At 53.7% G+C, this 113,632-nt stretch overlaps 8 protein-coding genes, 2 long non-coding RNA genes and 1 other non-coding gene across 23 annotated transcripts; 5 read left to right on the top strand and 6 right to left on the bottom strand.

Annotated features, from left to right (window-relative positions):
* Nucleotides 1–1,087: 1,087 nt before the first annotated feature.
* Nucleotides 1,088–2,516, bottom strand: TSSK6 (testis specific serine kinase 6). Its single transcript, XM_006199020.4, has one exon. It carries the CDS (start codon nucleotides 2,361–2,363, stop codon nucleotides 1,542–1,544), a length of 822 nt encoding a protein of 273 aa, XP_006199082.1. The 5' UTR covers nucleotides 2,364–2,516; the 3' UTR covers nucleotides 1,088–1,541.
* On the top strand, nucleotides 2,468–10,752 carry NDUFA13 (NADH:ubiquinone oxidoreductase subunit A13). The gene is made up of 5 exons (XM_006199018.4): nucleotides 2,468–3,278; nucleotides 8,506–8,584; nucleotides 9,803–9,874; nucleotides 10,272–10,341; nucleotides 10,561–10,752. Exons 1-5 carry the CDS (start codon nucleotides 3,056–3,058, stop codon nucleotides 10,678–10,680), a joined length of 564 nt encoding a protein of 187 aa, XP_006199080.2. The 5' UTR covers nucleotides 2,468–3,055; the 3' UTR covers nucleotides 10,681–10,752.
* Nucleotides 10,753–11,271: 519 nt separating this feature from the next.
* YJEFN3 (YjeF N-terminal domain containing 3) lies at nucleotides 11,272–19,110 on the top strand. The gene is made up of 6 exons (XM_006199019.4): nucleotides 11,272–11,341; nucleotides 14,789–14,897; nucleotides 16,757–16,867; nucleotides 17,250–17,363; nucleotides 17,441–17,591; nucleotides 18,846–19,110. The coding sequence occupies exons 1-6, from the start codon at nucleotides 11,283–11,285 to the stop codon at nucleotides 19,049–19,051; spliced, it is 750 nt and encodes a 249-aa protein (XP_006199081.1). The 5' UTR covers nucleotides 11,272–11,282; the 3' UTR covers nucleotides 19,052–19,110.
* Nucleotides 19,111–19,123: 13 nt separating this feature from the next.
* CILP2 (cartilage intermediate layer protein 2) lies at nucleotides 19,124–28,051 on the top strand. Of its 2 annotated transcripts, none has more exons than XM_072947299.1 (8): nucleotides 19,124–19,802; nucleotides 20,836–20,931; nucleotides 21,765–22,037; nucleotides 22,598–22,753; nucleotides 24,025–24,090; nucleotides 24,457–24,565; nucleotides 24,729–24,886; nucleotides 25,134–28,051. In XM_072947299.1, the coding sequence occupies exons 1-8, from the start codon at nucleotides 19,739–19,741 to the stop codon at nucleotides 27,467–27,469; spliced, it is 3,258 nt and encodes a 1,085-aa protein (XP_072803400.1). In that variant the 5' UTR covers nucleotides 19,124–19,738; the 3' UTR covers nucleotides 27,470–28,051. The 2 variants fall into 2 exon arrangements, with proteins under 2 accessions (XP_072803400.1, XP_072803401.1); XM_072947300.1 differs by having other exon boundaries at nucleotides 23,812–24,090.
* Nucleotides 28,052–38,916: 10,865 nt separating this feature from the next.
* On the bottom strand, nucleotides 38,917–76,263 carry PBX4 (PBX homeobox 4). 5 transcript variants are annotated; one of them, XM_072947293.1, is made up of 10 exons: nucleotides 76,035–76,090; nucleotides 60,654–60,727; nucleotides 54,510–55,154; nucleotides 46,998–47,296; nucleotides 45,352–45,599; nucleotides 44,885–45,075; nucleotides 44,499–44,634; nucleotides 41,178–41,334; nucleotides 40,686–40,792; nucleotides 38,917–39,614 (listed from the first exon to the last, which is right to left on the bottom strand). In XM_072947293.1, the coding sequence occupies exons 4-10, from the start codon at nucleotides 47,056–47,058 to the stop codon at nucleotides 39,528–39,530; spliced, it is 987 nt and encodes a 328-aa protein (XP_072803394.1). In that variant the 5' UTR covers nucleotides 47,059–47,296; nucleotides 54,510–55,154; nucleotides 60,654–60,727; nucleotides 76,035–76,090; the 3' UTR covers nucleotides 38,917–39,527. The 5 variants fall into 5 exon arrangements, with proteins under 5 accessions (XP_072803394.1, XP_072803399.1, XP_072803395.1 ...); XM_072947298.1 differs by lacking the exon at nucleotides 46,998–47,296; XM_072947294.1 differs by lacking the exon at nucleotides 54,510–55,154 and having other exon boundaries at nucleotides 76,035–76,047.
* A 59-nt stretch (nucleotides 76,264–76,322) lies between these two features.
* On the top strand, nucleotides 76,323–81,734 carry LOC140688439 (uncharacterized). 5 transcript variants are annotated; one of them, XR_012063140.1, is made up of 3 exons: nucleotides 76,323–76,995; nucleotides 77,673–78,721; nucleotides 79,704–81,734. It is a non-coding gene; the product is annotated as an uncharacterized lncRNA (long non-coding RNA). The 5 variants fall into 5 exon arrangements; XR_012063142.1 differs by lacking the exon at nucleotides 77,673–78,721 and adding an exon at nucleotides 77,139–77,350; XR_012063139.1 differs by lacking the exon at nucleotides 77,673–78,721.
* Nucleotides 79,114–82,907, bottom strand: LPAR2 (lysophosphatidic acid receptor 2). Of its 2 annotated transcripts, none has more exons than XM_015234987.3 (3): nucleotides 82,579–82,907; nucleotides 80,747–81,488; nucleotides 79,114–80,022 (listed from the first exon to the last, which is right to left on the bottom strand). In XM_015234987.3, the coding sequence occupies exons 2-3, from the start codon at nucleotides 81,486–81,488 to the stop codon at nucleotides 79,709–79,711; spliced, it is 1,056 nt and encodes a 351-aa protein (XP_015090473.1). In that variant the 5' UTR covers nucleotides 82,579–82,907; the 3' UTR covers nucleotides 79,114–79,708. The 2 variants fall into 2 exon arrangements, with proteins under 2 accessions (XP_015090473.1, XP_072803392.1); XM_072947291.1 differs by lacking the exon at nucleotides 82,579–82,907 and adding an exon at nucleotides 82,259–82,392.
* On the top strand, nucleotides 82,276–84,481 carry LOC140688440 (uncharacterized). The gene is made up of 3 exons (XR_012063143.1): nucleotides 82,276–82,412; nucleotides 83,027–83,107; nucleotides 83,911–84,481. It is a non-coding gene; the product is annotated as an uncharacterized lncRNA (long non-coding RNA).
* Nucleotides 83,245–92,858, bottom strand: GMIP (GEM interacting protein). Of its 3 annotated transcripts, XM_006199153.4 has the most exons (21): nucleotides 92,722–92,858; nucleotides 91,680–91,764; nucleotides 91,160–91,235; nucleotides 90,989–91,046; nucleotides 90,560–90,685; nucleotides 90,413–90,477; nucleotides 90,196–90,303; nucleotides 89,676–89,756; nucleotides 89,429–89,599; nucleotides 89,197–89,334; nucleotides 88,666–88,853; nucleotides 88,239–88,345; nucleotides 88,087–88,164; nucleotides 87,480–87,557; nucleotides 87,253–87,407; nucleotides 86,845–87,033; nucleotides 86,597–86,734; nucleotides 86,298–86,494; nucleotides 85,584–85,971; nucleotides 84,148–84,214; nucleotides 83,245–84,035 (listed from the first exon to the last, which is right to left on the bottom strand). In XM_006199153.4, exons 1-21 carry the CDS (start codon nucleotides 92,738–92,740, stop codon nucleotides 83,665–83,667), a joined length of 2,883 nt encoding a protein of 960 aa, XP_006199215.1. In that variant the 5' UTR covers nucleotides 92,741–92,858; the 3' UTR covers nucleotides 83,245–83,664. The 3 variants fall into 3 exon arrangements, 2 of the variants coding, with proteins under 2 accessions (XP_006199215.1, XP_072803391.1); XM_072947290.1 differs by lacking the exon at nucleotides 86,298–86,494 and having other exon boundaries at nucleotides 86,885–87,033; XR_012063137.1 differs by lacking the exon at nucleotides 83,245–84,035 and having other exon boundaries at nucleotides 84,102–84,214; nucleotides 84,348–85,971.
* A 1,582-nt stretch (nucleotides 92,859–94,440) lies between these two features.
* On the bottom strand, nucleotides 94,441–109,772 carry ATP13A1 (ATPase 13A1). The gene is made up of 26 exons (XM_006199016.4): nucleotides 109,335–109,772; nucleotides 107,066–107,155; nucleotides 106,757–106,947; nucleotides 105,307–105,379; nucleotides 104,950–105,105; nucleotides 104,777–104,846; nucleotides 104,591–104,697; nucleotides 103,879–104,008; nucleotides 103,699–103,754; nucleotides 103,052–103,178; nucleotides 102,834–102,971; nucleotides 102,634–102,754; nucleotides 102,129–102,286; nucleotides 101,674–101,849; nucleotides 101,490–101,600; nucleotides 100,315–100,440; nucleotides 99,402–99,510; nucleotides 97,678–97,877; nucleotides 97,499–97,595; nucleotides 96,863–97,023; nucleotides 96,678–96,792; nucleotides 96,396–96,592; nucleotides 95,384–95,526; nucleotides 95,094–95,205; nucleotides 94,865–95,008; nucleotides 94,441–94,779 (listed from the first exon to the last, which is right to left on the bottom strand). Exons 1-26 carry the CDS (start codon nucleotides 109,737–109,739, stop codon nucleotides 94,669–94,671), a joined length of 3,624 nt encoding a protein of 1,207 aa, XP_006199078.2. The 5' UTR covers nucleotides 109,740–109,772; the 3' UTR covers nucleotides 94,441–94,668.
* Nucleotides 109,773–113,070: 3,298 nt separating this feature from the next.
* On the bottom strand, nucleotides 113,071–113,143 carry TRNAA-UGC (transfer RNA alanine (anticodon UGC)). The gene has a single exon. It is a non-coding gene; the product is annotated as a tRNA-Ala (tRNA).
* Nucleotides 113,144–113,632: the final 489 nt, after the last annotated feature.

Below are 113,632 nucleotides of genomic sequence, written 5' to 3'. Positions count from 1 at the left end.
CATGGAGGGTGAGTGAGCAGAGGTGGGGCATGGTCAGACCCATAAGCTGCCCACCACCCTCTTCAGGGACTGTGGGGCTCAAGTGGAGGCAGGTAGGATAAGCGCTTATGGTGGCATTTCCCATACACCCCAAATGACAACCATTGTCACCAAACCCAGTAACCTTATCACAGGCAATAACCCCCCAATCTCCCCCAGACCCTGTGGGGTCCCTTTCCAGGCACCAGACACACACCTTTCCCTTTGCACCTCCTTTCCCTCTCCATTCCAGCCATCAGAGCTTCCTGGCGTTCCTCAAACACACCAGCTCCATTCTGCCTTGGGAACACTTGGAACACTTGTTTTCTGCAGTTTGCAAGTGTTTGATTCCTTCTGGGCTCAGCTCAAATGTTGCTTCAGTCCACCCCTTGGTCACCCCCACCTGGCATTTAGCACAACTTACAATTATTTTATTTCTACACTATTCTTTACTTTTGACTTGCTTCCTCACTGAAAGCAGGGATGGATTCAAGCCATTCTGCTGAGTCCCAGAGCCTGGCACACAGAAGGCACTCAAAAAATGCATTAATAAACAGAGTACACAATGAACCCGGCATATTCATGCCCCACCCTCGATTCTCCCCACCAGATACTTACCCTCACCAAAGAAGGGACCCTCACTAAGGAGAGCTTCCACCACCTCCCCAACTCACTTCAGACATCTCTGGGTGCAAATCCCAGCTGTTCTTGAGCAAGTGATACCTATGAGGGCCTCAATTTCCTCTCTTGCAAAAGCTCAGTTTCTGTCGAGGCAGACGGTCTCCGCCCCTCATCGGTCCACCCTTAAACACTAGAAGGGTGCTGGGGTCTTCTCTCCCTTAGTCCAGCACCCACATTCCCAGGACCATCACAAGGCCCAGGGACGACTCCAAAGCCCGCCAGGGTGGGGAGCCTGCAAGGTTCGGGTTCGAAACCTCCCAACTCCCTTTTCACAGCTGGAACAAGAACCTCCACAAGCCTTTCTCTAAAATGGGGCTCCTGCCCCTACCCCGGAAGCGATGTCCCCCGCCCCCGCACTTCGTTAAAGGGGGCCATCGCTAGAACCAGGTGCGAGAAAGAGCGCGTTTATTGCAGGTTCCAAGGGGAGCAGCGTCCCGAGCACACCTTCCCTCACCGGCATGCGCAGCTGGCCGGGGAAAGACGCCCCTTGCCCGCGTCCGCTCGCTAGCAGCTTCTCAGTGGAGCCACTGCCCGCCGCGTAGCCGCCGCTCATTCCGCGCAGGCGCAATACTTCCATCTTCTCTCGTCCCGCCCCCTCCCGGGGTCTTCTCGCGGGGGAATCGAGGAAGCGCATGCGCCCTCCTGCTCTCGGGATCTTGGAGGAGGAGCTAGATTCCAAAGCCACGCGACTGCTGCGCCTGGCGTCTTGGGAGTGGGGAAGGGGGAAGGGCGCGTGAGCAGCGGTGCGCGGCGGCTTCGCGGCACTCCAGAAACGCGCTGCTCGCGCGTGCGCTGCGCTTGCGCAGTGCTCGTGGCGGCGGGAATAGTGGGAACCCCGGCTTTTAGCCGGAGTCCCCCGCACGTAGCCAGCCGTTGCGCGCTACTTGGCCCGCGGAGGGCCTGGCCGACGGACTGAACTGCAGCAACTCGGCGATCAGGGCCTTGCAGCGCTCGGACAGCTCGAGGCCGTCGGGGTAGAGAACGCCGCGCTTCTGGCGCCGGGGCAGGCCTGCGATGTCTGAGTCGTCGAAGGGCATACACCCGGTGACCATGACGTAGAGCACGACGCCAAGGCTCCACACGTCGTACTTCTTGGGGTCGTAGGGAATGCCCAGGAGTACCTCGGGCGACGCATAGGCGGCCGAGCCACAATAGGTGGTGCTCAGATCCGGGTAGCCATGCGCCTGACGGCCAAAGCCAAAGTCAGTGAGCTTGACGCGACGCTCATCAGGGCTCAGCAGCACGTTTTCGCACTTGAGGTCGCGGTGCACTAGGTGATGGTCGTGCAGGTAGCGCACAGCGCCAGCGATCTGCGCGAAGAGGTCGCGCGCTTGCCCCCCTGGGATACGCCCGTTTCGCTGCACGGCCTGTAGTAGGTCGGTGGCGGCAGCCTCCATCACGATGTACAGCTTCCCATTGCACACCTCAATGAACTCGAAGACGTGCACGATGTGCGGGTGTCGCACGCCTCGAAGAATGGACAGCTCCCGTGGCAGGAACTTGTTGACGAAGTCGGGCGGCGCGCGCCGCCGGTCCACCACTTTGATGGCCACCGTGCCCTTGTACTTTTTGGACGTGGCCACCTTCACCTTGGAGTAACTGCCCTCGCCTATTGTGCGGCCCAGCTTATAGCCGAGTTCGCTCAGAAGTTTGTCGCCCGACATTGTGGCGCCTGGGGCGCGTGGGGAGCAGGAGGCGGCTGCTGTCGGGGGGCGGCCGGACTCCGATCTCGGGCCTAACCCATGGTGCTTGGCACCTGCACACCCGCACCCCCATGTGCCCACTCCCGGGCCCCCGCCGCCGCGGTGTCTTTTATTGCCCAGGTAACAATTTCTGCCTTGTGAAGTGGCCGCGGGCGTCACCCCCGCCTCGGGGTGGGGTCCCCCAAATCCCTAAGGCTTTTGACTCATAATCGCTCTGGATGGTCTAGTTCCCGATGAGAGGAGACTAGCAAGGGGTCCCGACAACCACCGGGAGTGGAATCCGTGCCTGGGATTTGGGCGGTTCCTCATGAGTCCGAACCTGAGCAGCAGCCGCCTTCCAACTTCGTGTACCTAGCCATGACCCTGTAGAGCCCTGGACTGCCCGCAGAGCCTCCTTAGAGAGTAGAAAATGGTAGAGACCTGGCTCCCACCAGAGCTTGGGGTTTCCGACTGTCCCGCACATCGCTCCAGAGGGAAAGTGAATAGTAAGTCTTCTGGTGCAAGGACCTAGGCGACCAGACGGACTGCTGGCGTTGACACCGACTGAGCCAGCCCCATCTGGGAGAAGAGGAAATAAGAACTCTGCCGCCGCAGATGGGCCGCGCAGTCGACCCCAGGTCCCACTACCAGAACCCTCCCACGCACTATAATGGATGCACCAGCGCCCTAGGTTTCCCAGCCGGGTCCGAGATCTGCGCGGCAGCTTCCGCCACACTCATCATGGCGGCGACAGTCGGTGCGCAACTTCCTTCCGCGACCGGAAGTGGAAAGGTACTGCAAGCATGGCGACGTCGAAGGTGAAGCAGGACATGCCCCCCCTGGGGGGCTACAGCCCTATCGACTACAAGCGGAACCTTCCGCGTCGGGGACTGTCGGGTCAGTGTCGCCCTGCGCCGGGGTGTCAGGGTCTGGGTCTTCTGGGCGCCGCAGCGGGCGGGGCGGAGCGCCGGGGAGTCTAGTGTACCTCAGTTTCCCCTGAGATATGACGGAAGGCGGAGCCCCGGGGACTCGGAGAGCTTCAGTAGTTATGACAACTGCTGCAGTTTGTCAAGCGTTTAGTAAGCCTTTTGCTTACTAGTTGTTACAGCCCAGGAGGTCGGTCCCGTTAATTCTCATTTTACAATTAACTTATATGGAGATTGATTTAGCCCGCACCCCAAGTCTTCCGCCACGCTGCCATTTCACAAGTCGGTAAACTAAGGCTGAAGAGAGGATGCGACTTTCTCCCAGGGCCACCGAGAGCAAAGCTGGGGCCGAAACCCGGAACACTGAGGGAATTTAAAAGATGTTCTGTACAGTGGTTCCTTGCTGGTGGCCCCCACCTACAGGATGTCCAAGGAATATATATTCTTCAAAATTTCGAATGTTCTAAGTAACGTTTTAAGCAATTTTAACACAAAAAAATGTACGAGAGAAAGTAAAAGGCGCCCATACTCTACACCCAGGGTTAACAGGGAAATACAAAAAATAATGTGAAACAACTTATGAATACTTTGCTCTAACTCATCGAATTTTTCATTCAAAATGTGTACATGTTATGCAAATTATGCCTCAATTAAAAAGCAAAAAAAAAAAAATCGTGGGCATGGTTTAAAAAAAGTTGTAATTCAGACAGTAGAAAAGTTAACGTGAGGTGAAAACTCAAAATCCTCTCCTGCCCCTGCTTGGCTTTCTTGTAAAGCAGAACAAAGGTTGGCAAACTTTTTCTGTAAAGAGCCAGATAAATATTTTATGCTTTGCTTGCCAGGTGGTTTTTATCCACTGATGCTGCTTTTTTAAGACTTTAGAAACCTAAAAGTGTTCTTAGCTGGAGGACCATACAAAAACAGGTTACAGACTAGATTTGGCACCACATGGGCACTTGACTCATCCTAGAGCGGAGTCGACGAATATAATGTGATCTGAGTCTCCATTTCTTTTCTCGAAATGTAGCTACACCCAGGCCAGGGCACTCCTCTTGTACACTTGTGTGTGGCATGAGGTCTGTTTATGAATGTATACTTATGTGACGTGTATCCAGAACAGGCTGCAGAAGGATTCCAGCCCCTGGGCCTCCCTGGCTCCCCACAGTTAGCATCTCTTTTAAGTCACAAATGTGGCCTTTATCCTGCTCCTCCTCCAGTTCATGACACAGCAGTGCCTCCAGTGTGCCCTAAATGCCACTGCCTGGGGTTGGGTCTCCTAATCACAGCCCTTTTCACTAACTGTCATTATAGCACATACAGACTCACCCCAGTCTTTCCTGGCCTCAGAAGAGTGAGGAAGATAACCTCTTCTGATGTGTAGTCTTTGTTTATGTACCTGCATTTAGTAATTATTGTTGACTTGGTGCTGGGCTCTGTCCTGGGGGGCTTATGGTCCAGCTGAGGAGATAGACATGTCACTCCATAATTTCCTGTTGTGGCTAGTGGTGAGGCCTGGGGTAACCAGGGCCTGCCTTAGCCTGAGTGGGCAGAAGGACCTCTCTGAGAAGGACTTCCCCAGGCAGGAGGAGCAGCACATGCAAAGGCCCTGTGTTCTCTCCTACACCCCACCCTCATCCTCTGTCCTGCAGGCCCTCTAGCCTTGCCTCTTTAGAGATACAGCCACAAAAGCTTTGTCCACGGCTGCCCCCTCTCAATCAGTCTTGCTCTTGTTAGGCTTGCCCCAGGCCTGACACCCACTCCCCTATTCTGCCTGGACCACTCACCGCCAGCATCCCAGAACATGCCAGGCTGACTCAGGCCACCTTTTATCCGTGCTGCCCCCGAAGTATCTGCTACCCCTACCTTTCCCTTCATCTCTCACACCCAGCTCTATTCACTCCTACACCCAGAGAGTGGCCCTTTCTTTTCTTCTTGTATTTTTAACATTTTTATTGAGATTCACCTACCATACCATGTAATTCACCCATTTCATGTGTACAGATCACTGATGGGTAGTATGTTCACAGTTGTGCCATCACCATGATCCAAATTTACATTTTCATCACCCCAAAAAGAAATCCAGGCCCCATTAGGAGCCCCTCCACATTCTTTTCCCCCACCCCTGACAGCCACTCATCTGCTTTCTGTCTCTATGGATTGGCGTCTTCTGGACATTTCGTATAAATGGGATCATTCACTGTGTCCTCTGTGGGTCTGGCTTTTCTCGCTTAGCATGATGTTTTTATTTTTAATGTTTATGTTGTGGTATGTTTCAGTGCTTCATTCTTTTTTATGGCTGAATCATATTGTATGGATGGACCACATTTTGTGTATCCATTTACCACTTGATGGGCATTTGAATTGTGTCCACCTTTTGGCTGTTAGGACCAGTGCTGCTGTGAATATGCCTGTATTCAGGTTTCTTTGTGAACGTGTTTCATTTCTCTTAGGTGGAGTGGAATTGCTGGGTCATATGGTAACAACACATTTAACATTTTGAGGAACTGCCAAACTGTTTTCCAAATTAGCTGTACCATTTTACATTCCCACCTGCAATGTATAGGAGTTCCAACATTTCTGCATGTGGACAACACTAATTATTTTATTTTTAAAAATTATTTTCTGTTTTTGAAAATTTTAGCCATCCTAGTAGGTGTGAGGTGGTGTCTATTCTGGTTTTGATTTGCATTTCCCTGGTGACTAATGATGTGGAGCATCTTTTCATGTGCTTATTGGCCATTTCTATAGCTTCCTGGGAAAAATATCTATTCAGACCCTTTACATGTTTTTGTAATTCAGTTGCTCATCTTTTTATTATTGAGTTTTAAGAGTTCTTTATATATTTTGGATGCTGTTCCCTTATCAGATCTGTGATTTGCAAATACTTTCTCCCATCCTGTGGATTGTCTTTTCAGCTTGATGGTATCATTTGCAGCACAAAAGTTTTAAATTTCACTGAAGTCCAGTTCATCTGTTTTTTTCTTTTGTCACTTGTGTTTCTGGTGTCAAATCTAAGAAACCTTTGTCTTATCCAAGGTCATAGAGACTCACTTCTCTGTTTTCTAAGAGTTTTATAGTTTTTGCTCTTACATTGAGGTCTTTGAACCATTATGAGTTAATTTTGAGGGGGAGGAAGAAGGAGCACACTTTGTTCTTTTGCATGTGGCTATTCCAGTTGTCTAATTTGCTGAAAAGACTATTCTTTCCCCATTGAATTGTCTTGGCACCCTTGTCCAGAATCAATTGACCATAAATTTGAGGGTTTATTTCTGGACTCTCAGCTCTGTTGCATCGCTGTACATGTCTATCCTTACGCCAATGCCACAGTGTCTTGTACACACAGCTGCGTGATAAGTTTTGAAATTGTAAAGTCCAAGTCCTCCAACTTTGTTCTTCTTTTTCAGAATGATTTTGGCTAATCTGGTCCCTTGCATTTCCATATAAATTTGACCACCTGCCAGTCAGTTTCTGCAGGACTTGGGAGGGGAGGTTGGGATTCTAATGGGGACTGTCTTGAGCCTATACCTCAGTTTGGAGAGTGCTGCTGTCTGAACCATGTTAAGTCCCAGTCCATGAACACAAAATGAGTTTCTGCTTATTTAGGTCTTCTTCACGCATGGCCCACGCCCCCTTCTGGGCATGCCCCTCGTTGGCCTCTCTCTGCAGACTGGCAGCTCTGGAAGCACAGACACCCTCTGAGAGCCTTGGGCCTCAGCCTCACCGCCATTAGCGAGGAAGAGACGAGTTGGAGCTGCATCATCATAAAGGCTGCCTTACCTCAGCCTTGGAATGTCTCTTAGAGATGAGCCCACATGTGGGTGCCAGATGTTGAGGGCAGAGGCCTTCGCAAGGACAGTCCAGGTCTATTCCCTGGGGCTGGATCAGAAGAGGAAGCCCCTGGGCCTCTGTGCAGCTGTTGAAAAGAGTGAGGCAGCTCTGATGAAGCTCTCCCACCCAAGGAAGAGAACATTGGGTGCCCAGCACAGGTGGTCAGCCATCATCTTAGAGCCCTGGGTACACTGGGAGCGGGTCCTGGGCACGTAGGCCTCTCAGGAGGTCCTGCCTCTGAGCACAGGAACCAGGGTGTGCTCGCTGCCATAGCCCCCATCATGTGGAAGTATCTTACCCGGAGCTCATGCTTTTAACAGATTGAACTAAAAGGGTTAAAAAAAAAAAATTGAACCAGTTTCTCAGTTATCTCCGGGTCCAGCAGAGGTGCCAGATGAGACTCCTGCCGGAGCCAAGCTGAAGAAGAAAGAGCCCCCACTTTGTACCCCCATGAGGCCCAGGGAGTGGCTTTATCCACCGCTTGCTGGTCCTTTACTGGGTGTTACTGGAGCTCGGCCTGGCTGAACTTGTCAGTTCATCCCAGCAACCAGGAGGTCTGTGCAGAGAAGAGACTGAGGCTGGAGAGATGAGGGGGTGTGGGACAAGCCAGTCCCAGCCAGGCCCTGGCATCCAGACCTCCTTGAAGACCCCAGCAGGCCTACAGCCTGTCAGTCAGAATTACAGCACAGGTTCCCCTCGGGTGCTCAGTAAATATTCATTTTAGTCTCTGTCTCCTGGAGCCCTGGGAAGGAGGTTCAACCTGCTGGGCCGGGAAGCAGCAGCACCCTGGGAGCCCAGGGGGTGGCTGGGCGGCTCCTGCAGGGCACTTCCTGCCTCCAGCAGCCCCATCCAGCCCCCTGTGGACAGCACACACAGGTGGCCCAGGCAGCCGGGACCACCATGGAGCTGGGACCAAGTGTGGACACCATCCTTCCCCTTGAACCGGCAGGCTGACTGGGAACCAAACAGCCTTCTAGTAGATGCTGGGGCCTGGGCCACCCAACCATAAACATTAGACCATCAGGCCCCCCTGCAGTCCCTGCCTGGCCCATACCTTGCATGAACCTGGTGTCAGGGCAGAGGTGTTGCAGAGCCGGAGAATGGGATGAAGAGTGGTCTCAAGCTGTGGAGGAAGGGGGTGTCCGGGAGAGGGGCCGGGGTCCACAGAGACAGAAAAAGTAGTCTGAAGAAACACGCACTAGAGACGGCACGGGCCATCTCTGGGAGGGGGTCGTGGGGGCTTCCACCTTCTCCCTCATTTGTGTCTCTGGAGCGTTTGCACTGTGACTGGATTATGCCTCACAAGAGGAAATAGCAAAGTGGCATATCCCACGTGCAGGGGCTGAGCCGGCGTCCCCCTTTCCCCACAGGCTACAGCATGTTCGCCGTGGGCGTTGGGGCCTTGCTCTTCGGGTACTGGAACATGACGAGGTGGAACCGCGAACGCAGGTAAGCTCTGCCCTGCTGAGGAGCGTGGGGACATGTGCCCATGGACTTAGTGTATCTCGGGGTGCACTCCTCAGGGAGTACAGGCCATGACCCAGCAAGTCCGTTTCCGGGCTGTATCCCCAGGGAATGACTGGCCACCAGATGTTCACTAGGTGCCCCTTGACCTCCACTGCTGGGGGCCCAAGGGTCTCGGTTAGGGCAGTCCCTCGGGCAGAAGTAGAGGCCCAGGATTCACTCTCCTAGCGAGTTCTTGTCAGTGGTGACCAGTGACGATACAAGGGCTTAAAAATCAGTTCACGCAAGCCATTGGCCGTGCCAGCCCAACAGGGCCTGAGGGACCCAGGCCTATAGTGGCCTTGGCTCAGACTCTGGCCGCCTCCAAGCTTGCCCAGTGCCCTGCTAGGTGGCTCCTTCTCCTTGGCTCCTGACTGCCTGCCCCCTTCCACCCTGTCCCACTCTGTGTTGTGTGTCCTTAGCACCCACTGTGGGCTTGCTTCCCCTCAGGAGGGCAATGCTGGGGGAGGCCCAGCACATGGAGGGCATTCAGCATTGCTGAGTGAACTCAGGAGCACCTGTTAGGTGCTGGACACTAGGGCTGTGGTGGGGGCAGCGGCCTGGAGGGAGCTGCTACCCTGGGGGATGGGGAGGGGGTAGGGGGCACTGAAGTTTACCTAGTCCCTTCCTTGGGCTGCCATGAGATTCCTGGTGATGAGGGGACAGGGCCAGAGGCCACTCCCTGGGCCATATCAGTGAGCACTGTTCTCCCCACTCCCCCTGGCTCAGACAGGGCTGGTGACTTGGAAGATGCCAAAAAGCAGGGAGAGAAAGGAGCTGCCTGTGTTACTCACACCCCATGGTTATTTTGAGATGAAAGGGATGTGGTTTTGTAAGGCCCAGAGCCCCATGATGAACGTCCCCTCCTGGTTCACTGCAATCATCAAGCCTGGGCTATTTTTAGAATTAAAAAAAGAGTTTTTAACTGAAAAGAAAATGTGAAGCCAGCAGTCTTGTGGACTGACAACGTCTGTGCCAGCTGCGTGTTACCCTCCCCCCAATCTTGGGCTCCTGGTGGGCAGAGCCCACCACCTAAGCCCTTCCCACTTGCTTGCCTCTTTCCCAAACCCCTTCCCAGAGTGACATGTGTCCAACGACCACATCATCTCCATCCACCACATCCCACCTTGGTCTGATCAGAGTGTTGGTTTTGGGGTTTCACAGGCGCCTGCAGATCGAGGACTTGGAGGCCCGCATCGCGCTGATGCCTCTGTTGCAGGCAGAGAAGGACCGGAGGTGGGCCACTGGGACCAGGTTCAGGAGGTCACAGGCTTGAGTGCTTCAGCCTGCAGCGTGAGACAAGGCCAGAATGCACATGGGGACTGGCAGCTGTGTCCTTGCACACGGCTTCAAGGGCCGTTGTCATCCTGGGAGACGACCCTAAACTTGACTTGCAGCAGAGACCCGAAAGGGAGAATGGAAAGGCTTCTAGGGGAGGGGCATTGGGGCTGGGGCAGGACGGCAATAAGTTTGCCGGGAGGAAGATAGGAAAGGAGAAGAGAGGTCAGCGTGTGCAGGGTTGAAAGCTGGGGGAGGTGATGGGGAGGTGGAGCAGGGACGGGTCTGTCAGTTTCCAGACAAGGGACCCTTGAGGTGGTCAGGCCTGTCCCCCAGCTTCCACTCTTCGCTGCAGGGTTCTCCAGATGCTTCGGGAGAACTTGGAGGAGGAGGCCATCATCATGAAGGATGTGCCGGACTGGAAGGTGGGTCCTTGGCAGGGAGGGCAGGGATCTAGGCCACTGCAGAAACGCAGCCTCCCCCAGAAAACCTTGGGCTGAGGGCTAGTGGGTGCCAGATGTGAGAAGGGAAGGCAACAGTTTTGGGTGTGGGCACTGTGGCCATCAGGCCTGGTGGGGTTCCAGCAGGCTGCATGGGCCTAAGGGGTTAGCTGCACCCCTACCCGTTCCCTACTCTCTCCACAGGTGGGCGAGTCCGTGTTCCATACAACGCGCTGGGTGACCCCCATAATGGGCGAGCTCTACGGGTTACGCCCAAGGGAGGAGATACTCAACGCCACCTATGGCTTCATATGGTACACATAGGGGCCTGCTCCCGTCAGACCACTGGACCTCCACCTCCCCACTGGGAGAGAATAAATGCTCTGGAGACTGCTCTGCCTGTGTCCCAGGGACTGAGTGATTTGGGAGGGGCAGCCAGGGGGTGTCACTGGAGGTGTGGGGACAAGGCAGAAGCTGCCAGTGGGATGGTCCCTGGATCACCCTCCAGCTTCATCTACCAAATATGCTTGTACTTTTACCTCCACCCCTTTGGCAGAGGGTGGGGGGCTTCTCCACTAGGGTACCCTGTGGGTAGGGGGCCAAGGGGAGCAGAAGAGGCAGGTCCCCTTGCTCCCAGGCCAGGATCCCATAGCAAGGGTAACCAGCCCATCGCTGCCCCTCTGGACTTTGTTTCCCTTCCAGTATCCGCAACTCTGGGATTCCCGCTGTCCCAGAGGGTAATTACATTCCTGGCACAAAAGGGTTAAGTCCTCTTGCACTTTACAACCAATGGCTGCGCGCAGCGCCTTCGCGGCGTCTCCTGATTGGTGGGCACGCAGGGTGGGCGGGAGGAGAGGGTAGGCGCCCTCTGCCCAGGGGTGCACTTAAAAGACTGTGGCCCCACTGCGCATCAGATCACCTCCGCCATGAGCAGCGCAGCTGGTCCAGACCTAGCGGAGGCCTCAGAGGAGCGGCGTTTCCTCAGGTCAGCCGGGGAGGGGGACGGGAGGCAGGAACATGACTGGAAGAGGGCCTTGGAGGGCCTGGGGGGCCAGAGGTAGTAGATCAGAGGCAGAGGCATGGCTAGGATGGGGGGTCGGGGAGAATCCCAGGCCCATCCTGCCTTTTGCTGGAGAGACTAATCCTGCTCCTGCCAGCACCTCTGAAGCAGCGTTTCCAGGGAGACGGCATCTGCAGCAGGCCCGCCCCTCATGAATAAATCATCAGCAACACTGGCCGCTCCCCCATTGCAACACTGGCCGCTCCCCCATCACCCCACCGCCCAACCAGGGCCCACATCCCCTTTCCATCTCTTCCAGGGACCCTGGAGCCTGTGCCCCTGGTCCTCCATCTGGAAAGAGCTCAGCTCTTTTAGCTCTTCAAATTCTCACGCCCTCCTTGGTAGTCCACTGCTACTAATCTCTTGTCCAGAGAAGAGAACAGGCCTGGGGAGTGAAGCCACTGGCTGAGCTAGGGTGATATTTAAATACGTGGAGCACATGCGAGCAGGTGGATGAATTTGGGACCCGGAACTAGTGGCTGTGGTTGTGTCTTCCACCTTGTCCTGAGTCCTCCTGTGTCCTCTAAACCCATGTGACATGGGACCCAAAGCAGGGCTGTAGACCTCACAGTAAATTAGATACATCCAACAGCCCCTGCTGTGGCCACCTGCCCACTGTCCACTCAGCCCCTCTTCTCAAGGCAGATACTGTGCAGTGACTGGCTAATGTCCAGACTCGGCCTTGAGACCCAGCACATCCTAGGCAGGGGGAAGAAAATATTCTAGAAGCTGGAGCTGTGACTCTTCACCTAGGGTTGGGGGGGCAGGGGAGGCTCAAACGCCAACTAAGGAGCGATGAGGTGCTGTGTCGTGGGTAGGAGAGGAACACGGGGAGAGGAGGCTGAGGTTGGAGACATAATGGGGAGCAGGCAGGTACAGTGAGGAATATTCTCTGAATGCTGAGGATCTATGAGAAGGTTTGGGCTGGGGGTGGTGACATCTGGTGTTCAAGTTTTCAAAGCCCTCACAACTCATGTTGAGTTTCGGGGGTGTGAGACTGCAGTAGGCAGCCGGGTGAGCAATGATGGAGGGCTGGTGGGCAGAGGCATGAGGGTGGAGAGAAGCAGGTGGAACTGAGAAAGCAGCAAGTGTCACACACAGGCAGCCAGGCCTCAATCAGAGCTTCACCTCCAAAAGAGCCCCCTCCTGGAACATTTTGCCAGCATTAGGCCCAGTTGTGTTTGAAACCCAGTCACCTCAGCCCTCAGGGCTGGTGGGCAGATCATGGGGCCTCACAGCTCCTCTCCTCCAGGGACTGAGGATGGGAGAAACAAGAGGCACCCTCACAAACTGAGCACTGCTCCCCAGTCCTGCAACAGCGCTGCCTGTCCTGCTCCCCGCCCCGAGCAGCTGCTGCCCCCACACCCTAGGCTCCTAAGCCTGGCCCTTCCGCTGCCTGTGGAGTTACAGTTTTCACTCCAGTGACCGGTAAGGCAGGAAGATAATGTTCCAAGTGGAGGCCAGAGGCCAACAAAGCTTTGGAACAGTGGAAGAGCAGGAGGAAGGGACGATCCTCTCCCAGCCCTCCTGTGGGGGCAGCAGCTAGAGCTATCACAAGATGAAGATGGAGGAATGAGCCACATTCCCAAAGCACCTTCGATGTCATTCCCAGAGCTGGGCTGGCCTGCCCTGGAAGCGCTCTTCGTCTAGCCCCACCATGAGCTCCTTTTCCCCACCTGGTCCTTCAACCTCCTGCAACATCAGCTGCAGACAAGCAGGGGGTTGAATCTGGCTCTGCTCGCTGGGGTGACAAGGTATGTCACCTTGGCCTAAGCCTCCATCTCCCACATTGATGTGGGACCCAGAAGTGTCTTTCTGACCAAATTTCTCAGCCTTGCTCACTCTGCTCTAGCAACACCAGCCTCTCTTTTGTCCCTTGAACCTGCTGAGTCCATTTGTACCATAGGGCCTTGACTTTCACTGTTCTTGCCACCTGGATTACCTCCCACAGTGCTCTAGGACAGCTCCTCCAGGAAGCCCTCCCTGACTCCCCATCCTACAGCAGCCCTCGCTTCCCACCTCCACCCCGCCTCTGCCCGGCCTGGTCACACCACAAAATTGGCCAAGGTTGTGGTCTCCTGCTCACAGAATTGAAAAAAGGAACCTCAAGTTTCATCCCAACAAACCTCTGCCACCTGTAGGACTGCCTCTGCTTTGCTCACACCCCATCCATGGCTCTGGAGACCAACACCAGGGGTGGAAGTCTCAATTTGCCAACTTGCTGCGTGACTCTGGGCAAGCCATTTTGTTTCTCTGAGTTGCATGTTTTTCCAGCAGTTCTGGGCCTGGTCTTTTTTTTTTTTTTTTATCATCATCATCATCATTATTACACTCTAGTATGTGCTGAGCTGGGGGCAGGTGGCTGTTCCCCAACTGGAAGGGGTCTTGCCTAGGTGAAGCTGGCATCAGGCCACAGGCCCTGCCCAGCTACTCCAACCCCTGATTCTGGAGTGAGGAACGTCTTCTGATCCTCAGTGCCAGCTCTTCCTTTCTTAAGCCCCCAAGCCCATGCCCCTTGGAAGGCTCCTAAGCCAGGGCCAGCTTGGGCCCTGCCCTTAGAAGGGGCCAATATTTGGTTTAATGCTCTCCCATCACCATCTTAAAATTCTTAATAACTTTTGATCAAGGGGCCTCACATTTGCATTTTGCAGTGGGCCTCAAAAATTATCTAGCCTGTTCTGCCTTCACTTTTGCAAAAGAGGAAGCAAGACTCAGAGAGATGAGGCGGACCTCAGTCACTCAACCACTTGGCTCCATCTCTCTGGCCACAATTATTTAAATTTTATCATTGCCCCTGAAAAGGGGTCCCCAAATGGGTCCCCTAGCGGCAGGTCCCTCATCCACCTCCCTCAGTGAGCCATCAAACTCCTCTGCAGCCTTTAAAACCCACCTCCCCTGGGTTCCTCTAGTCCAGTATGCCCCCTCCAGTGTCCTGGAGCTTGCTCAGTGGTTTCCACTGCCTGAAATCCACGCATCGCCCCCATCAATTAAGTCCTTCATGCTCCATTTCCCTTTCTGGGTTCCTCCCGCCTTGCGGGCTGGGGGCCTCTGGATCAGGCTTGATTTCCCAATGCTTCAGGGCAGCAGGACCAACCTGCGCCGTCTTGCGCTTCCTCTACCACCAGGGGGCTCCCGCGCCTCAGGCTCGTGCTCAAAAACTTCCGAGGTCTGCGCGGGTTTCCATTCAACGGAGCTCAAGCTGGACGAGGAAACTGACAGCGGGTCTTCGGCTCGGGGCTCGGGGGTGAGGGGCTTCAGGGCCTGGATTGGAACGTTGGTGGCACATTTCTGGCTCCATCTGAGTCTTTGTCTCTACGTCCTTCTCTCGATCTCTCTGTGTTACTGAGCATCTCTCACCACTCTGACCCTCAGCACGGCGGAGGCAGCCGCCCTGGAGCGGGAGCTGCTGGAGGATTATCGCTTTGGGCGGCAGCAGTTGGTGGAGTGGTGCGGCCATGCTAGTGCGGTGGCTGTGACCAAGGTACCTGACCCCTGACCCTCAACCTTGACCCCGACCAGATGGTTAGCCCACCAGAGCAGAGGTCTAGCTGCATGACCCCCATGGCTAGGATGGTCATTTTTACCCTCAAGAAGCCCCTCTTTGGGGCCACCCCAACTCATCACTCAGATGGGGAAACTGAGGTCCAGAGAGGATCACCACTGGGCCAGGCCAGTGAGGGTCAGTGACGTCAGTGAGGGTCAGGACAGAGTTGGGGTCTCTGGAGATGTGGAGGCCACCACAGAGATCAGTCTGGTACCCTTGAGACATGACTGCCCGCCCCTGCCGCCTCCTGGGTCTTGGGCACAGGGGACGTTAGCCCCCGAAGTCTGAGCACCCCCAAACAACTCCCTGCCACAGGTAGGGGAACTGAGACCCAGAGGTGAGGAGGGGTCTGCACACTGACCCAGAGTGTAGGAAGCAGAGCTATGTCCAGCTCTGGAGCAAACCTCCAGGCCTGGAGGTGCCTGCAAGAGACGGGAGAGTAATAGCATTGAAGATACTAGTATCCAGTGTTGCCAAACCACACAGGGCCTCAGTTTCCTCTTCTGAAGAAAGGATAAGCTGACACCAATTAGTAAACACAAATGCCTTAGAAAAGTGCCTGATCAAGTCAGGGCTCCAGCGTGTAATCCCTTTCCTCCTCTCCTTCCTTTTCTGATCCACAGTCAGATGCACTGTCCATTGTGCCACTGGTCCCCCTCCTTCCTTTTCTTACTACCACTGTGTGCTTGAAAAAAAAACCCTCAATATCTTTCTTTATGTGGATTCAGTTTTTTTTAACTTAAATGTTCCTATTTCCAAGTGAAACATATCCTGAGCGCGATGCTCAAAGGAGAGGAAAATGATGAAAATCCAAGCCACAAAAGCAAACTCAGTGTAGTAAACGCTTGCCTGGCTGCTGGTGACCAGCTGTCTGGTTTTTGCACTGAAAGCTTTGTCTGTCCAGAGGCTCTTCAGTCCTAGCCAGCCGGACAGTGTCACTCTCCCTGACTTGGTCTCGGGTCTGGGGCTCTGAGCATGGTGTGGTGGGGTCATAGGTACGATCAGGGTGGGTCAGCACCTTGCCGAAACCTTGGGGTGGAGACTCAAAAAGGAAATAACTTTCCCTCTGTGTGGTTAAAGGTTAGAGTGTAGTTGGATCCCCTGGAGCCACCCTGGGCCTGGGAGAGGCCCCATGAGCCTGTTGGAGCCATTTTTCCTCCCATCTGATAGAAATGAACTGAGGCTGGGGGAAGGGGACCACGCAGAGAGTCAGGGTAGGGCTGAGACCCTTAGCTTCTGCGTTAAAGAGACAGACAGAGACACAGAATCTGAGAGATACAGAGACCGAGAGAGAGACACAGAAGTGAAGACAGAGACACAGAGAAAGGCAGGGAGGTGAAGACAGAGGCCAATGGAGAGGGACAGACGGAGACAGGGCACGGCGGGTTGGAAAAACACCCCCCTCCCCTGTCCCCCCAACTCTGGGGCCTCCAGGAGGGACCGAGGCCTGGAAGCATGGGCGGGGGAGGGGCAGCCACTGCAGTGGAAAAAGGTGGAGGAATGTCTGTAACTCGGGCCGAGAATAAACAAACCACACTCCAGGGGCAAGCAGCGGCAGGAGGCACGTTTTTCTGCTCCTGCTTGGCAGAGCCTGAGGCAAGGACTCTGTGTCTCCAGCAAGGAAACTGAGGCCCCTCTCGGCCCTGCTCCTTACCCATAGTGCCTCTCCTCCTGTCCTGCCCCCTCGCCTCCAGGCCCAAGCCCTATTCCTCTCTCTACTCCTGGCCTCATTTTCACCACTGGAGTGAGGAGAGGTTCCGAGCGCCATGCTTTTGCCTTTGCTGTGCCCCTGCCAGGTGTTCCCTTTGCCTGCTGTCTCCCGGAAGCAGAGGACAGTGCTGGTGGTGTGCGGCCCAGAGCAGAATGGGGCAGTGGGGCTGGTTTGTGCCCGGCACCTGCGGGTGTTTGTGAGTAGCAAGGGTTCTCTTGGCCTCCCAGGGTCACATCCCTACCCTGTCCCTGCATCCTTGTTGTTGTTGTTTGTTTGTTTGTTTTATGAGGGGAAGTAATTAGGTTTGTTTGTTTGTTTATATTTGGAGGAGAAGCTGAAGATTGATCCCAGGACTTCGTGCATGCTAAGCATGTGCTCTACCACTTGAGCTATATCCTCCCCTCTCATCTTAATGTCTTGATAGTGTCCCAGGGGGAGGTTGAGGCTGGACAGGTTACAGAATATGCCCAGTGCTTTCCCTAGCCAGGGTCTGCTGCCTGGTACCCAGATCTGGGGTCAGAGGCTCAGTGGGGACCCTGGGAGGGCCCCCAGTGCTGACCCCTTCCCGCTTCCGCCAGGAGTACGAACCAACAATCTTCTACCCTACACGCTCCCTGGACCCACTGCACCGGGACCTGACTACTCAGTGTGAGAAGATGGACATCCCCTTCCTGTCCTATCTGCCCATGGAGGTCAGCTCGGGTGGCAACTAGGGGGGAGGTAGGGGATAGCACCCCAGGCTGCCTCCTGACCCTGCCTCCCATCCCAGGTCCAGCTCATCAACAACGCCTACAGGCTGGTGGTGGATGCCGTGCTGGGCCCCGGTGTGGAGCCAGGCGAGGTCGGGGGCCCCTGCACACGTGCCCTGGCCACACTCAAGCTACTGTCCATCCCCCTTGTGAGCCTGGACATTCCCTCAGGCATGCCAGGTGGAGGGGGGTGTTTCAGGGCCCTGGGGGGCTTGGGTGGAGGCCCCCTCTACCCTGCTTCTGGTGGTCCCAGCCTGTCTGCCCACTCTGAGCCTTAGTTTTCCCAGTGTGAATGGATCCTGCGCTCTGGGTGAGGCTGAGGGTCACATCTATCCTTTGGATGGGGAATATCCAGGCTGGCGCCCAGGTAACCCTCGTTCCCCTCCCCTCAACACCCAGCGCCGTGTGCCTGCTGCCCATCCTGGCCCGGTTGCCTGGGCAGACGTGAGCTCACTCGGCAAAGGCCTCACCCATCCTGGCCGCCGCCCCATGCCTGTTGGAGCCATTAGGCAACAGGCAGATGGAACAAACAGCTGCTGGCCAGTCAGACCCTCTATGGGGGTGACCAGACTCGGGGAGATCCTCTGGCTTACAAGACCCCAGGGTCATACCAGCAGGATGGCACAGAGCTGGGGGTGGTACCTAAGGGAGGAGTGGGCTCCTTGGTCTGAGGAGGGGAAGCTGCAGGCTCATGTCTGAACAGGTAGCCTAGGACAGAGAAGGTTGCCCTGTTAGGTCAGAAGGGGTTATTAGGGGCCCCTAGTCTGAGGGTGGAGGCTAGTATCAGAGAAGGAAGGATTAAAGTCAGAGCGAGGTAGCTTTTAGTTAGTGGCCCAAGACAGGTCAGAGGCAGGAGAGAAGGCAAGGCCCCTAGTCTAAAGGAGGAGGTTCATTTGAGAAATAGCAGAGGCTGTGGCCCAATGATGGGAAGGCTTGCCTGAGAATGGAGACAAGTCTATCCTCTGAGTGGAGAGTAGGATCTGGTCAGAAGGAGGAGGCTGGCTGGGAAGTCTGGGTGGAAAAAGGCTAGTTTAAGTGGAAGAGCTCAGGATTGATAGGGAGGGATATATGAGGACAGACATCAGTCAGAAGGCAGAGGCACGGGTCTGGCTGGAAAAGGGTAGCAGGTGGAAATGGTGTAGTCTGAAGGCAGAGGCTGAGTCAGATGGAGGAGGAAGATTGGGTAGCAGCGATGGGAGCAGAGGCAGAAAAGTATGAGGGCAGAGCCTCTGGTCAGAGGACCGGAGAAACAAGGAGGAGAAACTGGTCTGAGGGCAGAGGCTCCGTTTTATGGGAGGCAGATCTGACCAAGACGCACGTGTCAGAGCAGAGTCTGTGTCTGACGGGGAAGGGCTTCAGAACTCTTGTCTGAGGGCGAGCACCCCTCCTAGCTCCTGATCCCCCTTCCCATCCTTCCTCCTTCAGGCTGGGACCCAGAGACCGGCGGCGACGCCGAGGACGGGCTCCGGCCCGACGTGCTCGTGTCGCTCGCGGCTCCCAAGCGCTGCGCCGGCCGCTTCTCCGGGCGCCACCACTTCGTGGCCGGCAGGTTCGTGCCCGATGACGTGCGCCGAAAGTTCGCTCTGCGCCTGCCGGGCTACACGGGCACCGACTGCGTCGCTGCGCTTTGACTCTCCCCGCCCCGCGCCCACGCGGCTTGGACACGCGCCAATAAACAGACGTACCACCAACAACTTGTCTGAGCCTCCTCTGTGAGCAGGGTCTGCCGCGGGGGTGGGCAAACTCGAGGAGGAACCCACCAGCTAGCTCCCTGGTGGCCGAAGGCGGGAGGGATGGAGGGTAGACGTAAAATGGGACTTCCCGCTGGCCTACGAGAAAACTCGAGCCAGAAGGATGGAAGGCAGAATCAGGGTGGGATTTCCAGCTTGCTCGGGGATGTAAAGCCAATAGAATAAAAGTTAGACTCGATGGAGGATTTCTAGCTGCCTTAAAGGGCGGCCTAAACCGTGAAGGTTTGGATAGCTTTAGGCTTCATTCCAAGAGGCACTTCTCGTAGGCTGCTTGGGACCCCACGTGGAGAATGGTAGGTGGGCTAAGGAAGGGACTTCCAGCCGGCGACGAGGGGACGCAGGCCAGCCTGAGGGCGGAGGTACAGCCGGACGCACCGAGGGGGGCGACTCAGAGAGGTGTCACCTCGGGCCAGGGAGCCTTGCTCGGACGGGGCGTGGCCTGGACGGGGCGTGGCCTGTGGTTGCGTCCCTCCCCCATCCTCAGCCCCAGCAGCCGCCAGACCCGCGGGAGTCCGACCCGAGTGCGCAGCGGAGCCGGGACCCTCCCTCTGACTTTTGGACCCGGTCATGGCGTCACTGCCGACACTGCTCTGCCTCTGTGTTGCCGCCGCGCACCTGGCGGGGGCCCGAGGTGAGGCTCCCCCAGACCCCAGACCAGCCCCCTAGGCGCCCGATCGTCTTGCAGAAGGCCTGGCAGGCAGCCGCGTCTGGAGACAGAATCAAGGAACCCACTCGCTTCCCCAGGCCTGCATCCCCTTTGCCAGCCCCGGGGGTGGATTGAGGGGGCAACGGAGAGAAGGAGCCCTGGGACCACCTGGGGCAGGAGCGGACCTCATCTGCTCTCTTTCCACGTCCAAGGGATGATAGGGGCATCCGGAGTGTGAATATGAACTTGGGGCTCCTCTGGGTTCTCGGGACTTCGAGGTGTCCATCTCAGTCACAGATTTGATCCTGAATCACCTGGTCCTGGTCCTGGTCCTGGTCCTAGGATCAAGGGATCATAGCTGTCCCCTCTCACCTAACTCCTCCCTTTCTTATACACACACATACACCCCACTCAGAAGAGAAATTCCCATCTCTGAATCACTCAGTGGAGTGGGAACTGGGCCCATTTCTCAGATGAGGAGACTGAGACTCCAAGAGGAAAGGGACTTGTCTGAGGTCATTGCCCAGCCCAGCTATCTCAGGTAACTCAAGGCCAAAGAAGCTAGGCTAGATTCCAAGGACTTCCCACTGGCAGCTTGGGCCTCAAGTGCTGGGATACAAGGTAGACAGAGGGAGAGACTTCCAGCCAGCAAACAGATGAAGAGAAATTCTGATCAACATGAGGAATTCAGATTACAGCCAGCTGAACTCAGCGATTGAACACACTCGGAGGAAACTGGGTCTATGGGAGCAGAATGGACACAGACTTCCCCAACCCATGGAGTCGGGACTGTGTCAGAGGGAGGGCTGGGGATCTGGAAGACTGGGGGTGGGAGGATGGGGGTCATAGGGAGGCTTCCTGGAGGAGAGGGGGTTGTAGTTCTTTGGGGCAACCAGAGCTGGATTCTGGCCTCCCTCCTGTGAAATGGGGATGATCATGGAAGCACCTTGTATAACAGGAGCTCACAGAATTTCCCATCAGGGCTCTTTCTTCCCCCAACTCCTCACCCCTTCCCCAGGCACCACCACAGAGGAGCCCACAGTGACTGCGTGGGGCCTTGAAGGTTCATCATTGCGCCCTGGCCAGCCCTCACCAGCCCTGGAGGACTGGGAAGGTGAGTCAACTAGGATCTGAGTCCTGGTTCTGCTGTGGACTCTGGGTGAGCTCTGGCTGGTGGGGACACAAGCTAGGTTGAAGAGCCCAGGATGGCCACAGTCCCTGGGCATGCCAGCCCCTGGAAGTGGTGCCCCAAGAGGTCTAAGTTTTAGGAGCGAGAGGTGAGAATCAGATTGTTTGTCCAGGAGGAAACCAGGGTAGGATGGGGTGGGGTGGGAGGTGGGACAACCCGCCTAGTTCAGGCAAGGAAGCAGGAGTTCTGGAACCTGAGTCTCTAGCTTCCCAGCTAGGAAGGTTCTATTTGACTTGCTCTTGAATTAGAAGAGGAGTGAGCACCCCCTGGGGGGTTGATGGAAGCAGAAGCTAATCTTCCTACCCTATGGCTTCTATGAAACAGAGGTAGCCTGATGTGTTCAGTGGGCAGCGAGCAAGATCCCATCTGGCCCTGAAGAGAGGGCTGCCAGGCAGCGGAAGGGCTGGTCTCGGGCCCAGCTTCTCCTGCTGCCTTTATATCCCCCCTCACCTCAGGAGTTCTGAACTCTGAGAGTAGGGGTTGGTAAGACAGTGGCAAGACCTCAGTGTGTACTCATGGGCCAGTTCAGGAGTCCAATCTCCCTTGATCCCTTTACATCTCCTTCTGCTCTCGAGGGCCCTGGATCTGGGCGGGCTGGGCAAGCCCCTGCAGTTTTGTGGGGAGGGAGGCCCGGCTTAAACAGCAGGTTAGGCCCTTACCATATAGATGCATGTGGGCAGGCCGCAGCCAGGGCTCCTGCATGCATTGATGGGGCCCGACCGACTGCGGCCCGGGTCCCAGCCATGCGGTGCCCGCAGAGGCCAGCGAGTGGACATCCTGGTTCAACGTTGACCACCCGGGGGGCGACGGAGACTTCGAGAGCCTGGCTGCGATCCGCTTCTATTACGGGCCGGCGCGCGTGTGCCCGCGGCCGCTGGCGCTGGAGGCGCGCACCACGGACTGGGCCCTGCCATCAGCCGTCGGCGAGCGCGTGCACTTGAACCCCACGCGCGGTTTCTGGTGCCTCAACCGCGAGCAGCCTCGGGGCCGCAGCTGCTCCAACTACCACGTGCGCTTCCGCTGCCCGCTCGGTGAGGGCGGGGCTCAGGGAGCGACGGGGAAGGGCCATAGGTGGATAAGGCCTGACTGGGTGGTGCTGGGGAGGGGGCAGGGACGTGCGGATGTGGGCGTGGCTAGGATAAGGTGGCGTCCTTTAGGAGCAAGGCCCCAGGAGAGGGCGGGACCCGACAGGGGAGGAGCTGTGGAAGGAGGGGCTGGGAATGGCCGGAGGCCCAGGTCCGGGTCAGGAAGGGGCCCCCAGGAACATATCTCCCTCTCGCTGCCCTCATTTGCACATCTATGACAGATCCGTTTGTGGGGGCGTGTTTTCATCCCCAGAAGTGTGTGAGCCGCAGGGAGAACAGCAGGGCTTATCTTGGCGGGGGCGGGGCGGTACCTCAACTGCACATTCGACTGGTGCGCCTAGGGGACCACTGATGTAGGAAGTGGGCAGGACTTCTGTCTGGAGTACCGGCCCTCGGATGCTCGCGACAGAAGCGTCCTCCAGTCCCACGTTGTCACCAGATTTCCAGGAGGTGCAGTTCCTGGGGTGGGCGGCCAGCTGACCCCTCCATCCCTGCCCTCTCCGCAGAGGCCACGTGGGGCGCGTGGGGTCCGTGGGGTCCCTGTTCAGGAAGCTGCGGGCCTGGCCGTCGCTTACGCCGCCGCCGCTGCTCAAGCCCCGCTGGGGATGCGTGTCCTGGGCGTCCCTTGGAGGCGCAGAAATGTGTGAGGCCTCAGTGTCCAGGTAAGAGGGGCGGGCCCTGGAGGAGAGGATTGGGTTATAGGCGGGGCCTAGGTGTAGGGGCGGGGCTGGTTGAGAGGAATACTTAGAGGAGCTAGTTGGGGTGGAGCCTGATGGGGAGGTGCCTGGAAGGAGGAGGCTGAGCCAGGGTGGAGGGGCAGCGCCTGGTGGGCGGGAACTTGCACCTCATGGAGACTGGCTTTTGCTTCCCTCCTGGGCCCTGAAGGACCATTGGTAAATGTGTGTATCTGGACGGGTGGACCCCATGGGGGTCGTGTCCAGGCATGGGCAGATCTGAGAGGTCGCTTCCTCTGTGTGCATGGCGGAGTGTATAGATGTCTCGGTGGACGTGGACAAACACAGAAGCTGGCTCACACACTCGGGGTGCACACACGCGTGGCATTCGCAGGCCCCGCCCGTTCCCCACGCCCACGCGGACACGCGCTCACACCCTGGCAGACACGATGCCCAGGCCCTCCCAGGGCCAGACACCAGGCCAGCCAGGAGGCGACTGGAAATTCCAATCAGGCCTGGGCTCCACAAACACGGTCTGGACACTGCCCCAGCAGAGCCCGCGGCAGGGTGGGGGAGCACGGTGGCCAATGGGGTGGTGGGGTCCCCACCCTACCCTGCTTGGCTCTGCCTTCTCTGTGCCTCTGCTCTGAAGTTTCCAGTGGAATTTTCCATTTTATGGAAAAACCGCAGGATTGGGACAGGAGGGAGATGTTCTGGGCCCGAGACCCAGCCCCCTGCTGGGCCCCCAGCCCCTGCCTGAACATTTTCTCTCTGACGGAAGGAGACTCTCTGCCCTGTGAGACGCCTCTCTTCCAGGGCATCTTCTTCACACTGGGACCCTAGTTCTCTCCCCTTGGCCCAGCACTGACCACTGAGTCCCATGACCCCCTCACAATAAGGGCTGCTACAAGCAGGTCCATGTTGAAGACTCTGAGGGGCACAAAGTGGGGAGGATATCTGGGTTTCTTTGAGGAGTGACTGATCGAGAGGAAAGCCCTCCCTAGGAGGGGGTCAAGAGTCTCCTCTGCCTCCCTGTGTCCCCCCAGGGTGTGGTCCCAACACCTGTGGGTGCCCCGACCACATCCTTCTGGGGTCGGTGGTCACCCCATCTGGGCGTCCGCTGCCAGGAGCCAGGGTCTCCCTGAGAGACTGGCCTGGCGTCGTGGCCACTAGCGATGCTCAGGGAACCTTCCAGATGCCTGGAGTCTGTGCCAGCAGCCGAGCCAACGTCAGTGCCCAAATGGATGGTTTCTCTGCAGGCGTGGCCCAGGCGCAGGCTAACAGCTCCCTATCTGCTGTGGTCACTGTTGTCCTTGATAAGCTGGGTAAGTGCCTCAAGCCAGAGGGATGGGGGTGCTGAGGAACTGGGGAGGACATTCTGGGTGACACCAAGCACTTGGGATGATGTGATGCAGAGTGAGGTCAGTGGGGTGAGAAATAAGATGTAATGGTCTTTGGAGAAGACTCGAGGTGAGACGTAGAGTTGCAGAGGGAAGCATTAAGACTAAGCATTAGGAGCACAGCCTCCAGCAGATGTGGGGTGAACTTGAGTTGGGGGAGACTCATCAGAAAAGGCCCAAGTGAAATAGGACATTACTGTAAGGGAAAGGATGGAGCCCTGCTCTTGGGGAGGGTTGTTGGGAGAAGCTGGGATGGGGCAGGGCTGTGACCTTTGTTGCCTCTGCTCCCAGAGAAACCCTATCTGGTGAAGCACCCCGAGTCCCGAGTGCGAGAGGTTGGCCAGAATGTGACCTTCTGCTGCAAAGCTTCAGGCACCCCCATGCCCAAGAAATACTCCTGGTGAGTGACCTGCCCCATGCTCAGGAGAGTTGTGCCTAGCTTTTGGGTTGGACTGGACTTCCCAGAGCTGCTCTGCAACCTCCTGTGTTGTATATGGGGTGGGACAGAGACAGCCCCTCCCTTGTGCCAAGGGCACCCATTGTATTGTTCATTCACCATCCAGGTTCCACAATGGGACCCTGCTGGACAGGCGAACGCACAGGTATGGGGCCCACCTGGAGCTGCATGGGCTTCACCCAGACCAGGCAGGCACCTACCACTGCAAAGCGTGGAATGACGCGGGGGCCGTGCGCTCGGGTACCGCCCGGCTCACTGTGCTTGGTGAGCATCTTCAGCACACCCTTCCCCCAACCCTGAGCAAGCCCTGACACCAGACTGAGCCCTATGTCCAGCTAAAACTCAACCTCAAATGGAGCCCCAACTTCAGACTGATCTCTGACCTGCTCAGACTGATTCCAGACCCCCACTGAGCCCTCAGTTTGAGCCTTTGACCCCAAACCAGGCCCCAACCTTGGCCTTGATGGAGCTCTCCCCTTTACCCTGATCTGGCTGATTTCTTGCTCCACAGCCCCAGGCCAGCCAGCCTGCAACCCCCAGCCCCGAGAACACTTCATCAAGCTTCCAGATGAGTGCACTCAGCCAGGCGGCAGCCCTGCCTACCTGGATGTAGGCCTCTGCCCTGACACCCTCTGCCCCAGCCCTGCAGGCTCGGGCCCCCGCTGTGGGGATACAGGCTCCCGCTGCTGCTCCGTGCGCCGCCTGGAGAGCAGGAAGATCCACTGCTCTGGCTCTCTCCTCCCAGTCAAGATAGTGGCTGAGTGTGGCTGCCAGAAATGTCTGCCCCCTCGGGGGCTGATCCGGGGACGTGTGGTGGCGGCTGACTCCAGGGAGCCCTTGCGCTTTGCCCAGATCCTCCTGGGCCGGGAGCCCATTGGCTTCACATCCTACCAGGGCGACTTCACCATCGAGGTGCCACCTTCCACCCAGAGGCTGGTGATTACTTTTGTGGACCCCAGGGGCCAGTTCGTGGACACTGTCAGGGTCCTGCCTTTTGACCCTCGAGGTGCTGGCGTGTACCACGAGGTCAAGGCCATGCGCAAGAAAGCCCCTGTCATCTTAGATGCCAGCCAGAGCAATACAATATCCCTTGGGGAGCTGGAAGACGAGGACCCCTTAGGTGAGCTGGTCATCCCGCCGGGAGCCTTCCGCAGAGCCGACGGTGAACCCTACTCTGGGCCTGTGGAGGCCCGGGTGACGTTCGTGGACCCTCGAGATCTTACCTCAGCGGCCGCGGCCCCCAGTGACCTACGCTTCGTGGACAGTGACGGGGAGCTGGCCCCACTGCGCACCTACGGCATGTTCTCCGTTGACCTCCGTGCCGCTGGCTCCGGGGAGCAGCTGCAGACTGGGCCGGTGGCCGTGCGCGTGGCCGCCAGCCAGATCCGAATGGCCGGTCACGTGGAGGCCCTGAAGCTGTGGTCACTGAACCCCGACACGGGCTTGTGGGAAGAGGAGAGCGGATTCCAGCGTGAAAGGTCGGCCGCCCCGCGGGTCCGCCGGGAGGAGCGGGTCTTCCTGGTGGGCAACGTGGAGATACGGGAGCGGCGTCTGTTCAACCTGGACGTGCCCGAGCGCCGCCGCTGCTTCGTCAAGGTGCGCGCCTACGCCAACGACAAGTTCACCCCCAATGAGCAGGTGGAGGGTGTGGTAGTCACTCTGGTCAACCTGGAGCCTGCCCCCGGCTACTCGGCCAATCCCCGCTCCTGGGGCCGCTTCGACAGCGCCGTCACCGGCCCTAACGGCGCCTGCCTCCCCGCCTTCTGCGATGCCGACCGGCCGGATGCCTACACCGCCCTGGTCACCGCCACCCTGGGCGGGGAGGAGCTGGAGCCCGCCCCGTCCCGGCCCCGCCCCCTCGCGGCCACCGTGGGCGTGACCCAGCCCTACCTGGACAGGCTGGGTTACCGCCGTACCGACCACGATGACCCCTCCTTCAAACGCAATGGCTTCCGCATCAACCTGGCCAAACCCAGATCGGGCGACGCCGCCGAGGCCAACGGCCCCGTGTACCCGTGGCGCAGCCTGCGGGAGTGCCAGGAGGCCCCGGTGACCGCCAGCCACTTCCGCTTCTCTCGCGTGGAGGCTGACAAATATGAGTACAACGTGGTCCCCTTCCGCGAGGGCGCGCCGGCCTCCTGGACTGGAGATCTCCTGTCTTGGTGGCCCAACCCGCAGGAATTCCGGGCCTGCTTCCTTAAGGTGAAGATCCAGGGCCCCCAGGAGTACATGGTCCGCTCCCACAACGCAGGGGGCAGCCACCCGCGAACCCAGGGCCAGCTCTATGGGCTTCGGGATGCGCGCAGTGTCCGAGACCCTGAGCGCCCTAGCACATCTGCCGCCTGTGTGGAATTCAAGTGCAGCGGGATGCTGTTCGACCAGCGTCAGGTGGACAGGACGCTGGTGACCATCATGCCCCAGGGCAGCTGCCGGCGTGTGGCCGTCAACGGACTTCTGCAGGATTACTTGACCAGGCACCCCCCATCCCCACCAGCCGATGACCTGTCTGCCTTCTCCATGTTGGCCCCGCTGGACCCTCTGGGTCACAATTATGGTGTCTATACAGTCACTGACCAGAGCCCACGGCTGGCCAAGGAGATCGCCATTGGCCGCTGCTTTGATGGCTCTTCTGATGGCTTCTCCAGGGAGATGAAGGCCGATGCTGGCACAGCTGTTACCTTTCAGTGCCGGGAGCCACCAGCGGGCCGGCCCAGCCTCTTCCAGAGACTGCTGGAGTCCCCATCGACAGCGCTTGGTGACATCCGCAGGGAGATGGGCGAGGTGGCCCGGGCACAGGCCCGAGCCTCGGGTCCCCTCCGCACCCGCCGAGGCAGGGCCCAGCAGTGACCTGGGCCCCAGCCTTGCTCCTCTGCCCTGCTCCAGACTCCTCTGTCCCTGGGAAGTCTCACCCCTTGCTTCTCCAGATGCTTGTTCTCTCTTCAGGTTTCTGGGTACCCCCTTCCCCTGCCCAGATTCAGAGTAGGGCCTAATGGTGGAAATGCCAGGCAGGTGATTGTTGCTGTGTGATGTGAAATGGAGTTCATCCCATGTGGGAGCCAACATCCTGGGAGACCGTCAGGACAGGCGTCTGAGGCCCCAAGAGAATCTTTCCCAGCTCACATTCTGGCTCTGATTTCATGTGTATTTTGACCCTGATTTCAGAGAGTCTGCCCCTTTAGATTTCTGCACTGAGCTAAGTGCTTTATTGGGTCCTCTGCCCTGAGCTCTGTTCTTGGGGTTATTTATTGAAACAAAGCCTGAAGGGCTGGTCACAGGTGTGAGTGGGGAGTCTGGGTGTGGCCCATTGAAGGTCTAGGGAAGGGGCTTCTTGGCTCTGGGGCTGGGAGGCATAATTCTCACATGTTTGGTGCTTGGAGATTCCCCAGGGGGTTTGGCGCAAGGAATCAATTAAAGATGCTTCATTTCCAACTCATGGTGTCAGTTCTAGGGAGAGAAGGACAGAGGCTGGGGCTGCCAGATCCAGAGGCACCTTAGGCACCTTGGCAGGCAGGATCAGGCCTGAAACACACACGGACATGAGTATGTAAATGGCACGGAGGCCCCCATGAGGCCATGGACACGCCTCAGGCAGGCATGTGGGTCCCAACCGCTGCCCAAAGTGTGTCTGCGACACGTGTGCACAGAGCCGAGTCATGAGCGGCCCGAGCCTGTGCAGCCCTGACCGCTGAACATAGCAGCAGCTGCTTCCCTGGCCTTCTCCTCCTCGCCTGGCTGTGATCAGTGGCTCCCACCTGGCCACAGGCCCATGGGCTACAGTGGTCAGGGAGAGGCCCTGGCAGGAGCGCTTGCCCCAGGAGGCAGGAATTGAGGCCGCCCTGGACTTCCTCAGCTGGGGTCACAGCGGCCCTGCCCGGGGTCCCCCGCCCAACTGAGGCCGGGCCACGCCTTGACCACACAGTGACTGGGCTGCCCAAGGCCATGGTCCTGAACCCTCTGACCTCACTAGGCTCCTCAGTCTGGAGGTGCAGAACCATCGCATGCTTGCAGTCTGTGCACGGCCAGGCGAGTTCTTCTGGCACCTCATGAGGCAGGTGCTATTCTGACCACACCCCCACTTTCCAGACTGAGAAATCGAGGTCCTAAAAGGAGAGGCGAAGAGCTGCCTGGGCCCTGGAGTGAATCCCGGCAGGAGCAGGGGCTCCCTGGATGGCCCGGCAGCCTCCTCAAGAACATGCCCGAGACTCCATTGGCCTGGAGATGTCAGCCCCTTGAAGCCATTGGTGTGGCGCTTCTGGGGGCCTGAGGTGGGGAGCATGGTGCTTGGCTGATTGCCCCGGGGAGAGGGTGATGACAGTGATTTGAAGTGCGGGGTGTTCCCTTATCCCAGCGCATGCTCAGGCCTCCCGCACACCTACCCGCCCGCCTACATCCCCTGCTATCAGCTACCCGCCCTGCCCGCTCGCCTGCCCACCCCTAGCCCTCCCGTCCACCTTACCATGTGCCTGCTCAGCGTTTAGAGGACAGCATTAAATTTCAGCTCTGTGCCAACAATGGTGGCCCAGAGAAGGCCTTGGTGGGGAGAGTGGCTCACAGACAGACCCCGACATGCCTATGGGGTTCATGCTCTGCCCATCGGAAGAACTCTCCAGTGGACAACCTCCAACCTCTCCAGCCCTCACGCCTTTACTCAGGCCATTCCATTCATGGGAACACCTTCCCCTGCCTAGGGGGCAGCATTAAGGGTCTGGAGGGTCTGGGAGAATCTGGCAAACCCGAGGGTACCAACCCATCTATGAGGGTGGCCCCCAGGGCTCTGCTTGGAGTCAAGGTTTGGAAGCCCCGGGTGCCGGCACCCCAGTCTCTCCTTGGATAGGCCGTGTTGGACAAGAGAGGGAAGAAAGCTTTGAGGCCCCTGGGAGCCATGGACATGAGTATTTATCCAGACTTACTGTGTCTACCCCAAGCTGACAGGGAGGCTCAGAGAGGTAGGCCCCCACCAAGGCAGTGCAGACCCTGGGCCTGCCTACTGGGGTCCTGAGGAGCCACAGGAGTTGGAGGGGGTGTGTGTGTGGGGGCTTCCCCCTGCAGCCAGTAGGAGAAGCTGGCTTCTAGGCTGAGTGTGATGAGGTGTCAAGCCCTGCTGCCAAATACCTTTCATTGAGTGTTGGGGCCGTGGCCATTGCCAGGTCTAGGGCAGCTGAATTTGGGGCAGGCTGCTGGCACCCTGGTTCCCTAGGGCAGAACAGGGGTGATGGGTGTTATCTGCAAGCCCCCTCCTCAACTGCTGTGGTTTGACTAGGCGTGAGAAGGGACTTCTAGAGGGAAGTGGGCCAGGGAGACTGTTCCAAGCAGAGGGCACAGCCCAAGAAAATGTTTGGCACAGGGCAGGGGCTGTTGCCCCAGTGACTCCCCATCCCTGCTGATGACTCTTCAAGAGGGCAGCACTTGGCCCCAATATTCAGATGAAGAAACTGAGTCTCCAAGAGAAGGAAGCCACGACTCTGAGCTGACAGCCTGGTGCTTCTGGATGCTGCCTTGTGACCCCGTTCTAGCCTCTGAGCCAGGAGTCCCGCCCCCTCCCTCCTGGGGCATTGGCCTCCTGGTAAATCCATTGCTCTCCCCCCAAAATTGTGGCTGCCAGACCATACCCCATCAGCCTTGGGCATGGGGGGCATGTGGTCCCCCCGGAGACCCCAGCTCCAGCCACCCTAGGGTCAGCTCAGGGCATAAGGAGGCCCTTGGTCTCGCCCACGGCATTTTAGACTTATAATTTTAGAACCAGGGGTTCTTAAAATTCCTAGTACTGTGAGTGGGAGAAAAATCTTGGAACAGTGCTAAAATCAAGAGCATCTTCAACCCACAGAATCCAAGAGGAGGAAGATAAAAATGAACACGCATTGAGCACTGACTGGATACAAAGACTTCTCTGTCTCCCACCAAAACCTAACTCAGTTTGAGGGCATTTAATGTATATTTATTGTCTTGGGGCCCAAATATGCTTTTAGGCAGGATGATTTTTCACACATACACACATCTGTTTCATAGCTGAAGGGACTTGCCCAGGGTCACACAGCAAATGGGGACACCATGGACTGAAGGGAAGGACAGTGTTTCCCAGAGAAGGGGATATAGGCATGGGGTCTTGAAGGATGTGTAGGAGTTTGCCAGGTTGGCAAAGTAGGAAGGGTATACCAGGCAGCTGGAAATGTATAGGTGAAGGCTGAGGAGGGAAACTTCAAGCAGGCACAAAGAGCAGCAGCAGAAGGGAAACATATAGGGGAGATGAACAGGGCCTTGAATGCCAGCGAGGAGCTGAAGAGTCTCCAGTGGGTGATTGGGAGCCACAGAAGGTGCTGGAGCAGGGATAAGTCACACAATTTCTCATAACAAAGACTCCTCTGCGGGATTCAGCTTGTTGGAAACTATTTCCTTTATGGAACTAGGGTCTGCTCCCTCCCACATGGCAGCCCTTGCAGGGTCCAAACCGGCAGCCCAGCGGCCCCTCTCCTCCAGCTGCCTCCTGTCCTGGCTGAACATTGCTGGCTCCTCCATCGGGGCCTCGTGGCCCTGGCGCGGCCACCCACCACTTCCCCGGCCCCGTCTGTCTCCCTCATCAGCCCTCAGAGTTGGGTATGACCCAGGCGCAGACCCCAAAGACTGGAGCCAGCCTGGCGGAGAGACCTGGCTTCAGTAGGGTGGGGGGAATGCTTGCATTTTAATAGTGGAAACAGAGGCAGGGTGCCAGCGGAGAAAGAGCTGGCCAGCTGAACACTGATGTCCTGCTGCCTGACCCCTCCCACGGCAGGAGCTGAGGCCAGACCCCAAGGCCTAGGGTGGTGGGTCTGGGCAGGCAGGAGGGAGGAGACCCTAGGGATAGGGGAGCAACAGACACCGATATTTTGGGATGGATGCAGGGAAACATCCACTGCCCTCCCCAGGGTCACAGCCACGGTGCAGCCAAGCGGATGTGACACACGGAGTCCAGTGTCTTCACCATGGGTCCCGCAGTCACACTGCCCTGGTGACGCCCTGTCCCTGTCCTCCCTGGTCAACACTCCCTCCCACACCACAGGCCACCTTCTTGTCACTTATTTGGCTGCACTGCCTCTTAATTGCAGCCCCCAACAAGTCATCCCTTTAAAGTGCATGCAGCTGGATTTGCTGGTCACCCTGGATGGGACAGTCTGTCCAGATGCTGTCCCACCCCTCACAGCTGCCTGGGCAGACACTGTCACATTGACACACAGGCCTACGGCAGGGTCCTGAGGGGGCGTGGGCAGCCGAGAGCACCTGTGCACAGCAGGGCATCAACACCCATAGTCACTGGTTGTCACCCCCTACTTGGGGTCACTCTGGCCTGCAAACGCCCTGACCACCCAAGTCAGGGCTGATTCTAACCTGCCTCAAACCCCTACAATTCAGTCCCTCAAAGGAGACCGGGTGCAGCCAGGTGCATGTGGCACCTCCCACCCTCCGGCAGCCCTGGGGAGGGCGTGGGCCGGGGGTTGGGGGCCCCTCGAGGTCCCAGCTGCTTTTCCTGGGAAGTCCTGAATCCCTTCCTGCTGACTCAGCCCTGGGGGCTGGCTGGCTGGGTGCTGCCAAACCTCAGGTATGTCTTCGAAGGCTGCCTGGCGGGGTTTCCATAAGGGCAGTGGGGGGAGGCCCTCCCCTGGGCCCCAGCCCCTCCTTCATCCCAGATGGAGCTGAGCCATAATGGTGGGTCACAAAACATAGTGCCAGCGTGGTGGAGGCAGAGGCGGAGGCCAGCTGCTCACATCCCCAGTTCTTCCAGGTGGAGGGTCTGTGGACAAATGAGCTTCCAGCCAAGCCAGGCTTCCTCACAGGGGGCACTGCTCAGCCCACGCTCCTTGTCTCGAAAAGATGCCGCTGTCTCGGGTGGTGTAGGGGGAGTTGGCCTGACTGCCCCTCCCGGGGGCCCTGCACAGGGACAGGGACATAAAACACACAGATGGCCACACATGGGCTCTCATGTGATGTCTCCATGTAGATCTGTGGGTTCAGATACCCTCCATCCTGCCCAGACTCAGCCTGGAGCCCCCTTCTGAAGAGAGAGGCAGAGCCAGGCCCAGATACCTCAGCCTGTGAGATCAGGCTTGGACCAGCAGGAGGGCCAGTGGCTGAAAAAATCCAGAGGAAGTTCCACAAAGGCCTTCTGGCAGAGAGGACATTTGATACAGGCTTTGAAGAGTGAATAGGAGTTTGCCGATCCAAAATTAGATGTCCAAAGGTCTTGAATGCTGGTTTTAGGATTTACCTTCTGTCTGTGAGAATTTTGAGCAGGGGAGAGACACTGTCAGATTAACTCCCATTCACTATCTCCTCTGGAGAGCCCAGACTCTCCCCTCAAGGAGCTTTTGGTCCAATGCAGGAGGCAGACCCAGACCCAGCCTGGAGGCATAGAAGAGGCCTCAGGTTTGTGAAGCACCTGCCAAGCATTGGGTTGGATCCTGTCAACAACCTTTTAGGTAGGTTCTATTATTATCTCTAGCTTACAGCTGGGGAAAGCGAGGCTGAGAGAGAGAAATAGTTGCCCAGGGTTCCGCATGGAAGCAAGGCTGTTCACACACACCCATGGCTTCTGATGTGCAATTGTGGCTGCTGACCTGGTCCCAAGTTGACCCTAAAATTTGAAGGTCAGCATTTATTGGGGCTCCAAGAAGTCAGCTTTGCCAAGGGTCGTGTCTTTATATCTGGGGTCCCGGCCCAGGAGGAAGGTCTCTGCTTATGGGACACACAAGCTCTCCCGGGCCTCCTCAGCAAGATCGTGTCTCTCCCTTATTCTTTGTCATTGGCTGCTGAGAAGTTTTAATGAGCGGCTTCTAAGCAGAGGGATATCTGAGCAGGAGGCTGGGGGTGCTTCTCCAGACCTTCTGGGAGGCCAAGGCCAAAGGCCCGCCGTCTGGCCCAGCTGAACACAAACACTTGGAAATGGCCGACCCGACGGAATCTAGGTTGTGGTCGGGCTGTGGCTGAAGAAGCCACTGGAAAAACACGCAGTCCACGGGGCCAGGCCCAACTTACGTTTTACCAGGCAGGAGTGGCCTGCCCGTCGCCTGGAGTGGAGGAATGTTCGTTCTCTAGCTGCTTGGAACCTGCTGTCTCTGACCAGGAGATCCAGCTGCTGAGTGATGCCACCCTTGGTCTCCTGTAGTCAGGCTGTGACCTGCCTCCTAATAAGTCCTTGGAGAATTAGGCCTCTTGGCTTGGGCCCTGGCCCAGATACTGTTGGAGACCTCTTGTCTTCTTGCATGCCCATAACCACGGGGAGCTCACCACTTCACAGCTGTCATACCTGGAAGCTAGGAGCCTATAATTGGACCCATTTCCCACAGAAAGCTTTGGCTTCCTTAAGAACATGGAGGGGAGGTCACTAAAGCCTAGGCTCTCCTCACCCAACACCCCCCTGTGGGTCCAGCCCTCTCCTGGGTCTTTAGACCTTTTCCATGAACTTTGGATTCAGGGTGTTCTGAGTGGACCCAAGTGTCTCTTCCCAGAATGTTCTCCTTGCCCCATGGCCACATTTCAGCACTGATCTGTCTGTGTACCTGCCTGAGCCACAGGCTGGGCAGGTGGCTTACACATCCATTGAGCACATACTGGATGCTGGAGCATTTTACAGGCATCTCTTCACTGCCCCTCCCAGTGAGGCTGTTCCTATCATTGCTCTCTTTACAGATGGGGGAACTGAGGCATTCTGGGGTAGCAGGGGCAGCTTCTGGAAGTAGGATCCATCTCCGCTAGCACCAGGAGAGGAGCCTGGTGACCTTGTCTTTGAGGCTGGGGCGGCCCCTGGAGGCCAAAGCAGGGGGTGCAGCCTGAGCCACAGGGGCCGGCCTGAGAGTCCCGGGCATCCCACAGGCTCTGGTCACGCCCCTGCTCACACACCCTCCACAGCTCTCATGATCCCTGTCATTTGGGGCAGGGGTTTGAAGTGAACTCTTGCTGGGTCACCACAGAGACCTCTGAGCACAAAATTCAGCCTCTTGTGTCAAACCCAGGCCCTGCCCCCAGTAGCCCCATGGCCTCAGTTTCCCTAGCGTGGGATGGAACTGACAACAGCCTCTGCGTCTTCTGGTCTTGGTGCAGTAGATGCTCAGTAACTGCAATCATGACCCTCAGTAACATGCGAGAGAGGGGCAGGGGTTGCAGCTGGGCTGTCCCAGGCAGCTCCAGTTCCCCTCCCTCAGCAACTGCCACCCCTCAGGGCTTTGCAGTGGTACTGGATGGGGGAGATTAAAACCCCCCAAAGCACCTAAATCAGGGGCTCAATTTCTCCACTTGGGTCTGAGGGCCTCCAGACTTCCCCTAGGGCTCTGGGGTGGCTGGTTCTGAAATGCCTCCTGGAGCCTCGGGAAACAAACATCTTTCCTAGGGTTTACTAGGGTTTGGGGCCTCACTGGAACTGGCAGGTGCAAGTGCAGGAGATTCAGGGGAGGGGGCGGGACCAGAATCGGGGGCGTGACAGAAGTCCCTAAGGGGTGGAGCCAGGGCTGGGGAGGGGCCAGATGAGGAGAAGGGCCATAGAAAGGGTCAAGAATCTGAGTGTCGCTCGGAGGTTCCAGGAAGTGGATGGGTCAGGTGAGAGGTAGGGTCCAGAAGGACCGAGAATACGTGGCTGCCTGGTCTCCTGATTCTGCCCCGTCCCAGGAGAGATGGCGAAATTAAACCAGAAGCTTTTGGGGACTTTGATGAACAGCCAACGTGGGGTGAATGAGGCCGCAGACCTCCCTTCCGCAGGACCACAGCTCTCCTCACCTCTCAACCCTCCCCAGGACTCACTTTGGTCCCGAAAATCCCCTTCGGCCAGGCAGGAGTAAGACTGAGGACCAGAGAGGGGCAGATCCTGGGTGGGGCTTGGTGATGCACCAAAGCAAGATTAACCGGAGCTATGCCCACAGCTGCCCCATCTCTATTCCAGAAGAGAACAAGGTGCCAGGCAGGAGAAACCAAAACGCCCTTGGGACCTCATGTGCTCCTATCCCTTGAACACTGGCTGGCCAGTGAGGAGGGAGCGACTAGAGGGAGAAGAAAGCTGGGGAGGGGAAAGTAGGGAACGCTGAGGGTCAGTGCGTGGGGAGAGCGGTTGTGGGGGAGCTGGATGGGAGCAGAGGTGAAGGAAGGGATAGAATAGTTAGCCTGGCAAAGAAGGGAAGAGGGTGCTCAGGCAGAAGGAACAGTCAATGCAAAGGCCCTGGGGTGGGGATGTGTTTATGGGAGGGGTAGTGAGGGGGCCAGTGAAGAGGGAACTGACGTCAAAGACAGACTTCCTATGGGAGGAAAAGGTAATTGGATTTTGAGGGGGAGGTGAAACCATGGCCTGGTAAGTAAACAGCCCTGGATTGCATTCAAGTTGTCAGATTGCCCCCTGGCAGCCCAGTGGAGAACAGGCAGGGAGATGGGACAGTCCACCCTCAAGTCTACCCTCTGGCCCTTACAGAGGCTCATAGAAATTGTGGCAGCCTGAGCCAGGCTGTCCTTGGTCAGACCACTGCCCTCCTGTCTTCCTGTCTCAGTGTCCCTCTTGGCAGAATGGGGGCAAGATAAACCTAGACTCGCTGGGAACATGTACACCATCCTCAGTAATTTGGGTCCTCTGTACTCACGTGATTCCCACCAAGTCTTAGGAGGCAGGAGCTACGTATATTTCCACTTCACAGGGGGAAAAACTGAGGCTCAGGGAGGACAGCTCATGGGAGGCAGAGGCAGGATTTGAACTTGGGCTCAGGCAGGGGTCCAGCCTCTCCTGACAGGTCTCCCTGGTGTGCAGAGGCCCTGGTAGGGCAGCTGGACCAGTGTTGGGAGAAGAGGCTTTCAGGGCCTGTGAGGGCTCCACGTGGATGTGCAGTGTAGGAGGCTGAGGAGTCCTGAATGTGGGGGAGATGGCCTGCACACACGTCCCCAGGGCTAGCTCCCGTGCCTCAGTTTCCCCAGTGCTCTGGTTGAGGGAGTCTAGCAAGGATAGCACTAACTCCCTCAAACTTCCCCTTGCTGATTTTGGTGTCCAATGGCGATTCTCGTGGAAATCAGTGCGATCTTGGGCCAGGATGAGGCCTGTCAGAACTGCTCCTGTGTGATTTACTTTAAAATTCAGGTCCTCAGGCTCCTCCAAGTTTGGATGTGCATTTTGAGACAGAAAGTGCCATCCAGGGGGAGGATATAACTCAGGTAGTAGAGGGCATGCTTAGCATGCGCAAGGTCCTGGGTTCAATCCCCAGTACCTCCTCTAAAAATAAATAAATGAATAAACCGAATTAACCCCCTCAAAAAAACAAAGATGTGTGGATCAGGGAGAATATTAGCAGCTCTCCCAACAAGACACCTGGCCAGAACTAGCAGTAGCCTCATCTGGGAGCTGGTAAAAATGCAGATTCTCAGGCCTGACCCAGCCCCGATGAACCGGAACTTGCCTTTAAGCCTCCCTCAGGGCAGCCCCCTTCACTTGAAAGGGATTGTCCTGTATCTGTTTGCTTAGAACCCTGCCCAAGTTATGGTGACTTTTGCATCAGTGAATCTGTGGACCCTAAGCAGACAGAGTGTGCCTTCCAGGGGCTCCTGACCATCTGAGTGGAGATGCCATTTCATGGAACCTGGGGGAGGGGGAGCTTAACCTCTCAGAGGTGGCCCAGGACCTGGATCCCCAGTCTGTCTCCCATCAAACAGGCTTACAAAAGCAGGACAAGTCTACGAATAGCAACATTAATGGCATGCAAAGGACATGCAAATCCCACACATATTTCATTCATATAAAGTAAGTCGTGCATAGTATATGCAAACGACAAACACATATGCAAATATGGGGGAGGGTGCCTGGGTCCAGGGTTGGGGGATGTCTGACATGTTGAGTATAATAGTAAACTTGGAGGTCTTACTTCCTGCCCAGAGCCCGGCCCTTTATATGGATCAGCCCTTGGACCCCACAGCTATAAGTTCATATCCTTGGGTCCCCAGCCCAGGAGAGGCAGGTCTCCAGGCTTCCAGCTCTGTACTCTCTGCAGAGCCACGGCGACCCCTGGTGGAAAGTGGTGGGGAAACAACGGCTGGACCTCTTGTTCCACTCTCACCCTCATCTTCTCCCTGTGCCCTGGTCTTCAGAGTTCTCTTTTGTGGGCCTCTTCTCTGATAAAAGCCCCGATCATGCACTTCCTCTGTGCTCCTGTAATCCTTAATAGCTCGATTACTTCAGTGTGGACACATTTTAGGCATTTTTTGAATAGTGCAATATGAAGTGTTAGTAGAGTGTGACTTTATGGGCAGCATTTGACCTAGGGAGTTTCCTAAAATGAAAACCCTCTTGGGGGGAGGGTATAGCTCAAGTGCTAGAGAGCATGCTTAGCATGCACAAGGTCCTAGGTTCAATCCCCAGTACCTCCTCTAAAAATAAATACATAAACCTAATTACCCATACCCCCAACCAAACCAAACCAAATCAAACCAAACCGAAAATCCTCCAAGAGAAACAGCTAGAAGCTGGAGGCCAAGTGGACCAGGAGCTGCATTCATGCCAAGGGCGCAAGTGAGCAGGAGGCTCTTGGGACACCTGGGACCCACGAGTTGCTGCTTTGTCTGTTTCCCTTGGGACCGCCCCAGCACCATCATCTCCAGTACACACAGTCCATCTCCCCTCCAGTGGCTCTTAAAAGCCACAGAAACGGAGGACAGTGCGGTAACAGGCCAGGTGAGAGCAGCCAGCTGCTGCCCAGAGGCAGATGGGAGCCGCAGGGGCCGGAGTCCAGGGACCCAGCAGCGGGGCCGAGCTCCTCTGATCCCAGGAGACGACCACACTCAGCCTTTCTGGGTGCAGGCCAGTCTCCTGCCATGCTGCATGGCTGTGACCTGGCAGACCCTCACTCCTGTGCCTCGTTTCCCCTCCGCAACCCTCACACTATCAGCGCCACGGTGGTGGCACGCGCAGGGGTTGGAGGCAGGATGGAGGGATCTCTCAGGCCTGGGAGGCCTTGAGGCCAAGAACTGGGAGAACGGGGATGATTCAGCTGGCCGGGATCTGGGGGTGAGCTGGTGTGGAGGCACACGGAGTCGGATTACTCTGTGTCCAGAGACCAAACACTCTGGGCAGAAGCTCTGACGCTGGTCAGGGTGGCAGCTGGCAGTGTGGGGTTAGGGCCATGGTGACGCTGACAGGCCCCGAGCCGCCCTGAGCCCAGGCTTATTCAATTCTCCCAGCAGCCCAGCTCTACCGTCTTCATTCCTCAGAAGGGGAGGTCCAACCTGAAGGCTGAAGCAGAGGAGGAACTGGGTGAGGGGACAGAGAGGGACACTGAGAGCCGAGCCTCGAGCCAGCAGGACTTCAAGAGTACAGGTGCAGGAAAGGTCTTGCGAAGTTTATTCTCTTTAATGACATTTCAGCTGAAAATGGTAGAACTTGTATTAACAGAAAAAAAGGAGGGGAGGGGTGCAAACCAATTCCCAGTAGAATTCTGAGCTTAGCACAGACTCAGGTCACAACCTTGTGAAATGACACAACAGAGGGAGTGTGGGAAGGCAGCGTCTGGGTGGGGAGGTGCAGGAAGGGACAAGTGAGCCAACAAAATCTCAACTCTTACAGTTGCGCTGCTGAGGCCCTGCGCCTGGCGGTCAGCTGTCACCAGGAACAAATCCAGGTGTGAATGACATCAAACTTAAAATCAGTCCAAAATTTAATGGCAGAATTTGTGCCAAGTCCTAGAGGAAACAACTCATAGTCTTAACCATAAAATTAGTATTAAAAAAAGCCAAATGGAGTTAGGAGAAGGAGCAGTGTCTCCGCCCATTTCAAATCCCAGCTGACAAGCAGAAGATGGCATCATTGTCGCCTGCCACTGGCCCGGGAGCACCGTCTGGAGTCAGTCCTGGGTTTTCTGAGGTAGCATGAAGGACAGAGAACCACGGCAGGTCACACCGTCCCCTTTTCTGCTTGTCCCAACATTTAATTAGATGCATCTGAGGTGACACTGCCGGCGTCTCCAACAAGTGAAGTGGTCGACCTTCGCTTCCCCTGCCAGCCGCCCCTGGCCTGAAAAGACAGAAACAGAGTCGGAGGAGGTCCAGGACAAAGACGACCCATCCCCGAGAAGGCTTAGAACATGCTGAGAGCAGCACGAGGGGCCAGGAGACGGGGGAAGGACCAAGGGGTCAGTCCTGGGTCACAGCTGGCCTTGCACATGGCCGTGCTTCCTTGGCAGGACACTGGCCTCTGCAGGCAGGGATCTGGCAAAGGACTGACGTGGCACACACAGGGCCTGGAGCTGACGATGGTCCCCAAAACATCGTGTTGAGACTTGGTGAGTGGGAAGAGGCTCAGGAACCCGGCAGGACGCGGGTCTGGCTGGGTGGTCAGGAGGGCAGGGCCAGGGCCGCCGGGCATGGGGGCTCCGCCTGCAGTTGCAGGGACGTATTTGGCACATGTGACCCTGAGATGTTTGTCCACAGGAACCCCCAACCCACTGCCCATGGAAACCACCACTGACAATAGCTCTTCTCGGGCCGACTGCTCCAAGGCGAGTCCTGTTTGCAGCCCCTGAGAGCAGGGCTGTTCCCCTTCCCAGCTCACACTCCAGGGGCAGCTCCTGAGCTGGCTGCTCACAGGCGCCTGGGCACCACACCCTCTGTGTGACCTTGAGAGCTCTGCTCTTCCTTAGGCCACAGCATGAACATGGAGTAGGGTCTGAGCCCAATGGGGCTGCACCTTCAGACAGTCAGGGCCTCGTCTGCCCACCCCTGGCCTCCCCTGAGCGGTACAGACACCCTTGGGGAGGGAGGGCTCCTTCCCAAAAGGCAAAAACCTCAGCGGCTGCCTCAAGTTATCGCGTCCTGAGGGGTGAAGGCACGGGGTCCTTGCCGAGCGGGCCCCACAGAGCAGTGCTCCCTGAGGGGACCCCGCCAGCCTGCATTCATCCCCAAGATGGACTGAGTGCCCCATGGGCTCACCTTGTTGCCAGGACCTTCAGGGGAGCCTAGGAAGACTGAGATGCAGCTCAGATGGCCAGTTTCAAGGACCGACCACCCTCCTGGGTGGGCCCCAAGTGTGCCCTGTCACTGAGGCGGGGACCCCACAGGTGTCCTTGGGATTGTGCCCGAGACTCACCTGGGACAGAAGGCCGCCTCCCCCAGGGGCGGGCCGGAGAGAGGCCAGTGTCTGCAGGGCGGTAAGTGCGCCCCTGGAGCTGGTCAGTGGAAAGGGACCAGAGGCACCTGGAAGGGATGGGAGAGATCAGGACAAATTGCCCTGGGGGCCGCAGCAACTCCTCAGGGGGTCTCTGCCAGCTCCCCAGCCAGGAAGGGGCCAGGAATGTGACGCCCATGGTCCCCCACCCCTCCTGCAGGCCTTTCCCTTCGCCTTGGTATTGAAGTTTCTGTCCCCACAGCACCCGCAGAGCCCGCAGGGACGTGATCAGGATAATCACCCGTGGGAACAGGAACCCCACAGCATAAACAGAGGAAAGAGGCGTAGGCAGTGACCTGCCTGGAAGTGGGGCCCCCTCCCTGCTTCCCCAAATGCAGCTCAGTGGGCCTGGCTGCGCGTGAGCGACTGTTGCTGGGCTGAGTGACTGTTGCTGGGCTGAGTGACCTCACTTACTGGAGCTGGGCATCGAGGGGCAGCTGGCCTGGCTCCCCGGGCCCCTGACTTCGGGGCTGTCCACTGCCGTCTTAGCTATGTAAATGGTAGCCTCTTCTTGAAACTTCCCCATGTTCTTTTTATATCGGATTCTTTTGTTGCCAAACCAGTTGGAGACCTATGGACACACAGAGACAGAAGTCACTGGACGAGCTGACCTAGTGATGAGACACGATGTGGATGCACTTGAGGCTTCCACCGCCCGGGGGAACACTGCTGAGTGAGACTGTGTGGCCCTGGGGTCGGGTGAGAGGACGGGACTGAGAAGGTGGCACGCTGATGGAATCGTGGGCTCAGAGAAATATTTGCAGTGGGTTGGGGACACCCTGGAGCTGGTGTGGCTTGTAGGAGCCGGAGGAGACACACTGCCTGAGAACCAGATGCTGCTGGAACCTGGGCCCAGGGAGGAGCTGGAGGAAATACAGGCGTGTGGGGGACACGCTCGGATAGATGAGTGTGTGCTCACTGCAGGGACAGGAACAGACTGAATTCTGGATTCCTCCTTAGGCAAAGTAAGTGCCCGAGAGACACACATTAGTAACCCCGTTTCTGGGAATTCAGCTTAAGCAAAGGATACAGTTGAATCCAAGACTTATCAAAGGACAAGGACCATCTGACAGGGCAGGGGAAGGCGCTGAGCACTGAACTGAGCGCCTGTGTTTGGTCCTCAAAGCCAGCTGGGAGGCAGCTGCAGGGACACACAGCCCCCCATCCAGTGAGCAAGGAGCTGGCCCAGAGCCAAGCGGGTCCGAGCCCTGCTCTGACTCCACACCTGCACCGAGACCTCCAGCGCAGGGCTTCTCCCTGTGGGTCACTCTCCGGGTGGGGCCGCTGGGGGGCTCCTTGCTGAGGGTGCAGAGCAGCATCCCTGGCTTCCACCCACCAGATGCCAGTCCCCCAAGAATCGTGACAAGGCAAGCGTTCCCTGGGGGCAGAATCGGTTGGGTTAGACCTTGGGTAGTGCCCTCCTGTGAGCATGCAGATGTGCAGCCTCTCAAAGTCAGGCACCTGGCCCTGCGGTGAGATGAGTGTGCATTTTAATAAACAGAAGTAAACAGCTGAGTTACAGCCACAGGACTGTCGATGACCTTTTCTCCTTTAAAAATGTGTTTCTTTAACGTCCCGCCATAATCCTCTCAGTGTCAACCACGAAAAGGAAAAGCCCCGGTGTGCGCTCCCTGCTTCACGCCTCGGCGTCCCTTCCCTCCCGCCCCGGGTGTGAGGGCCACCTTCCTTAACCAAGCCAGGTAAGCACTTGGCTCCCACTTGTCTCTGAGGAACGTGCTGACAAGTCTTCGTGGAACTAAGTTTGCAGAAGAATGGCAGCGAGCAGCGTTCCAAGTTGAATTCAACTGGGGTTTGAGAGGAACCAAGAACAAACTTCCCATGTGGGTGAGGGAGGGCGGCCACGGGGGAGGTGGTCCTGGCCAGGTCTGCCCTCTCCATGGGGCGTGTCCCAGCACCGGCACCTCATACAGGACTGGGATGGCCTCTCCGCCAGCTGTAGCTCTGAGCCACTGGCCACTCCCTCTCCGGTCCCTCTGGCCCCTTTGGCTGAGCCAGCTGAAGACATCTGAGTTTGCTCCCATCGCGGCGTGCTTGGGCTCAGCTCTCCTGCCCTTTTCCCCCTCAGGCCTCCTCAGCCTGGAGCTGCACTGATTCTGTCCTGAAAACGTCTGTGGCCCCATCTGCAGCACCCTCTGCCTTCACAGTGCTCTCCCTCCCCACTACCTTCTCAGGTGAACGTCACAACCTGCACGACATCCCACCCTGAATTCAGGGCCCTCCCTCCGCTGACTGTCAGCTATTTTGCGCTGGCAGACCCACCAAAGTGGGGAGGGGATCTGAGCACAGAATTCTGCTGCTGTGGGTTGTGGGTGGAGGTCTCTGGTGTGTGGGAGCCCCTGTAATGTGGCTGGTGCTTTCCAAACTTTTGTCTGCAATGAGCCCCCTCCTCAGATGAAGTCTAGACAAAGGACCCATCTGCTCTCGGGAGGCGGCAGGCCCTGAAGTGAATCTGGCCATTTTCAGACAACTGCTCGTGGTGGGAACAAGCTCCCTTCAGCTCTTGAAGCCCCAGAGGTGCAGCCCTCCCTGCAGCTCCGGCCAAGGTGCTGAGGTCACCACTGCAGTCCTGCGGTGAGTGAGGTCCGATGTTACTGGGACACCTGTGAGGCTTTGCTGTCTGCATGACCCTGCGGGGCTCCCGAGTGCCCTTGTCCCCAGGTCACTGCTGGACTTGGCACAGACTGGGCAGAGGGTGGTGGCTGAGGGTACAGGCTCTGGAGGCAGTCGGACAGGGCTGGAAACTCAGCCCCTCCAACTGCACGGCAGGAGGAGGTGGCTGCCTCCAGGTGGGTGGTGACACTCAGTGAGCCAGGGCATGCTCCAGCCCTGCCTGCCACCAGAGGGGGTGCTGCACACCTGGCCCCCATTCTGCCCATTCCCACTGCCCTGTGGGTGTTGCCTGGTCCTGCCTCTCACTTGCGGGCTGCCTGAGCTTACCATTCTCACTTTAAAACCTTATGAAAGGTTTCCTGGACTCTTGCCTTAGCTCTGCATCCCTCACCCCAGTTCCAGTGAGAAGGGAGACAATCCAGACGACCAAGGTTGCCTGAGGCTGTCCAAGGTTGTCCGGGTTCCTTCTCCAATCTGCACCACCATTCCCCAACTGGAGCCAGATGTCGCCTGCCCTGCATGTCCCAGCACGGGCACCTCGTAGAGGAGTGGGATGGCCTCTCCGCCAGCTGTAGCTCCGAGCCACCGGCCATTCCCTCTGGTCTCTAGGGAGACTAGCTGAGTAACAAGCAGGTGATGCACATGCCTGAACTTACCCCAGTATAACTGAATTGGTACTTGAGCGCGAAAGCTGGTCTATCACTTTAAGTCCTGATTTTGCTCCAAGTTTTTTTCCTTCTCCCAAGTTTATACCTGATCCCTCTTATGCAACACAGCACACCCTCAGATGCAAGAATGATAGGAAATCCTAACGACCACAATTCGCTGAGTACCAGATGCCACACTCGGTGGTGTCACCTCAGGGACCTCACAGTCCACGCTCATAGCTTCTGGGAGTCCCTTCACCTGGTAGGCGTGGCTTCCTGTCTGAGACCCACATTCATAGAACAGACCCAGGATCTGGGCACAGCCAGGCGACTCCAAGCCTGGACACCGGGCTCCAGCTCCACACATTTTATGAACTTTCCCTGAGTGTCCTCCTCACTGGGCTGAACCCTCCTTCCCTTCCATGTTCAGGGAGGCGGGGCAGGAAAGGACTGTCACCTGGGAGACCGTGATGCCACCCTTCCTGGCCAGCTCCTCTTTTGCTTCTTCGCTGGGGTAAGGATTGCTCAAATGGGAGTAAAAATACTCATTCAGCACTTCCGTGGCTTGCTTGCTGAAATTCTGCCGCTTACGCCTGCAAAGACAGAGCCTCAGCCGGTGTTCAGACACTGGGCTACCAGCAGCATCCCTGACCCCCAGAGGTGGTAACAGCAGCAGTCAGCGCTTCAGCCATCCCCCAAGGCTGTGTGAGGGGCTACACCTGCAGCTGCGGCCAGAGCCCCTGGACAGGCTTGGAGGCCCCCTGTCCGTAAATCCAGGTCAGCAATGACTTGGTTCCTCTTCCTAAGAGCCACCCTGCAGTCGTGGGTGGGGTGGGGCCTGACCTGGCATCCAGGAGCCTGGAGCGCAGGGTCATCACGGCCTCGCAGGTGCTCTGCTTCAGCTGCATCTGGATGCTGCTGAACTTGCCATGGATGACCCCGACCATGTGCTCGATCTCCTTGGGCAAAACGGGCCTGATCCTGCTCTGCTCCCGGAGAAGGTTGGTGACATGCGTGGTGAACTCCTGGCAGGCCTGGGGTGGGGACACACACACCAGCCAGTGACTACACAGCAGGCTGGCCCAGGGCTCTGTGTGGGACCAGCTCCCCGCCACCCGCGGCTCCCACACAGGCTGGCTACTGAGAAGTGAAGGCAAAGGGCTTCCAGTAAAATTGGCCACCTTTGCTGTGAGACCAAGTGTGTGGACTGCCCGGTCTGTGCCACAAAAGGAAGGCGGTTTAGTGCTCCACGTTTTGCTTTGACAAATGCGCATTCACATGATAGAAACTCTTCCATGCAGAAAGATCACCTGTTCATATTTCTCTAGCTCAGAGTGGTAAATCTGTCGGATCTGGGACAGCTTGGCCCTGTAGTCAGAGTGCTCAAGGCCATTGTCATTTGGACAGCCACCTGGTGTTGCTGTGCTGGCCGCCGCTGCTGCTGCTCCTCTTCCTCGCTTCCCCAGCCTGCACACGCCCTCGGCCAGCAGCATGCTATCCAGCCTCATGAGCTGATCGTCGGGGGGGCCCTCCTCCTGAATGCCACGAATGCTCAACACTGGACAAGAGAGAGGAGACCGAATCAGTGTCTGCTGTCAGAGCGGAAACAGCCACGGCAGAACATTAGCAGCCGCACCGCGTCTGAAAGAAAGTCTTTGTTTTATCTGGTAACAGACACTGTGAGGAGGTGCGTTCCAGATGCTCACACTAGCACAGGCAGGGGTACAAAGAAAGGTGCCGGCAGCCTGGTGTCAGGCAAAGCTGTGCTAATGGGCGTCTGAGACTGAGTCCCCCCGACAGAAACTGATTTCTGTCACTGAGTTTACAATCGATCCCTCTATCCAAAAGTTTATCCCCTTTCTTGTCCCCTCTGACCTCAATCCTGTGCTCACTGAACATTAACCAACCACTCAGATGAGTAGGATTGCAATTGTTGATCACGTTGTTAACGTACTAAAATTGCTATTTAGATGTTGTCATTAATGTACAAACCCAGGTTGTTTCTCCAGGGCAAGATGAGCTCACAGACCCCCCAAGCCATGGACGACCTGGCCAGAGAATCATAAACCAGAGACATCCTGACTCTCGAAACTGCTATTAAGAAATGTCACAACACGATGATTAATTCCAGCCTCTTTGCTCCTTCCCTTAAAAGAACTCCTCACTCCAAGACCAAAGTGGAGTGGATCTGAGGCTGGTCTTCTACTCCCTTGCCTGGAGCCTGCACTTTCCTTCACCACAACCTGGTGTCATTGGAGTGACTACTGCGTATCGGGCGAGTGGACCTGAGTTCGATTCAGTAACAAGTCCGTTGTGTCCGTTTGTGTCTATTGTGTGTGTGTTGCAGGGAGGGTTTGTTGCTTTAGAGTCAGAGAGGAAAAGCCTGACCCAGAGGTGCCAGAAAAGATGAACGGAGAGATTTCAAGCAGAGAAACAAAACAATTGGCTTTGCAACTTGAAAAAGCTGTCACACCGGGCTGAATGGGCCTGGGAGGCAGTCGGGGGAGCTGCCGCCATACAAGGAGATACAGGTCAGCTTTGGGGTAGTCAAAGAGAGAGGCCCCGGAATCCACGGCCCGGGGGTGTGGGCGTGCGTGAGAGAAAGGAAGAGGCTGGGTGACCCCCACATTCGCTTTGGAAGGCACCACTTTCTCCCAGGTGCAGCACACAGAGCAGCAGGCGGGCAGGTGGAAAGACGGGTCAGCCTGGCCCCTGACCCAGCTAAGCACAGACGTCTGGGTGGCTAAGAAGCAGCTGCTTCCTGGGAGCCGGGGCTGAGCTGACCAGTTGGGGTGGGAGACCAGTATACATGAGTCATCGGCATGAAATGTGTGTTGGGAAATCTGTAAGTGTCCACCTGTACATCAGCCACACCTACGAGAAGAAGCCACGCCCCCCAGGGCTGGAAAACCAACATTTAAAGGACAGGCAAGGGAGGAGACAGGAAGAGAATTACCAGGTAGGGTGAGGAGAAACCAGAAGTAGTCACAGAAGGGTGAAAGCATGGGCTTGGTCATCAGGGGAGCGCTGTTAACTTCTGCAAAAGCAGCCGCAGGGTACAGTGGGGCAGGACCTGACTGGCTAGTTCCAGGGCAGCGTGAGAAGCAGGCAGGGCGTGAAGAGGCTGCTGCAGGGGTTACAGAGTGAGGCTCAGGTCAGAGGAGGGCGGTCTCGCAGGATCTGTGCTCTGTTTGCTTCCTCGGGGATGGAAGAAATATTTACGGCTCCAGAGAAACGAAGGCTAGGGGGCAGTTCCTGAGGGGATGGAAGGCAGGGAACAGGCAAGGAGGTTATGGTATATGATATCCATTTAGTTCTGACTTTCTAGAAAAACAAGGTTTAAACTGTTTCCATGGAAACAGGCTCTCAATACTAACTACAGCTCCTAAGTGACTTAAGTGTTCAACTAAAATTTGAATTTAATCCTTTCATATCCATATTAATCACTTGTCCCTTTCTTGTTTCCTATGTAACAGACTAACCTTCTCTGTCAAAAATTCACAAGTGAAAACTGGGAGCTCGAGAGATCCTTGCAGGAATTTCCTATGAGGAGATGAGGGACCCTCACCTCACACGCAGGGATCCCCAACTCACCCAAAGGAAGCCTTGCAACCTACTCAGTCCCGCGGGGTTATATGGGGCTCTTTTTGAAATAACGGAAGGAAAAGTGCCCCTTTATTGGTTGCTAACCTTCCAGCTCACAGACCCAATTCTCTACTGACCTCACTTGGCCTCCGAGAAGCACCGGATGTAAATGCTGGGCACTCCTGGGCAGAGATAACCTGCACTGCCTGACCCTTATAAATAAGGCCCACACCCTCCTAACCATTCCTAACCAGAGTAATAGTGGACGGCCTCCTCCTTCAATCCCTCTGTTTTCTTTTTTATTTATTGAAGTATAGTTAGTTACAAGGTGTCAATCTCTGGTGTACAGCATACTGTTTCAGTCATACATGTAAATACATATATTAGTCCGTCTATTTTCAAATCCTATTGATTCTCCCTCCACGATCAACCCACCACCTGCCCCCCACCCCTCCTTAACACCATTCCTGGAAGCCCGCTGTGCTGACCCCTGTCCTGCCCTTGGTGACCTGTGAGGAAACCCTTCCCCTCTGCTCCATCGCGCACACCCAGCTACCTTCAAATGCTGTGTTGATTGAGCTGGTCTGTTGGTTAAAGACTTCAACCAGTCCCTGCATCCACAGTTAAAGCCTAGACTCTGACCCGTGGCACTCAGGGGCTTTCCTGACATCTTTCCAAGTCCCTCTTCATTAATTTTCTCTCTGCTGGGCCCTCCATGGTCCTCCACAGCACAGACACTCTGTGATTGTCTCAGGTTTACCCAGGAGCTCCTCCCTGAGGGCCCATGGTCCCGGCCAGGGCTCAGGAGTGGCCCAAGAGGGACAAAGAGGACCTCGTCCCTCCCCAGAGGCCCCTCATCACACTCTGACTCCTGGAGAGGCTGGAGAGGAACTTCCTTATTACGTTACAGCTTCCTTATTACAATGAGGGGCGGGAGTGGTTCAGGCTGGAACATGTGGCTGAATGAAGGGGTGTATGTAGGCACATGCGTGTCTGTGTGTGTGTGTGTGTGTGTGCGCGTGCGCGTGCACATGGGAGTGTGGGTTCACGCGAGGGCAAGTATGTACCTGCGTGTGCATGTGTGACCCTGGGCTGCTGAGGGGCACGTGGCAGTCTTTCTCCTGTTCTTTTATTTACCCAACAGCAAGCATCTGGGAGCCCATCACAGACCAGGTACCCAACCAGCTGCTGGAGAGTTTAAAAAACACAGTAAAAAACCCTGGAACTTACTGTTCTCCAATGAAAGCTCTTAAATTACAAAGGTAAGCCACACGGATATATTGTACAACACAGGGAATATAGCTAACATTTTATAATACCTATAAATGGAGTTTAACCTTTAAAAATTGTGAATCACTACATTAGACGCCTGTAACTTACATAATATTACACATCAACGATACTGCCATTAAAAAAATTACAACGGGAACACCCCAGCCTTTTCTCATATATCTTTATAGGGTATGCATTGGTGTGGCCTTTTTTGGAGGGAGCTTTGAAATGCTGATTAACACTGAAAAAGCACATATCCTTTGTTTTTAAAAAAATATTTTAGAAGTATTTTTATTTATTATTGTATTATTTTTTAAGTTTTAGTTTTCTGGGAGGAGGTCGTTAGGTTTATTTATTTTTAGAGGAGGTACTAGGGATCGAACCCAGGACCTCGTGCATGCTAAGCATGTGCTCTACCACTTGAGCTCTACCCTCCCCGCAGCACTTTTCCTTTGGTCTTCAGATTCCTGTTCTGAAAGCATATCCTACAGTAACACTGACAGCAGGAGATGCTGTGTTTACGGGACACACACATGACTACGTCGTAACTGTGAGAAACCAAGGCCACGCGGAAACCCGTGAATGAGGAGACAGTCTGGCTGTCACACCCCAGGCCTGTGATGCTAACAGTGCATATGTTATGACAGGCATTCACACGCTACAGCTTTACTTCTTCAAGGCTGTACATTTTTGCAAATGTATGTGTACAAAGAGAAGCAAAACCTAAAAAAGCAAGTTACCCTGTGCTTCAGTCACCAGCACCAGTCCCAGCTGTGGACACAGCCGTGCCAAGAGCTTTTCCTCTCTGTCAGAGGCCCCTCACAAGCCCTGTGTCTCCCTCAGCGCTGCGTATCTGCCTCCCAGCACACGATCCCTGGCCTGATTATGGTCACTAGACACTCATTACTGCCAAGTACAAGCTCATTTCCGGTAGACTGTTCCAGAGCGCCCCAGCCGTGCTCCCCAGCTCCCTCAGGGCCCTTGACTGGCGGGCAGGAGGCTTTGGAGACCGGGAGCTCAGCTCAGGGACACTGTCAGTCGGGGGCGCTTGGAAGAGGAGGTGGGATCAGGAACAAAGGCGCACCCTGCCAAACCACAAACGTTCCTTCTGTCTCCAATTTACAGTGGGTGTGAAAACGCCAGTAAACCAAACAATGAAGTAAAATAGAATGATAAATCTCAACACATTATGTTTTTTTGGAAGAAACAATATGGAACTGCTATGGACTGAACTGTGTCCCCCCAAATTCACACATGGAACCCCCAATGTATGTATGGAATAGAATCCATGAGGAGGTAATTAAGGTCAAGTGAGGTCATAAGGGTGGGGCCCTAATCCATAGAAGGGCTGTGGCCTTTTAAGAAGAGCAACGGGAGCCTCTTCCCCATCCTACCCACCTGTGAGAACACAGCGAGAAGGCACCAAGGCACCGGTCTGCAAGCCGGGAAGAGAGCCTTTTCCAGGAACTGAATCAGCCCTAGACAATAGCAAACCAATGAGCAGCTGTGTTCCAATAAAACTTTATTGACCAATACTGTAGTCTGCGACCCTGCTCCACAGAATGTGTCACAGAGCCTAACACGTGTCTGAGGAAGAACGTACGTGCATGCAGGCCCAGGTAGGCCAACACCACCCCACCCCTGCCTTCAGGTCCCCCCTTTCCTTGGAGACCCCTCTTGAGCCTTCCCCTTCTGACAGTTCTTCTGTGGGTGCAGCACAAACGATGAGATTTTAGCTCGTTTAGTTCAGTCCTAATCCAGGGCGCCTTGAAAGGTGGTGTCTGGTTTGCCCTCTGTCTATGGAAAGGCCAACACAGACACAGAGGCTGCATGCAGGAACCTTCCCGGCAACGTGACCGAGTAGTTTTATGTTTATTGACTCTAATGGGGCTCTGGGGCTTATTCTTCTGCATGTCAGGATTTTCAGGCCGGCCAATGCCCTAACTTCTCGAAGAGGAACTGTCCCAGGGACTGATGTTAAGCTGGCTCTAGGTGACAGCTACAAGGAGCATCTTCTGTTAAGAAAGGTTAGTCACTTTTGTTTACTGGAAGCTACTGTGTGCCACACCAGTAACAGGGCTGGGACACACCGCAGGCACGCCTGTGCTTTCGTGGGCCGGCATTCCAGGGAGGGATCAGAAAACAAACCAGAAACAAAGGCACAAGACAGTTTCAGTGGATGGTTAAGCCCTAAGAGGAAGCCCGGACAGAGGCTGCAAGAAGGTGCTGCTTCACAGGCATCTGTGTCCGAAGGCCTTAAGCTGTGGGCTCGCTCTTCATCAGAGACCGGCCCCAGCTGAAACCCTTCAGTCCCCAAGTCGTCTTCACAACAGCCTTATAGAGACAGAATTCACGTGACATACAGTTCACCCATTTACAGTGAATAATTCAGTGATTTTTAGTATATTCACCAGGTTGTGCAACCACCACCTAACCTTTTCCCCACCCCAAAAAGAGACCCCGTCCCCGTTAGCAGCCACCCCCCGCCCCGCCCCCAGCCCCTGGCAACCACTAATCTCTTTCTACCTCTTCTGCACATTTCACATAAATGGAACCACATACTATTGTGGCCTTTTGTGCCTGGTTTCTTTCACTCTGCATAAAGTTTTTAAGGCTCATCCATGTTATAACCCCTGTCAGAAAACTTCACTCCTTTTTATGGCTGGACAACATTCCACTGCAGAGAGGGACCACGTTTTCTTTCTTTAGTCGTCCTCATGGATGCTGGGTTTTTTTCATAGTCTTTGATTTGTATATTTGTCTATACTCATCCACATGTCTGTACAGCGGAAATTTCCCAGTGATGGAACATTCCAGATCTGCACTAGTATGGGAGCCACCAGCTACACATGGCTACCAAGCACTCAAAATGTGGCCAGTGTGGCTGAAGAATGCCTTATTTAGTTATGCTTGATTTTAATTAGCTCACATGTAAGTCACCCCCGAGGGATGGACCACAGCTCTGAACTCAATTCACAAGTCACCTTGCGACTGGGGGGCTGGGGAAGAATACTCCAAGCAACCTGAGAAATGACCCCCCCCCAGCTCCAGGAGGTCTGTTGCCCGCACGGCCATAACGGAATATTGCACCTGGGTCTCAGCCCCCGGTCCAGCCACTCACAGAGGGGAGGAAGCCACACACTGGCCTGAAGGGCAGGGGCTGGGACAGACCCGACCAGAAGGCTGAAGCTATCCATAACGATGTAACGACAGCAACAGGCCTGGGTGGCTGATGAGGAAGGGAAACAAACAAAGGTGAAAAACTGCTGGATTACGTATGCCTGACAGCTCCCAGCCAGGCCCAGGAACGGTGGTGAGGAAACACGAGGGTGTTCCCTCGCGTGATGAGTTATTTACATCTACTCTGACAGGCCGCTGCCTGTGCTCCCGCAGCACAGAGAGTTCCTTGGCCCGAGAGCAAGGCTGGTGGAGCCGGCACTTCTCGTTCCTCAGAGACACAGCGAACCCGGAACCAATCAAACCGAGGCACGGATGTGCAGCTGAGACCAGCACAGGGGACAGTGACAGTTCAGAGAAGACAGAGCAGGCCCGTCTGTGTGAACTGCCCCGGATGCCGGGCAGCTCTTCACGGGGCTTGAAGCCACCTGCCCATCTGCAATCCAAGATCCAAAGGTTTTTATACAAGTTGGCACTCAAGTTCATTTGGAAGCAAAGCCTGACCCCACGCCGGTGTGCGAGACCCCACGCCGGTGTGCGAGGCGCCACGCCAGTGTGCGAGACCGTTCCTGCTCACGTGCCAGAGGTCACTGTGCGAGTGCAGGCTCTGCCTCAGTCCTCATCAACATCCAGACAACTCTGAATTCTGTGGGGCACCCAGCCCTGAGGGTTTCAAGAATGGGATTGGGCTGGTTTTTGGTCCTCCCAGCTAAATTCAAAGCTCTCCAAAAACGGCTTATTTGTCCTCCTCAGGCCAGCTCCTCCAGATACCGCGGGAAGGATTTGGGAGAGGAGTGGAACCCTAGGGCTTCCTTGGCCAGCAGAGACTGCCGCAGGCAGGACCCCCTGAACGCGGCATTGAGTACACAGGTGGAGCCTGTACGCTGACCCTGGAAGATGTGCCTGCATCTATCCTACAGGTCAGGGGAGGCATCAGAAGGCAATTCTTGGAACTCATAAAGTAGCGCTTCCAGGAACATCCACTAACACTGGGTTTACACAGAGGATGGCTTTCTTTTTACCATGATATGAACTATAAGCCTTGTGTTCACAGTCGGGCCCTAGATACACAATCTTCCTGAATCCTGTAGATGTACCGAATAAAAAGGATTTCACCTTTTCACCATTAATAGGTATCAGTCATCAGAAACAGTTCTTCATTCAACAAAAATATAACAAAAATATAAAGTCCGTACACTGTGTGCCAAGTACCAGGGCACTCCCAGGACATAGCGCTACCTAGACCCTGCACTTACAACCAAGGCTGTTGCCCCAGAATCATACCCCTGCCCCTCGCCTCAAATGGAAACCAACTGCTCTTATCTAAGTTTCAGGAGAAAGCTACAAAGAGGGAAAAAAGAAAAAAGAACTGGTTAGAACCAACTAGGCCCACGACGGTGGAGGATTTGCCTTCCAGTGGACCTTGGGCCTCAGTATACGCTCCTGTAATACATTAGCTTGCTCAGTGACACCTCCAGCCCCAAGACAGCTGACAAGGGGAAAAGCCCATACAAGAACTGAAAAGGAGAGCTGCACCAGTTCCAGGTCCAAACCACACCCTTGTTCTCAGGACACTGGTGGATGTTCCTCCCATTCTTTCCAATTCTCGCCTTTTACCTTGACCCTCCTCTATATTTGGTGTCTCCGCCCAATTTGGGTTGAGAAGTCGATTTGCAAACTAAGTTCCCGCTTCTCCATTCTTTGGCCATTGAGCAAAAGCCTGTGCTGTTCCAGTCTCAGCACTGGTTTCAGTGTTGGCTGCACAAATCTGATCAGAAACAGAACCTCCCTGTCTCAGCCTGGGCTGGGAGCGTGGCAGGGGAGGTCCAGTCAATGAATGGGGTAACACACTCACTGGAGGAGACAGGTGGCAGAGGCCAGGAGCCACCGTGGATGCAGTGAGAGCAGTGGATGCACAGACAGCACCTGGACCTGTGGGTGCAGGGTTCCCTCCCTGAGCCAGGGCAGGGTGCAGAGAGGTAGCACGCAGCCTGGCTGTGGGTTACTGAGGTGCAACCCCGTCTCTCTGAAGCTTCACTCTGCTCATTTGTAAAGTAAGTGTCTGCCCTGAGGCTGTTGGAAGTTTGGGATAATGATGCAGGGAAGCTGGGAGCTGTCTGACTGTGGCCCATGCTCCACTGATGTCCACTGGGCTTTAAAAGCTCTGTGCAGATTTGGTTTTTACCCTGAAGGCCTGCCGCAGACTTTAGCCCGAGGGGAATGTGAGAAATGTAGGTTAAGTCAAGAAGCAGATGTGCCATCTCCCCACGTGGGCGCGCCGGGAGGCCCAGCCCGCAGGATCGCTCATCGGGCAGTGGCCGGGGAGAACCAGGGTCCAGGATCGGGGCCCTGAATAGTTTTCTTCAGGCCAAGACTTGGTCATCCCTGGTCCTGGGGTTGGGGGAAGCTGAGGCAGAACTGAGATCTCACTTACTTTCCTGCTACTGGTGGCCCATCCTGAGACTGGAAAAGTGTGGAAACCCAGTGCTCCCGAGACTGCACTTCCCACTGGCATGAGAAGTCCCCTGGCCACGCTGAACTTGACATTTAGGCAGCTGTCAGCAGCTGTGACGGCTTGCACTTTTCAAGGCTGAGTGGTGCTGCCCCACCTGTGCTGTGATGCCCCAAAATGTACCAGGCACCCCGGTGCTTGAGCCTCTCAGTGGAAAGGAAGCATGATTTTCTGAAGAAATGCTCAGATCTGATGTATGGCTCGTGCTCTGAGCCCACAGCTGCCTTGGGACTCAGCCTGGGTGGAGTCAGAAGCCCGGAGTGTGGCCCTCGCGGGCTGGGAAGACGGGACAGGGCGATGGCGTGGGCAGAGACGGACACCTGAGCCTGTCCTGCTGGCAGAAGGTATCAATCCTTTCTTTTTGCCTGGAACCGCTGAGTTTGAAGCTGGCTGATGGCTGCAGCCACAAATACACGTCCAGAGTCAGATGGAGCAGACAGGAGGTGCGTCCCGACAGCACACCCACAGCTCTCAGGGACCGGTTTCCTGTTCACCCTCAGCATTTCATCGATGGGAAGAAGGTCGCCGAGAACTACAGCTTCCGGAGACGACAGCCGATTACAGCACCTTTAAAAATTGCTTTTTATTACTACTAAATTCTGTATCTTGCACAGATGAGTTGTCAATAAAGATCTCAGGGGCCCACACATCCAAGGAGCTCTGATGATAGTCAACTTCTAGGGGCAGCGAGGAGGCCCCTAAAGGCTGTTTTCCCCTGGGGTGTGGGGGCTGGGAGGAGGACACCTCATAGAGAGAGGCACCACCGGATTTTTATGAGGGTGACCAACACCGCACAATTCAATGGTGCTGGGGCACCTGGCTGTAGCCAGTGTCTCCAGGGCTGGACACACAGTGGTGTGTCCCCTGTAGGCAGTTTCCTTCAGCCCGGAGGATTCTCGGGTTTTGTGGCTCCTGAAGTTGCAGGAATGCTGCTTATCTGGTTCAGACAGAGCATAAAGGGAGTGCGGTGAGGGGTTGAGGGCAAGCTTGGTTAATCCCAAAAAGCCCAGCCTTTGTTTACTGGAAGCCAGAATATGTGCTCCTTGTCATTTAAATAAGCAACAGACAACACAGGCCATTAGACTTTCAAGCAGCTGTGACAGGTGCCTGAGCAGGAGCTTAGCTTGGGACGCTCCAGCCCGACAGGGCAAGGGGCATTGTGGAGGAGGGCGATGGGGCTCTGGGTGTTGGAGCCTAAGAAAGGCGAGCAGGGCAACATGTGGGAGCTGCCCGCAGCGGCGAGCTGGCGGGGGTCCCGGGTCAGGGGCTGAGGCAGTGAAAAGGGACCCATGTGGCGGAGGAGGATCCGGCACATGACGGGGGAGGGAACGACCGGTTAAATAAGTAAAAGAACTGAAGATAATGAGGACAGGGTTCTTACTGTCAGAGGAAGGAGTTTACAGATCCAGAAAGAGAGAAAAATAGAATGAACCCTCTGGTATTGAATAAGAATTAAAGGTACAGAAATGAACTCATGGTTTTCAACATATGCAGAAAAATACAGATGAGAATGTGTGTGTGTGCAGATACATGTATCACCCACAAATACTCCTTAGCTCTGTGCCCTGAGAGTGACCAGAGCAGTAACACCTCAACAGCAGTGAGCACTCCCAGGGCCAAGGTCCACTCTAAAGGGAGCCAGGGTTCCTGGGGAAACAGCCGATTCTGGCTGGGGCAAGGAGGGAAGAAGATGAGCCTGGAACACGTTCTGGCAGCAAGGAATAGTCCTCAAAGGCTGATGGAGACATGTCAGAAGGGCACGAAGCCAGCTTGAAGGGGCTCGCACTACACGAATCTGGGATGGCCTGAGCATCAACACGAGTGAGGATAGTAACTGTGATAAGGCTCCATGAATCTACACTGATACAAGATACAAAAGTGAAAAAAATGGGAAATTTAATGAGGGATAGTCTCAGGGTACCTTCTACAGAATACTCATTACAAAGGGGAAAGGAGCAACTGTAAAAAGGAGTTGTCTGGCAGACACTCTCTCACTGGAGTGATCAAAGTCAATGTCACCAACAGGGACAGAGCAAACGTGGGCACCACCGACCAGCCGCTGCGTGACAAGAGGCGTCGCCTCATTTTGAGGATGTGCAGTGGAAATCTAATCACGAGGAGACACCAGATAAGCCCCAAAGGTGGGGCCTGCCTGTGATCTTCCTGACGGTCAAGGTCATGGAAGTCAAGGAAAGATGGGGGCTTTGTCACAAATGGAACAAGACAGAAGAGATGTGATAATTAAATGCAACTTGAGATGTTGACCTGTGTCCTTTTCAAGGATGCTATTGGGACAACTGGCAGAGCTTGAGGATTCCCGGTGGTGGGTGTCAGTGTTCCTTTCCTGACTGTGACAGTTGTCTTGTGGGGAAACAGGACAATGTCCTTGTCTGTTGGAAACACGCTCAAGTGTGCAGGGGTCATGGGGAACTGTGGCAGCAACTCACTCCCCAATAAAAAGTTCAGGGAGAAAATGTATTACCACTATTCTTGGAACATTTATGTAAATCTGTAGTTGTTTCAAAGTAAAAAGTTAAACACATTCACCTACTACTGTGGAAACAAACGAATATATGCTTCTTCTTTTAAAAGGAAACTAAGAAATATGAATCTCCCTTCAAAGAAAGGAATCGACTTTTAGTTAAAGAAAACTATGAAGCAAATCACTTGACACTTAAACTATTTTGTTTATTCAAGCAGCAAATAGACTCTACCTGTGTAATATGCAGTGGTCCTCACGTCAGGGCGTTGCTACCTTCTAATCTACATTAGGAAATTTACCTGGGGACATTTTCGGTTGTCACAGTGACTGGGGTGTGTCACTTAAATTTTGTGGGTGGGGTCCAGAAATTACAAATGTTATAATGTGCTTTATAGTTTAGACAGAAATTATAGAAACATAGTATTATTAGTATATTATACTGTATTGTGCTATATAAAATACACAAGATAAAGGAGAGTAAGTATATTGTAGTAGAGCATGAAGAAAGAATTGTTCCATCCCAACATGCCAGTAATGTCCCTTCTGGAAAATACTGAACTAAAGAATACGAAATATTTGCAACCCAGGGAGTTAATATTTGTTAATTAAATTGAGCTAAAGTTGCAAGTAAAACTAAATTTTACTCTCTTCTTAAAAAAGAAAAAATAAAGTTAAACAAACACAAATGGACCTATGAGAATGAATGTAGACCACTCAAGCTACCAAAGGCTTTTATGAAAAAGGAAAGTGGTGGTAGAGATAACAGGTAAAATGTTGGCTTCCATCTGGGTTAAGGAGGGACGCCATGAAGATCCATAATGAGATACTTCTTGAACTCATATGGCTCCCCAAATCTGCTGTCATCAAACAAAGAGTCCTTAAAATACAAACAAGTATAAGAAACATCATGTCCACCGCAATGAGAAACCATTTTGTACCCAATAGGATGGCTATTATCAAAACAAACAAACAAACAAGCAAACAAACAACCCAGAAAATAACAAGTGTTTAAGAAGATGTGGAGAAACTGGAACCTCACGCACTGCTGGTTAGAATGTGAAGTGGTGTAGCTGCTGTGGAAAACAGCCTGGCATCTCCTCAGAAAGTTAAATATACAGTTACCATGTGACCCAGCACTTCCACTCCTGTGCATACACCCCAAATAACTGAAAGCAAGGTCTCAAACAAATATTTGCACAGATATTAGCATCATTATTCACAACAGCCAAACGGTGGAAACAACCACATGTCCTACAATGAATGGATAAACAAAATGTGGTCCATTCATACAATGAAATATTATTCAGCCTTTAAAAGGAAGCAAAATCTGACACATGCTACAATGTGAGTGAACCTTGAAGACACTGTGCTAGAGAAATAAGTCAGACACAGATGGACAAACACTGCATGGTTCCACGTATACAAGGTACTTGGAGCAGTCACATTCATGCAGACAGAACAGTGGTTACCAGAGGCCAGGGGAGTGGGGAACGCGGAGGTAGTATTTAATGAGTATGGAGTTTCTGTTTAGGAAGATGAAAATGTTGAGGAGATGGACAGTAGCGAAAGCTGCAGGTGTGAATGTACTGAATGCCACTTAACTGTGCACTTAAAAATGGTTAAAGTCGAGGGGGAGGGTAGAGCGCGTGCTTAGCATGTACAAGGTCCTCGGTTCAATACTCAGTACCTCCATAAAATATAAATAAAACTTAAAATTAAAAATAGATTAAAAATGATTAAAGTGGTAAATTTTATGTTATATATATTTTAATCCAATAAAAAATATTCAAACTGGGTAGTGGGGAGGAGAATGTTACGTCCATTATAGCATCTGGGTGAAACTTAAATGTAGGTTTAAAATGGAATTTCTCTTTCAGTCATCAGATTAACTACTGCAGGCCAGCACCATACCCATAGCCTTACATGTATGAACGCACAGTCTTCAGTAACCATGATCTAGGGTTTATCCATGTCCCAATTCACAGAGGAGGACTTGGGACAGAGAAAGGTTCAGTCACTTGTCAGGGTCATGTAGCCAGGGGCAAAGCAAAATTCAGACCCTGTCACTGCTCTCAGCCATTGTCCTCGTCAAGTGCATGTCAATGTCACCCCAAAACTGTGATCAGAAAGAAACATACTTTTGTGTCACATTTTCATTTTCCACAAGCCCCAGCATCTCTGAAGTGCCATCCTCCACAGTGACACACAGCATTCAAACAGCTGATCTCAAGAGACCACTCAAAGAAATCAAGTGACAACCTTTTTCTTGACGGCTTTGTTTTTTTCAAAAGAAGTTTTAAATATTTTGGAGGGGAGAGGGATGTGTTTATTTATTTATTGGTTTGTTTATTTATTTACAGAGGTACTAGGGATTGAAGCCAGGATCTCTGGCATGCTAAGCGCTTACTCTACCACTGAGCCAAACTTCCCCTCCCTCTCTTGATGACTTTGGTTTCAGTGATGTCTTCATCTTATTTGGTGGCTTCTCTTGTAAACAATCTTCAAATTGTTATTCACCTTGACCAGGTGACCAAGGTCAGCACCACCAGCGACAGGACTTACTGGCGGTATACACCTCCGACATCATGTGCGCAGAAGGACACACCACTGCTTCTGTGGGACCGCGCAAAGATGCACAGCTCCAGTCTAGTCACGGGGGAACAATGGACAAACCATGCCGAGGGACACGCTATAAAATGACTGAGCAGTTCTTGGCCAAAGTGTGAAGGTCCTGGACGATGAGGAACAATGGAGGAAACGTCACAGGTTGGTGGAGACTAAGGACACATGATGACTAAATGCAACGTGGGATCCTGGACCAGAAAAAGGACATTTGGGACAAAAACCTTGGAGATTCAAGCAGGGCCTGTTGCTCAGTGACGGAGCATCGTACCCATGTTAATCTCCTGGTTTCAGTGATTGCACCACGGTTCCGAAGGTGCTGTCAGTAGAGAAAGCTGGGAGAAGAGTATACGAGAACGCTCTGCACTAGTGTTACAACTTTTCTGAAAGTGTAAATTCATTCAAAATAAAAATATTTTTGCGGGGTGGGAGGTAATTAGGTTTATGTATACATGTACGTATGTATGTATTTTTTTAATGGAGGTACTGGCGATTGAACCCAGGACCTCATGCATGCTCAGCATGTGCTCTACCACTGAGCTGAAGACACCCCTCTAAAAGATTTTTTTTTTAACAAAAGGCTTTGCCTTGGCAGAAGCTTCCATGGGGATTACTCTGGATGCTTAAAACACACAAAACAAAATGATTATTCTGCTTTCCTAATCCTGTCACCTCAGATCCTTTTATAACAACGGAAGGCCTGGTGCTTCAGGTCTTGGACCCAGACTGCAGTGCTTGTTACTCACTGGCAGCAGGATTTCCCCGTGACGAGCTGCAAAATAAATGAGTGTGATACACCAGAAAGCAGGGCTCTGACAAGGCAGGAGCAAACCGTCCGCCGCCAGAGAGGGGATGTGATGAGCAAGATGGCCCATGACGCATGTCAGCGCTGAGCCAGGACCAGAGGTGGGAGGTTGTTGTGATCCTCAGTCTGCACAGGAAGTGACTTCTCAATGGCCTACCTGTCTTTTCCTTGATCTCACAGAACACACTGAAGAGAGCAGGTTTCATCCGATGGCAATTCAGAGCATGTTTTCTGAAAGAGAGGCGACAGAGGAGTATGTGAGAAAGAGTTATTCTGTGCATGAGAGTAAAGGTCTTCTATACTGAGTCTGCCAGGAGGGACAGCACCATAGCATTTCAAAGGAATTCAATTTGTACTAAATTCAGTGGGGAGGGTATAGCTCGGTGGTAGAGTGCATGCCTAGCATGCACAAGGTCCTGGGTTCAACCCCCAGTACTGCCATTAAAATAAAATAATAAATAAATAAACCCGATTACTTCCCCTCAACCAAAAAAGAAAAAAATTTGTATAAAATTCTAATAGAGTAATATACAACTATTTAAAACACTTCCCTTTAGACAAAGAAAACAACGCAAATTTAAATAATGCAAATAACTCATCAAGAGCTATTGAAATCTCAAGGTCCAATAATCTGAAAGCTGGGTTCACACTGTTACCAGATAGCAGCACTCTGGTGCATGAGCAGAAGTCCCAGCCATCCTATCCCAGTGTCCTGTGACATTAACTGAGCAGGTGGTTAGTGAGCAGCTACAATGGGCCACGTACAACCCCAGTGTCATGGAGACACAGACAGATAAGGTTCCTAGTCATGTGGCAGTCAAGATGGAGGTGGTGAGAGACACCACACACACACAAACACACACAAATGGCAAGTGTTTTGTGGTGACTTAAACTAGAGTGATGGCCAGAATGTTTATGGGAGTTTGCATGTCTCTAAGGTGACACCAAAGCCAAGATCAAGGTGACAAGAAGTCAAGCAGGAAAAGGTCTGAAGATAGTAAATATTTTGGCGGAGGGAACAGCCAGTGCCAAGGCCCTGGGTGAGAACATACTTGGCTTTTTAAGAGACCAGACTGCTGTAGAGTAAGGGGTTACAGAGAGGCATCTGGGAAGTTAGAGAGGCATTGTATGAGTATATTTTGTTTATACATTCATCAGTTGACGTGACATTTGGGGCTGACTGGAAAAGCTTTGTAGGTCAGGGGAATGACTCTGGCTTTTGTTCATCTGTGATGAAAACTGTGGTTGGCAGAAGAATGGCCCCCAAAGATGTCCAGATGCTAATCCGCAGAACTACTTACAAGGGAAAAAGAACTCTGCAGGTGATTAAAGATAAGGACCTTGAGATGGGAAGATTAACCTAGATTATACAGATGGGCCCAATCTAATCCCATGCGTCCTTCCAAGTGGACAAACTCCCAACTGTGATCAGTGAAAGAGATGTGACCACATAGGGTCAGAGATACCATGTTGTGGGCTTTGAAGATGGAGGAAGGGATTATGAGCAGAGAAATGCAGGCGGCCTCAAGAAGATGGAAAAGGCAAGGAAATGGACTCTCCTCTAGAAGGAAGGCCCTGCTGACTCCTTGAGTTTTAGCCCAGTGAGAGCCATGTTGGACTTAGAACCTACAGAAATGGAAGATAATAAATTTGTGTGTGTTTTTTTTTAGTTTTTAAATTTTTTTGTGTGTTTTTTTTTGAGGGGGGAGGTGATTTGGTTTATTTATTTATTTACTTACTTTTTAATGGAGGTACTGGGGCTTGAACCCAGGACCTTGTTCACGCTAAGCATGTGCTCTACCACTGAGCCTCCCTGCCAAATTTGTGTGGTCATTTGTCACAGTGGCAACAGAAAACTTACACAGGAAGCAATGGAGGATTTTACAGAGTGGTTATCACATGACATGTATTACATTTTTATTACTGTTGGTTTTCTTAAGATGTAATTCAAACACCATAAAATTTGCCTTTAAGCGTATATACAATTTGATGGCTTTTAGTAAATTCATGATGTGCAGCTATCACCACCACCTAATTTCAGGACTCATCACCCTAAGAAGAAACTCTGTTCTCATTAACAGTCATTCCACATTGTCCCCTCCTCCCACTCAGCCACCACTAATCTGTGTCTACAGATTTCTCTTCTGCACATTTCACATAAATGGAAATCATATAGTATGTGGCCTTTTATGACTGGCTTCTTTCACATAGCGTGTTTCCATGGTTCGTCCAAGTTGTTGTGTATCAGGGCTTCATTCCCTTTATGTGGCCAACTAATATTCCATTGTATGAATGTATTTTGTTTATACATTCATTAGTTGATGGACATTTGGGTTATTTCCGCCTTTTGGCTATTATGAACAGTCATGTACACATTTTAGTGTGAGCACCTGCCTAGGGAAAATGGTTGGGTCATACGGTAACTATGTTTAACTTTTTGAGGAAATATCATACATTTGCATAGTGGCTGCACCATTTTACATTCCCATCAGCATATGAAGGGTCCAATTTCTCCAAATCCTCACCAACATTTGTTATAGCCAATCCAGTGGGTGTGAGGTGTGAGTGGGTGTGAGGTTTTGATTTGCATTTGTCTAACGGCTAGTGATGTGGTCCATCTTTTCGTGTCTTTATCAGCCATTCTTCTTTAGAAAAATGTCTATTCAAATCCTTTGGTCATTTTTAAGTTGGGCTATTTGTGTCTTTATCAAATGTTTTTATCATTGAGTTGAGTTGTAAGAGTTCCTTATATATTCTGGATACTAGACACTAATCAGATGTATGATGTGCAAATCTTTCCTCCCATTTTGTGAGTTGTCTTTTGACTTTGTTTATAGCGTCCTCTGAAGCACAAAAGTTTTTCATTTTGATGAAATCTAAATTACCTATTTTTCTTTTCTTGCTTATGCTTTAGGTGTCATATCTAAGAAATCATCGCTTAATTCAAGGTTACAAAAGTTTATGCCTGTGTTTTCATCTAATAGGTTTTTTAAAAATAGGTTTAGTTCTTACACTTAGGTATGCCACCCATTTTAGTTAATTTTTGCACATGGTGTAAGCTAAGGGTCCAACTTCATTCTTTTGCATGTGGAGATCCAGTTTTCCCAACACCATTTGTTGAAGAGACTATTCTTTACCCATTAAATGGTTTTGACATCCTTGTCAAATAGTCGGTTGACCATAGATGTGTGGGTTTATTTCTGTACTTTCAATTCTATTCCACTGATCTATCTGCCTATCCTTAAGTGAACTACATTTTAAGAAGATCACTGTGGTTGTCCTCCGGAGCCTGGACTGGAAGGCAAATGTGGAACCAGGAACACCAATTTGGAAGCTACTACAGCTGGAATAGTCCAGAAATGCTGCTGGCTTAGTTCAGAGTTATGGTAGTAGACACAAGAAGTAGATACATCTTTGGTTTGGGGAATGGAATCAACAGAACCTCCTGACTAACTGGTGGGGGGTTTTAGGGAAAGAGGAGATTCAAGGATATCTACAGTTTTAGGCCTGAGCAACTGCATCCATAGAAACACCATTAACTTCAACAGGGGAGCCTGGAGGGCAGCAGGTTTGGGGGAAGAGGGTCTAGAAAGGAGGCTTGTGCCTTGATCAGATTACACTTGAGATACCTATGGGTAGCTACCCAAGAGGAGGTATCCCACACAGGCAGCTGGCACATGGACACAGACCGAAGGCTGGAGAGAAACAATGTGAAGACAGAGTCCTGGGCAGAGAGAGGGCACTTCAAGCCACAAGCCTTGAGGGAATCACCATAGGAGAATGTAGGCAGAGAGGGGCCTGGGGCCCAGACTTAGGCACATTGCAGGGGTCAAGCAGATGAGAAAAGCCTGTAGGGGAGACTGGGCCACAAACTGCCTGTGAGGAGGAACCAGGAACAACAGTTTCAAGGAAAGAAGAGTAATTTGTGAGAAGTGCTTCTGTGAGATGAAGCAGGAAACTACCCCGGAAGAGACCTTGGATTTAGCAACATGGAGGTCACTGGTAACTCAGCAGCGGGAGGAGAAGGTTGGGAGACTGTGGGTGGAGATGGGAGAGGAAGTGGAAGTAGCGACCACAAACTCTTTCTTGACATTTGATCACAAAGGAGAGTAAAGAAATGCAGAAAGTGCTAAGAGAGGGCGTGGGTTGATCCTGTTTTAAATTTTCTGTTTCTTATGATGTCTTGACATCCAGGGAGACGGTCCTTCTCAGGGCTAGCTAAATCCAGATACAGCAAACAGCTTGTCAGAGAGTGTGCCTTTCATATGCAAACGCAAATCCAAAACCTACACTCTTCCTTTATCTTTACCTCCTTATCTACCTTTAACTACATCCTTTAACTTCAGCACCAGCCAACATCCCCCTCAGCCCTAAATCACCCCAGGGCCAGGTACAGACAAGAAGAGGTCACTCCCTAGCCCAGAGCCTGCAGAAATTATTTAAACTATCCAACCCTAAATGTGCTCAAATTGTCTACCTTGCCTCCCTGGAAATCACAGTAAGGGCTCCAGGCCAGGCTTTCCCCTCGCTCCTTCTGCCTCCTAACTTCCCCACGTGGCCCTGTCAGGGGTGGCCTGCCTCCTTCTTTCAGGAACTGTAAGTGATAAACTCTTCTTTCAAAGTTGTCTCCTCATCTGACATCCTATCATACCTGATTAAAACAAACCCCAGGTACAAATCAGGACAGGGTGAGTCAGGGGAGGTTTTTGTTTCTCTGTGTGTTTTTAAAGATAGGAGACACCAGCACATGTTTAAATGCCCAAGAGCCAGTCTAGGGAGAGAATTTGATCATGTGAGAGAGAGAGCATGAAGGTAACTGCAGTCTCGATGGTGTGTATACCTGTCAGAACTTCAGACAACAGCTCTAATGAGTACTATGCCATTATTTTTAAATTGACGATTATTATGATTTTAAATCCTGTAATGCAGTCATCCAAGCATCCATTATTAAAAGATGCTGCAAGGGCCAGGTAGTGTACCTGAAAATCAGTTAACTTCATGGAGGTTCAGGGTGATTAACGTCATGAGAAAGGTCAGACATCCACCACAGCCGTTAATCTATGGGAGGATGTCCTCATTTCCAGGTGCCTTCCGAATTCACCATGCGTCCCTGTGGGAGGCCCTCCAAAAGGCTAGAGTTGGGGTGCAGAACTTAGATACACGTCTCTGAACCCCAAATATGAAAATGTTCATGCGGGATGAGATTTGGTGTTCTGTAAATTGAAACCCAAACGCTAGTCTTTCTTACACAGTATACAGTAATTGATCACACATGGTATCATGCCAAAATGTTTTCCTTCCATAGAAGCAGTATTATCATTAATGAAAATGGACTCCAGTTAGAGTTTGTTATCTTCTGTAAATGTAATTTGAAAAATATGAGGAAAGAGAATGAAGTTGGCTGCTCTCCTTCCCAAAGGGGACTCTAGGAAGTTTATTCCCAGGTCAGTTTCCTGCTTATAAAACATCGCCTTGTAATGAACACAAGAGTAATTTCACAGAATGTTTTTGTTGTTTATTATTAAAAGTACATAACCTTTTAGCATGTTCTTAACCTTGGAGCATGTTCTTAGCCTAGAGGCGATAAAGCAGCTGACAGCAAGCCATCAGTGATTAATTATGTAATTAATCACATAAAGTAGGACAGACCAGTGAGTCCACAGCATCACCAAAGGGGATGAATACATTTCTGTGACAGACAAACCCTAAGGTGGCCCCCACTGCATACAATCCTCTCTCCTTGAGTTTGGGCAGAATCTGTGACTTGCAAAGTGGCAAAAGTGATGACATAGTCTCTCTCATAATTATGTTAACATTGTCTATGACTTCACCTTAGTGGCCTGGAGAACGTCACCTGCTGGCCTTGAAGCCAGCTGCCACTTTGTGAGAGGGCTGGGGGTGGGGAACTGCAGGCAGCTTCTTGGAGATGAGAGCAGACCCCAGCTGACAGCCAGCAAAAAAACAGGAATCTCAGTTCTAAAACTGCAAGGAACTGAGTTCTGCCAACAACCCTGTGAGACAGGAAGAGGAGCCTGAGCTTCAGACAGGAACATAGACCAGCCTTGTGAGATCCTGAGCAAAGGACCCAGCTTAGCCGAGTTCAGAAACTGAGGTCATAAACATATGTTGTTTTAAGCCACTAGGTTTGGAGTAATTTGTTACACAGCAACAGATAGCTGAGACAACTGAACAGACTGTAAGCAAGTGAATGGGGTCTGTGGGGAGAGAAACAAGGTCTGCCTGGCACCCCTAGCAAGGACATGCCATGTTCTACCCAACCAAGTATCTGCATTAAAACAAAACAAAACGTTAATGTTTATGAAGTAAAATTCCACTGAAGGAGAAATCATAAATCCTATAAGTAAATAGACATCTGAGGAAAATCGAAATTAAAAAACGGATCTGTGAATATCCTTTTAAAATCAATGCTCAACAAAACCAGTCTGTAACAGAACTATTGAGAGCCACACAGAATCATGCCAGAAAATGAAAGCATGCAGCTGTATCATCCTCCAATCCCACTTATTCAATATTTACAGGACAAACGTTTACTGAAGGCATGACTGTATCCTGGTCACTGTAGAAGGAGAAAGGAATGTGGGGATGAAGAGAACGTAAGTCACCTCCTGGCGTCTATCAACAGCAAATTATAGCTCCTACTTTTAGCTATAATTTATTTTTCCAAATTATGGAACAATCTGCTTTCCTGAAAAAAGTATCATTTAATTTAATTTAATTATTTTGGGGTATTCATTTCTTTACTTACTTTGTTATTGAAGTATAGTTGACTTACACTGTTACATTAATTTCAGGTGTACACCATAGTGATTCAATATTTTTATAGTTTATACTCTGAACAAAGTTACTATAAAATATTGACTCTGTTCCCTGTGCTGTACATTACATCCTTGTAGCTTATCTATTTCATACCTAGGGGTTTGTACCTTTTAACCCCCTTCACCTATTGAGCCTCTCCCCACCACCCCGTCTCCACTCCACAAACCATGAGTTTGTTCTTTGTATCTGCGAGTCTGTTTCTGCTTTGCTATATTTGTTTGTTTGGTTCCACATATAAGTGAAAACATACATTATTTGTCTTTTACTGTCTGACTTGTTACCAAAGAACGTGATTCAGAGATATACTCAGAGATCGTATCCCTACAGCATAGGATCCTTCTTGAAAAAGCTTCTCTGAGAGCAACAAGGATGCTAACACCCCAACCAAAGACTGAATCAAATCCCTTAATTATTCTCATTTCTACGATTGTCTTAGCTGACAAAAACTGTTAATAATATCATGTACCTCCTGGAGCCAGACTTAAGTACAGAACAAAAATTAGAAGACATGTTCCTGACCCTGAGGAAACAAAACCTTGATGGAAAACCTAGAAATTCACAGAGGATGCCAAGTTCCAGAAGGGAATGCAGCCCACGAGTCAGATGCCCCTGGCATTTTAAAAGAAGCTTCTTTGTAAAAGGGAAACTGGGAAAAATCAATCTGCAGTGAGTGTAGTGGATGTGGTGATGTTTGTAGAGTCATTCTAAAAACAAACCTCCAAACAATGAAACAAAAACAGCTAAGTAAATGGGGGTTGGCAATGTGTACCGACACCCAGGTTCAACTGTGGAAATTATTATGGTCATTTTAGCAAAATGAAGCTTTGTATCAGGGGCTGGCTTGGGCACCAGGAAACAAGGAAAATTATTTAATATGATGCAAGAAAAACTCTGCAGGACCTGAATAAAAGAGCAACCTTAAATGAAGTAAGTTTAAGTCTGTGAAAAGTTCCTAACTTGCCCATGGATTGGTCATGACCAACACTACGGCTAAATTTCTGACTCAAAACCACAACTTCTCATCTCTCGCCTCACCCAAGGTGAAATGGCTTCTCACTGCCTGTTCCAGTACACTCAGACCCCTTTGCAAGGTTTGAGGCTCTTCACCAGCGCCTCTCTGACCTCCTCCCTCCTCTGGACTTGGGGAAGTCCTCCTCTGACAAGTCCAAGGCTGATGGGTTGGCCTGTCTCAGCCTGGATTCATTACTCCCTTCTCCGTTCTGTTTAAGGCGTTTACCGTGGCTGGCCCGGGCATGACGAAGGCCTCAGCCTACTCATTTTGGAAACAGCAAGCCGGCACCATACTTGGCACACTAACTGAGCAAAAGTTTGTTGAACTGAACTGAAGGAAAGGTAGAAGCTAGAGACGTCAAACTGACAGAGTAGAAATGAAGAGTTTGAAGGCAAATGTCTCTAGACTTAAGCGGGGTAAGTGAAGAAGTTAAAAACTCGGGTGAGAGCTGATGAGTTCCAGTCAAAGGAGGGAGCAGAAGCCAAGGCACATGGAGCTCGGCTGGGAGTCCCTCTTCTTGGTGTCTGTGCTAGGGCTGAGCCCACAGCGGGCACTCATCCGCTCTAGGAATGAAGGAAAAGAGGTAAGAGGTTTAATAGTGCTGCTGGAGAAGAGAGACGATCAAAAAGGACAATGGCCAAAAGATATTACATTTGGGCAGGAGGAAGTGATGAATAAAGGAGAAAGCAACTTTAATGAGAAGAGCAGGAGCCCTTAAACCACTGAAGGGCTCAATCAGAAAGATAAATGAGTGTCTCAAGACATGTCTGAAGAATGGATGGTGAAGAATGGCTTATGACCATTCATCTTTCTTCTGATCCAGGACCAATACCTTAGAAAGGCTGGAGTAGTTTGAGAAGTACTTATACAAGGAATGGAATAAACTTCATGCTCACTCCTTGCTTAGCGAGGAGTTCAAGGCCATGCTGGATCAGACAGCAGCAGTCACCCTACAGAGTCTCCCTCCCAGTGCCGTGCCCTCTACCCACACCTGGTGGAATCACACTGCTCCATGCCTTCCCTGCACACGTGCTTGTCCCCAGCCTAGAATGTCGTGCATTCTCTGCCTAGACAAAGCCTCTCATCCACATCACAGTCATGTTCTAGGGGTGTGCTTCTGTCTCGCTGCCTGACTTCGGGTGGATTCTAGTGTCCCGTCATCCACACGCCACGAGCTCTCCTCTGGCTGACAGGTTGTCTCCCTCTCTCTGGCTTCATCACCCTTTCTCTGGTCACCCTCTCTCCTGAGTCTCCCTCTCCTGATTTGTGAGCTTTCAGGACTCCCTGCTGCATCCTCAGATCTGGCACAAAATGAAGGTTTACTGAGCAAGTGAGATTAAATTAGTGAGAATGACCTTTTAAAAAACATCTTCTGAAGCCTTAGCCCAACTGTCTACCCTCTAACTGCACTGGATCACCTCTGAGCTCCTCGGAGCTGGAAGTGATGTCCAATACCAGTGAGCCTGTGGGAGCTCTGGGAAAGCAGGGAGGGTGGCAGGTTGGCACCAGAGTTCAAGAGAACAAGGCCAAATCTCCATCCAACCGCCATGTCCTCTCCGCTAGTTGTCTGACCTCAGCGAAGTTCTTACTCACTCACGTCCAGTTCCTCATCTAGAAACTCAGTGAAACTACCCACTTCATAGGGTTACTGGGAAATTTAAATGAGAGAAATCATGGTTGCCATTGTCATCAACAACCACTGTACTCCGACAGAGGCACTCAGTAACTGTCACTTAAATGAATGAATAGTACCTTCTCATTTACGAGACTTTTCTCAAACATTCTGCATGCTGCTTTACTTCCTGATAAAACCACTTCAAAAGGGATTTTCCTGAGATCCTAGATAACTTTAGGAAACTGTTTTAAAACCAATAAAATCCAACTCTTAGGAAAAATACACCAAGGACAGCAAGACCTTCCTTTGGCTCTAGACCAAGCCAAGCTAAGCATGTTACCCTAGGAGCAAAGCTAAAACCTGCAAGCAGGCTAAGAACAAGGACTGCTGGGCACTAAGTCGGCTGGTATCTACCGAACCTCCTTAGGGGTGATGAAAAAGAAGACGTCAGCTCTGAAATCTGCTTCCGGGGTTTAGACTGATAGATCCTCTCGTGCTAATGCTATCTGGCTTTAGGAAATTCCAAACCATAAATTCCTCTTCTGACTCCTTGCATTCTTTGATGGGTGTGCTGAAAGTTGGACGCTCGCTGACGTGCATTAACGTGCATCCTTCTAAAGGTCTATGTTCTCGTATTCATTGTCCCAGAGATACCGAAGCAGGGGCACACCATTCAGTTGATAGTACACGACTTGCCATTTGGGTAAGTTTTAAGGGTAGTCAAAATTATGTCATCATCTCCTTTTAAGGTTCAGAATTTGATCCATATTATAAATAAAGTCTGCAGAAATACTGGAGGAATTAAGAAAGGCATGCAAATTTTTACTAGTAGAAAATACCTAAGAAGACATATATGTAAAAATCAAATTGAAAAAAAGTTCAGAGAAATCTTTTCTTCCTAAGGAAAGCTATGAAGGCCCTAAATGTAGTATCTGTTACGTTGTCCAGAAGCCAACTTCTACATATAATCTTTTTAGTCTCAGGTATACCACCCAAATACCATACAGCTTGCTCCTAAAACATGTATAAAAGTGACCATTCTCCATCATAATTTTATTTGTTATATGTAAAGCTTCTTGCTCTAAAAACCTTATTACCATTCCCCAGTGGTCATTTTCTATTACACTCAAACTCTTTAAACTAACACAAAGTTGAGCTATGGTTTTATAGACTATGTAAAGGAAATACAGAAACAACCCTGGAACCTCTAAAATCTGATTACCTTGGATTGAAAATGGAAACAGAGCCTGAAACAACAGGGCCCCGTGGCCCTAGATCAAATGTTTCATCTAGAAAAAAACAACTATTTTCTGAATTTTATTTGTTCATCTAATTTTCTTTCTATTTTAAGTGGGCAAAACAATGCTAATTTGTGACCCTTTTGATTAATTTAAAACCCATATTCCCACAAACACATTTTAGGCTCAAAAATAATTTCCATTTGTCAGATTAACCATCTACTAGATAAATTGATTTATGAAAATTGAAGTAAATGAGACATTCTCATCTCCACTCCTGAGAGACCAACTTCTTCAAGTGTGGTCTGGGGTCAGCAGTGGCCCCCTTGGGAGATGATTAGCAATGTGGACTCTTGGGCCCCACTGAGATCTGCTATATCAGAACCTGCAACGCAATAAGGTTCCCGCAGAGATCTGCTGGTCCAGCTGAGAAGCACTGCTCTAGAGCACCGCTGTCCAGAATTTCCTTTTATGAGGGATATGTTCATTATCTGCACTAATATGGTAGCCACTAGCCACACGTGGCTACTGAGCACCTGAAATACTGTTAGTCTAACTGAGGAGCCGAGTGTTTAATTTTATCTCATTTAAACTCATTTTAATTTAAAAAGACACATAGCAAGTGGCTACCGTATTGGACAGAATAGCTCTCCAGAGAACCCGCATGCACTTCCAAGTGAGGGGTCAGGACGTGACCACTGGAGCCAAATCTGCCAACCTTGTGACACCACCACCAGAATGACTTGAAGGGACAGCCCTCTCCAGGTGCCCCTCCCAGAACATCAGGTACGGAGCCTGGGGCTCCAGGACAACACTGCTGATCATTCTGCTTCCTTTTCCTCCCAAATTTTTTCCCCCCAAACTCACCCCTCAGCATTCCCAGCTCTAGAGTTTTCACACTGACTTCCTAGGAATTTCACTACTAGGCAGAAAGTAAGCTAGCAGCCTTCAATAAGTGGCAATTTCCAGGCCCCAGGGCACTTGAGGCCTGTGGATTCTCAGAGGTGTGTTTCACAAGCATGCTGTTGGGGGTGGTGGAAGACCCAGAGCTTGCCCCAGATTCTCCAATGGGCCTGTGATTCAAACACTGGTTAAAACCACAAGGAGGAGGGAAAATCTTTGGAGCCCAACAGACCTGACAGACTTGACAGAGGAGCCCTCAACCCCAGTCTGATAACCCTCATAGACCCCTCAAAAAGGTAGTCAAGAGAAGCCACTGAAAAATATGAAAATGAATATATGTATGTATGTATATGCCAGACTGGGACCTTGTGCTGTACACCAGAAATTGACACACTGTAATTGATTGTACTTCAATAAAAAACAATGAAAATAACTAAAAAATATAAAACTTTTTAAAGACAAAAAAAGTCAATAAAAAAACCTATGCAAACTGTAAAGTGTTATAAAAATGCATTATTATAAAAAAAATAAGGCTATGCATGATAGTGCAAAATACTCAGAAAAATCCTTGGCAAATGAGAGAAAATTTTCTGCTTTCTGGGTCCCATATAAGAAATGAACAAGATCAGGGAGGGTATAGCTCAGTGGTAGAATGTGTGCTTAGCATGCACAAGGTCCTGGGTTCAATCCCCAGTACCTCCATTAAAATAAATAAATAAACCTAATTACCCACCTAAATAAAATTTTAAAAATTAAAAGAAGAAAAGAAAAAAAAATGAATGAGAATGTGATCAGTGATAGGTCCAAATCAGAAGACACAAAATTGTCCCTTCTCCAGGAAAAGCTCAGGCTGTAGCCAAAGAAGGTCAGAAGATCGTTCAAGGAGACTGGTTACCTCTTACACAGGAAGTCTCCGGCTGACTTGGGCTGAATTTAAACCAAAATGGTTCATTCCAAAGTCCCCAGTGTCCCTTCACTATCTGGGTAGCCAGAAGGAAGAGCAACAAACAGTTCTCTACTCTGAGACTATTCAGCTATAATGACAAAATGAATTACACACAAGCGCTTAGAGTTGCTTTCTTAATAATGCAGAAAAGTGTAAGAATCCAAGTTTAAGGAGAATAGGTGGGCATTCCTTCTTTAAACACAATTACGGTGATGAAACAAGTTGAGAAGGCCTAATATCTGAGACAAAAAATTCTTTCTTGCTGGCCAGTTGAGCTAAAATTCTTTCTTGCTGGGGCTGTGAAGGGGTCGGCAGGGCAGAGGGAGGGTAGCGTCAGAAAGACTTGCAGAGGCCTCCCCCACTCGGCTGATCAGGAAAGACACAATCCGCTTCCCCACCCAAGTTGATAATCTACCAGGCTGCAGACTTTATTATTGAGGAAAAGATCTACCCAAGCTGTGTTTTCTCCAGAGCGGAGTAAGTGGCCCACCTGAGGACTGAAGACTGGTGTCTGGGCTTGGGTGACATTTAGGACCTTGAATTTATCTAAAGGCTATGCTGGGGGGAAGGGTATAGCTCAGTGGTAGAGTTTATGCTTAGCATGTGCAAGGTCCTGGGTTCAATCTCCAGTACCTCCATTAAAAAATAATAATAAAAAATAAATAAATGAACCTAATTACCTCTCTCTACCTAAAAAAAATAGGCCTTCCTGGCTCTGGAGACAGCCATCTGCAGGTGGGGAGAGGAAAGCAAAGCTGGACAGCCCTGACCCTTAAAAACAAACAAACAAACAAATAAAACTTAAAAGATGATGCAAGGAGTAGGGCAAATCTGAAGCTTCCAAAGTCTCAAATAAAAGCCCCAGGGGTCTTTCTACCTCAGAAAGAGACCAGGAACCAGTTGCCTAACAGCTATGTTGCCAAGCAAGTATAAGGCCCCACTATTCAGTTTCTTAGCCTTAAATGAAAAAGAAGTCTTTTTGAGAACAGCCAAGACAAGGGTGACTGGCTGCATTCCATTCTAATGCCTATCTTGGGGAGCCTAGGACCTCAAAAGACTGCTACCAGAAAAAAGTAGCAGCCTCAGGGCTGTGCCGGGGTGACCGAAGCCTGAGGAAGGTCACATCTGAGCAGAGTTCAGTCCTTGAGTAGCTCCTTGCCTAGGACAGAAGAAATACACCACTGGGTGGGTGTGGCTCTGCAAACACCTAGTGCACTGCCACTGTGCTTCCGGACTGTGAAGAGCCCATTTCCCAGCTCTCCCAGCTCCCACCAATCCATCCAGAATCTAAGTGCCACAAAACTTTACCTAATGCTAGGTGCCAGGCATTGTGCACAGCCCTGGGAATACAAAGGAAAGTTACAATGAAGTCCTTGCTCTCAGACTATCCTGTCTCAGCAGACAGGGCACCACAGAAGGGGACCCTCTCCTGGCCCAGCTCTTTTGCGCCAGGAATTATCTCTACTCAGCACACTTCTATTATGATGACTATTTATAAGTTAGTCTCTCACACACCCTACTCCTGAATGAGCTCTGAGAAGGCAGAGAACATCTTAGCCATCTTGGTTTCTGAAGTACCTAGCACAATGCTCCACTGGTGGTGGTGGTGATGGTGTGTGTGTGTGACACTCTTAACTTTTCAGAAAGAGACCATGAAACTGTGGAAAGAGTCAACATTCTACAAGAAACAAAGGAAAGAAAGTTTGAAGAACAAATGCATGCCATATCCATCTTTTACATTGCCTCCTCCTTCCTGGGGCTGCTGTTCATGTGGCTTTGTAACCCCTCTTCACTAGAAGTTTCTAGGCACTGCCCAGTCCACACCGCCAGGCCCTGGTCCCATCCACAGGAACCATCCCTCATCCCAAAACAGGTCCCATTCAACAAGGCCTCATCCTCCAAAAAGAGGTCATTCAGTGCTTTCCTACTTTCTAACAATTTAAGCAGGTCCCAAACACAATGCGTGGCTTTGTAAAGTAGATTCTACCAATCCTGGCTGCCTGACAAGTGGGACAGGTGATCTTAAAACTGCTATGATTTTTTCTACTGCAACTGAAATAATATGCAAACTCCTTCCTGAGACTTGTAGGCCCCATGTGATCTGGTTCCAGACTCTCTTGGCTCTACTCGGGGCTTTTAGTCCTTGGTTCTGCTTTATTCCCCACCCTTTCCCACCTCTGGGCCTCTGAAGGTGCTGTACCCTCTCCACCTGGCTTTCCACAGCATGCTAGCCCTTTACTTACAACTTTTCTCACAACTGACACTTGTTTTTGCTACTTATTTTCTCTCCCTCAAACCATGAGCTTGAGAGCCATGACTATGTCAGTACCCAGCTCAGTGCCTGCACACAGTAAGTGTCTAAGAAATATTTGCCAAATTAATTTTAAAAAAGGGTCTTCTGTCCCCACTCAACTCCCCCATTAACCTTTTTTCCAAATGGTTCCCACATCGAATCACCCATCTGGACATTCCCGAGTCCTATTTCCCACTAACTCTCCATTATCTACCCTCGAAACTTCCTACCTTCGTAAATCCCACTGATCCATCCATTTAGTGGTCCATTCTTCACAGATTCCGTGTGCACCCATCTCTCAGAACTTACGCCTCCTCAACACTCTCTCTCCCTTACATGCCATAAACCCTGCAACCACTTTTCACCATAAAGCTCTTTTATCCATCCACAAAATGTCCTCAAACCCATCCTTCTCACCTCCGGACGAGCTTCTGAAACCCATCACCCACTACTGAGCCCCATAAGCCTCCTTTCAATCCGTTTCATTTTCACCCCCATACATCCTTCCGGCCTCGGAACCCCTCTTCAGTCCTCCTCAAGCCCCTCACATCTGTCCTCTCCCTCTCTGCCCAGAGACTCACCTTATCTCTCACCCTTCACCCTCCTCACGACCCAACCGCCCCGGCCCTGGCCCCTCGGTCCGCCCCCTTCACTGAAGCGACTTTGGGTGGCCCTCGCCGAGCCCGCGCAGCACCTGGCCTGTGCCTCGTCCAGGCTCTGGTCAGTGATGGCCATGATCTGCTGCAGGACATCACTCGTGTGGGAGTCCGGCGAAGGCCCGGGCGGCGGGCGGCGCGGGGCAGGGGGCGGCGGCGCGGGGTGCTGCGGGTCCTCCATGAGCAGCGGGGCCCGGCAGAAGCTTAAGGAGGAGCCGAGGAGCTTGGAAAGCTCGCGCTAGCTCTGTACCCAACTGCCGCCGTCTATGCTCCGCACGCGCGCGCACGCGCGCGCCCAGGCCCCGCCCTCCGCCACCGCCTCTGGCCAACCGCCGCCAAACAGGCTGCCGCGGCCCGCCCACGGACACACCCCACTGTCGCCGCCAGCCAACCGCCGGCTCCCAGGCGGCTGCGCACCGCCCACAGACACGCCCCTAGCAGCCCGTCTCAACCTCCTGGACTCAGTTGGGGGTTGCCGAGGCAACGGCGCTTTCCACGCCCCTCCTCCCCGCCAGCTGGAGAGCGATGCTGGCTTTGCTCTGCTTCAGAGGCCCCCGACCCCCTACCCACTACATCTCTGCCTCCTGCACCTCCTCAGAGCAACCACTCCCGCTCAGGGGCACTTTCTCCTCCTCAGAGCCCTTCACGTCTCCTCACAGCCTCCACATCTCTTCAGAGACCCTCAAGTCTCTTCGGAGCCCCCACTCTTCTTCAGAGCCTCTACTTTTTCTCTTTAGACCCCCAATTCCTCAGGGACCCACACGTCTCAGAGTGTGACTTCTTCGAGCACCCCACTTTTCTCCCAAGCCATCCCTTCCTTCTCAGCGCCCCCCATGCCTCTCAGAGCCCATCAACACCCCCTCGTTGATCTCCAGAAGCCAAGCCCCAGACCCCTGCTCAGTCAGCCAATGTTCCCCTCATCCTCAGTCCCACAGCAGCCACTAGGGCTCCCTTTCTCCTGACTTCCCCTTCCCCGCCAGCACTCCAGAGGGGATACAGGTATGTGCGGTGATGGTGGCCAGGAGGATAGAACTGAGTGATTTTCCCAGCTGCAGAAATCAATTTTATTCCCCTTTCAAGGTCTAGTTTAAGAGTGATCTCACTTGTTTATCAAGTTTTTTTGCTTTGCTGCATTCCACTAGCGCGTGGTTACCAAGTGAATGAGAACCTACCCTGTGATTCACCCCAAATCAGAGCGGCTCTTCACAGGCCTTCGTTTCTAGCTGTTAGGACTCCTGGCATCAGAGAAGGATTCTTGTGAGAGAGAAAAGGAACAGATTGGACATAAATCACTTCTCCAGAGTCGTGGGACCTCCTAGAGCCTGTTTGTTCTGAGGACAGACTCCAGATGCAGGTTCATAAAGGGACCTCAGCATCCTGAGAACCCTTCAGGATAGGGCCCATCTTCTTCCCATTGCTGCTGGAGAGGAAATGCAGACATCTCCATTCCCTTTGGGTTTGGACACTCCAAAGGTAATGGAAATGAGTGATGTGAGCTAGTGTAAGAACAATGTGGAAAGCTCCCTGATGAAGGAAACCCAACACTTGGCCCAGGAACCGGAAGTACTAGAACAGGTGGGGATCATGGAGTGCTGGTACCCTGTACAAAAGGTAAGCCACTAGTGTAGCACTACACAGGAGGCCTGAAAAGAGTCGGTAACTTTGGCGTCTTTCAGAGAACAGCGGTGTGGGGAGGCAATTGAAAGCTTCAGGGATCATCTGAGACAAAAACTTGAAGTCACCTGGTTGAGAGGAGAGACCTCCAAGAGAGGGAAAAACTGATGGGACAAGATCCCAAAGGAGACCAGAGGATTGTAGGTTAAAACCTGGATGATGCTGATGCAAGAACAGCCAGCTCAGAGCAGGTGAAACAGAGCTACATTTTGGAGACCACTGGGGTTTGCTACGCTATAGGAATTGGTTGGCTGCCTCCGTACCCTAAGTGATACTTCTGTCCAACAGGCCTGGAGCTAGGTCCATGGAGACAAGGACTGTTTCTTTCTCGGGTGTGTGCCCATCCACATGTGGAAGGTGCTGGCCTGGGTCATCACTTCCGGAGTCAGGCCCCAGGCCCTAGGAGCCATGCTGCCCACCTTGGACCCTGGAGATGCACCTTGCACCCCAGTTCATTCTTGCCTCCTCACAGAGTTGTTGTAGGGCAGAAGTTTTCCCAAAGGGAAATGCAGCCCCATTTAATGTATAAAGACCTACAGGTTTTTGGTCCTTCAGCAACACATGCTTTAGTAGTTTATGAATTTAGCCTCTGATGGGAGGCCTGGGTTCAAATTCTGACTAGGTATGGAAGCAGAGAATCCAGACCCTGGTTTACACTATGCTTCAGAGTGCCTCTGTGAGTATCTGAGAGGGGGCTCGTCATGGGTCTGGTACATCTGAGGCCTCAGGGTAAAGTAGGGAAAGCCAGGCTGTACTTATGGCCAACTCTGGACTTTGTGGGAATCTGAAGTCCTTTCCCCAGGGGCCTCTTTAGTCCCTTGATGCATCTGTCTCCTTTTGAAGCTGTGGAACCACAGGCCAGAGCTCAACCTCTGAGCCACTGTCCTCACGGAAAAATAAGTATAATCCCTATGCCACGAGATGCAGGTGTTGCTTAAATAATGCACCTAAAGTACTCATCAGTGTGCCAGGCACATCAGAGGAGCTTGAGAAACAGCAACTCTCAAATCCTGCATCCTGCTCCATGGAGACCACTACCCCTAGCCCACAGGTGTGTATGTAGGTGATGGAGTGGGGGATAATGGGATGAATACACCTCTGTTAACATCCTGGACTCAGACAAAGGGGCAGGCAGGAGAGAGAGGGCTCACGGGCCAGAGACCACTCTGGGCTCCAAAGGATGAAGACAGAGGAAGGTGGCAAGATGAAGGCAGGGGAACAGGTGGAGGAGACAGAGGCAAAAGGGAACAGACACAAGACTCCAACGAGAGAGGTGGAGCAGACCAAAGGGGCCATGTAGAGACCAAAGGGGAATGAGACTGGGGCCAAGGAGAAGCCATGCTGAAGGATCCCAGCTCAGTTTGAGCCAAAGTGGACGATTCTGGGAAATAGAGACAGACAGACTGTATTAAGTTGACAACAGAAAATGCTTTGGAGACCTCAGAGTGGAAAGAAAGGTTTATTCCTTATATCATGTCCTCCTTGTAGACCCCCCTCAGTTCTAATGGGGACAGACAAGAGCCCTGGAGGCTGCAAGGGGCCAAAAACCTTTCCCAGCTGACACTCAGCACTCCTCAGTCTGTGCTCCTAAACAATCAGCCTCAGGCAGATGGAGCATCCATAGTCCGTCCTTGTTACCCTGTTGCACTGGACAGTGGGGCCTGAGAGAGACCTCATCTTTCCCAGTTTTATCACCCACACCACCAGGGACAAGGAAGCAGTCCACAGGGTTTACCAGGGATGTGCAGTAAAAATAGAAAAACGTCTGTTAAAAAGCCCCACAACCTGAGATGATTGAACAGGCAGATTCCTGCACCCCACCTAACTCTCTCCTGTGTGCTTAGATGACTTCAAACTCCCAAGCCCTGGGGCAGGCACAGTTATGTGCCCAGGTAGGGGCTGGCAGTGGTTCCATGCCATTCTGGGCTGAAAGTCTGCATTTAAGTCTGGCCCGCGGGTTGGGTAGAGCCAGGCACATCCACAAGTGGCCAGGGGTTTCGATCTGGCATTCATTGTACTCTCTGATGTCCAAGGTTCGTTACAGGGTGGAGTCCATCAGGGGATGGCCATTCTCGGAAAGCATGATGCGAGTGCTGGTGCCTGTCCGGGTGGAGGATGTGTAGTGAGCAGACTCGTGGGTGGATCGGCGGAGGCACAGACAGCAGAGGAGGCGGCGGAAGGTGCGGCGCATCTCAGCATCTCGGCATGAGTATACCACAGCGTTGACCAGTGAGTTGGCCTCGGCCAAGAGTAGGAAATACTTCTCCACAGCCAGGACGTTGCAAGACTTGCAGCCCAGACCATCCAGAAGGAGCACCACCTGGCCCGGCGTCCAGCAGACCACAAACGCCCCTGCGGGATGGAGCCTGATGTGAGCAGGGCCAGCTGTTGCCACAGCTCAGAGCTGGAGGGGTCTCAGAGCTTGGGTTGACAGCTGTGCAGTTTGCAGGGAGAACTGCCTGTCTTTCTGCCTTTGTGGTGTGATGGGGCAGAAATGCTAAGAGGGGAAACTTTCTCTGATTTGTCTGCCAGAGGGACACCTTTCCTAAATGGGTACATGGTGGACCAGACCCTGGAGATTTCTACATGGAGATTTGTTCTTTGGGGGAAAGGAGGCCACTGTGGGACCGGCCAATTACTCGGTTGGGGGAAAAGAATGATTGGGAAGAGTTGCTCTTTGTTTCTTGGGGATGGTGTGTGTGCCTCTCTCACTCAGACCATTATACTTTCCACAGCCAGACTGAACTCAATACTCCTGGCTAAGAACTCTTAAGAGCTTCCCACGGAACTCAGAACAAAATCTGACTCCTATCTGTGCCCTTCGATGCCATGCTGAACTTCTCTCCTCGCAGACCAGCCATGTGGGCCTTCTCTTTGGAGGTGCTGGGCTGGTCCTGGGCTGGTCCTGTCTGGGGCTCTCAGCTTCTGGTCCCTCTGCCTGGAAGTCTTCCCTTGCCCAACATTCAGGTCTCTGCTCAGGTATCACTTCCTAGGAGAATATTCCCCACCCAAATCACCCCTCCCATCATGCTCTATCAGGTCTTGCAGGAGTTGGGGGGAAGCAGGTGCCACTCACCCAGGATGATGACAACAGTCTTGACCAGGCTGAGCGTGGTTTCACGGTAGCGGGGGTGGCAGCTGACATGCTCTGCCATGCGCTGAACCCGCCGTCTTACATAGAAGAAAATGCGCGTGTAGACAGCCACCATGAGCAGGAAGACGAGCAGGCTGGACAGGGCCCAGACGGCCAGGTAGGAGCGGCTGAGTAGGGGGGCCATGCGTGAGCAGCGGTCCAGGGCGCAGAGGCAGTGCCAGGAGTGGGCAGGCAGCAGCCCCAGGCCCAGGGCCGCCACCCACACGCCCACGATAAGCATGATGACCCGGCCTCGGGGCAGGCGGCTGTGCAGCTGCACGGCCATCACGCTGCGGTGCCGTTCCACGGCAATGGCCAGCAGCGTGGCTACGGATGCCGTTAGGCTTGTGTCCAACAGGCCCTGTCGCAAGAACCAGCCCTCCAGTGAGAGCCGGGCTGTGCGCGGGCCCGTGTGGAACATGAGGAAGAGGTAGGCTACACCAGCAAAGAGGTCAGCTGCGGCCAGGTTGCCAAGCAGGTAGTAAATGGGCTGGTGGAAGCGGCGGTTGGAGGCGATGGCTGCGATGATCAGCAGGTTAGTCAGTAGCACCAGCACGCTGACAGTCAGCCCCAGTGTCACCACAACCACATCCTTGGGCCGCCAGTGGGAGCTCAGCTCCTTGCCACTGTTGTTGTAGAAAAAGCCAATGGTCTCGTTGTAGTAGCACTGGCCCATCTTGACCATCTAAGGGCACAGAGGGAGAGGTAAGGCAGCCCTGTGTTCTTGTGGAAGGACACAGGAGGGAACAGCAGCCAGAAGGAAGGTTAGGACAGGAAGGACAAGGGTCTCAAACTCAGATGCCTCGGGGCAAGGTGGCAGTGGTGGGGAGCAGAGTGACCTAGAAAAGCGAGCTCCTTGCGTTGGGGGTTTGGGCAGGGCAGCTGTTACTTAATTACTAATGACTTTTATAAAGATGTCACCCAAATCAAACTGCTGGTTGGTTTTGTTTTTTTAAACTAAAGAAGCAAAATAAAACCCATCTGCCCATGCACCACCAATCTGTGCTGGGGGCGGCTAGAGCAGGACAAAGGGGTGTGAGCCGTGAAAATAGGTAAGGAAGGGTCAGTTTGGTTTTGGGGGTCAGTGCAGGGAGTAGAGCCACAGGGTGGGGCCACTGCTAGGACCGGGCAGGCGGTCGGTGCTGGGGCGTGGAGGTGACCCGGGCAATCAGATTGGTAGTGAGTCAGCCCCATCAGTCGGGCGGCGGTCTTTGGGCGTGAATGCTCCCGAAGCGGACGGGGAATTGGGCCGGCCCGGGTTGGGTGAGGACCCCGACGGCCTCTGGGATAAAAGGGGCGGTCAGGGAGGCGGCGGCTGGCCGGGCCTCCCGGAGCCCGCGGGCTGGGGGAGGAGCAGAACGGAGGAGAGGAGGGGGCGGTGCCCGGGCCCTGCGGACACGTGCCGCACCCTCCCCGGACCCCGCGCCCACCCTCCCCCGTCCGTGCCGGCCTCACCTGGGCCGTCCGTCACGCCGTTTACCGGGCGGCCTCGCGTGGGAGACCCATGACCAGGAGACCGCCGCGGGAAGAGGAGCGTCTGGGTGCGCCGGGCGCGAGAGGCCAAGAGAGTGCGGGAGGCGGGGTCCCGAGCCCCGCCCCCGCCACCTGGGTGAGCCCTGCCCCGTCCCCACCACCTGGGGGAGTCACGCTTCCGCCTCCTTGGCGAGGACAGGGTCGCCCGGAACCACAGCTCCCTCATTTCCTCCCTGCCTCGCGGCCCCTCGGTCGCCCCGTCCACTTCCGGCGGAGGACCCCCACCCCTCGTCCCCGCACACCTCATGCGCCCGCAGTTTTGGGCCTTCGCGGGGCTGAGCCACTTGCTGCCGGAGAATTCCCGCCGTGACCTCGCGCCGCCAGGGCCCACCTCCGGGTGGTCTCAGGGTCCGCGCCCCCGCCCCGGCCCCACCCCTCCCGCTTCCTCGTGTCCAATCCGTCGCCGAGTTCCAAGCCACGCCCTGATCCGACCCGGCTCCCACCGCCGAGACCCCAGCCCCGCCTCGGCTTCTTCGGCCCGGAGCTATCGCGCGCTGCGGCTTCCCTTGCTCCGTGGACCACTCTGGCGCCAGCTGACCGTCCGACCACACTCAGATTTCTCGAAATCCCGCCCCTGGCAGCGCTGTTCCCTACTCGGCCCACGCCTGTGGCGGCCCTGGGCTCCCACGGCCCAGAGCACACAGCCCCATTGTCCCAGTTATCTGCACTTTGTTATATTTGATTATGCAGGACCGGATCAGGGACACGGAGCTCTGGGAGGGAGGCCCCAATGTGACTCAGCCAGGTGCCCAGGCACAGCCCCTACTGCTGGTAGGTTCTCGTGGGTGTTCTGGGATGAAAGAAAGGGGGTCTGTTTTTCCTGGTCTGTAAAATGGAGCGGAAGGATTTTACCGACCTCTCCTCTGTCACTCTTCCCTAGCACTCAGGGGTATAAAGGCACTCAAGGGTATAAAGGACTCAGTTTATTCAGAGGCCACCAGACCCCAGGCACCACCAGGATGTTAAGTCTGCGTTGCTCACACCCTCCAAGAGCTGGTCACTTGGGATCAGCTAAGGAGGCAGACAGAGATGGGGAGTGGCCACAACCAAAGAAGCAAAAAGCACCTCTGTCCCAGGGATTAGAGACTAGGGTGACCTCAAGGATCCTATGACATGTTTTGACCCTGAGTGTTGACCCTGAATGACCTTTGAACCTGAGTGGCCCTGATGCTTGATATCTATTGGGGGGATCCCTGTACATTGCCCCAAAAAAAGGTTTTAGTCCTCCCCGGGGTGGTATAGTCTTTCCACATAGGAATGCTCTGGACACCGCAACACTGAACTCCTGGGGAGAAGTGAATCCATCTCTTCAGTCCTGGGCATCTTGGTCAGAGATGGTCCTCAGCTTCCTCAGTCTGAGGGTCTGGGCAGCAGGTGGCCTTGGGCACAGACTCGTACAGCTTGGAGAGTAGCCGGGCTGTCTCCTGGGTAATCTCAAAATGCTTGGGCAGTGGAGTGCGGCGCAGAGGACTGCCCTCACGGGAGGTGGCAGCAGGGCCCGGTCCTCGCCACCGCAAGCTCCCTTGGGGCACTGATGTGACAGGGGTTTCCTCGCACAATTTGGATGCTACTAGGGCCAAGCTGGACAGCTGGTGGGTGACAGGCCGCGTGCCCCCCCGGGGATACTTCACAGGCTGGCGGCTGAAGTGCCCACGGGATTGTGTCCCCAAGAATGAGTCCTTGGAGCCTTGGCTGGACGCTGTGAGATGGAGTGGTCAGTGCTGAGCACCCCTAAGTCCTCTGGATACTCCTCCCTTTCCCATTGTCATCACTCAGCCCTAGAACCCTGGGGCTACCCCCAAAACACTCACCTTCCCCTCCCTCATTTTTGGTGTCTTTGGCTACTTCCTCTCCCTGGTCATTCTGCAGGGTTGGAATCTGCAAGGAGAAACCCAAGAATGAGAAACCCGGCAATAAATTCCCAGTTCTTCCAGACTCTTGGACCTGCCAAAGTTACTTTGCAGTTCTGATATCTGGGGAGAAATGATGTCTTTAAGAGTGTATTGCTTGCCTCGCTGCGAAGAGCAGTGCCATTAATCTCAACTGTGGAGTCTGTGAGGGCAGGAATGCCTTTGTTCAGCAGAAGACCAGCCCAGAAAGTGACAGCCATCTCTGCATTCAGAACAAGTAAACTATTGGTCTCCATCCTTCTCTGCTTTCTGCAATTTTAGACTTGCTTTTTAGTTTATCTGTATATTTTTTAGTTTATCCTTTTGCTAAATGCTAATAGCACTTGGAATTCTTCCTACATGTCGTGAGCACTTTCTGAAGTATTCCAGTTCTCAGAGCCCTACACCTTGCTGGCAGCCCCCTTTCCCAGCTCTGGGGTGCTGTAGGAGAGATCCAAACTCTCAGGAATGCTGGGTGTAGCTGGATCTGAGGGACAGGAAGCCCCCCATAGGTGTCTCATCTGTAAGTGGTTTTTACTAACGGTATTTGCCTCTAATGACACTTACTGGGCAAGCACCCATGCCTTGTAGGCATGCAGCCAGTGGTGGTTGGAACACCCCTCTTTAGCCTCCCTTCCTGCCACTGTCCTGTCACTCATTCATTACAGTGTGGGGCTGTGCCCTGAACACACTAGGCATGGTCCCATCTCAGGGACTTTGTATTGGCTGTTCCCTTTGCCTGGAACACCCTTCCCCTGATCTCCACCTGGCTTACTCCCCTCTCACATCCTTCCAGTCTTTGCTCAAACCCATCTTCTCCATGAGACCCACCCACAGCATCCAATTTACTACTACAGACTGCCCTCCACCTCTTACCTTGGTGCCTTCCATGTCTCTTACCTTATGTTACCTTTTCTTTTTTCCATGGTACTCATCACCTTGTAACATCCTGTATACCTGACTTTGTATCATATTTATTGTTTATTGTTGGTTTCCTTCCCACTAGAATGTGGGCACCAAGAGGATGGGGTCTTTGAATATTTTGCTCCCTGATGTATCTGTCATGCCTAGAACAATACTTGGCATATAGTAGGTGTCCAAGGTGTTCAGTAAATATTCTGATGAAGGATTGAATGGTACCCATTAGTATCTCTGCAACGTTGTACCCAGTTATCACTCCATTATTTCCCATCACTCTGTTCCTCACCTTTCCTTTCAGAATGAGCACAGGATAAATAAGAAGAGGAAGGAGGGAATGGAATAGAAAATTTTAAAGGGAAAGGAAGGCAGACAGTAGAGTGAGAGGATTAAATGGCGAGAAGGCTCTCCCCATGTCTGTGGGCCCAGCGGGTTCTTACCTCTGGAGGCATGACTTCAGGATGCTTCTCCAGGGGACTAAGGGGCATGGGGTCTGGGTTGGGGTCCCAGGTTAGGGATGGGGGCAGGGGGTCCTGGGCAAGTTGTGGGTGTGGCAGCTGGGGACTGGGTGGGAGGATCTCAGTGGGTGGGCTGGGGTCTTGGGGCAGGGGCTCAGTGGCCAGGAGGAGCTCATCAGTCCCAAAGATCTGCTCATAGTGCACAATGAGGAACTCGATGAGCTGGGCCTGGTGCCCGGAGTCCAGCAGGCAGGTGACAGGGCCGGCAGTGGCTTCTCCTGTACCGTCCGGCGGCCGCAGCAGTGTCGGCCCAAACACGATGCCCAGGTTGTTGGCAGACATCTTGTTCTTCTTAAACTGTGCAGCCACCCTGGGGACAGTGTGAGGAGAAGGGTCGGCAGAGTGCATGGATATTAGTGATCAGGTAGGACCTACAAGCCAGGCTAGTGGCGACTTGCCCAAGTCATGAGTAAGTAGTCTCAGTCATTGTTGGCAACTAGCAGCCACATGCCTAGTGATGGGGATTGGACTCAGCACCCAAAGTCAGGAGTCATGTATTGAGTTTCAGAGCTCAGAAAACACATGCAAAAGTCAGAGGTCAGTGTCAGGCGTCAGTAGTTGCATGTCCAGGGAAGGGGGTCACAGATCCATGACTTAGGTCAGAAGTCTAATGTCAAGGTCAAGGACAGTGCACACCTGAACAGATGGGCCACCAGGTGCCGCAGGGTGTTGTAGTTAGAGTCAGGCAGCTGCACCAAGAGGGTCTTCAGCGAGCAGATAACCTCAGGGCTGGGGCTGAGGGTCCCAGGGTCTTGCCCAGGGTCTGCATGCAGGGTCTTAGCCAGAGAGATGAAGGCGTCGTAGAGGTGGAAGGGGACCACAGGGTCAGTGAGCTGGGGGTGGAATGGCAGGGGGGACAAGGGTATGGGTAGGCTGCAGAGGGTCCTCAGCCTGAGCCCACCTGGCCCCTGACTCCTGAGCCGCTGAGCACCCACCTCCTGGAGGAATCGCTTGAGAACACTCGAGACATCGTGAGGCGAGTTCCCTGACAAGTCAACCAATTCTCGGCCGTTCTCAAAAGCCTGGCATAGCCGTTCCACGCGGACCCGGGATCCGCTGACCCGATAAATGCCCTGCAGGGCAGGAGTGGGAAATGGATATCTGGCTTGCATTCCAGCCATTGAGAGGGCTGGATCACTATTGGGGATGGTCAAGGGTCAAAGGTCAAGGGTCAAGGTGGCACCTGCACACCCAGGGCACGCTGTTCTATCTCGGCCGTGCACCTGCTGATCACAAAGGGCACCTCCTCGGGGAAGTTCCTGGGCAGTTGCAGGAAGTTGACCCCAAAGAGGGGGGCCCGGGCTGGAAGCCGCTTATGTCCGCAGAAGATCAGTAGCGTCTCGAGGCAGCGCTTGTGGCAGGTCAGAAAGCACTGAGGGGAAGATCACAGGGACAGGGAGGTCATCAGGGGTCAGTGGGGGAAGAGAAGGTCATAGGGATCCGCAGCAGGAGCAGGGGGTTCATAGGACATCATCAGATCAGGGCAGATCCCAGGGGTGGGAAGGTCTTAGGGATTTCAGGTCAAGGAGGTGCCTGGATTCAGGTCACTGAGGGTCAGCAGAGGTCAACAGGTCATTGGCCCAGGCCGCACCTCCTCGCACTCGGTCCCGCTGACCATGAAAGCCTCACACTCTCGGCACTTGGCTGGGCCCCGCAGCCGCCGCAGCCGGTGGGTCTGGGCTGCGCAGGACAGTGTCCATTTCTTGAAGGGGGTGCCTGGCCCGTTGTCCAGCCCATCTCCCAGATCTGCGGGAAGACAGGGTCAGCGGTGCCTAGTCCATCCCCACTCCCCACCCCTTCACTTGCTTCCAGCCTCACCAGGGTCTCGCTCCTCAAAGTCATCAGAAGATTCGGTGCCTATGGATGCGGCTTTCACCAGCCGCCTCGTGCCAGAGCCTGGTCGGAGGGGCACAGAGCTTGAAGGTCACAGAGGCCATGGGGAGGCACCATGGCTAAAGAGACATTCCTGGTTTTTAGCCTTCCAAAACCACCCACAGATGCCTTAGGGAAAGGGTCAGAAGTCAGGAAGAGGGTCAGACAGGTCAGGGGTTAGGGGCTGGAGAATAGGTCAGCAACCTGAGGGGGGTGGTTCAGAAGTTGAATCAAGAGAATGGGTCAAGGGGAGGGTGTAGCTCGGTGGTAGAGCACGTACCTAGCAAGCACAAGGTCCTGGGTTCAATCCCTAGTACCTCCATTAAAAATAAGTAAATGAATAAAAACCCAATTACCTCCCCCCAAAAAACCAAAAAATAAAACACAATAACAAACAAAAAAAGAGAATGAATCAGAGGCTGAGAAAATAGGTCAGGGGTGTGGGGAAGATCAGATGTCAAAGTCTGGGCTTGGGACTGAGAGTCAGAGCCTAGCCAGGGGCTGAAGGATGGTCAGAGGTTGGGAGTGGGTCAGGGCTAGGTCCTGGCCCCACCTGGGCTGGAAGTGGGAGAGTCCAAGGGCTGAGACTCACTGCTACCACCCACGCTGTCCACATCGCTGCCCGGAGTTCCTAGAAGGGGACAGGTCAGTTAGATACGGCCCCCTGTCCCAGCACTGCTTCCTCCTGCCCCTCACTGCACTCACCCTGCCAGCCTGTGCCAGTGTCCTCCCAAGGGCTGGGCTCAGTTGCACTCTCATCCAGCCGTGGAGGTGGGGGACCAGAGAGCTTTTTTTTTGTGTCCAGAGGGGAACTGAAAGGAGATGTTTGAGGACTCTGATAACTAGGAAACTAGGCTGGAATGACATCATCCAAGCAACCCATCGTGGACCCAACTCCAAGTACTTGGGTCTGCCAAGCCTTTACACCGATGAGCATTGCAGTCCTCAGCGCAGTAACCCCAAATTTCCAACCGTCCCAAGACTGGGACAACGCTGACCAAATAAAGAGTGCTTGGCATTAAATCCAAGTACTGAGCCTCAGGGTTCTCACTCTGAGATTCAGCCCCACAGTGCCAATAGCCTGGCACCGTGTCCCCGGGACTCCTACCTGACCCTGCTCCTGGGGACCCACCTATACATGAACTCCTGGAAAGAGAAGGCAGGTGGCGGGGGAGGCGGGGAGGCGGGCTGCAGCACCCGCACAAACTCCTGGTAACGCTGGCCGGGTTCGAAGGGTGCGCAGCACTCCGCCAGGGCGGCGAAGGCACGGGGGCCACGCTCTGCCTGAGCCCCTCTGAGCCGGAACAATCCCAGGGTCACCTGTGGGGCGGAGACCGCGTGTGAGAGGGACGGGGCCTGACCCTGACAGACACCAGCATGGTCCAGGCTTGGGGACGGGGCCCGGCAGTGGGAGGAGGCTTCGGGACAACAGCACGTAGCTGGGATCGGGGTCTGGTCACAACCCAGGTGGGGCATCCTGGAGGAGGGCAGGGTGTGCAAAACCCCATGGGAGGGGGCGGAGTGGGAGGTGCAGTCAGGGTCTGGGGGCAGGAACTGTCTAGATAGAGGGAGTTGGTCCTGGTGCCCTGGAGGCGGTTGAGGGGCACGGGGCGCCCAGCCCGGGTGAATGACTGTGGCGGCAGCCTTAGGGTTAGGATCTCACCCGCCTCAGCACTTCGTCGCCCTGCAGCACCAGCTTGCGCACATGTGACACGATCCGCTGCTTGGCGGCCTCCAGGTCCTGCTGCCGAGCATTGGCCTCCCGGACGCAGGCCTGGTACAGCGCCTCGGCCTCCTGAGCCTGGAGAAATCGAGGCCCCGTGCGAGTGTAGGGGAGAGCGTGGGGCGGGGGGCGCCGAAGCACGGGGGCGCGGGGCGCGGGGCCAAATTCCCACCTTGGCCTGGGCCTCCTCTCGCGAGCGCCGCCGCCGCTCCTGCTGCCTGTTGGGTCCCGGCGAAGCCTGGGGGCCCGAGTCTTCAGGGGATACCTGAGAGCGTACTCGCAGGTCCTCGCTGCGCTGCATGTACTGGAGCTGGGCCCGCCGCAGGGCCTGCACCGCCTCGTTCTGAGGGCCAGGAGAGACGTGGTCATTGCTTCTTCCTCTCCTCCAGCAGCCTGCCCCCCACCACCCTGGGCCTCACCATCCGCTTCTGCTCCTTCATCCACTGCTCCTTGAACTCCTTCCGCCACTTCTCAATCTCAGTCCGTTTGGCAGCCAGGGGCTGGCAGGGATGGGGAACAGGGATGCTGTCTCAGGTCCACTTGGTCTTTCGATTCACTGAGGCTGCATATCTTTCATTGTCTGGACATTTTTTCTGGTTCTGCACTCTCCCTCCCAGGTCTTCTCCCTCAGATCTGCTCTCCCTCACCCCTGTGTCTCCACAAAGAGCCTCAATGGTCACTTCATCCTTTGTGCCTGGACTCAGATGCCAAGGCTCTCTTCCTGGGAACACTCAGCGCTTTGCCCCTTGGTCCTCAGATAAACAAAAGCACAGTTTTGCAATCGCACAGGAAGCCTAGTTTGAATCTCTGCTGGGTAACCTTGGGTAAGTTCCTCAGCATCCCTGGGTCTCAGCTTCCTCATCAGCAAAATGGTGCTGATGGTAACGGTGCATCCCCCGGGGGGTAGTGGATGGAATGATGCATGGAGGGTCCCCTTACCTGATAGTAATCTCTTTTCTGCTGGGCCACTGTCTCCAGGGCCAGGGCTCCCAGGCTGAGGTCATGCTCCAGAAACAGGGCGTAGATGTACTGCAGTGGCATGTGGCTCTGGTGTGGGAGGGGGAGGGTGATGGGTGTTGGAGGATGCTGAGGCTCTGGGGGGGTCTGGCTGGGGTTCTGGAGGGCCTGGGCCCTGGGGAGGTCTGCTCATGGCTACCTGCTGGTGGATTGTCATCTTGCCAGCCTCAGCGATCTTCATGATGCTTTTGGCAAACTCCAGCTCTGGAGGCAGATAGCAGGGGTCTGAATCAGGCAGGGTGTGGACACTGCCTGCAGCCTGGGACCTGGCAGAAGGGGCCCTCACCATGGCTGGCTCTCTTCTCAGTCCAGGACAGCAGCTCCTTGGCATAGCGGCTCCAGGTCTTGGCATAGTCCAGGGCTGCATCCACGCCCCCCTTGGTCCGAATGAGCCGCAAGTCCAGTTCCTCCCCTGTGGCAGACGAATGGACCCCTGACCTCTGAACTCTCCCTTGGAAGCCTTTCCTGAGTCCTCAGACTATACTGGTGGCCCCTGTTCTACACCCTATAGCTCCCCAAACACCTCTTTGCTTTCACATGTCCAGGCTGAAATTTTACACTGATTATCCACCCATACTGGGGGCTCCCTGAGGACAGGTGTTCAGATCTGCTGTGTGCACTGCTGTCCCCAATTCACGGAACAAGTAGTTGGTGATTACTTGTTGAGGGAAGGACTCTTTTCTGCCCCTACTCCCCTGGCCTCAAAGCCTCCTACCTGTAAGGGGTGCAGGACCCTCTGGGGAGGAGACACTCCAATGGCTGGTTTCACTGGTCTAAGAGGGAGGGAGACAGTACTCAGGAACAAGCGGAGCAGGAGCCCCACCTCCGTAAATCTCCTCCTTCCAGAGGCCTCCCTCCTCCCTGCCCCCTTGGTCTTGCCCCTCACCAAAGTGGCTGTAGGGGTCTTGTCAGGTTCTGGGTCTCCTGAAAGCACAGGGTCTCCAGCCAGCATCTCAAAGGTCCTGGGAGGTAACAGTGTCAGGATGCCACCCTCCACCCAGCCTGTCTCACCTAAGGATGCTGGGGACCCCCAGGACAGTTTGGGGTTGGTCCTGAATATCACCTCTGTGACATTTAGTGTATCTGGGAGTCCTGAGGGATAAGGTTTTGGGGGAGGAAGTAGGTGATTTTTTTTAATGGGACTTGAGATAGAATTTGAAGGGTCCCAGGTAATTTTGGGGTTCATAAAGTGGGGTAAGGTTCTCAAATATTTTAAGGGGGACCACTTTGGTGATTTCTAGTGGATTTGAGGGGTTGAATTTTGGGATCATCAGGTGTTTTGGAGGGCCCTATCTTAGACTTCTTGGGTTATTAGGTAAGTGGATCCAGAAATTGCAGGTCCCTAACAGCGTTAGGGATTTTGGGGATCCTGGCAGAAAATGGGGGTGACCCAGGCTCAGACTCACACGTTCCCCAGTGAGATCTCAAGGTTGTCCAGGCTCCGGAAGATATCGCTGTACCTCTTTCTGCTCTCTGGAGCCGGGGGTAGCCCTTGGGGAGAGGAGTATCACACATGGGCCAATGGAAGCCTCCCTCCACCCACAGCAGCTTGGTTGGTTGTTTGGCGGGTGAGAGGGTGAGAGAGAGAGAGAGGGAGAGGGAGAGAGAGAGAAAGAGAGAATTCTGGCCTGGGGAGGGGGGAGTGTGGGATGGGGTGGGTATCTGAGCTGGGACAGAGGGAGCTTGGGCTTGGGTGGGACCGACTCTGGGCAGGCAGATGAACTCAGGCACAACCCAACACAGAGACAGCTGCTCAGAGAAGCAGAGACACCACATATGCACGGGCCCAGAAGCAAAGTGACAAAACAGATGTCCCAGATACAGCCATACTGTCTCCGGGGAGAGAGCTGGCTTGACAATGGGACCACATGGACCTCGGGCTAGACAGATGGAAATGCACGTGGGACAAACCGGCAAAAGGGCCTGCGGCAGAAACACACAGGCAGACTGAAACCAGGAGAGGCATGAAGACCAGATGACACAATGTGCACAGCAGAGACACAAAGACAGGAAGAAACAAACTCGGACCTTGCCACGTTTCTGCCGCAGGCACCCCTTCTAGGGGGCCCAAATCAGCATTTCCCCCTCCCGGGGCAATGGAGGAGCCGGGTGGGGATCCTGCCGCGTTGCCCTCTCCATCAGCGGTCGTGACACCCTGCCCCCATCACAAATATCAGAAGCAGAAGCAGCCACTTCCCCTTCCTGGCCCCCCTCCCCCAGGCATCCGGGGTGAAAACTCCAAAGGGGGAGGGGGTCAGGGACTGGTGTCCCCGGCCCCTCCTCAGCTTGGGGGTCCCCACAGTGGAGGATCCCAGTGTCCTGGGAATTCAGGAACTCCTCTCCCAGCTTTTCGGACGGAGAGGGTTAGGGAGGGGGTGCTCATTGATTTAGTAAGGAGGGTATTGTCGGAGGAGGCCCCTCTCGGATCCCATAACCCGGACGGCCTACCCGGCTCCGTTGTGTCCATGGCCCGGCCTGAGGATCGCTCGGCTGGGACGGAGACTGGGATGCGATCGCGCGGGCGCCGGCGGGGCCCAGCCCCGATTTCCTGCAGCCGCCGTCGCCGCCAGCCGAGTCCCACGTCGCCCCGCCCCACATCGTGGAGGGCCCGCCCCCGACCACGCCTTTGCTGGTCGACCACACCCCCGAGCCCCGGAAACGCGGACCGCGCCCCCTGTCCCAGACGCGGGGAATGCGGTTGGGCCAGGGCCTTCTGAGGCACTGGCCAAAATGATTCCATCCCAGTCAGGGTTCCCGTTACCGGCTCTCTGCAGGTTCCCAAAACCCCAGCACACTCCCGCTATAGTGAGCCCACGGAGTCGGGTTGGCCCGAGAAGCCTCCTGTCGCCAAACCTTCCACATTTTATGACCCAGTGACGCCCCCACCGGGGGTCTCTTGGACCTCTGAACCCATCCCAGCCCGACTGGGGCCATGGGAGCCCCCTAGTGGAGGTCGATGTCCTGCCGGATTCCAGCCCACTTTCAAATCCTCTAACACTCTGCGGCTGCGGACACTACTAGGGGACCCCAGGTAATGCTCAGTGCTGTATCAGGCTCTTGAGGCCCTGATCACAGCGCAGCTAGAGCAACCCTAGCGCCCTTCTCAGGAACGGAGGGCAGAGACCGTTGTATTGAGTCCCCCCAAAATCCCCAGCAGACCCTAAGTCCAGAGTGCTCCCCTTCTGATGGCTTTAAATTGCCTTAAATTGTCTTATTGATTCCACATGGCCACAGCAGCCCCTATGCTGGGTGGGGTCTGGCACCCCTACCCCTCCAGAAACCCTGGACAGTGCTCAGGGCCCACGTGATGCTCACAGCTGGTCCCTGCCCCTTCCCTGCTTTGGCTCCCAGGGCTTTCCTTGGGCTGTTTGCCACACTCTTGATGGGGAAGCCAGTCAGGGATGGGCTGCTGAGGATGACCAAGGGGCAAAGGCAGGAAAAGGCAGAGAGCTCCTCACTGAGCGAAGGGCGAGGTTGTCCAAAAGCCTGGGCCTGGGTTCCCTGGCCTAAGGTGGTCACATGCAGCTTGTCAGTTATAAAATGCACCCACACCACATACTCTGGCATTTCTGGCTGGAAACAAAGTTTTTGGCTGTTGAGAAGGCAAGGAATCTGACTGTTGCTTCACTTTCATGCTACCTACTCCACAATTCCTGAGCTGCAGCTGAGTGAGCAGCTTTTGAAAGGAAGGGTAGTGTCAGTACAAGAGTCAGGCTGTAGGTCAAAGTCTGGCTGTGATGTGACAAGGCAATGGCACTCATGTGGCACAGAACCCTGAGTGGGACCCGAGTCAGTATTTGTAATGATTCAGACTAAACTTCCTCATCCTAAGACACCATGAGAGGAAGGCATGCTGTTATTTTGCAGATTATTGAAAAGGGAAAAATGCCAATGATCCTAAGACTCCCCTCAGTGCCTGAGGTTGCCTGAGGTTGTCAAAACATGAAGCCGAGAGACCACAGAAATGTGGCAGTGCTTGTGAAACCAGGAAATGTGCAGAGCTCTCTGGGCTCTGAGCTTGGCCTGTCCAAGAGCTGAAATGTGTTGCAGAGAGAGATTAGAACTTCACATGGCCCAGGAGGGTGCCAGGACCTTCCTCAGTGAACACCCTGCCCCCCACCCACCCAATGACCCCTTCTGTGGCACAGAGAGAGATGGAGGCAGAGCTTTTAAAATCATGGATGCTGCTTTATTTACCAAAGGGGCTGGCCCAGGGCTGGTTCTGCCAGCCAGGCCCTCAGACGGCCATAGTAGGTAGGGTGGGGGTGTCCCAGTTCAGTCTTGGTGGGCAAGGCCAAATCAGCCTCACCGTGGGGGCAGTGTTCCCTCCTGGGGCCCTTGTAGGGCTCCTGCCCAGCGGCAGCAGGGTGGGCAGCAGGTGCCAGCACCGCCGTCTCAGGAAGGCACTTTCAGCTTTGGAGTCCCCAGGAAGAACTGCAGGACGCGGTCGGCCAGGAGTGCCAAGCAGAAGTCCAGGAGCAGGACCTGGGCGATGACCAGCTTGAACTGTGGAGCAGGGAGTGCTGGTGAGTTGGGTGCCTGCTGATGGATCCAGGTTGAGTCCCAAGACCATGTCTAAGGGGCCACTCACCTCCACAGGGATGTCCACGAGTCCAAACTGGCTGTTGAAGTCAGGCGAGGAGCCAACTAGCAGGCCCACGATGGCCAGGAGAGACACGGCCAGGCTCCACACCAGAGGCCTGTTCTCGGGCAGGCTCTCCATGAAGGGTGGGCCCTGTGGGGACAAACGGATAGACAGCTGTGTGTTGTGGGGGCCCAGAGGGTGGGCAGGGTGTGCTCAGGCAGGGGCCAGGCCTCACCTTGTAGTTGATGGCGAAGGTGGCCATCTGCATGGCCATGGCCATGATGTACACTGTGCTGTTGACTAGGCTTGGCTCAAATTCTTTGTACAGGTCCACAAACTGCTCCTGCCTACAGGGAGACATGGGGGTCAGAGCCCCTGCAGAGAGCTAGGGCTCTGCTTGGCAGATCCTGCTGGCCTGGCCCTGGTCACCCAGGCCAACGCCAGTGTGTTCTTCCTGCCACCCTCTACCACAGGGATGCTGCCTCCTTTGGGAACACCCCATCCTACCCCAATGCAGGAACTCACTTCTCGGGGCTCCGGGCCTGGGCCTCACTGTACAGGTAGACGAGACTCACGAAGTGCACGCAGAACTGGAGCAGGACCGTGAGGATGGTATAGAGGTTGAAGATGTTGGGCAGGGGCCGCTCTCGGGAGAGGGTCTTGAGGGGCTGCAGCAGCAGGGTGGAGGTCAGGGCCCAGGGTCACCCTGCGGTCACCTGCCTACCCTGCTTCGTGGCAGGCCTTACAGAGAGTAGTCACCAAACTCTGGGGGTTATGGGTTGGCACCAGTCTCCAGAACCCTGCGCGCCCTCTAAACCTGCAGCCCAGATGCCATCCCAGCCTTGCTCAATGCCTAGGCTCTGTGCAGCAGCCACAAGGGGCTTAAGTTCCACCCCATCCTGGCTCTGGAATAAACTTAAAGCCCTCATTGTGGCTTACGGGGCGTGCATGGTCAACCAGTCCACCTTCCATCCTCCCTGGCCACCAGGGCCTCCTCGCATCAGCCCATGACCATCTTCGGAACATGCCCTTTCCTCCTAGCTCCTGTCCGGTTCCCACACTGGTTATGCACTGGTCTGAATGTCAGCATCACACAGGCTTCCCTGACCCATCCTGAGGCCACTCCCCACAGCCCGTGTGACTCACTTGGTGTTCTTCTCAGCACTGCGTACTTTCCGAGTGGCCTTGGTATTTGTTTCCCCATAGGTTCCCTCCACACCTGTGTGGCCCACCTGAGAACGCAGCCTGTGGACAGTGCTGGGTCCAAGTTGTGACACTCTGAAGCGCCTCAGAGGGCACCTACCCTGCCCCGATTCCCATTTGTAACTTGGGAATGATGGTTCCCACCCTGAGGGCTGCTGTGAGAACAAAACGGACAAGCAGTGACGCCTGTAAAAGCCTGCTCTGGCCCGAGCATTACTGGTCATCAATCCAAAAAGCCTCCCAGCACCACCGGGGCAGGCACTATGGCTCAGAAAAGCGCAGAGCACTGGGGGCTGGGGCGGGAGCCCCTGCTTTGCTCAGGGTCCTGGCCCACCTTGGAGCGGGAAATGAAGAGGAAACAGCCAGCCAGCAGCAGCCCCTGCAGCGTGGCCTGGAAGTCACTGAACTTGACTCCCTCCAGGTAGAGGACACTCTGGCTGTAGGCCAAGATGAGGGCATTGAGCGCCAGGATCTTGAACATCTGCAGCGTGGTCACCAGCGTGCAGCGGCCCTGCTTGATCACGTGGCAAACTGTGAGGGAAGGCAGGTGTGGGCATGGGTCCAGGTGGGACGGGTCTAGGGATGGGACAGGGGAGGAGCAGGGAGCAGGACTCACTGCACTGGATGGAGGAGAGCTTGGAGGTGAAGGGCGCTGCGATGCTGGCATCCCCCAGCTTCACGATGGGTGTGCTCTCGTCCTCCAGGTCCCGCAGCACCTGGCTCAGGCGGTCCTGTGAGGCAGGCAGCAGGGGGTGAGACCTGACCACAAGGGGGCGCTAGTGCTCCCCTTCTGAGACTCACCCGATGGGAGGCCAGCTGCTCCTCCGGGGGTGGGAGCCCCGACCTCTGCTTGGCCACTCTGGAGGTGGCCCTGCCTCCACTGTTGCTCAGGACGGGGCTGTCCCGGGGCCGCCGCCGCCGCTCGATGACCCGCTCAGGGGCGTTGGCCAGGAGGGCCACACCTGGTGGGAGAGTGTGTGTTAGAAGCCAGAGGGAGCCTGTCACCCCAGGCACCCCAGGTCTGTGAGGCCAGCATGGAGCATAGACCGGAGGGTCTGCTCAGTGCAGCTAGAGACCTCCCCATCTCACCCAACCACCCATCCCCAGAAGTGCCTCAGAGAGCCTGTCTTACTTTCCACAAACTACTTGAAAAACAAAACCCAGATAAAGCATGTAACACTAGACAGATCAAAACTGATTTCCAACAAAGGGGGTTCCCACTCTCCCAGAGGTCCTGGTGGCCCCTGCCACACTGTTCCTCACACACTTGTGTCCCTTCCTGGCCTTAGAGCCCTTCAGATCCCTAGTCCCACTGGCCCCTGACCCCATACCCTCACTACTGCCTCCTGGCAGAACTTGCCCAGTGATGTGTCCCTGATGCTATGCCAGTGTTGGCAGACAGTTAAGGAAGAAACAGCCCTCAAGCCCAGGGCTCACCCACGTCAGCATGCTTCAGGGCACCCACGTCATTGGTGCCGTCCCCACACATGAGGGTCACGTAGCCCAACTCCTTCAGGCTGGTGATGACAAACTCCTATTTGGGCAGAGATGGGCCAAGTGAGGGCTGTGTGCTGTCCCCAGGGCTCTGCCTGCCCTCTGCCACCCATGGTACCCACCTTCTGTTTGGGGGCCACTCGGGCAAACACCTGCACGTAGGGGATGAGGCGAAGCAGCAGCTGGGGGTCCTCAGCCTGCAGATGGGCCAGGCCATCGCCCGTGAGGCACAGTGCATGCTCCAGGGCCAGCGCCTTTGGGGAGCCTTGGGCCAGGGGCAGCACAATGCTGCCATCGATGGAGCGCCACTCGCATGGTTGACCTGCAGGGCCAGCGCCCAGGGTCAGGGATGGGGCACAGCTACTCAGGTGGACTTCCTCACTTGAACCCCACATGTGCAGTCCTAGCCTGTCCTCTCTGGAGCACCTTCGCGGCCCCCATCCCACCTTATTCCTCCCAACCCCGATCCACACCAACCTGTACCCCAGACCCTGGGCACCCTGCAGAGGGCATCCACAGAACCTTAGACACAGACAAAGGATCTGAAAACCCAGGGCTTGGGCCACTGACCTAAGATCATATGACAGACTCAAACTCAGGCAGCCTGACTTCCCCCTACCCCTGGGGCCCTGTCTGAAACTCTGTTCTCCTAGGGCCAGGGCACCCCGGACACTCCCCCTGGGCAGACTGCTTGTTAGCCACTTCCTGTTTCTAGCTGGCTGATCTAGGCACAGACACTGAGCACCAAGGGCAGCTGAGGGCAGCCCATCAGCCCTCTCAGCCTGGGCAGTTTGCCCTGAGCTGTCTCAGCCTGGAGGGAAAGCGAGCGCCACCTGGCTTTTGTTGTGGCTGTTTTGTTAGAGCAGCTTTGCTGGCCAATCAACAGTCTTGGCAGCCACCCCTGGGCCACCTGCCTACAATCTCCAGGCTCTGGAAAAGCCTAGAGCCTGGGTCTAGGACTGACACCTGGGATCAACAGTGCAGACTGAGAGAAGGGCTGGAGATTCTGGAGCCCTCCCTAGGCCAGGCCACCACACCAGCGCCCATCCCTGGTCTGCAGCCTGGCGACACTCCTTAGGAACAAGGTACATCCTGCTCCTAAGCCATGCTCTGCACTGGGTGCCATCCTATAGCATTTGACAGACTCCCTCCCCACCAGACAGAGGGGCTGGGACTTGGATCTACCCCTTAACTGGTCCAATTCTGAGGCACCACTTGCAAGCAATTTGGTTACTCTGGAGAGGTCAGAGACCATGAACTCTGAAGTCAGGACATGAGTTCAAATCCTTAGTCACAGTGTCACCAAGTGATGTAGGTGGGTGGGTTTACTTCTCTGTTTCGTTATCTTTAAGGGAGAGGTCCCAAACCCTGACCTGGCTGGCTTCCTCCTATGTGGTATGGAGATGGCAAGCCCTCCTGTGTGAGGTAAAGGGGCCAGCATGGTCTTCCAAACCAAGCCCTCTGCCCCAGGTCTGGCCATGCCAACCGTGAGCACCAGCAGTCCATGGGCTTAGGAGAGGAGCACTTGCTATGCACATGCCGCCAGCCAGGCCTAGGGTGGGCGGGAGGATATGAAACGTGGGCTGGTGTGATTACAACCAACTGCCTTAAGATTGTTAAGTCATCACTAGTCCTGGAACCAGTGACCGCCCACGTGCTGCTGCACAGGCTGGTGGGGGAGCTCCTTGGCCAGACAGCCCAAGCCTGAGCATGGGGCAGGGCTGTGATCCACAGGCCTGTGTCACAGGTACTAGATGCCACTGGGTGTGCACACAGGTAAGCCACTAGGCGGGAGCTGTTTCTTAGACTCAGGGTCCCCCCAGCTCATGACCACACGAAGCCTCACCTTTTTCTGTGGCAGGATGCAGGATCAGCGTGTGAGCCTTTTCAATGAAGTGCAGCTCCTGAGCCACGTGGCAGGCAGTGAGGGGGTTGTCACCGGTGATCATGACCACCTGAAGGGAGAGGGTGGAAGCTCAGTGGGTCAGAAATCCAGGCTAGAGACCTAGAGCCAAGTTCCCTCTAAGGAAGCCGTAGTGGGAGTTCTTGGTCCCCTGAGAGGGATTGGGCTGCCAAGGGCCACAATCTGCCCCACCTGGTGGTTTTTCCTACAATGGATATGTTTACTTGTGTCTTTCAAAGAACACCAATAGCCTTCATCTATAATGCAAACTAAGAACCAGCTCTCGGCATGGGCAGGCATGGGCACTCTGGGCTTCGTAGATGCCCTAGGTAGGGGTTGGGGATGGGTATGACACAAGCTCCAGCCTCCTGGCTTAGACCCCGGTGATGGGAACATGGGCCTTCACTGCTTAGGGCCAGGTGAGGACTAATCATGTCACCTCCCTGTTACACTGCCGGTTCACCTCCCACACCCTAAACTATATCCTGACTCCCAAACTAGACAATGCAAACCACCAGGACTGACAGATAAAAGCCACTGGGTCAGACATGGCCTGTCTGTGTGCTGCCTCCACATCCTCCGACCCAGCCCTCATCTCCCAGGGATACTAGGGGCCCAGGGAAATGATGTGCAAAGGGTGGACACAGGCCGGGTCCCAGAGCATCCTCAGGCCCAGGATAGGACTAGTACCCAAGCCATGGGGGAGCTCAGCCAAAATCCACTGAATCTTTGCCTCCAACACCCGAGACACACTGAGGATGGAACTGTCCTCTACTGTCACATCCCCCCTCCCTGTAAGGAGTGACCAAGACTGCCCACCCATGGGGCTTGCTGGGGAGGGGTCCAGTGGCCGTACCCGGTGGGAGGCATTCTGGATCTCGCGGATCACAGCCTTGGAGTCAGCCTTGAGTGGGCAGGAGACCACAATGAAGCCGACGAACTTGAGGTTGCACTCCAGGGCCTCACGCTTGACCTCTCGGGCCTGTGGATGAACATAGGAGTGCCCTCATGACCTGTCCCTCCCCCTCCATTTTCCAGGCTCTAACAGGGAAGGCCCTATCCTTGCAGGAGGGACACTAGAGGGTCAGAAGGTGAGAGGTGTGCCACCCTGGTGGCAGAGGGGCCCAGTGGTGGCTGGGTGGTCCTGGCCACCCGATGGTGCCTCTATACCCCCTAGTGTGGACAACAGCGAGCTCCTCTGACTCAGCTTCCAAGACAGGAAAGTTGGGACTCTCCTTTGATGACCACTGAGCATGAGTTCACCCTCTATTTTATACCAGAAACCAAAAAATCTCCACCCTCAAGGAGCCTGCCTTCTCTTGCAGGAGACATGTAATAAAGAAAACCACAGAAATCAGAGCATTGAGTACCACGAGAGAGAAGGCAGGGGAACGGGGCAGAGAGGGTTGTGAGTGGCACAAAGCACGGTGGTTCTGAGGGTGTCTGTGACAAGGCTCAAGAATGGGCCTTGACTAGGGCTCTGAACACAGAGGTGTGACCTGGTTAGTGTACATTCTGGAAGGCTCTCATGGCTACTGGGTCCAAGCAGATGGGAGCCACTTGGATGAGGGCCAAGATAGAAGCAGGTAAAAGAGCAGTGTTGGTGGTGGAGGTGGGAGGAGAGCCTACAGCCGATGGGACGTGGGATGTGACTGAGGGCTGGGGATGTCCCAAGACCATGCAGTGACCAGGTAGTTGGGCAGGGCAGGGGTGGAGTTGGGCTGGAGATGGAGTCTAAGGTGCTTCCAGGAACCCCCCAAGGTGGTGTGAGGACCCATGGGTGTGAGGATAGCAGGTGAGGCCTGGGTGTGCTCTCTAGGGAGCAGTCCTGGGCTCTGGGATGGGATGGGGTCTCATGGAGGGTGGGGCATGCATGGGAGGAGAAGGTATCAAGGATTGAGTGCCACTGGGGCCTCCAAGGTTAAAGTCTGGGGAGGAAGAAGACCAAATTGTACATGCTCACGGTGGTGCTACAGGGGATTTAAGGTAACATGGACGATGGGCTGGCAGGTGGGGAGCCTGGACCCTTACCTGCTGGTGGGTGAGGTGCCCCAACTCCTTGTACCCCAGCGCCAGGACACGGGCTCCTTCCCGGGAAATCTCCGTGTGGATGTGGTGGTAGTCATTTGGGCACTGGGCGAACTGCAGGGAACGCAGGGGGATGTCACCGACCGCCCCACCCCCACCCCCTCCCCCCGGGCCGGGGCTGGCTCACCATGGAGTGCAGGGTTTCGGGGGCCCCCTTCACAGCCGCGATGTAGCAGAGGTCGGTGGAGCCGAGCTTCTCATAGGAGGCGAGCACGGACATTCGCTTTAGGGCACTGGCAAAATGAAAGCGCTGGTGAATTTTCAGCCCCTGAGTTTTAATACTTCGGGGGAATACTTTCTCATCTGGAAACAAATAAGCACGAGTCCTGAGGGCCTTCGCTCCAAAGAGGCAGCCAAGCCCCCGCCTGCCCCCTCCGAGCCCTTCCTCCCTCCGCCCCCTTCCTCCCACATCCTCCAGATCCGGGGCCTGCAGGAACTCCTGGCTCCGGGAGGGGTCAGAGCTGGGAGATCTGGCCGTGAAGGACCCTACTCCAGGTCAGAGGTGAGCCTGTGCCCACCCGCTTGCCCAAGCTGGACACACAGGTATCTGAGAGGTACAGCCCGCCTGCATAAGCCCCTCACCTTTGGTCAGCGTCCAGTCTACGGCCGTCAGCATGGCTTTCTCAAGGGGGTCACCCACAAGGGTGCCGTCATCCAGCTGCATGAGGGAGTGGCACGAGGCCAGAGCCCGGTGTGTTTCTATGGGGATGTGGGACACAGGGGTCACCTCCTTCCCATCTCTGCAAGGATGAGGAACAGCTCGTTACAAGGTGGAAGAACCCCTGGCAAGTGCCACTCAGGATGAGGGACAGGCCCCCATGCCCCTTGCCAGTCACTGTGGGGAGGATGCGGGGTGTTAGCTTGGTCCTTGTGACACCTGCACCTGTCTCACAGATGCCCCCAGAGGTCACGTGGTTGTCTGGGGCCCAAGCTGAGCCCCTGCCACTGTCACTCACATTGAGGACTGCCTGGGGAGTGGACCTCTGTGGTAGGGTCTGTGACAGGCCCTCACTTCGAAGGCTTGGGCTGGGCAGCTGTCTGTCCCGAGCTCCCAGAAAGCCTTGCCACCCAGACTCCCCATGCTCACCGGAGCCCAGCCACACCGCGCACCACCAGGCTGTCGCTGGTCAAGGTCCCTGTCTTGTCAAAGCAGCACACCTCCACCTTGCCGGCGAAGGGGATCCGGAATGGTTCCGTGCAGTACATGTCTGGGAGGTGGGAGCCAGGGTCAGGGGTCCTGTCAGGGCCCAGCCCGCTGGGGACCCCAGCCCTGCCCCAGAAACTCACAGAGCTTGGCCAGAGCAATGAGGGAGGTGTTGACGGCCAGAGACAGCTCAATGGGCAGCTCAGGGGGCACGACTGAAGTGAGGATCAGCGTGCATTCCAGAAACAGCTTGTAGCGGTTCCGGCTGGGGTCCTTGGTACCTGCAAAGACAAGGCCTGCCAGCCTGGGGGCCACAGGCATGGGACCCGGCAGATGTGGCGGAGGAGGTCATGATGCTTACCTTCGATCCACACGTAGGCAGCTGCTGCAATGGCAAAGACGAGGAGGAAGAGGATGAAGATGAAGGTCTCCAGGTTGTTCGCTGTCACCCTCTTGACCCCGAAGAGGATCGTGCGCAGCAGCTTGCCCTGGAGGGACAGAGGGATGGAGGTCTTTCCTGGGAGGGTGGCAGCCTCCCAGGCCTAAAAGCATCAGGGCCAGATTCTCCCTCTGCTGAGGAGGAGCGCCTGCCCCGGCCGGACACAGCTATGTGGGCAGCTGCAACCCAGCTGACAGCACATATAGAGTTAGAGACCAATGGCTGAAGCCTGGGGGTCGGGGAAGGAAGTGGCCAAGATGAGGGGGATGAGTTATCCAGGAGGTCTGACCATCACCTCTACCAGAGAGCCCTCATGCCGCCTGAGGAGAGTTTACAAAGGCTGTGATCACAGATCCCCAAGCCTGCTGCTGTCTGTGCTCCTCACCAGAACCTGAGTGGGGAGAGTGGGCCTGGTCTGGGGCTTGTCTCTGCGCTCTGGCCCTCAGCCCAGTACAGGCTGTCAGGGAGACTGTGGGGTGGACATTGTGGGGTCTGAAAAAGTTGCCTTTGCAACTGTCCACCATCTGTCCCAGGGACCACCCTCCTCAGAAGTGGGCAAGGTGCCGCACCTGGGATGTGTTGAATCCAGTCCTCAGGACGTACGCCACACACCCGTTGTCGACCGCTGGGGAGACAAAGCAGAGCCATCATTTGTGTCTGCTTGTCCCGATTCTCTCAGAGCCAAGCAGATGTCGGAGGTGTGGAGACGGTGGGGCTAGGATACCCCCAGACGCCCCTGAGGCACCTACGCTTCAGGCCGGTGGTGGCCTTCTGGGGGGGGATGTGCTGAACCACCTTGGTGCCCCCAAAGATGACATGGAGCCGGGAGTCGGCCTGGAGGTCCAGAACTCGGCTGGGGCTGAGGTCTTCGATGGGCTCCTGGGAGGAGGGGAGGATGGTAAAGTTGATGGCTAGTCCCACCTTGGCCTCCTTCTCTGACCCCAGTCTGGAGAGCTGGACCCTGGGGCTGGGAGGAGCCCGCCTGACCTTACAGGGCTCCCCACCCAACCTGGTGTACCTCGTCAGGGGTAGGGCCCTGCTTTCTCTTCTCTCCTGCATGTGCAACAATGACTCCCTGTAACCCTGAAACTGGACTCACCCCAGATTCACAGCTCCCCCACCCCATTCCTGTCAGCCACCTCAGCCTGAGGGCTCAGGATGCCTGATACCCCATGATGCTCCTGACCTCTTATCTTCATCCCTCTCCTTATTACCACCCAGCTCCCCTCTGTCCAGCATGCTGACCCGCCAGGAAACCCAGCAGCTCCATCAGATGCTGTGCCCCCTCTATCTGCCTCCTGTCTCCTGGGCTGGGGGCTCGTCCCTCCTCCATCTGCATCTGGGCAGGATCCTGGCCAAGCTACCTGCCCTTCCCCGGCCTGTTTCCTCCTCAGTGAATGGGATAGCGACATGCCTGAGCAGACTGAGGACCGCCTCTCTCCCCCACTCCTGACCCAGCACCTTCATCTGGGGCACTGACTCTCCGGTGAGCATGGCCTCATCCACAATGCAGCGGCCCCGCAACAGCAGCACGTCGCATGGCACCAGGTTCTCCTGCGGAGAGCGGCCTGCAGGCCAGGGACGGGAGGTTTGGACAGAAGCCTGAGGCAGGGGCTCCCACTGGCATGGAGCAGGACTGGGCCTCACCGATTGAGACAATGTCTCCGGGAACAATCTCATCGCTGGCGACGGGCCTCCACTTCCGGCTTCGGTAGACCTGGGCCGGGGTGGTGAATCGTTAGCTTTGGGGAGCACCCCCACCACACCCACCCCAAGACTGCAGGGACCCTCCTACCCACCCGTCTCCCAACTGGCCACACCTGGATCATGTGGGGCTTGTTGCCCATCTTCCTGATCTCTGACATGTTCCGCATCTGCTGCTGCACCAGGGAGGCCTCGAAGGCCACCAGCATGGAGAGTGTGAAGACACTGTAGTACCAGTACTCATCCAGACACCAGAGTCCCACGCAGAACACCTGTGCGACACGGGCCTGTCTGTTTCCGGGAACGCAGGGAGATGCCTGAGGACTGGATGGTACACCAAGGGCCACTCTCCCCATGGGCTCTGATCACGAGGACAGGGAGCGGTTTTAGGGTCTGGATGTGGACACAGGTTGCGCTGGCTATGAAAGCCCCAAGGAACAGGGTGGGGGGAAGGGCCAGAGCTGCTGCTTTACCTGGAACACAAAGAAGGGCGCTGTGGCTCTCTCCTTGAACAGCTCTGAGAAGTCAGGCACCACCATCTCGGCCCTAAAAGAGATCAGACGCCATGCCCTGTTCACAGTGGGAGAACCCACTCGACACCTCTACTTGGGGGCACCAGAGGCCTTCTTAGGAAACTAGGAGCCCTGACGAGCTTCCGGACACCTGGGATGCTCCATTCAACTACGGCTCTCCTTGTCCACGAGACACTGGAGCAGGCACGCTGACTGCCCCTCTGCGTGGCGCTGGTGCGAGGTGAGGGAGGCAAGATACTATCTTCTGGATGAATGACAAGGGAAGAGGAGAAGGAACGACGGACTGTGGGACAGGACCCCTGAAGCTGCACAGAGGAGGCCTGGCAGCGGGTGCTGTGGCAACTCCCTGGGGCCTGAAATACAGGGCCTGAGCCCCACCAACTATGGAGCTGAAATTTGCCAAAGACTCCGTGAATAAAAGCCCTGGAATTCGAGGAGCGGGGCCCAAGGCATGTTCTGCAGCACTGTGTGTGGTGGCCCTGTCTGGCCAGGTCAACTAGGGCCACCTCACCCTGCCCTGGAGAACTGGAGGGATGTCCAGGACATGGGATTTGAGAAAAAGAAACTGCAGTGGCCCCACTGCAATAAAAATTAATGGAGCCCCACCCTGGATTGTGTGGGGTGCCTCTGCATAAGGGAGGGTGGTGTGAAAGGAGACATCTCAGGCTGCCGGGGGTGGGGGGAGGATCAGTAACCGTTTTCTATAAACCTTCCTATTAGATCACTGGTTGTGGTAACGTGTTTGTAACTTGTGAAAAGCAATTAGGTGAAGAAATGATTCCTGAGAGGTTCTGAGCATTTTCAGGTCAAGCGCAATTATCACCATGACCAGGACGGGGGCTTTGAAATCCAGCTCTGATCTCTTCCAGCCTCGTGTCAACACCGGTGGTTTTGGGGGAGATTAAAGGAGTGTGTACAGAGCATCTGTATTCTACCCCGTACAAATCAGAGCTGTTCTGATTACCGACATCTTTTGAAATCACCATTCATAAAGTGTTGGGATATGTATGATTAAGAATGGCAGGAATTCACATTTATAGAAAGAATTTAAAAGAGGAAGTTTACAACAGCAAGACAAGGATGAGCAGCCCCGGGCTAGGCTCCCGTGAAGAGCTACACACGCCACGGGGAAGGGCTCCCAGCTGTGGCCCTCCAAGGGGGTTCCTATCAGCAGGGAAGTTTAGGGGAGACTAGACTAGAGCATGTTTCTCAAAGGACATCTGCCACATTACCTGGGATGTTCTGTTGAAAAGGTGGACTCCTCCAAACCACAGGGCATAAATGAACGGGAAAGGAGCCACTAGTTGGGACAGGGACCTGACCTGTGACCACAAGGCAGAGCCCTAGCCCCGTGACAGCAGGGGCAACGCACGAGGATGTCAAGACTCACTTGTTGCTCCCAAACTTCTTCTCGGCTGCGCGGATCTCCGAGTCCTCCTGGAACCCCCTATTGCTCTGGTAGTATGAGAAAGCATTTCCCACAGGAAAGGCCACGGGGAGGAAGCGCTTCTTCTCCAGGGCATCGTAGGAATACTTGATCTTCTGGAATTCGAAGGACAGCACCTCCTGCCCATCTTCCCCCTGTGGGAGGTGTGTGTGTGTGGCAGAGGCCCCTGACCTGGGAATGGCAGTGCCTGGAGAATCCCACACAAGCCCCACGCTGGGGAGGGGGAAGGTGCGTCCAGCAGGTGGTCCCTACCTCATCACGGTGCAGGGCCACGAGCTCTGTGGAGCCATTGTTGGGAGTCGGCACCACCTTCACGAAGGTCGCCTTGCTGGGGTCGTACTCCTGCCAGGGTCAAAGTGCTGCTTAAGCCCCAGCTCCACTGCCTCCACTCGGGGGAGGTGGTGGGCCCTGCAGCTCTGTGGACATGTTCTGGAACACGCCCCTGGGCTCTGGGTGCTGGCTTGGCCACTCCCCTGCCTGACACTGGGACAAGGGACAGCACTTTACTGTGCCTCTGGCCCCGCCCAGATCGTAAAGCTAGGATCACGAACAGCACCCAACACCCAGGGCTCTCCTGCTGAAGACTGACTCAGACAGGAAGAATGCTGTCCCTAGGAGCCAAGCCCTGTCACAGCCCACCTGGCCTGCTGCTCCTGCTCTGCCCTCCGCCCCCATTGCTATTGTTGCTGTTTCCTCGAGTGACACGGGAGAGGCGATGAGGCTCATCCTTGCTCAGCGAAGGGGCTTGGCACATGCTGTTTTCTCTGCCTGGATCGCATGGTCACACACCTGCTTCAAAGGCCTTTACTCCAACGTCACCATCTCAGGAAGCTGCCCCTGATGCTCCATCTAAGCTTACCTCACAAAGTCCTGGTCCTATTTTCTGTCTTTAGAACTGACGGCGGAGTACAAGTTCTAGCACCCCAACTAATGCCAATGAAAGCAAGGAGTTTTGTGTTTGGTTCACTGCTATTTCCCCAGCACCTGATAGGTGGAGGGGCTGAATGGAGCTGAATTAGTGCTCCCTCATTCTGTGAGCTGCATCCATCCTAACTGCTCCACCAGAGGCGGTGACCCTGAGAAACAAAGCCCTGCCCCTCTAGGAGTTCACGGGCCACCAAAGCAGGCAGAACATAACGACAAAAGACATAACTGTAAACTCTGGTGACGCCATGGAAAAAAGTGCAAAACCACGGAAAAAAGTGCAAAGCCGGGCAAGTCCATTTCAGGCACTTTGCAGATGTCACCACAGTTTCTTCTTACAATGGCACCCTGAGGGAGGTGTTACGGTTCTCACTTTACACAAGGGGAAACTGAAACCCAGAGAGCAGAAGCACCCCTGTCTGAAATCTCTCATGCAAACCCAGACCTGCCTGTCCCAACCCTATAGCTGCTTAGCTCTTCTTTCTTCTCCATCCCTGGAGAGGAAGTTAATAGTCACACTTTTCAGCTGCAGGCTAAAAAGCAGTTGGAAGTTTTGGAGTGTCAGCCCCCTTCCCCCAACTCCTCTCCTTTCTTTTGTCCCTTGCTGGGGTCTTAGTTCGTCCTGACTTGCAGCCACTAACTCCAGAAGGTTCAGTCCTGCCCCTGGATGAGAAAGATTTCGCTTTCTCAGAAGAGAAAGAGGATTCAGTCTACATTTGTAGTCAGAGACGGGGGCTCCTTCTCTGTAGCCCTCGGTGCTGTTCTGTTTCTTCCTTCAGCAAACGCATGCCTGGGATCAGAGGGGAGGCTGGCTGGAGGCGGACCTCAGGGCCCATGGCTCCAAACAGGCCGGTGTCATCAGACACAGGCCCAGAGGACAGTGACACAGTCACTGATATCAACTGTTCATCCAGATCTCAGGACTAAGGGTCACGTGCACTACCTTGCTCTTGTATTCTGAGGGCAGTGCTCACTACCATCACCCTCCTCTTGCAGATGGACATAAAGAGACCCCAAGCAGTTAAGCCACTTGCTCACAAATAGCTCCTGCTCCTCTTAAACGCTGCTGTTAACTGCATTTCAAGCTCATTTGGGTCGTGGTGGTGGGATAGGGGGTGGCTCTGAGCACTGGCCAGCAGTACTGATGCTCAGTTCTCAAACCACGCCCCACAGACGGGAAAACCCATCCCACAGATCTAGCCTCACATCTGAAAAGCAAGATAGGAGACAGACAACAAAGAACGTAGGACCGTTTACGGGATAAACAACCGAGTACTCGCTGGCATGGGAGCTAGCTTTAACAAGCCCTACCGAAAGGCGACACATGCAAGGCCCTGCGCTAAGCTTTTAACAGGTATTACCTTATGCAATTTAAACGAACATACCACGGAAGGGAAGTAACCTGCGCAGGGCTGTACAGCCAAGTCAGCAGCGGGGCCAGGACTTAGGTAGCGTTAAAGGGCGGAGGGTGCCGCTGGGGACCCAGGCCCTGCAGATTAGAGACCAGACCGGGTTGCGGACGGACACGAACTCAGTGGCTGGGATCCGCGGTGAGACCCAACCATGCCGGGGGTCAGGCTCGTGCGCGCGCACTTACCGGGGTGCAGGTGAGCGCGCAGTGCGCGTGCACGGACCAATGCCCCGAGAGGACGGTGAGAGCGTGCGCGAGGCAGATGGTGGCGAGCACGAGCAGCGCGGCCTCGGGGATCTGCACCCAGCTGCTGCCCCAGCCCCAGTAGCCGGCGGCCGCGGCGCCCAGCCAGGCTGGGTAGAGCAGCCCTGCGAACGGCAGCACCGAGAGGCGCCGCAGCAGCGCTAGCCGTCTGTACGGCCACACGGCGGCGACCAGCTCGTCGCCGCTCGCTATGAGCGCCGGCCCGGCGGCAAGGAGAGTGCGCGGCTGCGGCTTGGGCTTAGGCTGCCCGGCGGGCCGGGCCCCGCAAGGCCGAGCCCCGCAAGGCACCGCATTGCCCGCCGCCGCCGCCGCCGCCGCCGCCGCCATCTTTCCCAGCGCCGTGCTCGCTTCCGGGCAGAGGCACCGGCTCACTTCCGATGTCTTACTTCCGGTAAACCCTGGGCGCCGCCATAGCAGCAGGGACTAAGAAGAGCCAAGGCAACGTAGAGGTCTGGGTCTGGGAGTGGCTGCTCAGGCCACCGCCATGACAGGCTGTGGCCGGAAGAAGAGTCAGGGCGCCGCCATGACAGAGAGGGCTTGAAAAGGGCCAAGGCAGCCTGCCTGCTCTGCCACGCCGGACTGAGACCGGAAAAGACGAGGCAAGGCGGGCGGGGCGCCACCATGACAACCTAAACCGGAAGAGGCGAGTCCACCTCGGAGACGGCTCTGTAGGGGTCATGAGGGGCGGAGCCTGGACACTGAGGAGGCGGGGCCAAAGAAGCACCAGCGATCAGGCGGCGGGGCTTGTGAGGGGGTGGTGGTCGGGTGGGGTTCCAGGTCGATCTAGCCCCAGAGAGAGGCCCTTTCTTCGAGGTCTTTGGCTCCGGGCTGGTGGCCTTAGGGAGCGAAGACCGGACAGCCATACGTGACAAGAGGCATCATGTAATAAATAATAATTACACACAGATAACTATGTTAACCTAAGAATATGGAAAATTGGTGTTTATTTGAAATGATACATTTTTCTGTATTATTTATTTTTCTGTTATGTAAATGCTACTGTTTGAACAAAACTACAAGTGTCAATTAATATTATAGCACTTAGGTACTAGTAGAAAACACATCAGACAATATGCTTAAGAAAAATGTGTCTATATATGTTTATAATGTTTCTGTCCTCCGATACAGCAATTTATTTGAACTACTTTTTAAACTCTGTTGGATATAAAAAGTGTAGGTTATATTGTTCCATATTCTTCAGATTTTTTAAAACTGAAGTTTAGTTGATTTACGATGTGTTAGTTTCTGGTGTACAGCATAGTGATTCAGTTATATATATATGTTCTTTTTCATATTCTTTTTCATTATACATTAAGATAGTGAATGTAGTTCCCTGTGCTATACCTTAAGACCTTGTTGCTGATCTATTTTATATATAGTAGTTTATATCTCCTAATCCCAAACTCCTAATCTTAAGATTCTTAAGATACAGTATGTAAGACTGCAAAAGAACATAAATGCTATAGGACTTAGATAATATTCTATAATTAATAAAAATAAGATGACATTTCTTTCTGTCCCATATTATACAGTAGGATATTTTTACTCTTTTAAGTTTTCTGTTCCAGTAACACTTCTCTGAATGGACTGCAACCTTTACATTCTTTTCTTTTATGTAGTGTTAATACTGAGATGACATCACTTTGACTTGCTTCTCTGCTCTGAGCAAGCCCGTAATTACTCAGGTTCTCGGTGTCATTCCAGTGTGATGACATCAAGCTAAATATTCTCCCATCTAAAGCTTTTCAGCATGAATTTTACTAACTAGCAACAATGAGCTTTTTGACTTGTAGGAATTCGTTCAGAGGTCTCCAAAACAGGTTTGTTTTGTAGACCAGCTATTTGTCAGTCAGGTCTTTGCATCTATAAATTCATCATACACCACTCTTAGTGTCCAAAATATTCATCATTTTTGAACACTCCGAAGCACATTGGATATCATAAGTTAAACATCCCTTTTTTAGGGGGTATGGTTTTAAAGCACAGAGGCAGTTTGAGATTGTGAAATCAGAGTTGGATTCCAAATAGTTACATTTAAGAAGGAAACCGAGAATGTCGCATTTAATTTGACTGCCCCCTTCTGGTGACTTTTTGAATTCCCAAGCAGTCTTATTTAAAAAACTGAGTCAGTTTGCCGCGTGAGTTTTTGTTACAACCAACACATAATGTCCAATTTAGGGGCAGTTAGTCCTTGTCTTGCCTCTTCAAACATCATCAAAGTGTTTTGGAGAAACAGCATGTAAATTTCTGCTTAACTATAATTGTTTTCTCCATTTTAATCTTCAATACATTTTCAAATTAGAGAAAGACATTTTATTTTCTCACACTGAAAAGAGATTTTATGGCGGGCCAACTTAAAAAAAAAACAACCCTTTATTTCATTAGAGCAGTTTCAGGTGCAAGCAAAATTGAAAGAAAGTTACAGCGATTTCCTAGGTATCACAATCTCCCACACATTTATAGCCTGCTAGTTTATCAACCTCCTCTACCAGAGTGGTACATTGTTAGAATTGACGAACCTACATTGACACATCATAATCACTCAGTCTACAGTTAGACCTAGGGTTCACTTTTGGCATTGTACGTTCTATGGGTTTGGACAAATATATAATGAGGTGCATCCATCATTATAGTATCATAGCAGTGTGTAGCCTTTTCAGACTGGCTTCTTCTCTTAGTACTGCATTTTAGGTTCTTTGAGGTCTTTTCATGGCTTGATAGCTCATTTCTTTTTATCACTGAGTAAGATTCCATTATCCAGATGGACCACAGCTTATTTATCCATTCCCTTAATGAAGTACATCTTGGTTGCTTCCAAGTTTTGAAAACTATGAGTAATATTACTAGACACATCCATGTTTCCAGTAAGATATAACTGACATATAACATTGTATAAATTTAAGGTGTACAACATGGTAATTTGATACATGTATGTATTACACAATGATTACCATAATAAAGTTAGTTAATATGTCCATCACCTCACAGTTACCTCTCTTAGCAACTTTCAAGTATACAGTACAGTGTTTTTAACTATCATCACCATGCTGTATGTTACCTCCCTAGAACGTATTCATCTTATATTTGGAAGTTTGTACCCTCTAGCCAACCTCTCTTCATTTCCCCCACCCTTTGGTTTTTGGCGACCACCATTCTACTCGAGTTCCATGTTTTTAGATTTCCCATATAAATCATATCGATCATGCAATATTTGTCTTTCTCTGTCTGACTTTCACTTAGCATAATGCCCTCAAGGTACATCCATGGTGTCTCAAATGGCAGGATTTCCTTCTTTTTAAGGCTGAATAATATTCATATGTATATATCACATTTTGTTAATATATGTATTTGTAATATACATATTTGTTATATCTATACATGTATGTATATATGTTTGTAATATGTGTATGTTTCACATTTTCTTTATCCATACATTGGTCAAAGAACATTTAGGTTGTTTCCAGGGCTTGGCTATTGTGCATAATGCTGCAGTGCACATGGGAGTGCAGATATCTCTTTGGGATGCTGATTTCATTTTCTTAGAGGTAGTGATTTCTTTTGCTTTGGATATATACGCAGAAGTATGATTGCTGGATCATATGTTTGCTCTATTTAAAAAAATTTGCTTTACATTTACTTATTAAAAAAAATTTTAAAACAGAGATACTGGGGATTGAACCCAGGACCTCATGCATGCAAAATATGTACTCTACCACTGAGCTATACCCTCCCCTGGTAACTCTGTTTTTAATTCTGTGAGGAGACGTCATGCCATTTTCCACAGTGGCCACACCAATTTCCATTCCCACCCATAGGGCACAGTTTTCTCCACATCCTCACCAGCCTTTTGATATCTCTTGTCTTTTTGATAATTGCCATTCTAGGAATGAGATGATATCTCGCTATGATTTTGATTTGCAATTCCCTGATGATTAGTGATGTAGGACACCTTTTCATGTACCTGCTGGTAATTTCTATGACTTTTGGAAAAATGCCTATTCAAATACTCTTCTCATTTTAAGATTGGATCGTTTCTCTTTTTGGCCATTGAGTTGTATGAGTTCCTTTTACATTTTGGATATTAACCCCTTACCATACATCTGGTGTGCAGCTGTTTTCTCCCATTCTGTATGTTGCCTTTTTAAATTATTTTTGTTGATTGCTTCTTTTACTGTGCAGAAGTTTTTAGTTTGATGTGGTCCCCCTCATTAACTTTTATT

The sequence above is a fragment of the Vicugna pacos genome, chromosome 22 (genome assembly GCF_048564905.1).
Source record: "Vicugna pacos chromosome 22, VicPac4, whole genome shotgun sequence".
Taxonomy (NCBI): Eukaryota; Metazoa; Chordata; class Mammalia; order Artiodactyla; family Camelidae; genus Vicugna; species Vicugna pacos.
The sequence above is the reverse complement of the archived record's forward strand: the minus strand, read 5'-3'. Positions and strand labels throughout refer to the sequence as shown.

Coding starts and splice junctions, on each gene's coding strand:
- PBX4 (XM_031689763.2), bottom strand. CDS start 76,177: ATGGAGGACCCGCAGCACCCCGCGCCGCCGCCCCCTGCCCCGCGCCGC. Junction 45,600..60,653: donor TGAGATCAAGGAAAAGACAG/GTAGGCCATTGA, acceptor TCTCTTGTCCAG/TGTTGAGCATTCGTGGCATT. Junction 40,793..41,177: donor CCCCTCGATGCCCAGCTCCA/GTAAGTGAGGTC, acceptor CATCCCTTCCAG/GTGCCTCTGGTCCCTTTCCA.
- GMIP (XM_006199153.4), bottom strand. Junction 91,236..91,679: donor GAGATCTCACTGGGGAACGT/GTGAGTCTGAGC, acceptor GTTACCTCCCAG/GACCTTTGAGATGCTGGCTG. Junction 90,686..90,988: donor GGGTCCTGCACCCCTTACAG/GTAGGAGGCTTT, acceptor CGTCTGCCACAG/GGGAGGAACTGGACTTGCGG.
- CILP2 (XM_072947300.1), top strand. CDS start 19,739: ATGGCGTCACTGCCGACACTGCTCTGCCTCTGTGTTGCCGCCGCGCAC. Junction 22,038..22,597: donor GCGCTTCCGCTGCCCGCTCG/GTGAGGGCGGGG, acceptor CCCTCTCCGCAG/AGGCCACGTGGGGCGCGTGG. Junction 24,091..24,456: donor TGTTGTCCTTGATAAGCTGG/GTAAGTGCCTCA, acceptor CTCTGCTCCCAG/AGAAACCCTATCTGGTGAAG.
- LPAR2 (XM_015234987.3), bottom strand. CDS start 81,488: ATGGTCAAGATGGGCCAGTGCTACTACAACGAGACCATTGGCTTTTTC. Junction 80,023..80,746: donor GACTGTTGTCATCATCCTGG/GTGAGTGGCACC, acceptor TCCATCCCGCAG/GGGCGTTTGTGGTCTGCTGG.
- YJEFN3 (XM_006199019.4), top strand. CDS start 11,283: ATGAGCAGCGCAGCTGGTCCAGACCTAGCGGAGGCCTCAGAGGAGCGG. Junction 11,342..14,788: donor GAGGAGCGGCGTTTCCTCAG/GTCAGCCGGGGA, acceptor TCTGACCCTCAG/CACGGCGGAGGCAGCCGCCC. Junction 17,364..17,440: donor TGTCCTATCTGCCCATGGAG/GTCAGCTCGGGT, acceptor CTCCCATCCCAG/GTCCAGCTCATCAACAACGC.
- NDUFA13 (XM_006199018.4), top strand. CDS start 3,056: ATGCACCAGCGCCCTAGGTTTCCCAGCCGGGTCCGAGATCTGCGCGGC. Junction 8,585..9,802: donor AGGTGGAACCGCGAACGCAG/GTAAGCTCTGCC, acceptor GGGGTTTCACAG/GCGCCTGCAGATCGAGGACT. Junction 9,875..10,271: donor CAGGCAGAGAAGGACCGGAG/GTGGGCCACTGG, acceptor TCTTCGCTGCAG/GGTTCTCCAGATGCTTCGGG.
- ATP13A1 (XM_006199016.4), bottom strand. CDS start 109,739: ATGGCGGCGGCGGCGGCGGCGGCGGCGGCGGGCAATGCGGTGCCTTGC. Junction 104,698..104,776: donor CGGAGACATTGTCTCAATCG/GTGAGGCCCAGT, acceptor CCTGGCCTGCAG/GCCGCTCTCCGCAGGAGAAC. Junction 94,780..94,864: donor TCGTGGACATCCCTGTGGAG/GTGAGTGGCCCC, acceptor CCTGCTCCACAG/TTCAAGCTGGTCATCGCCCA.
- TSSK6 (XM_006199020.4), bottom strand. CDS start 2,363: ATGTCGGGCGACAAACTTCTGAGCGAACTCGGCTATAAGCTGGGCCGC.